The sequence below is a fragment of the Apodemus sylvaticus genome, chromosome 4, assembly GCF_947179515.1.
Source record: "Apodemus sylvaticus chromosome 4, mApoSyl1.1, whole genome shotgun sequence".
NCBI classification, from domain to species: Eukaryota; Metazoa; Chordata; class Mammalia; order Rodentia; family Muridae; genus Apodemus; species Apodemus sylvaticus.
In genome coordinates this window covers 40,764,226-40,908,404 of record NC_067475.1, presented here as the reverse complement: position 1 = coordinate 40,908,404, position 144,179 = coordinate 40,764,226, and the positions used below count along the sequence as shown (strand labels likewise).

Sequence of the window (144,179 nt, the reverse complement as noted above, 5' to 3'; positions counted from 1 at the left end):
TGTGCCAGCTCGGTGTGTCAGCCGGGAAGGTGTGTCAGAAGGTGGGTTTGTGGCATTTTCTAGGCAGTGATCCTGTAACTCCAAAAATGACAGCTTTCCATGTTTTGATCCCACCCCCCACCCCATGTTTTAGAACAATAAGGAAAGCAAAAGTTACGTAAACTCTAACGTTCACTTCATCCAACTGTTTCAGTGTGGACCCTTTCTCAGGTTCCCCACTGTCCTCTGCCCAGCGTCCATCTGGCCACGGGGACGGGAGCAGCATTTGTTTGTTTATTCGCTTCACATCCCGATCTCAGCCCCCTCTCTCCTCTCCTCCCAGTCCCACCCTCCTACCTGCTTCTCCCATTCTCCGAGGAGAAGGGGAGCCCCCATCCCGTACCAACCCACCCTGACACATTAAGTCACATTACGACTAAATGCATCCTCTTCCTGTGAACCAGCCAGACAAGAGTCAAAGGCAGGCAACAGAGTCCAAGTCAGAGACGGCTCCCTGCTCCAGTTCTTAGGGGACCCACAGGGAGACCAAGCTGCACATCTGCTACATATGTATAGCAGACCTAGTCCAGCCCCCGCTCGCTCTGTGGTAGGTGGTTCAGCCTCTGTGGACTGGGGATAGGGTGGGTAGTGGGTGGGGGATGAATGGGGGGTGGGTGGGGGGTGGGTGGTGAGGGGGGGTGAGTGGGGGGGCATTTTTGAGTGTTACAGAGAAATACTGTTATTATCTGGTTAGTGCACATGAGAGTCCCCAGAAACAATAACTGTCAAGCTTCACATGTCATAGTGCCTGGTCTGAGAAATCCTGCCAAGTTTACGTAACATCAAGAACACAGGCAGGCGTTCCGCTGCCCTGGCTTAAGATTTTTGTGGGTGCTAGGTTTTTGTTGTTGTTGTTGTTGTTTTGTTTTTCGGTTTTTTTGTTTGTTTTGTTTTGTTTTGTTGTTGTTTTTCCTCCCTGTTCTGCAATGTGCCAAAAGAGGGTGCTGGAAGATTTCTTTTGAAACCTTAACAAAACCACTGGCGGTTTGGTTTCGTGTGTTACACCAAAATATCCACAAGGTGGCACCAATGGATTCCTTTTGAACACATAAGCCATTCCATCTCAGGCTTTTGTTACTGTCATTGCTTTGTTGTTTTTAAGGATACTAAAAATACTACAGTCCCTACATTTAGCATAAGGGCAACTGTAAACATTTCCACTGAAACAGATCAAATCACTTCTCTCCTTTTCTACAACTAATCACGAAAGGGCGCTAGAGAGAACAGTTTTCTGCTTTTCTTCAGTAAAGATTGACAGAAATGGCCGGTGAGACGGCTCAGCAGGTCAAGCCGACGGCCTTGCAAAGCCCGCAATCTACATTTGATGTAGCCACATGGTGGAAGGAGAGAATCAACTCACACAAGTTATCCTCTGACAACCACACGTGTCCTGTGGCACAAATGTGCCCCGAGCCCCCAGGACAAATATATGTAATTGTTTTGACAACTGAACAACAACAACAAAAAAATGATGACAGCCCACCGGCAGAGTGCCAACAGCCCACCTTGTAGGGAAGAAATGGGGCTCTTGGCATGTGTTCTAAAGAAACCTTGTGTTAAGGGATGGTCGTGAAGAACTCTGTCTTTCCCAGCGGTGGCTTCGGTTCCTTTACACCTGAGCGAGGCAGGGGTCAAGCGGAAGTGAGGCAGCGGGTAGCGAGGCTTCCTTCAAGTCCTGGGCTGTATTCAAAGGAAAGCTCGCAGCAGGAGTTTTACATACTAAGTTACACATAAGTGACTTAGATCTGCAAACCTTTCATGGAGTCCTACTGTTTCCTACCCTGGGACTAATGCTGTGAGGGGAGGCAGGATCCCCAGGAGCCTGCGCGCCTGCAGTGCACACTCACTCAACCCCTCAGAGAACACTCAGGCTGAGAGCCACCCAAAGCACCAAGTGTGCAGAGCTTTGGGGAGCAGGTATGGTGGCTTCATCCAGTCATTTGGGAAAAGAAACTTCGAGTTCAGGCCTAGCCTGGGCAGTAAAGGGAAACCTCCTCTTAGACACTGCACTATACAAACACATACACACACACACACACACACACACACACAAACACAAACACCGGGAGTGGGGGAACAACAGAGGAGAAAGGAAATCATAGTCTTTCAAGGGTTTCACTACATCCATTCAAGTAGTAAGAATCCCTTGGAGCTGGAGGGGTGGCTCAGCGGTTAAGAGCACCGACTGCTCTTCCAGAGGTCCTGAGTCCAATTCCCAGCAACCACATGGTGGCTCACAACCATCTGTAAGAGACCTGATGCCCTCTTCTGATGTGTCTGAAGACAGCTACAGTGTACTTATATATAATAAATAATTAATTAAAAAAAAAAAGAATTCCTCGGATTTTTCCCAGCCTGCACTTGGTCACACTTGGTGTGTGTTTATCTATCCATCTATTAATATCTCTCTGTGTATCTTGGCTCACTATGTCGCCAAGGATGATGACCTTGAGCTTCTCGTCCCCCTTCGTCCACCTTGTGAGAGTTCCAGGATTGCAGGTATAAGCCACCATGACCAGTATCCCTCACGCTGGGACCGGATGCAGAGCTTCGTGCGTGGGAAGCAAGCGCTGTCCCAGTCGATCGATCCCCCGCCCCAGTCACCTTCTCATGTGTGCTTACTGAAAGAATACGTGTAGAATTTGAAGTCTGAAAAAGCCCGTCTCCATATCATCCAAATTTGCTGAGAAATCTCAGGGGAAGGGGAAGAGAAAAGAAGGCAGGCAGAGGGAAGAGGGAGCAGTGACACGTGTAATTCTCAAATAACCCTATGGGTTTGTGCCTTTTACCTTTATTTGACAGATAGGTAAATTGAGAAATTGAGAAGTTAAAATGTTTTCAAGGTCACTCAACTAGTAAAGCGAGGAATCAACTAGATAGCTAAGAAATGCCGAGTATGAGGAATCTTAATCACACCTGGGAACCAACCCAACTAACCATCGTGCCCATTTTATACTGCGTGGAGTTCGGCAGAGGACCACATCGAAAGCAGGTTAGGTACTCCAGTGATTTTTGACTGGCAGTGACCACGGAAGGTATACGTCGGGTTTGCACACCTGAGTTTCTCCCTCTCCTTGGGGAAGTGGTTTGGGGATGCTGGGCACTTTTCAGACTCGTGTGGAACACAAGTTTTCACACTAGTGTCATTTCAGGCTCGGGGCCATGCCCTATCTAGTGAAAACCACCAGGCTTCCTCTGAGATGGTAGTTTCCCTCTTCTGTTTATTGATATGCCTTAAAAAGAAAAGTGCTTGTAAACAACTTGAGTGCATGAACAATCTAATTAAAATAATTAAGGTAATAGCTTGTGGGAAAGAAAAAAAAAAGAGCAGTAAAGCTAATTATTCCAGAGTGGCTGCGTGGGAGGAGGGGGGGAATTGCTGACATTCCTTAGGTCCCAGCAGCTGGGAAAGCAAAGATGATTTAACAGATCTCTTCTGAGGTAATGGCGCCCCTCCTCCCCAACCTCCACTTAACCTTCTTCTCATCTTGAGTTTCAATTTCCTTCTTGGCAACAATCATAAGGTGGTGACCCTCTGATGCCTCTCAGTCCAGATGAGTCCTTCCAGTCACACACCCTGCTTTTTTCTTTTGAAACCCAGAGAACTAAGTATGTTTAGCATGGGAAGGGCAGCTGGAAAGCTCAAACAATTAAAGAACACTGGCTGCTCTTCTGGAGGACCTGGGTTCAATTCCCAGCACCCACATGGCGGCTCACAACTGTCTGTATCTCCAGGTCCAGGGCATCCGACACTCTCTTCTGGCCTTTGCAGGCATCACACAGGCACACGGTACACAGACCTATATGTAGGCAAAACATAAATATACTTAAGAAAATAAAAATAATTATTAAAAAAATACACTTAAAAACTGAGGGAGACCCATGTCAAAGGAAGCTGTAGAAATGAGGTAGAGGGGGCAGAGTCTCTTTGCAAAGGTCTCCACCATGGTTCTAATGCATTCTGGTCCAGCCCTGGCTGGGTTGAGCAAGTTAGAAGAAAATGAAGGCTGTGACTGCTTGGGCTGCGGTCTGGAACCTTTTTGTTTCAGTTTTGAGCTTTGCCTGGTTCCATTAATGTCCTAATTGTGTGTGGGGGGGGGGGTGCTCCACATTCACACTTGCCCCTGTACACACATTCTCTCTCTCTCTCTCTCTCTCTCTCTCTCTCTCTCTCACACACACACACACACACACACACACACACACAGATGAAATATGATTTACACAAGAAGCTGTACAAGGATATTCAAGGATTTTCTCTTGTGCACCTTTCCTGTGATGACTTCTAAGAGAGGGAGAATTTCTTGTTTGTGCATTCTGGGTACATGCACATAGGGAGCCTACAGTGAGCCAGCTCTCCTCTCCTCTCCTTTCCTCTCCCCTCCCCTCCTCTTCCGTCCTCCCCTCCCCTCTTCTCCCCTCCTCTCCTCTCCCCTCCCCTCCCCTCTTCTCCTCTTCTATTCATTCTTCTCTTTGATTTTTCAAGTTTTCAAGTTGCCCTGGCTATCCTAGAACTTGATCGGTAGACCAGGCTGGCCTCAGACTCAGAGATCTGCCTACCTTTGCCTCCTGGATGCTGGGACTAAAGGCAAGTGTCACCATGCCCAGCTACTGTTGGTGTCTTACTGTTAGCTTGTGGGTACCTTTGTATCTACATTGATGTGTGCTCCTTAAACAGGTTAGAGCCTCAAGAAGAATGGTCAGTACAATCCGTTCCCAATTCTTCCTTAACTAGGATCCAAGATACCCCCTGTAGAATATGACAATGATGCCAATAAGTATTTGTCATTTAACACCTATGGTAGAAATTCTATGAAAGTGGCCAAAGTCTGAAATATTAGATTATGAGGATTTTAATCAAAAGGACACTTTTCCTACAATGGGGTTGTTCTGTCTAGTGACCTCGTGCATTTCTATGTGCTTTGTCATCTTAGTTATCTAAAGTTTAACTCATTTTTCATTGCTTCTGAATGACAAGGGAAAGGCTGGCCATTTTCTGCTTTGTTCTGATTTCCCAGAGCATCTCTGTCTTTACAAAGAGCCCTCCGGGCATGCAAGACAAGGCAGCATTATTGACTAGACAGCTTTTTCCCCACTAAGGACTTGGCTCCTCTTTAAGTCATCCTAATTTCTTTGGGGGGGGGGAATCCTAACTGCCCATGGCTTATCACTGTTAGCATACTGTTACCTTTTAGACACCTGTGTTTGCCCACACCCCGAAGAAAGAAAAGATGTTAAAATTAATTCAAATAAAATCTCATTTAACTGGAAAAGTTCCCAGTGCCCGCCTCACGCACTGTCACCTTAAGGCATTCCAGGAATCTCTTCGGGTTGTCTGTCTAGAAGGCCTTTTTTCCATCACTGTCCACTTCAGAGTGCCGGGTTCACTTTTACACCCTCTCGCTATTGTTCCAGACACAGACCCTCCCCCCTTTCTTCTTTTTGAAGCGTGCTGGCTTTAGAAATGGAGGCATCTGTTTTTCCTAGGGTACCTTTAGCTCATTCTCTGTGTGAGACACTTCTTCCTTTATTGGTCTGGGGCAGTCAATTCCTCTCCAGTATTGGACTCTGAAGAATCCTGAGACTGCCTTATTCTCCACTTTGTCCCTAAGTCAGCCCTTTGTAGTAGTATCTGGTCTTCTAATCCTATTTAACATCTCCATTCTGCTTTATAATCAACTCTCCCCGCTCCTTCTAAATGGCTGAGCGTCCAGTGACTTAACTTTGCCTTTCCCTCCATACTTTAGCATCTTGGCTGATTAAAGCCGGAAATTTCCTAGATTTCTTCTGATTAAGTACCAAGTTATAAGAAAAACAAAACAAGTAAACAGAAAAAAAAAAACAAACAAATCCTAAAATTTCATTTGGGGTTCAATCTTTTTCTGCATGCTAAAAATCATGTGTAGTAAACACCCTGAGTTTTTAAAAAATTCAAATTCTTATTTTTATGAAACAATCCCACTTTCCCTTCCCATCCCCAACCCTATCATTCATTATCTTTGGTTGTAGAATATCTTAAATAATCTTAATACTCATCAAAATAACTTTCAAATGCCTTACAATTATTATCTTGTTTTCCTAATATTATTTAGCAGCATTATCTAATGCTAATATCTGAGCTTCGTGTGTAAGTTGGCATAAATATTTCCCACCCAATTCAACCTTAGAAGTGTGTTTTTCCAAGCTGAACGTGGAGAGGGGACAATTGCTTTGTTTTCACAATAACTATGCTGACATTCTGGTATTCATATCAATCACGGAGCAATCAAAGAACGCCATGAATAAAGCTATCTGCTTCAGAATGAGACTTTGGGAGATAAAGGGGTTAAATTATGAGCTCCAGCAACCCAACCACAGAACCCAAGAAAAGCCAGTGTTTCTCAGTGACTTCTTGTGATTCCTCTGGGCCTGGGACCTGGGGGGTGGGGGGTGGGGGAATGAGGGGAGACGGGGGCGGAGCCAGGCCTTCTTTGTCGCGGGCCAGTTTCCTCTGATTGTTATTCATTCTGTATTCCTTCCTGCTCCCCTGTCATGGCTAATTGTTTCCCCCCCCCCACACACACTGCAGGCTTTTAATTTCCTCCTGTTAGAGCCCTAACACTTCCTCGGCAATTTCTGGCCCAGCAGGTAAGTTTCATTTCTACTCTCCCTTGGTTTGCCTGTCATCAAAATGGGAGTCCTACTTCCTCTGCGGCTACAACCAAACCCAGCCATTCTGGAACAGTCTTAGCAATAAGAAACCATGGCGAGCCTGGGTTCTGTAGTTATTTTACTGGACGTCCAGTTAGACCCCACCAGTTCACCATGGCTTACCTCAGCACATCCTCCCAAACAGCTTTTTATCTTTTTTTTTTTTTTGGTTTTTTTTTTTTTTTGGTTTTTTGGATTGGGTTTTTTCGAGACAGGGTTTCTCTGTGTAGCCCTGGCTGTCCTGGAACTCACTCTGTAGACCAGGCTGGCCTCGAACTCAGAAATCCACCTGCCTCTGCCTCCCAGAGTACTGGGATTACAGGCATGTGCCACCAACGCCCGGCTCATTTTATCTTTTATTCATACATTTCTTCTGAAAGAAAATTCTAATTTACTCTATGTAGCACATCCATCCACAAGAGAAATTTTCCAAGTGACATGAGCAAGCCTCTTTTCAGGAAAAAAAAAAAAAGACTGCACTCCCCACCCCCAACCTCCCCCTCACCAGGTCCTAGAGTGGGGGGGGGGGGGTTGACCTTCCCCACCACGACGAGCAGACTCACCAACTGCCTTTGCCTTGGATTACAAAGAGAAGCTTAATTTCTACAACCACAGCATTTAAAACAAGCAAACAAACTCCTTCCATCTATTAGACTGAAAACGGGGATTTTATGTTAAACATGGAGTATTAGACCATGACACAGTGTGGCGTGAACCCACCGATGACCTGTAGTTCTCATTTCCCTCGTGGAACTGATGCTTCTTTTCCCTTTTAGTGGAGGGTGAAGGGCCTGGAGTGTCTTCTGGTGAAGTGGACTGGCTGCTTTTGTTTTAAGACCAAGGCTCTGATTACACCTGACAGAACTGAAAGCGGACTCTGGCACAGCTCCGCCAAGCCTTATCTCCCACCAGCCACTCACTGGAGGAATGTCCCTGACGGTGTCAACTTTGATTTCCCTTTGTACAATGCTTAGCATGGCAACAATAAAAAAATTAAAAAAAAAAAAACCCAACAACAACAAAACCAAAAGGTTATTTCCCCCCTTGAAATTAGCTCCAAGATGACTTCTTCTTTCCATTTTTTAAAAATATGGGTCATCGCTGTAAGATTTCTTTTTGAGGTTAATTTTGATGTCCCTGCGGAGAAAGTCTCATCATTCAAGAATAATCGCATTTATTAAAAAATCTGCCTAAGAAAATGGTTCACATAACCTGGGCTGTGGCAGTGATTTTGTGGTATTTGGACTCGTGTCTACAAAAATATTTGTGCAGCAGATGCTGAATTGTTCGGAGCATTCATCCCAAACAAGTTATAAACATTCACACACACAAAACGCGGTAGGGAGAGAATAATCATCACGGGTTTTTCCCATTGGTGCCGCATGAGTAATGCTTCAGCTACACGGAGAACAATAAGATTGCCAGGTAGAAATTTGATGCACTGTCGGGTATGAAAACTGCAAGCAGTGCTGAAAATATTTTCTCCCCCCCCCCCCATAACACATGCCGTAAGTACCACTCCCTTTAACAGCTTGCCAACTAACTGCACACGGTTTCTAAATACCAAAGGCAAGGGCTGAGGAGAGAGCTTAGTTCTAGCAAAGCGCTTGCGACCCAGATGTGAGGACCCTCATCCAAATTCTGGAAGCCTTGGGAACTGTGATGGAGATAGGCTTGTTATCCCAGGGTTTAGGGTGCAGAGACAGTCACATTGCGGGGGGTTTGCTCAGTCAGCAGTCCCACCTGAGGAGAAAGCTCTAGACTCACTGAGATCCTGTCTCATTGTACGAGGTGGCTGAGAAATGACACCCAGGGTTCACCTCAGGCGTCCACAGGCATGATTACACTGTACAGGCATGCATGCATGCCCTTAAAATCATCCTGCTGGTGGCACTGTCTGGACTGAGAGGAAGCCTGATCAGATTCCGAATCAGGAGCCCACTGCCCCAGCCATAAGTTCATAATGGCTTCTCCCCAGGTTGATGTCAGATTTTGTTGTCGTTTTCCTTCCTGATGGGGGCTAGAACCCAGAACCCTGGGCATGCTAAACGGTTACATCCTTACAATAGTCGGTCACATCCTGAAGTCTCTGACCTTGGTTCCAACTGTCAGTTCTCAGCTATCTGCTTTACAGGTATACAAAGGCAAAACTAAAACAGACGAATAGAAAAACTAAGTTTATATCTGGGGGATTTGCGGTATGCTGGTGTGGTATGTCACCGACGTCACAAACTGTGGTCCTGCTCCATTAACCCTGGTTGATCATTTGTTGTCGTTTGAGACTGAAGGAGGGCTGTCTTCTGAGGATAATCCAGCCCTTGCCCATGGGTATGCCTAGGTCTGTATCTTCCCAAGGATGGGTTCAGGCAGGCATCTGGCTTGTTTGGAATCTTGCTTTTTTACAAGTGGATACCAAGCTCTTACGTGCAGCCCTGGGTCTAATCAGCAGTCCAGAGTTTTGACATGTGTCTGCCAACAAACCTCATGCCTGACATTGCTGCTGCTCGTTCTTATGTAAGCCTGATGGGAGATAATGCATTTGCAGAGGAATGAAGGTAGTCCTGTGTTTCTTAACCATACATGTATTTACTTACTTTTTAAATGTGTGTGTGCACTTGTCGCAACATACTTTCGGAAGTCAGAGAACAACTTGTGGGAACTGCTTCTCTCCTTCCATGATGCGAGTTCCAGGGAATATAACTCAGGGCCAGCCTTGGCAGCAACCACCCACCAGGCCATCTCAGTGGCCCAGGCCACTCAGTTCTTTAAGGTATTTTAAATCTTATCCTGAATCAACTGAGATAATTAAAGGAGAGCATACTTGAGATACACCATTTTGTCCCTCAGAAGAACTCAGTTGTAGAGGCTCTTAGTAGACAGTAGCTTGAGGCTCCTTGATTTTACACATAGCAAACAGCAAGCGGAAACTCACCGACTTTAGATGTTATTTTTGACACTAGCAACACAGCAGCAATAAATGCCCATTAAGGGAAAACTAGTTCCTTCTTGTCAAGAGATTGCACTCCTCAGCCTATCATTCAGTCAGGAAGGTAGGCCCACCCCTGGGAAGGAAGGATCACTGTACGTTATGCTAAGGACATAGTCGGAATAATTATCCCTTCAGTGAGATAGGACACGTTTCCTTCCCAGAGTCCCACCCCTTAGTACAGTCTACATGAGCTACCCGAGGTTCTCTGCTCTGTACCCCTAAAGGTGTAATTTGCTCTTTTTCTCTCTTCTGAATCTCTTTGGAGACAGGCCAGGACCTAAGTATGATTTTTTTTTTCTGGAATTTTGAGCTTCCCTTACTCTTTCCCTAAAGCCTCCCTCCCTGCCATGTTGTGGTTAGCCCAAACCTCTCTCTCTCTCTCTCTCTCTCTCTCTCTCTCTCTCTCTCTCTCTCTCTCTCTCTCTCTCTCTCTCTCTTCCCCATTCTCCTCTAGGCAGCTGTTGAGAATTACAGCTTGCCTGTCCTGGGGTTTTACTTCTAAATGCCAATAAAACTGTGCCTCTGTTTGAGTCCATTCTTAAATTCGTTTTATTAATGAACTAAGAACCCCAAGAGGCTTAGATACCAATTTCCCTAGTATCATCTGGCAGCCAAAAAAAAAAGGGTACATGGGAAAAAAAAATTTTTTTTTGGACTCTCAAGGCTCCTAGGCCCCTGATGTGCATCTTACAAAAAGACTGTGGATCTTCTAACCGGTCCACTCTCTTCCTATGAGCCAAGTCTGTGGTCTCTTCAGTAGCCACTGTGTTTTTGTGGTTGGGATTTGTGGCCTGCTCTTATTTTTCTTTGCTCCAGCTAAGTTCTTTTGATTCAGTTATGTTGTTTGTTTTTAATAGGACACCTATCAGGTGTATTTTGAAGCCAGACAGGGATCAAATGGAATCTTTACATTAGTGAAATCATTTGTATGGTACTTTCTAAGCAAACAGCAGTAAGATAGACCACACGTGTGGCGAGGAGAGGCTATCGCTAGGTTGTTGACTTGGGCACTTATAACAAAGAGGTTAGTAAGCAAAGTCACACACATTTATTTATTGTAAATTTTATACGAATCAGGTGTAGCATAATCCTGGCACTCGAGAGGCAAGAGTGAAGACAACCTGCTCTACATAGAAGTTCTAGGCTAGCCAGGGCTATATAATGAGAGCCTGTCTCAAAAACAAAACAACACACACACACACACACACACACACACACAAGAGAAGTGGGGCTGGGGAGATGACTCAGTTGGATCTGAGTTCACAACTCCAGCACCCACATGAAAAGCCAGGTACTGCAGCCTGAGATTGCAATCCCAGCGCTGGAGAGGCAGAGAGGGGAGGAGGATCCCTGGGGTTTGTTGGACAGGTGTTCCAACCAATCAGGGAGCTCCAGGTCCCATGGAAAGCCCTGCCTGAAAATATGAGGCGGAGAGCAATTGCAGAAGGTGCCTGACATCAACCTCTCGCCTTTATACACGTGTGTACACACATGGACCCCAACATGCACATGTACATATACAGGCTTACACAGAGAAAGGGGGGAGGGAGAGGAAGAAAAAGAAAGAGGTGGGGGAAAGAGAGAGAGAGAGGGAGATAGACAGACAGACAGACAGACAGAGGAGTGAGAGAGAGACTTAAGAGAAGAAGAAAAACCCCACCAAACAAGAACAAAAACATTTTTCCTGGACATAAAACCATTCAGAAATAAAACTTTGAAGAAATAGATTGTATGAATTTAATACAAAATAATAAAAAAAATAGAAGAACCTATGTATTTTCATGAGGCTTAAAGCAGAAATGGGCAGTCCTGTTGGATGCTGACTAGACAGTGGAGGTATGCTCTAACGGGGCTAAATTAACAAGGCCCATCTGTTCAGATTCCTCCGTGTCCTCGTGTCTGCAGAGATGAGCGTGCTCCTTTTCTGAGGGTACAGCATGGACATGCCCGGAAGGTAAAATTATAAGGTCTGCCTCAGGAGAGCGGTGGGAGGGGCCGGTGAGGCTCATCTCCTTCCTTGCTCCTGGAGTTTCCTTAATGCCAAAGTACCCAATGATGAAGTAGTGCATCTTGAATGCCATCAAGAGACAAGCACAAAGGTATGAACAGCTGTAGAAGAAAAGTGAAGACTGTTTTAATTATCCAAATAATTGAGAATTAATTATAGAATGATACCTCAATGCGGAAAAAAAATGTTTTGGACAAATTTATTTTAAATTATTCTGAGGCATGGAATAAGTTGAAAGGCATTGCTGATCTAAGACAAAAGAAAAGCACAGTATTGTTATATTAGAGAGGGTTTTCCTGCAGAGGAAACCAGGATTCCTGTGAAGTTGGGATTGGGTGACCCTTCACTGTCTCGGCAAGGGCCCATCTGGGCTAAGAGTTGACCCAAAGCTTGCTTCACTCAGAAGAAAGGTTTTACCTTGGGGAAAAGCTGAAGCAGGGAGAGAATCTACTCCCCACAACACAGCTTAATGCTTTACCACAGTGGTTCTCAACTTATGAGTTGCAACCACTTTAGGGATTGCAAAAAAAAAAAAATCAGCTATTTACATTATGCTTTATAACAGTAGGAAACTTATAGCTATGAAGCAGCAACAGAAATATGGTTGGGGTCATTACAACATGAGGGACTGTATGAAAGAGTCACAGCATTAGGAGCTTTGAGAAGCACTGCTTTATAGCCTACCCTTAATCTTGTGTATGAGGATTATCGTACTTAAACTTAGGCAAACTATTGCCAGTTCTTCCACCCACCCCTGTTCGTTACTTTTCTTGCTGCCTTGCCTACAGACCTGACAAAGGATATACTTGGGCTTGAAGTTGAGGGAAGTCTTGGTGGCCGGAGCATGAGGTGACAGGTCGCACTGTTCCTGCAGTTGGGAAGGAAAAAGGACAAGAGTGGGCCAGGCTAAGAAATTTCAAGGCCAGCTCCCAGGGGCCCACGTCTTCCAACTAAGCGGGACTTAAGTCTCTCCCAGCTAAAGCCCAAGTGTTCAAATATGAGCCTGAGGTCAAGTCACATGCAAACCCCAGCACTGCCTTCAGTCTCGGAGCTTCTTGGAAGATGCGGTCCTCAAAAGGAGCATCTGACCTGAACCTTTAGGTCCCTTCATTCAAACAGTGTTTATTGAGTGTCTGAAGGAAGCATGAGGAACATCACTGTGGGAGGCTTTCTAAGTCACAATAGGGGACAAAGAGAGCCCACCCAAAGCGGTGACATTTATATGGTCACCCAAGAGATAGATGAATGCTGTTGGTCAGAGCCAGCAAAAGGAGGCTACTGAGTTGCTCGTGGTTTGTGTGAAGCTTCAAGGTGGGAAAGAGATGGCAGGGGTAGCTGGGGGAGCAGGAGGGGGGGCATGCGGGGTGGGGGGGGGGAGGGGACATACCTGAACTCAGGCTGCAGCAAGGCACTGCCCTCTCCACATAGCCTCCTGGGCGAGTCTTACCTCTAGGGAGGCTTACCCGTGCATTCCAGCCAGATTGATACATTTCCTTTGTCCTACTGGTTCCCATCACATCTGTCATCTTCCATTATAGTCATCATTTGCTCTTTATTATATTTCTCTTAGTTGTTCTAGTGCCTAAGTCATGCAAGAAGAAAGAAAAAATAATAATTTTGTCTGTTTTCTAATATATCCCCAACATCAACAACAGCAAGATCCAGCCCTCAGTGGGGTTTCAATCAACAGTGGTTAAGTGAGACTGTGTTGAAAGTTTACGTATGTTTTACACACCATGTGGGGTCGCCTGGTCTATAGTTCTGGGAGCTTACTCTGGATGCTGAGTGAAAGCAATGTTTTAAATCCAAAAATACTCTTCAGTGCAGCTCCACAACCAAGACCAGGATTTGGCCAAGGCGAAGCTGTGCCTGCCAGCCCCCACCTTCCCTTTCTCATTTTTCTTCCTTCTTCTTCTTCTTTTTTTTTTTTTTTAAATCCCACAGGTGGAGGGAAGCAGACAAACGGATACTATAGAGGTACTGGGGTGGGGGCCTCGGAATGAAAGCCAAGTATTCTATCAAGCCGTTAAGCCAGAAGCACACACTGTGCACATGATTAGCAACAAAGCCCTAAATACCTGGGATCAACTAAATGACAAGCCACAAAAGGTGTGTTTGTGTCTCTGCTCTCTTTGCGGAGGCTTGTAACTGCCTGGAGGAAGAAGCTGTTTACTTTTTCATCTGGGATTTATTATTATTATTATTTTTCTGGTTTCACTCAAAAGCAAAGCAATTTGTACCGGTTAACTTTTTTTTTTTTTTTTTTTGAGGAATCTGTTGAAAGAAATCGCCCCAGGATGGGTGCTCAAACTCCATTAAGATGGGATTTATGGGTTACCACAGGCTTAGAAAACTGACTTCTGGGCTGATTCATTCATTCAGCAAATACTTCTGGAACATTTTCTATCTGCTGGGCCTCCCAGGAGAGTTAAAGGCGCAGTCCTTTTACCGGCTCGCTATAAAGCCTACCTTGCATTTGAGGAAATGACATGTGTGCACAAGAAGTTAAAGAAAGACTCGACAGTGCACAATGTGCCCCCTGGCTCTTGTGCTTAAGTAGTAGGCAGGGGAAGAACAAAGGGCCCCGACTCCAAAGCACCCGCCCTCTCCCTGGGAGCAGTTTTCATTACCCGAGACAGCCACACGCTCCTGGAAACAGAGTCGATTTTCCAAAGCTAACCGCGCTATGGTTAAACAAGAGGCCATCATTCTGAGATTATACTGTTCACGTGGAGAGACAAAATTATTTTTCTTTAATAGCATCATCAGGGGAGTAGCATTAAAAAAAGTTCTTATTTGGCAAAGTACAAAATTGACAACCCTATATTTGTGTGTGTGTGTGTGTGTGTATACACACACCACTGGTTCAGTTAACACCCATCCCTCCAAGAAACAGCTGCTACGAGCCAGGCAGAATTATAGCTGGGAGGAACAGGCTGACCAGGTGGCATAAACTGGGTAAGATTTATAAGGTCAGACCGGGAGCAGATGCACAGACATATTAGGTCTCAGCTCGGTTTGGTTTGGTTTGGTTTTTGCGCAGATTAGCACTGCATGTGGAGATGATAGGGAAAGAAGTAAATGTGGCAGTCAGGACGGCCTGGGGAGTCAGCAGCTAGAAGCTAGCACCTAGCACCTAGCACCTAGCACCTTCTGTAGTGCTCCTTGCTCCTTAGCTGATAGTTATTGGGAAAGAAGGTTGATAAACAACTTGGGCAGATCAAGGAGAGTAGTGGAGGCCTAAGGTGGACACTGAAGATGGGGAGACAGCACTTTCATGAGCAGCCGGATAAGGTTTTTTTGTTGTTGAGACAGGACTTTTCTGTGTAGCCCTGGCTGTCCCAGAACTCACACTTTAGACCAGGCTATCCTCAAACTCACAGAGATTCACCTACCTCTGCCTCGGGAGCGCTGAGACTGACTGCCTGAGCCATCACCACCAGGACTAACCAGCTGCAAGTTTTAGAGTAGAAAGGGATACAATATGGCAATACTCTTTCAAGGATTAGCATATTAAAAATATTTTAACTTACATGACATAAGGCAAATTTCATGCAAATATAATGTACTTTGAGCACACGCCCTGCCACTTTAACCTCCCAAATTCATCTTTATCTAATGATGAACTTATGTTGATAATGACACATTGCTCACCTTAGGTTAATAAGTTTAACAAAGTTTAACTCCAGGACCGAGTGCCAATAGTGTGGAGGACTTATGAGATGGTAAGGGTAGGACATACAAAGAAAGCCTGCGTTTTCTTTCTGTTTTGTTGTAAACTCAGACTGCCCCCAAAAGATAATGTCTTGTTGTTTGTTTGTTTGTCTTTCTCCTATCTTAAAGATTACCCTGACAACTGGGTACAAAATGGAGAGGGTTTGGATCAGCCTGAAAATGTAAAAGTTGCAAATATAAAATTAAGTACAATCATTTGCGACGGGTCTCTCTGTGCAAGCAAGGTAGCCTGGAGCTTACAAGTGCTCAGCTAAATGGCAAATCCACCTTTAGAAGGCAGCACTTCTGAAGAGCAGGAGCTCAGCCAGGAAACAATTGCAACATCTCAGACCTAAAAGGAGAAGGGCCTCGAACAAAGCATCAACAAAGCAAATGGAAACCAGCAAGTGACTTTGGAAACGAGCAGGAAGGAAAATCTGTGCCATTTGATGATTCATGGAATGGGAAGGAGAACTGGTTACAGAAGTGACCCTGAGATTTGGCCAGCTGGGTGACAATTGCTGTGCAGTTAGAAATAGGGAAAATCAAAAGCTAAGAAAACATTGCAGGAGGATACAAGAAGCTGGAGCAGGATGGAGGCTGACTTTGGGTTGAAGCTACAGCATTGAGGAGGTGTGTGTGTGTGTGTGTGTGTGTGTGTCCCCGTCCGTCTGTCCGTCTGTCCATCTGTCCATCCGTCTGTCCATCCACCATCAGCATTTCCGGAACGGGTGGACCCAAACATTGCCACCCCCAGTGTCTTGACGGTTGGGCTGTGAAGTATATGGATGAGTTTTTTAAGCCAGAGTACAGCCTCCATGGGAGGATGTTTTCAATCCGGTGACATTTCCAGTTGCCTCTTCCTATTGGCCTAGGAAAAATAAAAAAAGCTCCAAGACTCAGAATAAAGAGAGGATGTAGTGACTGCTGCTCACCTTTTCCGGGAGGGGCCCAGAGGATGTTTACAGGAAAGATTCCTTTCTGTCCTTTGACTTAGAGCCTTCAGAATAGACATGGGGACCCCAGTGAGGAAGAAGCCCTAGATATAAGTAAAAGATAACAGTAGAGTGGGACTCCCCAAGAGACAAAGCTTTCTGCCTGGGAGGGAGGGAGATCTTTCCATAGTGTAGAGCAACATCTCTGTTCCTGTCTCTTCCCTCTCCAGCCCAATCATTTTTTATTCCCTCAAATATCGTTGTTACCGTACTTGAGTCAGGTGAGGTGACCATGCTGACCAAGTCCATAACTAATTTGGCCTGCACTGGGGTTAGGTTTGGCTAGTACCATGGGGTGGTAGAGCCGGCCTCTGACATCCAGATCAGTAAATCCTTACCTATCCCTCTCGAGGTAACTGTGACCAGTTACCTAGGGTGCTGATTAATCTTGTCAACTCAACAATATCCAGGATCACCTCAGGAGACCTCCCGGGCATATTTGTGAGGACATTTCTAGGTTTGATCATTGAGCTGGGAGGATCTACCCTAAATGTGAATGGTGCCATTCGACAGGCTGGGGTCCTAGCAGAGTAAAAAGAAAGGACACGTTAACAACTTTCATCTACCTCAGTGTCCTGGTGGCAGATCGAATGTGACTGGCTGCCGTGACACAGTGTGTCTCCCCCAACTGTAAGTTAAAATAAATCCTTCCTCCCTGAAGCTGCTTCTTGTCAGGTTGCTTTTTTTGTCACAACAATAAAGAAAGCAGCTGATATATCCACTATCTTCATCTGAGAGACAATAAATAATTATATGGTATCTACGAGGTGCCCGTGTAGCAAAGCAGCAGTAGCAGACAGACCCTGGTCCAAGCATTGTGAGTGAGGCCTGGCAATTGTAAGTCTTTGATAAAAAGAAGGTAAATCTGACTTTTGTGAGTTTCATTTGAATATACGTCTCTGTGAGGACACGATAAACAAAACTGTCAGTCGGAATTTGATATCTGGGACCCACATGATGGAAAAAGAGCACCAACTCCAGAAAATCATTCCGATTTCCATACCTGTACCCTGTTGTGCCTGTACACACACACACACACACACACACACACAAAGTGCAATGTATTAAAAAAGACTTTGTTAACAAACAAAAACATACAGCTAAATCCCTTTCAAGGATCTTGAAAAACTTAAGCTCTATCAGCTTCTAGAGGGATCTACTTCTAAACAAATGTCTAAAGCAAAATGTTAGTCCTTGCTGTTATTTATTTATTAGGAAAATGTACATATACAGACCAAAGCACTTACTCTGTGCCAGGTACTGGGGTGTTGTATATCTGGAAACTCTGTGCTCGGTTATTGAAAGGTCACTAAATATCAAAGCAAACTAAATTCCTTATCTAAAGAATGTAGTTTAACTTGACAAAACATCCCAAGCAAATGAATGGTCACAAAGCCCTTGCAGACTTTTTGACAGAAACGGTGATCTGGGGAATAGATAAAGTGTTTATGGCTATTATTTTATTTTTCCATTTCGAAATTGTAATGTACTCACATAACTTAACAATTACCATCTTAGCCAGTTTTTAAAAGTTTTATTACATTTAGTGCGCATGTGTGTGTGTGTGTGTGTGTGTGTATGATCATGCGTGCTCCTTTGTGCAAGTGTGAATAGAAGCTAGATATCTTTCCTAATCACTGTGCTTTGAGGCAGGATCTCCTACTGAACCTAGAGCTAGCTTCCCAGTTGGCTAGACTAGCTGGCCCATGAGCTCCAGAGGTCTGCCTGCCTTTGCCCACCCCCCCCTTGCTGGGGTTACAGATACACACTGCTACACCCTGCTTTTATGTGGGCCCTGGGGGTCTGAACTCAGGCCCTCACCCTTACGTGTCAGTCTCTTGACTCTCTGAGTCATTTCCCTGGCCCCAAGGCTTCTTTTAGCAAGTTATGTCCTCGGGCTTCATCTGAGATAATAAATATGAGACTTCCCTTCCTCTCTGTGGCTGAATCTGCATTCTGTATATCTGCACTACATTTGTCTGTCCATCTACTTGCTAAGGGCACATGAGGGTTTCTTCATATCTTAACTATTGTGAATAACTCTGCTCTGAGTGTGGGTAGAGAGGGAACGTTCATACGTACGTAGCTTTGGAACGTATGAACCGGTATGGTTACCGGTTAGGAATGTACCTCGCTTGGTCATGCCAATATGCTCACATGGGAATTCAGTCAAGCAGTCAAACGCACACAAGGCAGAGGAATTCAACCTCTTCCTACATTTCACCACCACAGACAAAGACAGTGAGCCCTGGAAGCCCTAGACTAAGATTTAGCGCTGGGGTACCAGCCCCAGTCCTTCAGTCATTATTAGCATTATTACGTATTATTAGTGCTAATTCTTCGTGCTGGTGGGCCTATGGTTCTTCACGACCTGTGAGAGTTGGACAAGGGTTTTCTTTCTAGGGTGATGGCCAGCTTAGCCCAGTTTTGCCCCTGCCCCACCGCCCCAAAAAGTCTTGTAACTCTAGAAAACTGGTGGACTGGCTGGTCACCCTACCTTCAGCACGGAGTCAAATCTGACAGCAGATTAAATGTCCCATATTAACCGTAATGTGGCTATTTATTCCCTCCCACCCCACCTCACCCCCAGGACAAATCACAGGAGAATACAGCAGCTGCGCCAGCCTGGGACAGAATGCCAAGCGTGTAATTTTTAACAGGCTTTTGGGGAAAAGGTTGATTTTAGGTCCTGTTAAGAAGTCATCCCTCAGAAATGTTCTGGTTAGGGAGGTGTGTATGTTAACGATTAAACAAGAGCTGTTAAAACATCAGCTGAGTAACTTAAAATATTTCCTACCTTTAAAAAAACGAGCATGGCTTCCCATGGAATCTAAACCATTAAACAGGTAGAGGTGGAGGGTTGTTGTTGTTGTTGTTTTGTTTTGTCTTGTTTTGTTTCCTCACTGATTTGCTTATTCTCTCAAGTATGAATTTCTGCGCCACGAGGGGGGCACAGAACCATTACACGAACAAATTGAATTAAAGTGGTTTCTTGTCTGAAATCTTAGCTATAAGAAAATCCCTGCCTGGAGTATTTCAAAACTTTCCCTCTCTTGCCCAGGAATGCACTGAACTCCCTGATGAGCACATTCAGTGGGAGGGTGATTCGGAGAGACTCCAGCTCCCTCCGCAGAGAAGGCTGGCAGGGAGGAGTGGAGCAGAATGCCCATTGATGGTTGGTGTGAGCAGAAGAACTTCAGCCCAGTTCCTTTGGTTTTGTTTGTTTGTTTGTTTGTTTTTTGTTTTATTTGTTTTTTCCCCCGGGGAGGAGGGGGTGCGGTTAGAGACAGGGTTTCTCTGTGTAGCCCTGGCTCACTCTGGTGACCAGGCTGGCCTCAAACTTAGAAATCCGCCTGCCTCTGCCTCCCAAGCGCTGGGATTAAAGGCATGCGCTTCCACTGCCCGGCTAGTTGCAGATTTTTAGATTAAAAATATAATTCTTGGGGCTGGAGAGATGGCTCAGCGGTTAAGAGCACTGACTGTTCTTCCGAAGATCCTGAGTTCAAATCCCAGCAACCACATGGTGGCCCACAACCATCCGTAATGAGATCTGACGCCCTCTCCTGGTGCGTCTGAAGACAGTTACAGTGTACTTAGATATAATAACAAATACATCAAAAATAAAAATAAAAACAAAAAAAGAATATAATTCTTCAGACTCGCAGCGACCCACAGCTCAATCTCTATTGTGGGTCCTCCAACCACTGGGGTGGAGCCTCTCCCTGACGCTGTAGTCTGACTGTGGTGTAAATTCCTCAACAGGGCTGCCTTGTCTGGCTTCAGTGGGAGAGGATGCGCCTAATCTGGCAGAGACTTGATGTGGCACCGTGGGGGGGATAATGAGGGTGAGCATTGTGGGGGGGTTGGGGGGATAGGGGGTGGGGGTGGGGTGGGGTGGGGGGATCTTCTCAGAGGAGAAGGGAGGGGGATGGGAGATGGACTCTGAGGAAGGGATCAAAGGGGCAACATTTGGGATGTAAATAAATAAATATTAATTTTTTAAAAAGAATATAATTCTTGGCAACGAACAATTGCAATGCAGGTGTGACTTGACTGGAGCTTGGCCTGGGGCCTAAAAGACAAGTAAAAGTTGCTTTTCTATGAGTACAGAAATGAAAAGGTAATCCTGCATATCCATTATGCCCATTAGACAACGTTCTGGTGACTATTTTCTTAGAATTCACTCTCCACAAGTTGAATTATATTTTAGAAAACCTTCCTAGACATGTAGCATTCAAGCTTGTATATTAAGATAAACTATGCAAAGTAAGTTCCTATCATCCCTAGCATAAGAATGCAGAGACAGACTCCAGAGAAAATGCTCTGATCCACAGACATAAACTGGTTAGTGGCCATGCCGGGCTGGACTCAAGCCACCGTCTTCAGAACCAACATCAAGACTCTTCGCCAGCATGCAAATTAAGTGCTCTCTTTTAAAAATAGTCCTTCTAGTAATTTTTTGCTAATCTTTCTCCTACTACCACTGTCATCCAAATATAATTATTAACAGGAGTTTTAGAGGGACTGTTAAAAGAGCAAAAAGTCAAAAACAATATTGGGAAACAAACAGAACCAGAAGAAGAAGAAAGGGCAGCGAAGAGGTCTGAGGCTCAGGATGGGGGTGGGGATGGAGTGGGGGTGGGGGTGGGGGTGTGTGGGAAGGGATACTAAGCTAAGGGACATAGTAGGGAAAAGTTTATCTCTAACTAAGAAAACTCCCACGTTAGTGTTCAAGGAACTTCTGATGGGCTCTGGGAACGTAATCCCACAGACAATGGGATCGTGGGTTCAGTAAGCACACTCCCCAGATGTTGGCTGCTGCCTCCTTGAAGAACATCCAGTGTGGGAGCCTGGGAAGTACTGCTGAGGTCGAATCATCTTGACAGAGACAGAGATAGAGAGACGGAGAGACAGAGAGATAGAGACGGCATCATCTGTGGTGGAGGTGAAGCTGGAAAAGGCGTGGATGTGTTTGGGGCAGCTGTGAGTACTATGGCAGCGAGCTGATAAGCAAGAGAAAGCATTTTCCAGAGTGCTGGGCATTGAGATCAAAGCCCTCTGCAAATATTTTGATAGGAGGCAGCTGTGTTATAACAGGCAGGCGCTAACCTTCTCTCCCAGGACATTTGCTGAGTTCTGGACCTACTGTTTTCTACTTCTTGTGACCCTAGTGGAACTATTTATTTCTTTGAGCCCTGTTTCCTCACCAGGTAGAAAGAGTGAGAACACTTCTTAAAGTTCCATCCTGCCAACAAAATAAAGTTACTTTAAAGTTGGAAACGAGTGTCAGGAAGTACCATACGGTATTCCTTTAAAAGAAAGTGGTTAACTCAGCCTGTGGCTGAGCTCCTGGCAAAGCAGATACCATTGTGTGCCTGGCAGTGTGGGTGAGAGAGAGGAAGACAGTGGGAAGGTCAGAACAATGAAGGTGACAAAGCTGCTAAGGGAGGTGGGTGCCTGACCCCACACAAGCTTCCGAGGAGCCTTATAGAAAACATAAGTCAGGAATGCCCACCCAGCAGGGCACTTCACCCACATCTGCCTTTCCCAACAACGAGATCAGGGTGTCTTATAGACATCAGTGTCTCCTCTCTTCAGAGTGGCACATGTGTGAATGCCACATAGGTGCCACAGAAGTTGTCCCAGGAGGAAAGGGAAAGGCAAAGTGTGTGATGGAACAGGCCACGGTAGGTTGCATGCCTGGGCGGGCTCGAAGGGCTTCCTGTGGTTAGAGTAGCTGTGGTTAGAGATGAGAACAGAGGATTTGACATGATAGACAAGATCCAACGCCACCTGGGGAAAGAAAGAGACAACAGAAACCACGCTGACATGACATGGCCTTGGGTGTTTACAGCTGGTCTTATATACCTTCTGTTTGTAGAGAAGGAGGGAAGATGGGAGACATTTATTTTTTAATCCCATTTTGTCAGATGCTATGTATTTCTATAGAATTAAGGATTATAAACTGAAGTGGCCCACCTGGCTTTTTGTACCACAGAGACAGCATAGCCTGACTGAAGAACCCAGATCACGACATCCTCTGCTTTTCTCCTCTCTCTCTCTCTCTCTCTCTCTCTCTCTCTCTCTCTCTCTCTCTCTCTCTCTCGGTTCTTTATCTTTGCTTGCCCAAGGGAGAGATGATAAGCCAACAAGTCATTAGTCTGTCCCCGACTAATGACTGTCCCTGAATTTCAGGTATTTTGATTTTCTCCCAAGGAAACTGTTCCATCTCTAAGACAGGAGAGAGCAGATAAGTTAACTGGGAAGGCGTCCACTGCTGAGCTTTGAACGGCACCTGTCATTCCCTCCAGTCACATCCCAGTGCTGCCGGGATTTGGGGAGATGGAAGGAGCTTCATCAAACTATCAATCTGGAAACATTTTACAAATAAGCAGGGTGTGTCATGTCATCGAGTATTAAGTATCGATTGCTCCTGTCTGTTCTTCTCTCAGGATTTTACTAGAACCACAGTAATTTGAGTCGTTCAAAATAAAAACAAAAAGTATAGTGCTGTCTGCCAGCCTCTATGCAGCAGGATTCAAAGACCCACAAATGACCCCTGGAGTCCTGCTAGCACCTGAGCACTGATACTGCGACCACCTAACACCCCTGCCACCGCCGCCGCTGTCACGGGAAGAAACATCCATGCTTCAGCAGATGAATTAGGCCAGAGCGAAGTCTTGCTTTACTTGTTGGGTTGACTTGTTTTGGAAGGCCTCTCAGAGGAAAATTATGACCAGTTTCCTATTTTTGACTTCCCCTTGCCCTTCAGGACCTTCACTAGTTTATTTTGTATTTTATACAAAGCTTTTTCCATTTTTTTTTTAATTTGTAAGAAGCAGAAATATAGTTCTTTTTTTCCAAACAGATGCATTTTTCTGACACCATTCATTCTGTCCTTTCACTCTATTTTGAAATATACCTTTATCTTAATTTATTCTTATATATGCTCATCAATTAGTTATGTATCATTGATATTCCACATTATTCAATACGCCAGTTTTATAGTTTGAAAGCTGTTGAGACCATTATTACCCATTTTTTTCTCTCTTTTTCTTGGTTCTTCTTCTGTATTTATTTTTTCAGACAGTTTATAATTACCTTATATTCCATTGTAAAATCTGGTTCAAGTTTTGATTATGATTCGCTTTTATTATCTGCATACAGTATTATCCAAAATGACCTGGTTACAACACGATAGAAAAGAGGAAGTTTTGCAAAGAGCAAAGTCACAGTGTCCTGCTGGTGAGGAGAATAACATCAGGAGCACAAAGAATGGTTTGGCTGAAAACAGGCTGGCACGGGGTTTGGCAAAGAGCAAATAAAGGGGGTGGGTGGTAGAGAAAGAGACAAAAAAAATCAAAACACCCTTTTATTATTCAGTCAACTGTTAGAAATAACTGGCTTCCCTTGATTGAGGAAGACCTGCTAATGTTTTGTTGGTCTTGTCATTATTGTAAATATCTTCACAAAAATGAACGCTAAGTCATACTGACCTCTGTCTTGTGATGTGTGTGTCCACTGCTGCGCTGGCGTGGAGCACTCGTTGGTACAGACCCCGTTTTCTGAGTGTGTGTACCTTCCTGTAGCATTTTCTTTCTTTGGAGTTGAGCGTTCCCAACTGTGCTCCCCAGAGAATCTGGAAACATTGGTGCATATCCATCTGGCAATTGAAGGTTTTGTAGGAGTGTGGGAAACTCCAGGGTTATTTTCAGATTATGACATTTAAATATTTCTCTACAGGTCCAAAGCAAAGTTTATCTTTTTAAACTATAAAGACACCAGCGTCTTAGAGCTCATTTAGACAAGAAATTACTTCCATCTTTAAAGAAATAGCATCTGAAAGAAAAGTCTGCGTTCGAAAATTGAAGAGCTGAAAAATCGCAGATGAAGCAGTCTGAATGCTTCAAATTACCTCTTGGATTATTTTTTTTCTTTCACTTAGGCATAAAACATTAAAGAACTATTTAAGAAGAGGTTGTGAGGGTAAATACATGGTATTGTAAACCAACCCTTTGAGCTGGGTGTGCTGGCCCAGGCCTATAATCTTAACATGTGGGAGGGGGAGACTGGCGAACAGGACCTCAAGGCCAGCCTGAGCTACATCTCAAAGCCAGCATGAGCTGTGTAAGACCCTGTCTCAAAAAAATGACTAAATAATAAATGAAATAGTTTAGGGTTTTGAGAGGTTTTTTTATTGTTGTTGTTTTGGTTTGGTTTGGTTTCTTTTTTTATTTATATGGGTGTTTTGCCTGCACGGGTGACTATATATACCACGTGAAGGCAGGGTCTGTGGAAGTCAGAAGAGGGGACTGGATTCCCTGGAATTGTGAGCCGTCATGTAAATGCTATGAACCTAACCTGGGTCTCCTGGAAGATCAGGAAGTGCTCTGAGCCACTGAGCCATCTCTCCAGCCCACATTAAATAGTCCTTAACTTTTTTTTTTCTTTTCTGGGAACTCGGGCTCCAGCGAGGCAGCCCTATCCACTCTGGGGATAACTCTAAGGTTTTCCTCTGGGGCTTCAGGCTCAGGATACTGCCGACTCACACCACATTTCTCCCATCCTGACTGTCTTACAGTTGGGGAACTACCCAAAGAAACTGTACCCAAGGATTCCCAAGGCTCAGCTACTGCAGCCAAGAAGAGATGATACTCTGAACATCGGTTGTAGGATGGTCTTGTCCAAAGGTTTCTGGCTGCTCTTTCCACAGTCCTCATCAGTGTTCAGAACACTTTCTGAATTTCCTTCAGTCACAGGAAGCGGGATTCGGGCAATGCTAAATGAGTTGTTATTTTAGTCTAGACTCACTAACCCAACATGTGGGCAGATGTGGGCAGATGTGGGCAGATGTGGTCACTGCGTTATCCGAGAGTTGCCAGCAGCCACCCCTTCAGCTGCTCTCATCATGCATCTTATGAAAGGTCAACCACAAGCCATTATCTGAGTCTTGAGGTAAGACAGTGAAAATAAACACAAAAGACCAGTGTAGTCTTGGAACACATCACTGAGTAGACCGCTCACATTTCAGCTGGGTGAGGTGGTACTTGCCTTTAATCCCTGAGCTCTGGAGATCAAAACCAAGAGGATCCAGATCTCGCCTCAAAATATCCAGGGCTTGACACTGAGGAGATTGATGACAGTAAAGTACTAGTCTTAAGGCATGAACATCTGACCTGGGTTTAGAGCCCTGGGCCTGCCTCCATTTTAAAAAGCTGGGTGTGGTGGTACTGGGTTGTCATCCTAGTGCTGAAGAAGTGAAGACAGGAGGATGTCTGGTCCTCACTGGCCAAGCAGCCTAGATTCCTTGGGAGTTCCAGCCAGCAGGAGACCCTTCCTCAAGTAAGGAAATAAACAGAAACAAGGGTCAGCAGCTAGGGAATGAGAGCGAGGTTGCCCTCTGGCTTCCACATGCATGTTCTGGACACACACACACACCTACCTTTAAAAAATGAGGGCTAGAGTCTAGCTCAGTAGTAGCATACTTGCCTAGTACATGAAGGACTAAGTCTTCAGTTTGGTTACACACACACACACACACACACACACAGAGAGAGAGAGAGAGAGAGAGAGAGAGAGAGAGAGAGCCAAATCACACACACACACACACACACACAGATTGAGAGAGAAATAACAAGAATATCCACATTGCAGGTGTTCACTCATCTTGGCACCACTACTCCCATTTTCTCCATTCAATCTTAAACCAGTTTTATCTAAAAAAAAACAAAAACAAAAAACAAACAAACAAACAAAAAAACCAGTTTTATCTGTTTTTCATTTCTTTATATCCATTGGTATCACAAAGTTCTTGGTTCAAGTCTTCCTCTCTCATCTGGTCCCCAGAAGAACCTGTTACAATAGTCTCTCTCATCTTTCCGACTTGTAAAACTACTCGTAACATTTACTTGCTTAAAGGGTTTCTATGGCTTTGAATTCTCCCAGGTTCTGGTCCTTCCCTACGCTTCCTTCCTTGCCTCCGTTGTACATCCATTGGTGCTTTGTCGTCCTACTACACAGAGATGCGAGTGCCGTTCACTCTTCCAGTGTGTCACTGCTGAGGACACACTGGTGTGCGGCAGCTCTAGCTGTCCATTTCCAATCCCCTGAGCAGGATCACCTTCCTGGTGAGCTTCTGCCCTGCTTTACACAGCTCCCAGAGGACCAGCCATTGAGCCAGGCTTGAAAGTGAGGCTCTGTGTCACTGAGAAAGGTTTCCAGACCTCAGTTTTCCAGCACCCATGCAGAGATGAAACACTCGTGCGGCAGGCACAGTTCACAGACCTGAAATGACCTCTTATGTTTTCTAAGATATTCTTGAAAACCCACTGCCTCATCTCTGGTTGCTCTATAAACACTTTTGCCTGTTTCTGTTTCTCAGAATTTTATCAGAAAAAGGCATCTACCTCACACACAGGCCCACCAGCAGATCAGTTTTGTGACCAGCTTTGATCTTTTTTTATTTTCCTGCTGACTAGGAAACCCTATGTCCTGAATTGACCTAAAACTATTGGAGGGGGGGGAGTTCCAGCATCTTTTCTAACAAGAAAGAAAGAAAATAATACATGGGTTGTTGTGTTGCCCCCGATCTCAATCATGGCTGTGTGAACCAGTCATCATAATCGTATTTGCTGCATCAGAATCATTAAAGGGGTTTTAGCAAGTTGGTACTCAATGCAACACTAAACTGGCCTTAAGGGAATTCTAAAGAACCAATCGCTGTCTCCAGAAGCTAGATGTGGAAGTTTAGCCATGAATAGCAGGAATGATAACATTTATCAAAGCAGTCGAAGTCCGGGTTGCGTTCAAATAACAGACACTGTGGGAGTAAAGAGGAGGAGGACTTAGCATGTTTTCCTCCTACATGCAAAATGGGTTTTAACAGATAGTGTCCACTCTAAACCATCTGAAGAATCAGCTATGTGTGAGATGCAGAGACCACAGCACCTAAGAGGCCGTAGGGTAGGCTTGCTGCTTGGGAGCAAGGGAGGAGCAGCAGCAGCAGAAGTAGCAGCAGAAGCAGCAGCAGCAGCAGCAGCAGCAGCAACAGCAGATAAGAAAACGTAGGGATGTCCTCAAAACTGGAATGAAGCTAAAATTGCCATTGTATCAGCCTGCAAATAAGAAACGTAACCCAAAGCAGCATCTAAGCGCTACCCGCAGAGCTCTGTCGCACCCTGAAGTTGTTGAACAGAAACTTAATGTAAACAAAGCAACATTTAAAAGTATTAGGCAGCAAGTAATAGCCTCCCAGCCCCATTTAATCTGCCGTAAGCGCACAACTGTTACTGTCCCACTCTTCGGGCTGTTCTGGGAGGGATGATCTTTGCATTATGGGCACACACTCTGTGTTCACACCATGCTGTGGACTAGGCTATCTGTGGTATTTTTTAAAATCACAATAAAATACAGATAGCAAACTTGCCATTTAGAATAATTCACTTTTAAGAGTATAGTTCCTGGGTATCAACTACGTTCACATTGCTGTACAGGGATCAACCACATCTATTACGTTTCCTGTTGTAAACTGGACCCCTGTAAACCGAAACTGTGCCCCTTAAACAGTGACCCCCATTTCCTTTACTCCCTGGCCTCTAGCAACTGTTGGGATTTCTGTCTGTATGAATTTGGCCACTTGAGAGAAGTAAAGTCCTACAGTCTGTGTCCTCTATGATTGCTTTATTTCATTTAGGATGTCTTCAATAGTTGTGTGTGTGTTTTAGCCTGTCTTGGAATTTTTTTCCCCACTTACACCTGGATAATATTCTATCAAATAGTCCATCCCAAATTGTTGTTAAAGAAGCTAACTTGTACAAATAACAGTGCTGGCTATAGAAAGCGTAAGGATATGGGCTGATACAAGCCGATCTAGCCCATCCACATTTCCTGTGTAGCCGGCTCTGTGTAGGTCTAGGGTCCGTCACCACATCTGGCACAAGAAGTAACTATAAGAAGATTTTCTATTGTTTATCTAATGTAATTTCTCCAGCTTTTCTTCTTCTTTTAAGTGTTAGTTTATGAATATGATAGGTACACTGGTGTGTGTCTATCATATGTACATGTGTGTGAGTGTGTGTGTGTGCACATGTACATGTGCATGTGCATGTGCATGTGTGGGTCAAAGACAACTAGAATGCTGACTGCCTTGGGTTCAGACACAGGGTCTCTCGCTGGCCTGGGGATGGGGTGAGCTTCAGGGGTCTGCCTGTTTCTTCCTCCTCAGCCCTGAGAGTACAAGCCTGTGCCACCACATTGGCTTTTGAGAATAGATTCTGAGGGGCTGGTGAGATGGCTCAGCGGTTAAGAGCACCGATTGCTCTTCCAAAGGTCCTGAGTTGAAATCCCAGCAACCACATGGTAGCTCACAACCATCCATAATGAGATCTGACACCCTCTTCTGGTGTGTCTGAAGACAGCTACAGTGTATTCATACATAATAAATACATAAATCTTTAAAAAAAAAGATTCTGAGGATCATACCCAGGTCCTCATGCTTGCATTCCAAGAACTTTATCAGCTGAGCTGCCTCTTCAGTCTTCAGCTCATCTGTATAACACCCCCTCCTCTACCTCCCCCAATTTCCTTCTTCTCCCCCATCCTCATCCACCCTGGCCTTCCTATTAGTGCAGGTGCTGAACTAGGGCTTCAAACTTGCTAAGCATGGGCGTTACCACTGAACTACACCACCAGCCCAGAATTCTTCTCTTCCTTGAAGCCCTCTTGTGCTATCCACGTGAGACCAGTCAGATCCGTGTGCTTCATCCTTCAACGGTTACTGGTTATAGAATGGACACGTGGGTGTGGTCAGAGACCTCTCCTGAACTTTGAGAAGGGTATGTCCACTTTAAAGTCTCAGTAGGGAGAGATGGCAAGAGAGTGACCACTGTGAGTGACATCTGAGTCCCTGGACCTAGACATGCCTGAAGCCAGGCCTCTGTCAGCTTCCCAGAGACACTGGACAGCACACTTCTGAGCTTTGGTTTTAAGCGCACGCACAGCGGTTGAGTGTATGTAACTTGCCGAGAGAGAACTGACTAATGAATGCATCAGATCCACAGATCAGAGACAGAAGGAAGTGCTGGGACCCTGCATGATGTAAGGACAGGAACACATTAAGTGTCCTTTTGATGCCTGGTGGTGACAAAGGACAATGCTATTACGAAAAAAGCAGAAGAAATTGTCATGTTGGGCAGATTCAGACTAGAAGGTGTCTGGCCCTCCCAGGAAAACGGGGAACTAAGCAGCTTCTGAAGTCTGGTAGCTGCCTTACTGTCCTCACAGAATTCAACCTTGTGAGGAGTGTGTCTAAGACCTGATCTCGGTGCAGCTTGCAGACTCTGACCTTTATCCCCCAATCTCACTCAGTCAGCGACTCTGAGTTTTCTCCTAAGTACGATTCACTCCTCAGCCTTCTCGTTACGCTTTTGTCACGTGCTCTGGTGAATGCTCGCTGTAAATCACACCTGCACGTAGTGCCGAAAAACTAAAAATGGTTCTCCGTGTCTGAGGAGCTTTTAATCAATGGAGAAAACAGACACAGAACGGAGCATCACACGATTGAACATGATTAAAAGCTGTGAAGTGCTGTGAAGGGAACAGGAAGTGTCTCCTGCACGGTAACCTGGGAGACCTAGTTTACGTGGAAGAGAGTGGGAAGACCAAGGCATAACTTCTCTAGGAAGTAGCTCTGAGCCTGGTTGGGGCCCAGTGAACTGAGAGAAAGGTGGAAACCGGAGGACCTGATCTCACACACCCTTAAGAAATAAGTGAATCACTGTAAGGAATGCAAGGCCGGGAGGCTTCCGAACACACAGCCTTCTCAGAGCAGCGCAGACTGATAAAGTAGGTAGTTGAAGGACCCAGAGCCACCTTGCAACGACTCCGCGGGTCCATTCACTAAAGCGACCACTCATTTAAAAAAAAAATGTGTTTCGTGGAATTCATAGATGCTAAAAGTTGAAGGTTTGGCTGAAGGCGCACACTTGAAATTTTAACACTGGAAGGCTGAGACAGAACACCCTGAGTTCAAGGTCAACCCTGAGCTCTGTAGCCGGGCCCTGTCTCTAAATAAAGAAATAGATAATTAGGTTTCATTAAGCTAAAAGGGATCTGGAGAGCTCTGAGCACAGGAAGACACTTTGTAGCCAGTTCTCAGCAGGAAGGCCCGAGCCAGGTAGGCTCAAAGACCCATCTCGGTGAGCCTGAGGAAATCAGTTAGACACACGCTAATGTGAACATTTAGAAAGAGTTCTTGTGGCTGAACGTGTGGCTCATCGGTTAGGGACAGTCGTTCTTACAGAGGACCCAGGTTCGATTCCCAGCATCCAAATGGCGGCTGACAATCATCCGTAACTCCAGTTCCAGAGAATTTCATACCCTCTTCTGGCTTCTGTGCATAGCAGGCGTGTACACGGAACGCAGGGAAAGCATCCATACACGTTCAAATAAATAGTTTAAAAAAAACAAAACTTTTTTTTGTTGCTGTTTTTGTTTTTTTTTTTTTTGTTTGTTTGTTTTTGAGACAGGGTTTCTCTGTGTAGCCCTGGCTGTCTTGGAAGCCTCGAACTCAGAGATCCACCTGCCTCTGCCTCCCAAGTGCTGGGATTAAAGGCGTGTGCCACCACCGCCCAGCAAAAAGAAAAAAAAATTTTTTTAAAGAAAACAATTTCTTTTTTTAAGCCCTTACCCTAGTGAACTTTTTTGTTGTCGTTTTTTCAGTGAGCTAAATCCACTCCTTCTAAGCAAAGACAAAAGTCCTTCGCCCACAGAAAACTAGGCAGCATGGCAGCCTGACACCAAACAGTGTGGCTGCCCAGTCTCTCCAGATAAACACAGGGAAAGGTCATCCAAACACAGGAAGCCTGAGTCCCCTCCCCTTTTCCTTTGCTCCCTCCCCTTCCTCGACCTGCTCTTATCCCTGGAGGGCAGACGGCCTTTCCCAGCGTTTATTCTGAGAGCTCCGGCTTACACAGTGGAACGTGCTTCAGACATGGGAATACAGCAGCGGGGGCCAACCGGGAAAACCAAGAATATAAACTGAGATATTTGCTAGATTTCTGTCCTCCCTTCCCAAATTGTGCCAGGCGTGTCTGCTAGAGCTGCTTCTACTGGTCTGGATGTAACTTGGCCCTTCCTGGGAGGAGGGCTTTTGGAGTTTCTAGAATTTGCCAGTTTGCACAAAAGAAAGTTAGTCTGGTTTAGGATCTCCGGTGCCTTGTGCTTGATCCAGCACAAGAATGCAATAAATGTTAAGAAAGGATAGCTAAAGAGCCTCACATTTCCAACACTGGCAATGAGTTTAACAAGTTCCCCACAAATTATGGGGGAAATTAGAAAGTTAAATGTCCTTTAAATTTACTGTTGCAATTTTGTAATTAACCGGGAATTCTAAAGCTCATAAATGAAAGGCATTTTACCTTCTACTGACATACTGTGATCCAAACAGTGGCAAGAAAGTAAACTTATTCTCATCACTTCACTGGGGACAGGGGAAAACACAATGACCGCTTCAGGATTAGGAGCTTCAGTGACTATAAACCAGTGTTTGTGATGAACCGTTCAGAACTCATTTCAAAACAGACCCAGGGTCTGAAAGCAAAACATAATGGTGACCTTTCTCATTAGCTGTTGCTCAAACAAAGATATGTTCCAGCAATATCCGATGCTTCCTTCCTGCCGGGCCTCCACCCATGCCATTTAAAACAGTGTGTCACATCCACATGGGAGCAGAGGATGTGGCGTGGCTGAGTCTCAGAAACATTGTGTTTATGCTTTATTATTATTTTCGAAGTTTTTTTTTTTAAATGCTGTACTTGTTTTGTTTCCATTAACTTATTGTGATGAGTTGGGTTTCCTAAGATGAACTACGGGAGCTGGTATAAATGAATTCATTAAATATGCATTTTTTTCTATTTCCTTAGATTTTTATTCTTGGGACAAATGGCTTTTTTTTTGTTTTGTTTTGTTTTGTTTTTTTGTTTTTTGCTACTGCTGTTGTTTGGTTTTGGTTTTCCAAGACAAGTTCTCTCTGGTAGACCAGGCTCCTCCTCTAGAATACACTGTAGTCCAGGATAGCCTCAAACTTGTTTGTGGTCTTTTTACTTCTGCCTTTCAAATGCAGGCAGGGATGACAGATACCGCACCGGGTTCACGGCACAGCTTCTGAATCGTAAGGACAGAAATTTCTTATCTCGTTGCTTTTTGGTAATTTTTATAAATACTCTGGAGTGGAACAAACAAACAAAGATGATTTAAAAAAAAAAAAAACCATTTACTTGTTTTGTGTAAAATGTTACAAACACAAATAAATACAACTCCCAGGAAAGTATCTGAGAACGGAGGGAAGGGGAGGCGGGTCCAGAGGGAAGCAGCACTGATGGGCCTGAGGGAGGCCCCGGAAGCTGAAGATGGCGAACTCAAGCTGAGCTGTAAAAGATTTATTTCTTTTTATTTTATGTGTGTATATTTTGTCTGCATGTATGTCTATGCACCCCGTGTGTGCCTTTCTGGACCTCAAAAGAGGGAAGTAGATCTCCTGGGGTAAAAATCATAGAGGTTTGTGAGCCCACAATCAGGCACCTGCTTTCTCTCTTCTTGAGCACAAATAGCCAAGGAACAGTGGAGAAAAATCACACAAAGGACAGATAGATTTTGCTCAGGGTTCATGATCGTCCCTCACCAGGACCAGTGGTAGTCGTTCTGCGCATATTCTCCAAAAAAAAAAAAATTCTTTCGCACTGTTCTCAAGCAGTTCACCATCTTTATCCGCAACATTTCAATTACAGGTGTTCTTTGTTTTGTACAAAATGAAATCCACAAAGCTACTTAACTTCTATTGTGTTCTTCCATAATAGTCTTTGCTTCTTTCTCTCTTTTCTTTCTGTGTTCCACTGGGTAGCCCAGGAGGATTTTGAGCCTATGACCTCTCAAGCGCTAGAACTGCTAGAATCCATGGCCAGGTCTAGCTGGCCTCTTGTGCCTGGGTCCTCTCCATTTATCCAAGACTAGAATTTTGACTCTCTCTCCTCTTGTTAGAAATCTACACTATCAGTTTGCCCTTCTCTGGCCTGTCTCTCCTACCCTCCAATCTCACCAAGTTGGAGAGCCCCGTGGTTTACCTATGTAATGCCATCTTTTTATTTTTCTCTCTTCTTCTCCAGAAACCCGACAGAGACTCCCTTGCTCTCTGCTCTCACATCCCTTCCCAGCAGCAGATCTAGACAGAGAAGGGTGTGGGGGAATATTTGCCTCCGGAGCCTTCCCTGAAACGTCTTCTTGGGTTGGCTGAGTTTTCTTTGACCCAAGTTATTGTCTTCTCAAGCCAGCCAGCTCCTGAGTTCTGTAAATCGCTCCTTCCATTAACCCTCTTTCAGTGGTAGAGACACTGGTGAGCTATCTCTGTTCCAGTGGAGAGCTCCACACCCATGCCCCACATGGGTGGCCCTGATTAAACTCAGTGGGTCACAAACTACAAAACAAAAACAAAACAAAAGGAAACAGGAAAAGAGGAGGGGGACTTGGTGGAGGAGGGGAGCCGGTGAGGGTGGGAAGAAGATAAAAAAGGGTGGGGAGATGAGGGTGGCCATAGTATTACTTAGATACATGTATGCATATATGTAAATGTGTATATGTGTATAATATTACATGTATACACACAAAATACTGTCAAATTAATTTTTAAAATACAGGTAAGGAAATCATTCCATGATTTTTCTTACCCTGGGGCACTCTACAATCTTCTCTATTAGGTCTCTATATAGTTACTACACCATCATAACCAGTTTGTCCTCCTAATTTTAAAGTGGACTTCTAACTCTACAGAATATGGCATTCTGAATTATAATCCTAAGAGGCATTTCATCTGTTTCCTGTTGACTCTTCTGCTATGGTGAATTGTTTGCATCAGCCTATAAATAGGCTCAAGCATCCTAGATGCACACATCCATAATCTTTTCCTGTTGTCTGTTCATTTTAGTACCTGTAGCCTTGATTACATTCTCGATCTTACCATCAGTTGGAACTGTTCCATCTCTGAAGTCCTGAATTCCATCATCTGAGCACAACCTTCTTATAACTGAGAATCTCTTAGTTGTTGTACCAAAGGTATCGAGCACCTAGACTTCACTTACCTTTCAAGCCCCTTTGCTATCATTCCCTTCTCCAGGCAAGTTAGAAACAAGAACCCCGCCCTCTCCATCTCTTTTCCCTTTTGTCCTTTTACCTGTCTACTGGGGGAAAATCCTAATACTGTGATGATCCAACTGCTCATCTTCTCTACCTTTTGTCCCACACTGATACAGAGCCATGGGTGTTTGTAGGTGTGCTCCTAGTATTCTTTGACGATCTCTAACCTCAACTTTATCCTCCTCACTTCCCCTCATACAATTTTAAACCTTTTGTTAGCAAAAAGGGAAGCCTAAGAGCCTTTCTTCCCATTGAAAGTGGGCCATCACAGGTGGTAGACAAGAAGTGCGTCATTGAGACAGTCCCCAGTTATCTTATGTCCTTTATACTCTTACCTCCTTGAGGTATTCTTATTACTGCTAGTGGACACTAGCCCCCCCAACCTAAATATCTGTATGCCGATCTAAGTATCAAATACTATACCTCAGTTCTAAATCATTGTATCTAATTGATGAATCTTTTGATTGCATGTTTGACCACCAACTACATGCAATCCAGTCTATAGTATCAGCACTCTCCACCCTATCTTCAACCTTTACTCTTTATTGAATGGCACCATTTTCCATGTTCTTAGTCGCTGAAACCCTTATTCTTATTAATGCTGAAACCCTGAAATCTTATTAACGTAATAATTCCGACTGTCTCATTTGTTTGTTTGGTTTTTGATTTTGCTTTGAGACCTCACTATGTGGACCTTGAACTCAGAGAGATCCACCTGCTTCTACCTCTCTAGTGCTTTAAAGATGTGAGCCACCATGCCTTGCATTACTATTTGATCAATGGTTTTGATCAATAATCAAATGGTTTTGATTAAGTCTTTTTTGAGTCTGTTTCCTTCTTACTAGTTCTAAAACTTAACTCCTTTTTTTATCCTCTGACCTCATTCTCTCTCTCTCTCTCTCTCTCTCTCTCTCTCTCTGTCTCTCTCTCTGTCTGTCTCTCTCTCTCTCTCTGTCTCTCATTTTGGTTTTGGTTTCAATCCATTTTTGACAGACTTTTAAACTTTAGATCTTCCTGTCTCAGACTCCCCAGTTTTGGGCTTACGGGTACACAACACACTTCACTCTGGCATTGTTATTTCTTGCTTAGGATGTTATAGCAGTCTTCTAACCAAGCCCTGCCATGTCTCTAATCTGCCCCTCTCCCCAACAACAACAAAATGATTCCAAAACCAGAGCCTCACACCAATTCTCTTCTCAGAAATCTCAGCAATCCTACATTGCTTGGAAGGTGGAATCCATATACGTCAGCAGCCTATAAAAACCCCAAATAGCACAAGTTCCTTTGTTTGCAAGGAACAAAAACCTATCTGTGGTGAACTCAGGGGAAATGAGGGCATTTTTATTGGGAAGATACTGGGGAAGTTCACGGGGTTTAAGGAAGAACTGAACAAAACACCAAAACCCTGAACTAGGAAAGGGATGGCTATGCCAGCAACAGAAGCTTAAAGACCTTGACAGGGTCCTCCGTCTACGTTGTGCTGGTTGTGCATTGTCTGGGGTGTCTCTTCTCGCTGTGACTCAACTAGAAAGACTAATCTTAGAGTCTGTGCCCCTCACTGCCATTTTCAAATTTCCAGAATCAATATATTTATTGGCTCAAATTGACCAAATAGTTAATCTCTAGATAAAGTGTGGGGGTGGGGAATGAATACACGGCACAGATGTGGCCATAAAGAACTCTGCCCTCTGATCCTTGCACTGTTTTGCTTTGCTTTGTTTTGTTTTGTTTTGTTTTGTTTTGTTTTGTTTTGTTTTGTTTTTCCAGGAATAGATGTTTGGGTCTTCGCAAAATTTGTCTGTTGAAGGCCTGAAGCTCGGTGCGATCGTGTTTGGAGATCATTCAAAGTAATTATGGAGAAATGAGGTCACGAGGGTGGAGGAATTTGGTGTGATGAGCTGCCTTCTGAGAAATGAATTCCCCCACATGCCATGTGCATCATGTAAGGATGCAATAAGAAAACAGCTGTCTGGGAGCCAGGAAAAGAGCCCTGATCCAAACCCACCATGCTGGAACCCTAATACAAGACTCTAAAACCGTAATGCTGTACATTTCTGTAGTTTCGTCAGCTCCTGTGGTCTACAGTTATGGCAGCCAGAGATAACAAAGCCAGTATACTTCTCCCCACCATATATCCTCTCCCTCTCTTTATCTCTGTTTTTAAGAATCATCTGGAAGATCCCTTCCTCGGGAGACCCTTCCCTGACTCCTCTGGGTCACCCTCGCATCTTATCCACATACCTATAACTTTCTGGGCTTAATTTTGTCAGAGTTCTTCTTTTTTGTAGCATCCCACTAACAATCAGTCTCTTGTGAGATCTTCTAGGTGCAAGGGTGTGTGTGTGTGTGTGTGTGTTGTACATGTGAGTGTATGGAAGTGAGTAATCAACTCATTGTTAACACTCAACACATGTTTTTGGAGTGTGATGTGAATGACTGAAGCCCGTGGCTCCTGGTCCCATACTCACTCCATTTGCTAAAACATTCTTCAGCCTGGACTTTGTGACACAGCTGCCTGTGTGTTTGACCTTCACTCATAAAATCATGAACAGCTGGAAAACAACTATTTCCATCTTTTTCTCTTTTTTTTTTTTTTGTATCAACCATGCCATCCCCTGCCCAGGGCTTTCGTACACATTAAGGAGACAATAATTCTGTTGACGTTATTGTCAAAGAAACCAGTATGGTTGTCAAAAAGCAATGCACTCTAAGCCTTCATTAACAGATGTTCAGTGTAAAAGAGTATTTGTATTCCCGGTGCCTCTTGTGTGGATCAAATCACATCTGAAATATTATGTTCAATTCTGGGCAACAACCGTACATTCCTTCCTTCAACAAATGTTTATGGAGTGCCTACACTGAGCCAAGCACCTTTATTCAATGCCAAAAGCTTAGAAATTTAGAAGACAGAATTGAATCTTTTTTTTTTTTTTGGCCATTTATCATGTGTATCAAGCAGGAGAAGATAGGCTTTGTTGCAGAAACAATCTAAAAATGCCAGTAGCTGACCATACCCCATCTTTGTTTTGTTTTATGCTGCACATTCATTGTAGACTGACTGTAAGTATCTCTACTCCGCGTGAACCGTGTTCCAGGCCCCACTTTGAATACTGCTGCTTTTGTGGCGGGGAGAAAGCACAGCCAACCACAGCTCTCCAAGCTTCTGCCCAGAAACCACAGGCATCATTTCTGCCTACACTTCAGATGACCACATCTGAACTCCCACAGAGAGGGCCAAAAAGTGAACAATGAAATCATCCGCCATAGTACATGAACCAATCTGCTGGGGTCTCCATCTCATCATCTTTAAGATGGTAACAACGATGTGTGCGTAGAAGACCGAGGTGAGGCTTCAAAATCGTAAATTCTCTTGGCAGATAGATGGCTGGGGAGATGACTCAGGGTGTAAGTGCTTCCATCACCTGCACCAATGTAAAACATTGAGTATGGCGGCACATGCCTGCAATCTCAGTTACGAGGGTTGGAAATGTGTGGATGCTAGGGGGTGGGGGTGGAATCTTGCCGATCTTGCCAAAACATCAAGCTACAGAATCAGTGAAAGACTCAAAAATAAGGTAGAGTCTGTATATACACATTCATACATGTGCACACAGAGGTTTATAGCACACAGAACGCTCACACACATGCGAGCACGTGTCATGTACTCACACTTACACAGGTCTATTGAAAATCCTAAATTCAAAAATCCTAATCTGAAGCAGATTTTTAATGCCAGCATTCGGGAGGCAGACGAAGGTGAGTCCTGAGTTCAAGGCTAGCCTGGTCTACAGAGCAAGTTCCAGGACATCAAGGACTATACAGAGAAACCCTGTCTCAGACAAAACAAAACGAAACTTTAAAGATCCTGATACTCACTGCAAAACCGTGAAAAAAAAAAAAAAAAACCTCACTAATCATTTAAGAATAAACCAGCTCACTTTTTCTTTGGCGTTTTCTTTGAAGGCCCACTAAGCTGACTACATTCTGCTTCCAGCATTAGCTTGATGTGTTTTCTGTCTCTGATTTTCAACTCTTGGTCAGAATCAGAGAACTTGATGGACAAATAGGTTGGATACACTTTTGATAATCCTTTTTTATGTGAAGTCTATCTTCCAAATAAGGCCATAAGCAGCTGGACTGGGGACTATGGTTCAAACTTGTTTGCATCCTTTGAGAACTAGGACCAGAGATGGAGTTTCATCTGCAGACAGGAGGGAAAAGTAAGAACAATTTCCCACCGCGAGAACTTCTTGGCATTGCTAAGGATGTTTACGAATCCAGTTGAAATTTTATGTTACCATTTCCTGATATCCACTGATTTTCTAAGCTTGTAACTCTATTCTTATATGCATCTCATTTATTTATTAAAATTACATACTATGCTTTACCAAATAATGTCAGAGCAAAAGAGCACGTTTATCTGAATTTACATATACAAAGTTCAGATTTATATGGATACTGGTAATATCACATCTGAGTTGATCAACCAAAAAAACTAACTGGAGAGCTAATTAATTATATTTTTGCTCATTTTTATTCTTAGAATGATTAAAACATATTTTATATATAAAGAGTTGAAATATCTTTCCATGATATAATTTGTTGTAGTCCTTTCAAATATTTGGTAACCAGGTGAGTTATCAGATAACTTAGACATAATTATGCAGTTGGGGGAATTCCAAAGTAAAAGCTTTGAAATATAGTCTGTGTCTTCTCACTTAACCTCTGAAGAGTCTTCCTTTAAGATGAGACACTAGAGAGTCACCCAAGTGGCACCTATCCAGGCTTCCTCAAGCCACCCAATCCTGTGCATCATGTGTCCATGGCAACCAGGTCATCTTGCCACAGTGTCATCTGGTGTGGAAGGGGTCGTTGGTTATGTAATGCTTTGAAGATGAGTGACAATACCCAGTTATCCTTGCAACCTAACGATCTGCTCTTGGTTACAGAGGCACAGAGCAATCCCTGCTTACTACCTCATTAAAATAGACTCAATAAAAATAACAATTGTGTGGAGCTGACACTGAGATTTAGAACAGTGATTTGATGCATTTTACTTCAGCTTCAGAAAAGGCTGCTGGTTACTGGTTTGTGTCTTTGCTGGATGTTTTAATTTGGTATTTATTTATGAAGCTCTAAATACCAGGTCCTAGATGTTAAGAGAGAAGGAAGTTGCAGAAAATATTATTCCCCTAAGGGCAAGCATGCACACATCCTTCTTGTTCTCAGAGGAAAAAATAACCATCTGGGCTAGATGAGTGATTTACATCTACCCAGATCTAGGTAAATGAATTAGATATCATGTCATGTAGATTGGATCTGATCTAAAGTCTTAATTTCTGCCCAGAAACAAACCATATGGAAAATTATATTAATGAGCTACGCAATATTTATTTGTATATATGCATACATATGTGCATGCATGTTCATACATGTTTATGTGTCTGTGTGTGGGTCTGTAGGCCAGAGATAACCTCAGAGGCTATTTTGAAGGCATAGACCCCCTACTTCTGAGATGGATTTCCTCATCGTAGATCTTGCCAAGCTGGCTAGGCTGGCTGGCCAATGAGCCTCGAGGATCCATCTGCTTCCTCCTCCCTCCCCAGCAAAGCAGTTATAAGAGGGTAGTGCTTTGTTATGTGGCTTCTAAGGGTAGAATTCAGGTTCGCATGCTTATACAACAAACACTTACTGAGCTATCTCCCAAGTTCATTGCTTTTTAAAAAAAAAAAAGTCGAAGTGCTAGGCTTCAACCCAGACATATGAGTAAAATATTTTGGGTGGTAGGGCTAGAAATCTGTAGAAATTTTTTATTGATATTGGTCTTCTTCTCCTTCTCCTTCTCCTTCTCCTTCTCCTTCTCCTTCTCCTTCTCCTTCTCCTTCTTCTTCTTCTTCCTCTCCTTCATCCCCCTTCTCCTCCTCCTCTTCCTGCTCCTCCTCCTCTTCCTCCTCCTCCTCTTCCTTTGTGCTTGTTTTCAGATAGGTTCTTTATATGCAGCACTGGCTAGGCTAGTACTTGCCGTGTAGCTTAAACTAACCTCAAGTTCACAGCGATTCTCCCATCTCTGTTGGAATTATGAGAATGTTCTGTGGTGGGATGGAAACTTATTTTACGTTCCTTTGTGATTCTGTTTATCTGCGGTCTTATGGAAGTATTGGTAACATTGCAGAGCTTTGGGCTCTGGCCCTGGTTATGGGCTACACCTGAGACTTGGATCATTCTGGGGGTTGGGAATTAGGTCAGAAGCATAGCTGTCCCTACTACTGAGAGGTACTCCATGCTCCCATAGACAAGGAGGTATGCAAATCCATGGTCACAGAATGCCCAGGCTGAGACTTCAGTGACTGCTTTGCCCGCCATAATGGCGCTCCACTCTCACATTCCAGGGTGGGGATCTCTTACAGCAAGGCTGCCCAAGCTGCCCTTCTGGCTCAGGATTGACTTTCACCCTCTCTAGCTATAACCCGTTCTATTGTTTACACTATATACCATTTGCCCAATGCCATGGACCTGGTCCCTGGCTGATCCTATCCAGAACCTCTTTTCCTTGAGTGCTTATGAGTACTGCTGATTCTATCCAGAGCCCCCTTTCCTTGAGTGCTCATAAGCAATACCTGCCAGGGGAACTTATTTAATAAGAGAAGCCTATGTGTACATAACTCAAATTCTGAAATCCCCTATGATAACACTATTATGTGTGATTGCAATTCTCAGAATTCTTTTAGCTTATTTCCTGTCCCGGGAGTGACAAATGCTTTGATACGCTCTTGAGTTTCTGTGATGCTCTGCCATGCAGTACTGTAACTCATCTCACTGACGCTGTTGATCTCAGGGTCACTTGTAAGTGCGGGGCTGTTCCCAGAAAGAGCAGCCTGCTGCGTACTCCTGCTTTGTGCTTGCCCAGTGCGATAGGATAGTAGAAAGGCCCCAGTTCCTTCCCTATCATGCTGTCATGTCAGGCCAGCACAAGGATTTATGTAATTTTAGAGTTTTATAGAGTTTATGTGCATACACATAAATCTGGGTTTGAGAAATGACTATACAAGGACACATGGATGTATTCACGTGACTCTAAGAACAAATCTTTTACTGTTTTCATGTCTCATGGAGCGACATCATGGCCATTTCTTTACCTAATAGTCATAACAACAAGTTGATTGCCTTTGGAGATAGATACACTTGGCCCTTGAAGGGTTCGAATGATTTTCCCTAACAGAAAGTTAATACTCGCCAGGTGGTGGTGGTGCATGCCTTTAATCCCAGCACTTGGGAAGCAGGGGTAGGCGGATTTCTGAGTTCAAGGCCCAGCCTGGTCTACAGAGTGAGTTCCAGGATAGCCAGGGCTATACAGAGAAACCCTGACTCAAAAAATAAATAAATAAATAAATAAATAAATAAATAAATAAATAAATAAATAAATAAATAATGTAAAACAAAAAAGGAAGTTAATACTCATCCTGGGAAGTAAAGTCTTACAAGTTCAAGACTGAGGAACAAGATGGCCCAGAAGAATGGAAAGGTAAATAGCTGTGTACTTCACCTAGAGAATACCCGGTCTTATTGCCTCTCGGGTGTGGGGCAGAAGCGGGCTGGACAAGAGTTTGAAGTTGACATAAAAGAGTTGGGGTAAGCTCCGGGCATTCTTTCTTAGAAACGACCTCCCTTCCTGCTAGTGCCCCTCCCCCAACTTCTGTACCTCTATTCTTTATTTCCTTAACTCCAGGCCAAAATTCTTCAGTATTTCTTTTATGTGTGGTAGATAAACATGTTTATAGTTTCAGCTATGTGTAAAGGTACAATCAGAGCATTAAATCTCTTCTCCCCACCCCCTTTAGACAATGCCTCATGTATCACAGGCTAGCCTCAAACTTGCTACATAGCTAAACTTGCCCTTGAGCTTCTGGTCCTTCTGCCTTTACCCCCAAGTGCCGGAATTACATGTGCGTACCACGACCCCTTGTTTACAGTGTGCTAAAGGTCAAACTTGGGGCTTTGTGCTGCTGAGCAAACAATCAACCTTCTGAGCTATACCCCCAACACCAAATTCCTCTTATTTTTTAATGGCAAATTCCATGGGCACCATAAATACTTACAGTGCTAGATAGAGAAACATTAATAAGACGCTGTGACTGAGGATTCTAGAAGCCCCTCCCACCATACAGACAACCATTCTATCCTGTTCTACGTGTTCCTTGAGATTCTTTTCAACGGAAGAGATTCTTTTTGTGAAAAGCTTAGCTGGTTAAGGTTATGCTAGGCAGAGAGGGAAACACTGCACTGTAGACAGCTTCTGGCTTCTAGGTTGCTGTGTATTTGTTGGAGGAGCAGACCAGACTTCCCCACAAAAGAAAACAACAACAACAACAATAACAAAATACCATGGAACAAAATGCAAAGTGAAATTGAAATGCAAAAATCTACAAGTGTAACAAATCCCAAGAGGAGGAAAGAGCAGCAAGAATTAAAGAGGCAACATTAGAAAAGAAGAGTTTCTAAAGGGAACAAAAGAACCCTCATGGCACAGAACAAAAGCAGTGATGGGCACATAGGAAGTGGCCAGTGTTTACTGAATAAACAAATGAGAGCCAAACTTAAGCAGAGGCCCAGGACTATGAAAGCGCAGGGGCTATCCTAATAATGACAGGTACTAACTAGAGCTGTGGCCAGGATGGATGGAGGAGGTGGTGCCAAGAGGCCATGGGACAAAGCTAGAACCCTAACCTTAACCCCAAAGAGCAATCTCAGCAAATTCCCTACAGGACGAATAGAAAGCCCCTCTCTGGTGAAGAGGTCCTTCAGGGCTCCAGAGTAGGAAGGAGAGGAGAGGTGAAACCTGGGGATGAAGACAAAAATGCCGAGCAGAGCAGAGAAACTAGGAACAAAGTTGTTTTAGGAGACCAAGGAGCAACAGTGCCTGCTTACCCAACATGCGGGAACTGCCTCCTGCAGTCAGTCTCTGGCTCAGAGGTGAAAGATCTGCAGACACGGTCCTCGCGGGACTCTGTTCTGCTTTGCAAGAACATTAGTGACTTGGGATGTAATCGGAAAGGAGCTGCAGTGGAGGTTAAGTGTTAAAAGCAGTGGAACATTCACAAAGAAAGACTTTTGAATGTCTTGTGGGTCAGGAAAAAAGTAGAACAAGAAGAGGAGGAGGGAGGAGGGGAGGGGAGAGGAGAGGGAGAAAGAAGAGAAAGAGGAGGAAGGAGAAGAAGGGGAAGAAAGAGAAGGAAAAGAAAGAAGAAAGGAGGAGGAGAAAAAAAGAGGAGGAAAAGAAGGAAAAGGAGAAGGAGGAGGAGGAGGAGGAGGAGAAGAAGAAGAAGAAGAAGAAGAAGAAGAAGAAGAAGAAGAAGAAGAAGAAGAAGAAGAAGAAGAAGAAGAAGAAGAAGAAGAAGAAGAAGAAGAAGAAGAAGAAGAGAGAAGCAGCAGCAAATGTTATGGAGGAGGTGACATTGAAATGTGGACATTGAAGCAGAAGCTAGGCAGAGAAGTTGGAATAGAGGAACACGGCATTCTAGGCCACAGATACAGCACAGACAATGGGACACGAGACTGTCAGACTGTTGGCCAGTAGAGCATCACTTCATACTTTTAGCAGCTGCCCACTCTTCTGTGCAGAAATACCAACGCTGCTAGAGATTAGCCATCTGCAGCGCACTCACAGCTGCTCTTTAAGGAGTGCTGTGGTCATGGAGCAAAAGGAACTATGTGAAATGCAGACTTGAACAAAAAGACCAGAGAATCTGGCAAGAGGGACACTGACTGTTTCCCATCATCCATAGGTGTTAGCAGGCTAAACAAGTTGCTCATCACTATGTGATTCTTTCCAGGAATAAATTAATTGATGCTATCATCATCTATTTGTTCTCCTGTGTATCAGAGGTCAGTATTTTCCCTAGTGGTTCCTCAGATCCCATTAGCCAATAGACTCAGAGGCAACCCTCATCGCTTTCACTGCAGGCCCTGATATAACAAGTTGCAATCCCAGAAGAGCTGACCCTATGCTTGTGTTTATTGACAGCTAACTTGGTTGAAAACCTATCTTTCCAGACTTGCACACATACTTAGTAATTAAAGTTGGGGTTTTTATATGGCTTTAAAATATTTTAATATGCGCATGCCCTGAGGGTCTTCAGCAGAGTTAGTTTTAATAAACTTAATAACCAATTAAGACACCTTCAGCTTCAACCTTCATTAGGTTAATTTCTTTAATGAGTCTCAAAAGGTCTCGCAGTATATTTCCTCCAGAGATGGGATGGGAACCATATGTGAAGGTGCAGGTACCAGATAAAGGATTTAACCTTTGAGGATAAAAGACTAGTGCTAACTGGGTGAGCTTGGGAGATTCAGTAAGCTGCTGGGTGTTGTTTGCTTGTCTGTTTGATTGGTTGCTTGCTTTTTGTTGTTACTGTTGCTGGTGGTAGTGGTCTGCATTTTGTTTGTCTGTTTTTTGTTTTTACTTTCTTCCCCACTCTAGAAGAGATTTAGGCAAGCCTTTCAAACATCCTTCCAATTCTTGCATTTTGCAGATGAACAGTAGAGTGGATGTTTGCTGTGTGTGTCTATTTCCTCTGAGACTGAGACATTCCACATTCCACCCTGCAGGGGAAGCCCTTAAATCAGAAGGTAAACATTAAAAAAAAAAATAGGTTTAGGAAGTTCCTGAAGCTGATCACATTCCCTAGGTCACTAGAGTGCACCAGCCAAACTGCTGAGAATCACACAGACAAGCCAAACTGCAAAGAAGATGCTGAATGAAACCAGCCCAGCTGTCTGGAAGAAGTTTCGAACAACTGACTCATCTAGAAGAGATAGTCTCCAACATGTCAAACTGCTTGTAAGTTGTACAGTGTACTCCAAGTTCCCAGATTTTTGTGAGCTGTCATCCATTTTGGGGTGGGCTCTGGTGATGTAGGTGTCTTTAAGTCATTTCTGCTCCTGTAAGTAACTCCTCATCCATACTCTTGATGAACAATCTCAATAAAACTTATTGGCTCTCTCAGTTGGACATTTGTGTAAATCCATACTTTGGTCTGATACAGGCTTCCTCCCTATCTAGGGTGAGTAGATGTGTGTACTGTGTCTCCTCAGAAATAATCTTTAATACAACAGCATTATTAGTTTTTCCCTTTAGGGAGGCAGAGATCCTTAGCTTCTTCAAAATATATAGTGTTTGGCTGTGTCTGTCTGCTCTCTCTTAGGCCCCCACCCCCATGTATATGTGTGTGTGTGCGTGCTTAAACAAATCTCAAATAACCTAAAAACTTTGCCCAAATTGTAAAATTACATTAATAATCTTTGTGTATGTCATCAGTATACAGAATGATTTCTTGAAATGATGTTTACCAATCAATGTACAGATAAAATCTGTAGACCACTCACAGTTACTAAGATGTATTGATTGTCTCAAAACTGCTTAGCCCCTTCATGCCAAGAATTTGAATTATTTTACTACCAGGAGCTATACCTTAAAGGACCCATCAACAGTTGATGGCTCCTGCCAATCTAGCTCCCCAAAGTAGTGATCTTGGGGCGAAATGATTCACCAGCCTGTACCTCCATTCCTTTCCCCCATCAACCATTCCAGAGCAATCCTGCTGTGGGAAAACTGGCAAGAACAGAGGAGAGAATTGCAGCGAAAATGTAAAACATTACCAAGTTCATTTGCTACAATTGAATTTACAGGAAGACTTGGGGAGTTGAATCTCCTGCTTTTTCTTCTTTTATATTAAGATAGAAGCAAACAAACAAACAAAGAACAGACATGCAGGATAGAGGAAAAAGTCAAAGTCTGATCTACCAATTGTCTACAAAAATACCCAATATTTAAATGTGTGTGTGTGTGTATATATATGTATATGTATATATATATATATATATGTGTGTGTGTGTGTGTGTGTGTGTATATATATGTGTATATATATATATATATATATATATATATATATATAAAACACTGATCAAATGGGCATTTGTCTCTTGTTTTATGGGAACATGACCTGAGGAAAAGCAATGCCTGAACTATCTCATTCAGTATGGCCAAGCATTGATTATCCAAATCCATGACAAATCTGCCTTTGAGTTTCTTTGTGACTTTGTTCCCTCCTTCTGCATAGTCAACTTGTCTTTCAGAAGTTGGCCTGTTTTCCAATTTCCTCCAAGCTAGATCTTCCCAGAAGAGCAAAATAAATTTTTTATTTAAACTCCATCTTAATTCCCAGAAATTTAGAAGCATCCATATCCAAATGTTAAAATACAAACACATTCCAAAGTAAGACGGAATGGTGCACTCTGCTCCAAGGGGGGTGTATACTAACTGGGAAAGATCTTGCTGTGGCTGAATGTGGGCCTGTTTCCAGTTCGCTGTTCATAAAGGCCTCAGCAACGACCTGAGGGTCAAAGCTATGGCAGACAGACTGGTCACTTGTTATGGAGGTGTTCGGTAAAGCCAATACTTTACAATGCTCAGGAATAGGGTAAAAATATTATTGAGAAGAGATGGAATGAAATCCAATCGGAGAACCCTTTGTCTCCCCATTTTTTCTTTTCATCTGTTTTTAGGGGAGCTCCAAGGGAGAACGGCCCCTGCCCTGGACTTTGAAGCATCAACTGCAATAATTTAATATCCTGAGATGGCTCCCTTCCAAAATTGTTTTGTAAATTTGTATTTGTATGCACATAATGTGTGTGTGTGTGTGTGTGTATGTGTGTGTGTGTGTGAATGTATACCACATTTTTGGGTCAGAAGAGGACATCAGATCTCTTGGATTTGGAGTTTTGGGGAGTTATGAACCACCTAACGTGAGAGCCCTAGACCTCTGGAAGAGCAGTAATCACTCTTAACCACTAAGCCGGCTCTCCAGTCCCATAAACTGTTTTTAGGTTGAAGACTCTGCTGCTGATATTGTAGTTTTGTTTCTACCCAAATTTTTGCCCCAATTGAGATAGAAACCAAGAATCTTGGGTTTTTGAAGTACCAAAGAACCCCAGATTTCAGGCAAGCAAGATGCCGAGCGAGTAAAGTTGACTCAGATCTCATATCTGGAAGCCACATGGTAGAAGAATTCTGACTCCTGTAAGTTATCCTCTGACCTCTAAACACACACAGACACACAGACACACAAATACAGATATGCTCACACATGAACATACACACATGCACATACACACACTACATGCAAAGTAAGTAGAAATATAATTTTTAAAATGTATAATAAAAGAACTCTAGATCCAACCAATTGGCTATTTTTTCAAGTAGATTCAGAGAAAAAGACTGTCTCTTACATACTTCTCTCTAGCCCTCTCTATTCTGATTTTCCTTCTCCTCTTTTTCCTTCTTCTGCTATAACCTTAGTTAACTGGCACTCCGTGACCTACTGGACATTTAGTGAGAACTTAAAAGATTACCAAAACGCTTGTAGTGTAGCTGGACACAGGAAGAATTGCGTTTGTATTTTTTCACTTCTCTGCAGGTACTGACCTTTTCCTATGTAAAGCAAGCCTAAAGTAAGCTTGCTTGCAGGCCTGACCCATCCAAGACCCACAGTGTTGTTCTGTTACCTAGAGAGAAACTCCAGACCAGACCTATTAGTCAACAAAGTTGACTCCCATACCACAACCTATGAGACAAACTTGTGTCCTTATATGGGAGTAACAGGAAGGTAGTAACTTTGTAAACTAAGTAAAACATCTTTAAAACCATTTAGGTTTTCCCTTGCTCCTTAGTGAGATGTTTGTAAGTGTAGCCATGGCAATAAACACAGACTAGCTGCCTGGGAAGGTCAAAAGCAGCTTCAGAAATCCTCCTGCCGAGCAGTTTCCAAACATGGTTCACGCACATCGGAAACACTTGTGGAACTTGTTAAAAAAGTTGGATTCTTAGGCACTCAGTATTTTTCTAAATCACCGTAACTAAGATCAGGATCCTCAAATTCGATTTTAAATAGAGACTAGCCCTGTTGCAGAGCCCATAGGAGAGCAGCCCACACTCGTCTGTTCTCTCTCCAGATTGTTCTTTGGGAGAAAAGAAGAAAGGTGAGATTGAGAACAGAAATGTCAGAACTCAGCGGTGACATCCTGTCTAACAGGAATGTCTTCTTGTTTGAGATAAGTGAGATTACTCCCCATGAGCCTGCATGAAGTCCTTAGCATACATTAGCTGTTCTTTTTTTTTTATATATAATACTTTGTTTTGAGATGTGATAGTTTCCCCATGTAGCACAGGCTAGCCCCAAAATTATAATCTTTCCATATTAGTTTCCTGAATGCTCAGATCCCAGGCCTATCCCCCTCACACTTGGTCTACACTGGTTTATAACCTATAATCAATCACATATGCATGTCTTGTTTCATTATTCTTCTGCTATTTCTCCTAGTTTTTTTTAACTACTTTTTATTTTATTTTTTTAAGACTTATTTATTATTATATGTAAGTACACTGTAGCTGTCTTCAGACACACCAGAAGAGGGCATCAGATATCATTACTGGTGGTTGTGAGATACCATGTGGTTGCTGGGATTTGAACTCAGGACCTTCGGAAGAATAGTTAGTGCTCTTAACCACTGAGCCATCTCTCCAGCTCCTCTCCCAGTTTTTTGGATTTTTTTTTTTTTCGAGACAGGGTTTCTCTGTATAGCCCTGGCTGTCCTGGAACTCACTCTGTAGACCAGGCTGGCCTTGAACTCAGAAATCCACCTGCTTCTGCCTCCCAGAGTGCTGGGATTACAGGCATGCGCCACCACCGCCCGGCACCTCTCCCAGTTTTTTAAAAAATATTTAATCAGAATAAAAATCCTGACCGTTATCTAGTCTTAATGAAAGAACTTTGAGCCCAGTCACTTTTGATGATTAAACTACTCAGCTCTGATGAATAAAGGCTCTATAAGATTCTTCATATTTGGGGGGGGAAAAAGACAAAACCAAGGATATATCTTTTGAATGTTGGCCTAGTAAGCATACCTTGTTATCAGGTGTTGGTTTTATATAATCTTTAGTCGTGATTGGAGGAGGGCTCGATTATACATATGTTTTTCTCTAATTTGATATCTCTCATGCATGCTATCCCATTGCCTCTCAGAGAAAAACACAGCAGTTCTATAACATGCCTTTTTTAAAACACAAAGATTGGAAGGAAAGGCACACTAAAAATACCAAATGCTTTTTTTTTGTAACAAGAAAAATCTAAATTATAAATAAGAGACCAAGCCAAAACTTTGCATGAATATATTTTTCTTAACTCATAAGCCCTCCTTGCTGGAAAACCTACTGCCTCTGCAAAATGAAATGCTTATGCCCTGTAATCAGAAAACTGTGCGGCAGAACAGATTGTAGCTCATGCGAAGGAGGCCTGTGTTCTGACTCATCTAGCATTTTATTTAATAATCTCTCCTTCTGACCACGGAACTTAACTGGAATTTGGTTTTCCTGCAGTATCCCAGCCTTGGCATTGACCGAGAGTCTGTGCCTTATAGGGATGTTGAGCAATAGACAATTCCTACTCTGAACTTGTGTGCTCCATCTAAGGAGTTACCTGCTGGGGCATTGTGACTAACTAACTGCCCCCATAGACATTTATACTGTTTTGTTAACATGTAAGTCAATCCCCTCAAGTTTGTGTTTGGGTGTTGGGTATTCTTACATGCTGGATTAAAATCTATCTAGAATTCATCCTCAATTCCAAGAAATAAACTCACTCTGCTCTGTGTCACTTATAGCCCCACAAGAAGCAATCACTAAGAGGTGTGACACGCAGTGAGTTCGGGAGGGCAAGGCCGGGGGAGGATGGGGCAAAGAAGCAGAAATAGGCGGAAACAGCTTTCAGGATGCAGATCTGTCACACATAAAAGGAGAGAGAAAGAACGGGATGGAGGGGCTCCTAGGCCACAGGGAAGCTCTGTAGTCCTTTTGGTCAGGCTAGTGGAGAGTTCCAGACCTAAGGCTGCTCACCTGAGGACTTTCACATTTGGGCTTAATGGGCCAGCTATCGAAATCCATCCTTGTTTTCTTCTTCTTCTTCTTCTTCTTCTTCTTCTTCTTCTTCTTCTTCTTCTTCTTCTTCTTCTTCTTCTTCTTCTTTTTGGTTTTTTTTTTGTTTGTTTTGTTTTGTTTTTTGGATTTGGTTTTTTCGAGACAGGGTTTCTCTGTGTAGCTCTGGCTGTCCTGGAACTCACTCTGAAGACCAAGCTGGCCTCGAACTCAGAAATCTGCCTGCCTCTGCCTCCCAGAGTGCTGGGATTACAGGCGTGCGCCACCATTGCCCGGCTCCATTCTTGTTTTAATCCCTGGCTGGGACCAGCCTGCTTGTACCGTGATTTTGAACACTTGGTTGCATCCAAAGGTACAGCAGCTGGAGACTATTGACCAATGCTCCCCTTGCGTTCCGTCCTCTTAAAGAGAGATAGGAATGATATATGTGATTACTATCTATCCATCTCCCTCCCCATAGATCCCACACAGGTTCAGAAGCAGGTCCTCTGTGTTTTCTATAGTCCCCAGTCCAAGGAGAAACTCAGAAAGAGAAAATTGGTGAAGTAGCTCACATCTGTTAATGGTAGGTAATTATTAAGAGAAAGTGGATACATGGATTCTATATGAGTATCCTTGCCCTCCACTGTATGAAAACAGACCTTTCTGCCTTCTGCTCAGAATCAATTTTCCCTGCCTCATTAGTGATTCTACTTTTTGCCTACTGCTCTCTGGACATAAGAGTTGCAAACAGTCTAAATTGAAGCTGTATGTGGCAATTTAAAAGGGCTCCTTGTTCTGTTCCTTTGGGGACCAGGAATTTCTAGCCCTACAGAATTATTAGAACTTGTCTCTGGGATCTGTGATAGTTAATCTCCCTGACTTGATGGATCTTTAGAATCACTGTGGAACATGTCTGGGTGGAGTTTCTAGATATAGGTTAATTGAGGTGGAAAGACCTGTCGTGAACGTGGACAGTACTATGCCATGGGCTGGGAATTTGGACTGAATAAAAAAGGCAAAGCGAGCTAGCCAGTAACCTTCATGGCTCTCTGCTTCCCGACTCCAGATGCAGTGTGACTGGTTGACTCCTGTTCTGGAAGCTTCTCTACCGTAGTGAACAGTGCCGTCTCTGACTACATACTATGACATTGTTATATGCAGCACAGAATGTGCTGTTTCTAGAACCCAAGGGCCTCCAAATAAGACAGAGAATGAGAGATAAAGTCAGAAATCTTTTGCTTTGAAGACCCCCCACACACACACACCAAATTCACTAAAATAGCAGACTCCTGAATCTTGGGTGATTTCCCCTCCTATTCCCAAGTGCTTGTATCTTCCCAGGGTTTCTGGCATACTAACTAATCCTGTTAACTATTCTTTTATCTGATCAGCAAACTGCTAGCAATGCTCTGAGGGTAGTCAGATAGTTCAGATCTCTTTTTCAAAGAGTATTATGAGAAATGATAGACTAATAAACACAGCCCTAGTAAACTGCAGTGGGCCTGCTGAGGAGCCATTTCTGTCCTGGGCGCTCCCTCCAATGTGACAGCTCTCTTGTCACACTGGTATAGAGTGGCACAGTGTCCTTGTGCACAGAATGTGTTGTTCCCAGAAATCCAAAGCTAAAAAAGCTAATGACATAGAGAATGTATCTTGTCTGTCCCCTTGTCCACCTTGATCATTTCCAAGTTCTATTTTTGTTGATCTTAATTGTGCAGCTGGAGCCTAGAAAACGTATCTCCATCTGCACAGATGGGCCAGGGGACTCCTGTACGTGGGGCCCCGTCAGGATTCGGCTGTAAGTGCACGCCTACCCGTTACTAAGTTATGTGTTTATGCCTAGCAGATCGTGCTATAAGCTGAGAAGCATGTTTTTTGTCACTTCTCATCCCTGCACCTCAGCACCTTTAACATTGTGTGCTGCACAGTAGGGACTCAAGGGCTGAATAAATCCTTACATATCATCTTAACTCACATTATTTTATGAGTAAGACTGTTCTATGGATTACTCTGTCTTCTTCTATGGCATTATAAGGCTACAGTGATTATCCAGCTATGGCGCCTTCAGCTTTTAATCCCAGCACTCGAGGCTGAGACAAGAGAATGATAAGAGGTACAGGCCAGACGGAGCTGCATGGGGAGTTGTAGGCCAGTTCCAGGGGGCTTCGGAGCAAGACCCTGTCTCAAAATAATAATACCAACAGGGCCTGTTGACGGTTTGGTGGGTAAGAATCCTTGCTGTGTGAGCATTAGAAGCTCGGTCCTTATCCTCGCAGCCACTGAAAAGCCAGCCACAGCCATGTGCACCTACAACCCCATGTGTGTGGCCCAAAGCAGGGAGATCACTCAGCCTTGCTGGCCATCAGCCTAGGCCCAGGTTCATTCTTGTCATCATCTGGTCTCCTTGTGAGCACACACACACTCACATACCTGTGCATATAACACACACACACACACATACCTCTGCATATAATACACACACACACACTCACATACCTGTGCATATATCACACACCCATAGACCATTCACACACACACACATACACACACATACATTCACACACACATACCTGTGCATATATCATACACCCATATACCCCCCCACACACACATACACACACACTCACATACCTGTGCATATATCACACACCCATAGACCATTCACACACACACACTCACATACCTGTGCATATATCACACACCCATAGACCATTCACACACACACACACACACACACACACACTCTCACATACCTGTGCATATATCACATACCCATAGACCATTTATACACACATACACACACACATACCTGTGCATATATCATACACCCATATACCCCCCACTCACACACACACACTCACATACCTGTGCATATATCACACACCCATAGACCACATACACACACACACACACACACACACAAACACACAATGATAATGATAATAGTAATAATATCAACAATACACTTGATTTCTTCCCTTCAGGTAACAGGCGATTGCCACCTCAGAGCAAACAAAAGTTTTGATATTGGATCCTTAAAGCCTAATTGTCCACAGGCAAACTTGATGGAAATCCGGATTATTCAGACTGAATATGCACTAACCTAGGGGGTTCCTTCAGTACCCTGTGGTCAGCTTTAGAGAGACACATGCACTGCCCTGCAAGGTCCCTTTTCCTTGTTTGTTACTACCCTGAATTTAGATTCCTTAAAGGAAGGAAATTTGGCCTTCAGTCATCTATAACCAGGACATAGCTCAATGCCTGTGAAAGAGTAGGAAGTAAGCTAACTGAGTGAGTGTTTATGAATAAGTGAATCAAGTTCCCTTCCAGGGCTAAGTCGTAGTTCACAGGTTTAATTTAGATAAGCGGTGCTTCCTTCTGAGTGCAGCTCAAAAGTGCTTTCAACCATTCTCAAGCTCCACAACAAATGGTTCAGTGTGGGGCTGGTTTGGGGCCAAAACTTGAACTGACTCTGGGAGTTTTGAGAAAGAGCTTTTTCTGGACTGTCACCCCAGGGCATTCTTGGTCTGTGGAATATGTGATGAAACTTGTATTTCTTTAGAAATAAACATTGCCTCAAAATAGAGAAAGGACAAAAGATTACACTCTGTTGAGAGAATTAAGTTATTGCATGAGGAAAATACAACCTTCCTACATAGTGTGTGTGTATGCATTTATAGTCACATTATGTACATATGGATGTGTGTACATAGATATCTGCACACATTAATAGCCATTACTAAAATTTAGCTTAATGTAGCAGAAAAATATAAAAAGATAGATGGAGTTATGGCCTGCTGATTTGTATTTTTGTATTAAATATACTAATTAATTCACTCAGCCAATAGCTAAGAAATTTACTGAACTTCTAAGGTCCAGTCACTCTTCTAGACAGACAGACAGAAAGAGAGAGAGAGAGAGAGAGAGAGAGAGAGTTTAGACTATGTAAAACAGGCAATAAATATAATTCCGTAGTTAGATGGTTAGAGATGGTGAGTTTTGAACAAAATCTTGAAGTGGAGGAAATCAGTGAAGTAGATAGCTATGAATTCAATATATCAAGTATTAACTGGACTGTCACCCCAGGGCATTCTTGGTCTGTGGAATATGTGATGAAACTTGTATTTCTTTAGAAATAAACATTGCCTCAAAATAGAGAAAGGACAAAAGATTACACTCTGTTGAGAGAATTAAGTTATTGCATGAGGATTACATTACATTATATTACATTAGCAAAATACCTAAGGCTGGGACATATGAATGTGCGCATTTGTATTGCATAGATTGCTTCATGTGACAATTTTAAATAACACTCATGTGTAAATGGGAAGAGGTTACATAATTTGCCCAAGCTCACACAGTTAACAGGTGGCTAGCTCAGGCTATGGACCCAGATTTTTGGGCACTGGATTCTCTGTCTAACTTGCTACATTGCATACTTCTGCTCCTTTTACTAATCCGCTCATGTGTAGAATGGGGGAAAGTGAAACATATATGAATTGAATCTTCATATGAGTAGAAGAGAACCATCAGTGTGATTTGACAATGACACTGCTTATCTGTTTCCAGAACTGAGCATGGGTCACACCAAGGTATTCATTACCATAATCCACATTCAAGACATGTAACATGATGACCTTTGAATCAGAGCTGTGGGTGCATGTTTCAAATTTTTAAATAAACTTTATAACAAAACCAAATGCCTTAGTCAATGGTTAATTGACTAACTAAGAGACACCATGACCATGGCAACTCTTATAAAGGAAACCATTTAATTGGGGATTGCTTACAGTTTCAGAGATTTAGTCATGGCTGGAGGCATGGAGGCAGACGCTGGAGCAGTAGCTGAGAGTTCTACATCTTGATCCACGGGCATTTGGAAGAGATAACCACTTGGGCTTTTGAAAAGCAAAGCCCACTTCCAGTAACACACTTCCTCCAACAAGGCCACACCTCCCAATCCCTCTCAAGTAGCATCACTCCTTAATGACCAAACATTCATTAATATGAATCTGGGGGGGGGCATTCCCACTCAAACCACCACACCAAATAAAAAGCCACCACACACTGAAATTAACCAGACCCAAAGTCTACACATCACAATGAAATTTTATATAGTTAGAATTTCCATTCTGAAGCCATGGAGCCTCCCACTGGATTTTATACTTTCATTATCCAATTGCAGATGCATCTCAATTGAGGATCTATTACTAGGAGATTCCTGGGATGCTGGTTTACTAGCACAATTCTGGAAGGCATAAGTTAGCCCAGGGTGGCCCCGCTCTTTAATAGGCTACATCATTTTTGTATAATGGAATAGCCTGTCTACTTCTAAACTATGGGAGTAATTTTGACTCAGAGAGAGTGTTGCATAAGTCAAGGATGAGCAAGTCTGAGGAAAGGGTGACAGCGTAGTGGAAGCATCCTTGAACTGAGGGAAGATCAGAACTCTTGCCTTGGCTCTACCATTAACTCATGTGACTTAGGTAAGTCAATCTGCATTCATGAGTTTGGGGTTTCTTCATCAGTATGATACGCAAAGCTTAAAGACTGCCAGTGAGTGTGCTTCCTCCAGGAGATAAGGACTGGCCACCGTAAAGAGTTGGTTTGCGTGAGCCTGTGGAAGCTGATGACAACCACAAGGAAGAGGTAAGTTACTGTGAAAATACTAAGATGGGCTAACAGTACTCTACCTTCAGGGTCTTCTTTAGAATCAGGGTTCTCGCTACCTCCTCTATTGCTCCACCCTCTGGTCCTTCAGGGTAGAGGTGGAAAGAGGCCAAGGCCATAGCACCACAGAGCTCTCCTCACAGGACAGAGAGAGAGGAGAATAGAGCTGAGGAGAGAAGAGGTAGCAAGGAGATATTGTCAGGTCTCAGGCCTCTGTCCTTAGATAGACTCAGAATCCTGTTCAAAGCTCAGCTGTGTATTGTCTGTCACCACGACTATGTTGAGATATGCCTTCAGTGCTACCCTCTTTGGGCTTTCATTCTGAAGAGATGTTGAACTTTGTTCAAGGTTTTCCACATCTGTTGAGATCATCATGTGATTTCTGCGCTTAAGTCTAGGTGTTGTATTACACTCCCTGGTTTGTAGATGTCGGAACAGCCTCAGATCCCTAGAATAAAACCAATATGGATATGGTATGTGATCTCAATATATTCTTGCATATGGTTTGTAAGAATTTTACTGAGAAATTTTGCATCTATGTTGAACAGGAAAACTGATTTATAGTTTTCTCTTAGTCTTACAGTTTGGTATTATGGTAGTGATGAATTTTGTGTGCTGACTTCCATTTCAATTTATTTACTTTTAAAAGTTTTATGTGTTCATTTTATGTGTATGGGTGTGTTTTCTGTATCTGTGTACAGTGTGCATGGCTGATACCCACATAGGTCATAAAAAGGCATCAGATCCTTTCAGATTAAAGTCACAGACAGATGTGAGCTGTCATGGTGGTGCTAGAAATTGAACCCCAGTCAGGAGGAAAAACAGCCAGAACTCTTAACTGCCAAGCTGTCTCTCCTCCCCTTCTATTTATTTGAGTTTATCTTTGGTTTAAAAAAAAAAAGTCATGCTTGTATACAATTAAATATAATGATGTATAACCTTCATTTCTTTCTGAGACCCCCTCTATGCTGTCTAGTTTTATGTCAACTTGATACAAGTTATAGTCATGACAGAGGAGGGAACCTCGTTTAAGAATTACCTCCATAAGACCAGACTGTGGCCAAGTTTGTAGAGCATTTTCTTAACCAGTGATTGACGGGTGAGAGCCCAACCCATTGTGGGTGAGACACGCCCCCTCCCAGGTGGTAGTTCTATGAGGAAACCGGCCCAGAAAGCCATAAGGAACATGCCAGTAAGCAGCAGTCCACCATGGCCTCTGCATGAGCCTCTGCTTCCAGGCTCCTGCCCTGCTTGGCCTCTTTTCTGACTTCCCTCAGGGAGAGACTGTTACCTGGAAATGTAAGTGGAACAAACCTGTTACTCCCAAGTTGTTTTTCCGCCATGGTGTTTTATCACAGCCACAGTAAACCTAACTAAGACACTCCAACGGGACCTCCTCCCAACCTCATCGCCTCTTATTCTTTCTAAAAAAATTAACCAACTAAAGCCAAAGCCCATATGTGCATGGGTGTGTGGCCAGCCACTGGAGCGTGGACAGCCAACCAGGAGCCACACACTCAGAAAACAATGCATTTTGATACATAACCACTATCAACTGTCAATAGCTTCTCAGTTAGAAGTAGGGATTCACAATGTAACTGGCTCCATCTTGTGTAGGTCTTTTGCAGACAATCACACCCGCTGCGAGTTCATGCATGCAATAGCTATGTCAGAGAAAACCACATCTCACAGCTTTCTTCCAGATCTTACTTTTCTTTCTGCCTCCTCTTCCCCAGTGTCCCTGGAGCCTTGGCAAGGGTGGAGGATGAAGAGGCTCAGAGAGATGTCCCATTTAAGGCCACACCCTCCCACCAATGCTCAGCACTCTGGTCCTGCATTAATGCTACACATCTCTGCATTGACTGCTGCCCACTATAAACCACTATGACCAAGCCCGTGAGAAGCACGGACCGGTGGTTATAAATACAATCATTTACATAGCAGTTTGACAGCATTGTGTTCCCCTTCGCCATCTCTCCTTTGAATAACCATTTCCCCCCTAGCTTTGACCCTGCCCTGGGTAACTTCTTCCCACTTTGTCTTCAGTGAGATGAGCTTTTTGGATTTTGAGTTCTATTAACCAAGAGACATCTCTTCACCTGCTTCCGACACTCCTGAAGACCGGAGTGGGAGTGGGAGGGTTAACTGAAGTCTAGGAAAGGTCATTAGAGTTCGGAAAATATTTTATGCAGCCACTGAAGGCTTGTTTCTTCGGATTTCTTCAGAGGTAAGCCTTCCCCATTTTCCACATTCTTTTACAAGATTTCTTTGTAGGAGAAAACAGACCTTGGTGGTGTTAACAGCCCATCCATACATCTTCTAGAGGAGAGCCAGACCCTAGAAGGAAGCAGAACCTTCAGGAATGCCAGGTCGTGCCTACCCGGCAGACTATGGATAGAGCTCATGGGAAGCCAGGCCGAGCCTGCAGCACCAAGGCAACCGGAGAACCAGGTGGGAAGCTGAGCTATCACCACGGGCCAGGGGCCAGAGGGCGGCTCATCAAGATGCCAGGAACGGAACTTAAACAAACGGACAGCAGGAAGGACAAAATGGAAGTAGGGCAGAGAAAGTATGTCTGGGGGAGTGAAATGGGGTTTATTAAGATGAAACTGGCAGACTGCCACCGTCCTTCTATGCACATTTAGCACACTCTTAATATCCTGATGCGACGAGGACTTGAAGTGTGGGTTTCTCACCAGGCTGCAGTGCATGGCCCCCAGTATGCTGGGAAGAGACGCTAAGCTAAAGTAGGAAGGCTTTACCCAAGCCGGGCGGAAGTGGCAATGCAAAGGCCAGGAGAGAGCAAGGCCGAGGAAAGGCGTAGTCAGTCAGTGTAGCCTCGTCATAGCTATCAAGGTCGCAGAGAAGCAGAAAGGGATTGTGTCAGTGGCTTCCGGCAAAGATGGCGCATAGGACGATTGGAGCTTTAAAGGTTTAAAAGTTAAATATCTAGGAAGTGTTATAGGAAGTAGAGATGAACAATGACCGCGTAAGCCCCGGAAGTAGAGCATCCACAGGTGATGCAGGGGAAGCACGTAGCGTCCTGATAGAAGAATATAATGGACGACTATCCAGAGTAAACTCCCAAGCCCAAGAGAAGCAAGAGAAGCACTGTATGGCATATATAGTTAGTTGGCATTTCCGGTTAGTTAGCTCTGCCGGTCAGTTACCGAGCCACAGTCAGGTTCAAGCCTGACTCACTTATAAAAGGAGTCTCCATCTTCTCCCTTTCCCTCTCTCCCTCTCCCCCTCTTTCCCATTTCCCTCCCTTCCCTCTCCCCCATCTCTTCCCCTCTTCCTTCCTCTCTCCCCTCCCTCCTTCCCTTCCTCTGCCCCTCTCCATTTTCTCTCTCTGCCCACTTGTTTCTGGCCTGCCTCTTCCCTTCTTTCTCTCTCTTCTCTTTCTGTTATTTTCTGTACCCTCTCTTTCTCTGCCTCTACCCCCTTCCCCACACCCCCTTCGCACCCCCCAAATAGACTTCAATTTATACTAGATTTGTCGCATGGTTGATACCTTGGGGGCAGGGGGATGCCTCAGCACGGGCTCACTAAGGTGGCCCCTCCCAGTGCACCACACTGCCACTTTATAAAACATACCATGTAGTACAAATGTAGAACAATTCCAGCTTTGTAGAGAAATTAAAAATATCCACAAAGGAAGCAATGTAAGTCCTAAAGTAACCATAGTAACACATTATTAATCACTATCTTAAGTAGCCATGTGATGGGTTATTTTAGAATGCTCACCAATTTTCTAAGACAAGTCAGTATAATTTTAAACAGAAAATAAAAGCATATTGTGTAAATACCCAAGGGGAAATAAAGGGTGGCATTTATTACACGAAGGGTTCTGCCTCCTTCTGTGATGCTTCATAATCACATAAGGCATGTGCATATGGTCTACATGGCTCTTGATGCCTTTGGAACGCTGCTGTTCCTGATTTCAGAAACTAGACAGGCGCATAGAACACAGAATTATATTTCTAAGTTATTGAATTCTCCCTTCACTCTTGTCTTAATTATGTTGGTGTAGCAGTGTGTGTATATTGTACACATAACATAGTAAAGTCAAATACACACATGTATGTTACTCTGCTGTGTTCAAGTATAGAAATGAATTTATATTAAATGTGATTGGTACCATTGTACATTGACATAGGAGCATGGCGGAGCTTCTGCAGCAGCCAGCAAAACTTGTATGTGTGTGGTGGGGGTGTTGTAAAAGGAGTGGCCAAGTGTCACTGTCTTGACCACTTGGATACTTGGGATCATTAGAATGGTTGCAAAAGTGAACCCTGGAGATATGTGGTAGTGGCAGAAGGTAGATTCCTGACCTGGTGTTTCAAGAACAGAGACATTCTTGCCTTGGTTAACAAGACCGTGGACATATGTGGGTGGGGATGGAGGACTCTCGAGGCCCTGAGGAAGTCAGGAAACACTTGACACTGCATTGCTTGTCCTCGCTGAGACATCACAACTTTTGACAAGCAGAAATGGTTTTTGGATGCAGTATAGCCTGGCTCATTGTGTGGGCCTCTTGATACAGCACCAGCTTCCCTGAGTCCTCCTGTGCCACTTTTATGACGATGCAGTTGCTGTTCGTCTATGCTGCTACTGTGCCTGACTAACGGACAACTTTCTTTACTTTTACTTGTGGCCTCTGCTCACTAATATTGCCTGAGATCTCGTGTCTCTGGTTTCTATATTTCACTCATATCTGTGTCGTAGCTACATCATCCCCACCCAAACCCAAAGCCTTTCGTTTAAATGCAAGTCCTTATTGACACTGGTAACAACCCTTCTTCTTTGGTAGAACTTCCTTAGAACATTATGTCATAAAACCCTGACAGACCTGTGGATGGTCCCCTCAGAACACATGGAGATCTGATTGGCTCTGACAGTGGTAGTGTGGAGGGCCTCGAAGCCACCACAGAAGGGGCTATAGGGTATTCCAGGAGCTGAGAGAATGAGAGATTCTTCTCCAGTGCACAGTCAGTAACTAAAGCTCTTGCCAGAGGTTAAAATGAGTCAGGGAAATGAAAACTGGGATAATAGTTCCCAGAGGGCAAAGGAGCCAACAGCTGGTCAGAAAGAGAGAGCAAGTGTGTGTGTGTGTGTGTGTGTGTGTGTGTGTACAGAGAAAGAGAGAGAGAGAGAGAGAGAGAGAGAGAGAGAGAAAGACATATAGAGAAAGACAGAATAAGTAAATATATAACAATAATAAAAGTCCCCCTCTGATGATATATTCACTTACTTTTATCTCCAGTGTAGACGAACACTGCTTCTCACTAACTGGCACTTGGATTCTATTTTGCCATTCCCAATCCTAGTCACTCAGGCTTCTGGTTTAGAACCCTGAATAAAAGAATAACCGTTAAGAAAATGTCTTCTTACAAACCCAGAGTCAAGAGCTTGCCATTCCTTGGTGTCAAAAGTTCAAAAATGACTAACTGGTGGAACCCTTGGTGACCACCCCCCCCCCCCCAAGGACAGAGAACGTGGTTGATCCCTTTTGTGTTGGAAACAGTGTGCATGATGGATGGCCTCTTTGAGTCATGACTGACAAGACTTCAGATCCTGGCTCTGCCAGTTACCAGGTGACCTGGTCTAGACTGGACCCACTTTCCCCATGAGACACGTAGAGTAGCGGTGACCTTTTACAGCTTGGGCTTGCTAAAACCGTGATGGGTAAAGAATGAAGCTATTACCCTGGATGTTCCCTTCATTGTAGGATGACGTCATAGGAACCCAAACCACTCCTCTCAGGCTACTTGCTTTTATCATCCCTAGAACCTCTTAGAGCCACAGGCGCTTGTCTATGGTAGTACATCAAAAGCCTTTTCACATGGGCTGCTTGGCAGCCACGTTCTCTAAGCAGGGAAATCAGAGAATGTTCTAGAATCTAACATCTCTGATCTTTGCTTCTATCACTTTCCCCCTTCTCTAAGAAGAAAAGGGGTGCAGAATAAGTTATCACATCGATTCTGGGGTTCCCTCAGTTGCCATCAGGAGTCTAAGATAATTCACGGTAGTATAGTGTGACATGCCATGTCATTAGTAATCTATCATCACTCGTGGTTTATTTATTCATCCTCTTTAGGCGTGTATCACAAGGCTATGTTACATATGTCATAACTACATATGGTGACATTGTATGGCTCTTTAAATGCTTTCCGAATCATGATCGGATGGGTTTCAGAGGAATGTAAACCAAGTCTCTGAAAATTCTTAATTTTCAGGAGTATCCTCCACTCAGTGAGTGGATTGTGTTCCAAAAGCTCGCTCATGAATCTCCCATGGATTCAAATGCTTTTGATGCCTTTTGTTCTTGTCTGCCTACCCTACAGATAGACATTTAAGGTAAAATAAATCACGAGCGATACAAAGATTAGTACTATAAAAAAATATGTTCTCAGGTACTGGTTAAATGGAAATTGCATTTATAGAAGAGAAAGTCCATTTTAACCACTCACCCTCAAGAAATTCTGAACCTGGAGCTGGGATCACGATGTGGTGGGGATGGAACCTATGAAGAGATTCTAGAGTGTTCTTCCATGCCTATTTATATGTATGAAATATTCGTTCATGTATTTTTCCTAGGGTGGATATATTAAAGCTTGTTTGCACTCAGAGTATTTGGTGATTATCAAAAATGTCATTGTGTAATTGAAGTGGATCACTCAGGTTTATAGAGTAAAATAGAACTAACAATCTAGGGTATATTAGAAAAGCCCCATAGAAAAAGACAGGTAACATCGTCTAGAACAATAATCTATGCTATTAACTTGTACAACTTTGGGTAAGTAGATCATTCTTGTTGAGATATGTTTCTTTTACATTGAATAAGGATGGTAACAATAACTGATACTTCATGAACTTCTTGAAGATTAATTGGGATAATGTATGTTGTAGAACTTTGTACCCTTAAGTAAAAAAAAAAAAAAAAAAAAAAAAAAAAGACTAAAAAACTAATACTTCTTGAGTTTTATTAGGACCCAAGTGCTGTAATAGAATTTCTATTTTGGCTATTATACTATTTCTATTAACCAGACACATACCCATGTCAGTGTCAGCAATACTATCCTCTGAGGAAGAAGTTATCACATCTTCGTTGCATACAAATTAAGAGTCTAGGGCACCCCTTCAAGTTTGAGCAGAAACCCATCAACTCCCTCCCCCCTACAGAATACCAAGATCTACAGAGTGCCAGGCTTGTAAAGCTCTGGTCTTCTGATAAGAATGACAGCATTGCTATGAACGTGGCGCTGTGTCCTGGCCCACACCCCAGAGTGGGAGGGCCCACACCCCAGAGTGGGAGGGCCCACACCCTGGCCCAGTCACTGTGGCCTGTGTTAGACAGAAGACATGCCCGTTTCCAGGGTTGGGTCATGGCAGCATCAAGCTCAACTGGACTTAATGTCTTTACAAGGTAGGGAAGGGTGCTTTCAGATAGACAGACACCACAGATCTAGTATTGTTAAAGTCTTAGAACTGACATTTTACTGCTCGGGTTGATAAGATAATACACCCCAGCCTGAGTTGTTTAAACACATGACCCTGGAGGCTGGCAGTCTAAGATCCAGCCGGCATGGCTGCTTTCTTCGGAGGGTCCCAGATGGCTGCCTTCTCTGCACATTTCTCTGGGTCTGCTCTCTGTGTGTCATGAGTTCTAATGTCCCTCCCTCTCTTACGGCAGCTGTTGAATTAGGACTGCACAAAGACCCCATTTTCACTAAAGTACTCTTTTAAAAAGCCCTTCCTCCAGATATGCAATCCTGGGGGACTCGAGGGTGAGATGGAATAGAACTTCAGCCTATGAATTTTGGAGGGGTACAGCTCAGTTCATAGCACTTTCTTCATAAGTAAGTGGTTACCCTCAATTACCCAAACCCCTTGGCACCTCGAACTCAGATTCATGAGTAAAACACCACTGTTGGCATCAACAGTTTATTGTTCAAGACAAGTCTGTGGACGTTGAGACACCAGTGCCCTGTGAAACTCCCTCAGAGGGTCCTTTTAGAACCCACTGTCCTTTGACCTACATCTGTCTTTTTTTTTTTTTTTTTTGTCTTTTTTTTTTAGGTCTTTAAGCACCTACCAGTCCACTCATTTTCTTAGGTCTGGTTCCTTGGTAGATTTATCTTTTAGTTACTTTTCCTGATGGAGGAGCCCCCTTGCCACTGTTGTTGCTTTTTAGTCACTATTCAGAAGGAACTTAGTAGAAACCAGTGTGACCTTTCTGTTCCAACCCAGGTGAACTCCCAGGAGAGATCGTTAGATTCTAAGACACACATGACCTTGCTGTCTGATTCAGGGCCCTTCCTGAGTGGGGCAGCTTGCTGTCTAGATCTCTTGCTGTTCCATCTGCTCCCCACCCTTCACACGCTCGCTGGGCAGACGGTTTCAGTGAAGTTACCCAACAGCTGATTCATCAAGCCTTTGGCTGGTAGGATGTATAGTTATGTCTCTGACCTCATAGACTCATGTACTATGCAGCCCCAGACAAAATTCGGCACCGTGTCAAACATTCCACACTAGATACAGCACCAAGGACCGTGAAGTTAAGGATGCCAATCTGCCAGGGGAGACCAATCAGTTGCTTCGTTTTGCTGATTTCTTTTTTAAAGCAGCAACCTTGAAATAAGAACCTCAGTTTTTTAGTGTCTCTGAAGTAGAAATTTTTAAATTACCAACTCCTCATATTGTTCTCCCCTACCCCCACCCCAGCCCAGTCCCCAAAGTAGATTCTTAACTATGTCCCAGAATGGACTACAACTTGCCATGGGGCTTAGGCTAGCTTTGAACTCGGGATTCTCTTGCTTCAGACTCTGGTGTTCTGGCATCACAGGCATGTGGCACCCTGCTCAGCTCCCACATTTCCATAAAATTGAAGTCCCACATTGCCAGCTGTGGAGACAACTTCAGAGCAAAATCATCTAAACCCAGGTACCTAGATGGTAGAGTAATAATTGTGCTAGTAATTCTTTTATGTTCCCTTGCATTAACTCTAAAGCAGATTTGTAAATCAAACATTTTTCAGCGTTTACAGGCAGTTCCTTCCCAATCCTCTGGCAAGCACACTACAGGCAGTCACCCCTATATAAATATAAAGTTAGGAAGATAAACACTCATTAAAAGCACTAGTGGTAGCATTGTTTCTCAGAAGGCTCAGCAATGTTTGCTCAGTGAGCAGATAGAGCTTGGCAGTTGTTTCCACTGGGCTTTCTTTCCTGCAGCCAGCCAGCCTGCCGGGAGGTGGTGCATAGTGTGTACACGTGTGTTCCAGAATGCTCTAGGGAACTCTCTGATCTAACAGCAAACAGAGCCTCTCATTGGTTTTATGCTAAGCCATCCATTTCTAAGATCCTTTTTTTTTTTTTTTTGGTACTACTTAAAAAAAAAAATCTTTATTAATAGTTTCCTTCTAGGGAGCCTCACTGGGGAACAAACTACTCTTAAGGGTAGGTTGCGTGTCCAGCAGTAGATGCCAACAGAAAATGAACCCAGTGGCAGCTTTGAAGGTTCCTTGTCTCATAATGTTGTATCAGGACTTAGGGGTCCTCCTTGTTGTCCTCTTCCTCCTCCTCCTCCTCCTCCTCTTCTTTCTTCTTCATTTGTCTAGTTGTTGTTGGGTTTGGGGTTTTTTTTGGTTTTTGTTTGTTTGTTTGTTTGTTTGTTTTTTGAAACAGGGCTTCTCTGTAAAGCTCTGGTTGTCCTGGAACTCCTCTGTATAGAACAGGATGGTCTCGAACTCAGAGATGTGCCTCCCTCTGCCTCTTAACTGTTCTTAAAAAAAAAAAAAAATCTTAGCCGGGCGGTGGTGACATACACCTTTAATCCCAGCACTTGGGAGGCAGAGGCAAGTGGAATTCTGAGTTCAAGGCCAGCCTGGTCTACAGAGTGAGCTCCAGGACAGCCAGGGCTACACAGAGAAACCCTGGGGGAGGGGAGAGGGGGGGAACAAAAAAATCTTGTTTTATTCTTATTTCCTCCTCCTCTTCCTCCTCTTCCTCCTCTTCCTCCTCTTCCTCCTCTTCTTCCTCTTCTCCCCCTCCTCTTTCCACCACCTCCTCCCTTTTCTTTCTTCTCCCCCTTCTTCTGTCCTCCTCCTCCTCCTTCTCTCTTGTTACCCTACATGCCCTCTGTGTATCTATTACGGCTACCAGTTTGTTTTGTCTAATTCTAATGTGCTAATTTTTGTTTTATCTTATTTTATTTTATTATTCCATAGAAGCCTGTTTGTTTTCTAACGAGAGACAGAAAGAGGGCCAATCCAGATGGGACTGGAGGTGGGGAGGAACTGGTGGAAAGAGAAGGAGTGGGAAACTGTAATCTGGATAAAATATGAGAAAAAAGTCTATTTTTAATTTTAAAAAAAAGAAAAGAAAAAGTAAGCTTTGCTATTTAAAAAATCTTTTCTAACAACGAAAAAAATCATACACTAAAATTAAGCAGACCCCAAGTCTATACAACATAATGAACTTATATACACTTAGACTGAAGTACTAAGTCAGACCTCCAAATTAATAGGAATCAACTTGCAGAACAAGTTTTGTCTTTATGCATGTTACTATAACCTACACATACACATGTCAAAGTATGAATGATTCGGGCTGGTGCTCTGCGATCGTATAATAGACTCACAGAGACTTTAAAGCCAGGCCCAGTGGGTCAGTATTGAAGGAGCTCTGGCCTTGGTTGCAATCAGCTTAGTCCAGTTACTAACCCATGATCTCTCCAGAACGGGGGCTTTCTTATAAAGCAATGAGAGATGGAACATCTGCAGTCTCATGGCCTCTGGCTCAGAAGACTGACATGCTGCTGTGGGAAAACAGGTGCCGTTTGACGATCTTCCAGAGGCTTTGTGAGTAGATCTGCAGAAAGGGGTAGGTAGTGTGCTTGCTTTCTGAGCTGGCTAACATTTAGTGGAGTGGGTGAAAGGGAAACAATAGCTAGACAGCTTCACCTTTCTGCTTTAAGGAAGAAGGAAATCATTTCAGATTCTGAAGTTATTTATGACTCTTTCAGATAGACTTGGCATGTGCTATTACACTGGTGATTATGGCCAGCATAAAAATGTCGCCTATCACAGCCATATGATTCTCCTGGATTAAAATGGATCCTTCCCAAAGGAAAACTCTATTTTCTACAAAACATCTCATTGATCAGTTAATTCCAAGTCTTATTCCAGGATGTAGGGACACAGCAATGAACAAACAGGCAGATAATTCTATCATGGAACAGAAGCTCCCAAGCACACATCCTCACATAATAGATGTGATGTATCAATTTTCCTTATCAGGCAGAAATTCTCTTTTAATCTTTAAAAAAAATTATTTCATGTGCATTGGTGTTTTGTCTGCTGTGTATCGGTGCAAAGTATTGATCCCCTGGAACTGGAATTACAGACACTTGTGAGTTGCCATGTGGGTGCTGGGAACTGAACCCCAGGTCCTCTTATCATGGAGCCAATTCTCCAACCCCAGAAATTCTTTCTTTATGGAGGAATTAAGAAGTATATTCAGTTGTAGAGTTCTCTCCTGGCATGTACAAGGTCCTAAGTTTGAATCCCAGTAACACAAAAGAAATTTTTTAAAGGGTTTCTAGTTCTTTTTTTTCTAAGATGTATTTATGTAAGTATGTATTTATGTGAGTACACTGTAGCTGTCTTCAGACACACCAGAAGAGGGCTTCAGATCCCATTACAGATGGTGTAAGCCACAATATGGTTGCTGGGAATTGAATTCAGAAACTCTGGAAGAGCAGTTGGTGCTCTTAACCACTGAGACACCCTCCACCCCACAAAAAAAATTTTTTTTTTAAATTAGGCACCTGTTATTTGCCTCAGTTTTCCATTCCTAAAATTTGACTAATAATTATATACAGTTGTGACTACCGGAATTCACTAAATGGGCAGCAAAAATTATTTAGTGTCTAGCACAGAGCAAGGATGTTTATAACACACAAAAGTTATAAAACTGCCTTTTTTTGTTGTTTCTTTTGTTTTTATTTTTGTTTTGGGAGACAGGGTTTCTCTGTGTAGCCTTGGCTGATCTGGAACTCACTCTGTAGACCAGGCTAGCCTGGTTGTTTTGTTTTGGTTGTTGTTGTTAATTATTGCATTTTAAGGCCACTGATATATATATAATTCCCACTGATGTAGCCTGTATAAAGATTGGCCTTAACTCCTCATTATCTGCCTCCATCTCTCAAGCCCTGGGATTATGGCAGTACACCATTATAAATGGAATTAGGTTTAAGCAAGAGTATAGAGATTTATGTCACTGGAAGTTCTACAAAAAGAGTTGGAGAGTTCTACAAAAAGAGTTCAGAGGTTAAGAGCACTTCTTAATATACAAAGACCTAAGTTAGGTTCCCAGTACCCCTGTCTAGCAGCTCATAATTTATTACTCCAGCTTCCAAGGGAATCTGATGCCCCCTACTGGACTCCATGAACACCGTGCTCATGTATACCCTGGCGCAAGCACGTCTCTCTCACACACACACACACACACACACACACACACACACACAATTTAAACTTTTTTTTCTATATTCTTTGTTTACATTCCAAATGATTTCCCCTTTCCCAGTTCCCCCCTCCCTATATGTCCCATAAGCCTTATCTCCACCCATTCTCCAATCACCACCCTCCTTTTTCTCTGTCCTGGTACTCCCCTACAATGCTAGATCAAGTCTTTCCAGGATCAGGGCCTTCTCCTTACTTCTTCAAGGAAGTCATTTGTTATGCTAATTGTGCCTTGGGTATTCAGAGCTTCTGGGCTAATTAATATCCACTTATCAGAGATTGCATTCCATGTGTATTCTTTTGTGATTGGGTTACCTCACTTAGGATGATATTTTCCAGTTCCAACCATTTGCCTAAAAATTTCATGAAATCATTGTTTTTAATTGCTGAGTAGTATTCCATTGTGTAAATATACCACATTTTCTGTAGCCATTCCTCCATTGAGGGACATCTGGGTTCTTTCCAGCTTCTGGCTGTTATAAATAAGGCTGCTATGAACGTAGTGGAGCATGTGTCCTTATTGCATACCAGGGAATCCTTTGGGTATATGCCCAGGAGCAATTAAACTTTTAATCTTTCTAAATTTCACAAGAATGTGTGTAACAGAAAAATAATGGGGTAATCTAAACATAATGCTAAAACCTTAATCTATTCTAAAGTGAGTATATTTGAATACTCTTTTAAGTTTTTCTTTATTTTTATCACTCTTAGTCCATTTCCTCTCCCCATCATGGTGCAGCATCTGTGAATGTTTGCAATGTCTTTCACATTCATTTCCAGCACATGAGCTGATTGATTCCTTGTTTCTCAGTTACAACCATCATGGAATCAAGATTAATAACCTGTTTGGTGAGTTTTGTCCACTTTGGAATCTGAAGCCTTTGTGTGCCCCGTGGCCTGTCAGGTTTTCTTCGTTCTTTCTAAATGCTCAAGTTGTGAGGCAGCAGCAGAATAGGGTGCCTGCCGGTTAGTTCACCCCTGCCTGCTTCCATGATTTCTTCCTCTCTTCCAAGCATTTAATCATGGTTGAGGGGAAACTGGAACTTAAGGTTCACTAATATACCTGCCGTGCTTAGAACAATGCCTGATGTATTATTATAAGTATAATAAGAATAAAATCTAGAAGCCAGGCGTGGTGGTGTATGTCTGTAATCCCAGCACTTGGGAGGCAGAGGCAGGTGGATTTCTGAGTTCGAGGCCAGCCTGGTCTACAGAGTGAGTTCCAGGACAGCCAGGGCTATACAGAGAAACCCTGTCTCAGAAAACAAAACAAAACAAAACAAAACAAAACAAAACAAAACAAAAAAGAATAAAATCTAGATAGTCCTGGAAGAATTTTTATTCCTGCATTCTCTGATCATTCCTTCAACACTTCTCCAGAGACTACTTAGTGGGGGCCCAAATTGCATCTACTTAATACAAGCGCTTCTAAAGAAATGTGATCACAAACCCAAATGACCAGTGCCTGTTCTTTATCTCTTCCTCAACGCCAGGCTGACCTTGATTTGAAATCCTACCGCCTCCACATCTCCCACCTCTTCAGTGCTGGGACCAGAGGAAAGCAACATCATAGCAGAAAGTAACTTGATTTTAAGGTGGAGAAAAGGAAGATTTCAGCGTGGAGTTGCTATCCTTATCACAAAAGACATGAAGAGCAGATCATTGAGCAGAGTTAGCCATATACATGCTGAAATTAATAGTAATATGATGGTCAACTGGGTTTTTTAAAAATATAACATCCAGTTATTCCTCTGCTTTTTGTTTGTCTGTTTATTCCTGGCCTTCAAAGTCATGATCATGAATCACTTTAACGAGCAAAACATTTATTTATGTATTTTTACAGTATGATTCAGGGCACAGTCTGGGACATTTTGGAGACTGTAATGCAGGTATTGGACTTTACCGTTTAAGATGCCTTTGAAAACACAGTCACCTCTACAAGACACCAGACTTCTTATGTGCATTTTTTTGTTAGCTAATAATTGGACTTTATGGCCAGGCAGTGGTGGCACGTGCCTTTAATCCCAGCACTTGGGAGGTGTAGGCAGGAGGATCTCTGTGAGTTCAAGGCCAGCCTGGTCTACAGAGTGAGTTACAGGACAACAATAGCTATACAGAGAAATTCTGTCTGAAAGAAAAAGGAGATAAACAAAGATAGACAAATGTTTCTATTATGTATTTAGAAAGAAAATGAAAGAGAAACATGAAATTGAGTTTTTCTAAGCACCCTTTTGTGCTAGTAAATTATCACCATGTCAGGGTCAGTATTCGGGAGGCTCTGCGACCTGGGAGAATGGAGTGGACAGGTGAGCTGGACTAAAAGTCTCAGGCAGTAGCCAACTTTATTCAGCGCATCAGTTTATACTGTGAGGGTTAAGAGGAGACAAAAGAGTAAAGCTTACAATCACAAGGACAAGCTTCCTGTGGTAGACAACACATGTGGCAAAACGTGTCTTCATAGAGGCAGATAGACATAGAGGCAGAGCCAGTTGGGATGAATAACCCGAAGTGAACTCACTCCCATCCAGTGCATTTAGGAGGAGTACGAAAGCATAATCCAAGAACAGTTCTGTGTTATTTTTGGTTGGCCGCTTTGGTCTTTTGGTTTTTGAAGATGGTGTTTCTCTACGTCTCTGGTTGTTCCAGAATTCTCTACGTAGACCAGGCTGGCCTTGAACTCACAGAGAACTGCCTGCCTCTCCGGAATGCTGGGATTAAAGGAGTATGCTATCACCATGGACTTCAATTCTGTGTTTTTATAGAAACTGGGGTCACAAGACACTCATCTTGGTTTCTTGGGAATTTTCTCAAAAGCGTTCATTTTACCTCATATAACTCCGTTCTTGGAGACTATGTTCCCACAGACAGGAATTAGAATCACCCAAATGATAAACCTCTGATTGCACCTGTGCAACATTATCTTAATTATGCTGACCAAAGTGGGGCAGCCTGCCCACTGTGGGTGGCACTATTCCCCGGGCAAGGGATCGTGGACTGTGTAAGAGTGGGGAAAGTGAGTTGAGGATTCACATCCATTCTGTGTTCTCTTCTTCTGACGGTGACTGTAATAACAGCTGGTTTAAGCTCCTGCTATTTTGATTTTTCTGAATTGTGAGCTAAAGTAAACCTTTCCTTAAGTTGTTTTGATCAGGGTATTTTATCACAGCAACAAGAAAAGTAGATATGACACTTCCTGTAAGTTTACCTGTCTGTCAATTAATATCCAGGGAGTATTATGTCTCAGTATCAACACCAGGAAAGACATTCTTGGCATAGCTAAGTGTAAGTTAAATGTGTAAGTTATATGTGACCTAATATTTGATATATAACCTAACATCTAGCAAAATGCTTTTTTTGGTTGCGTATGCCCATCAACCACGTTAATGGTCCTATTATCTGGAGCATTTGATGGTAAGAAGTATGTTGTATGATTAGAGGGATGTGTAGTTAATTAACATTTATCTAATACATCTATGTAGCCAGATACTGTGCATAATAGCTGATGTAATTAAGTAATTTAGTTTTCAGAAAATGACAGCTGAAGAAAGAAGAGTAGGAAAGTTTCAAAGTGAGTCATAAATTTGGTTTTGAAATGAGAAAGGATGGAGGAACAAGAAAGCCAACCAAACAAGCTCAAGACTAAAATTCTGACAGGAAAGTAGTCATAGTGCCCTCCTGAAAAACGGCCAATTAAACCAGGACTGAGGAGTGGTTCCCATTCGGACTTAAGAAAGAGTGGCATTGCCGGGCCGTGGTGTCACATGCCTATAATCCCAGCACTCTGAGAGGCAGAGGTAGGTGGATTTCTGAGTTCGAGGCCAGCCTGGTCTACAGAGTGAGTTCCAGGACAGCCAGGGTTACACAGAGAAACCCGTCTGGGGGTAGGGGGGAACAAATCCAAAACACAAAAAAACAAAACAAACAAACAAAAAAAAAAAAAGAGTGGCATTTCCCTTGGTGGGTTTGATTGCCAACCAGCACTCTATGGGACTCTATGGGACCTTGGTCAGGTCAAGGCCCCTCTAGGAGGAATTGAGCACGCCTTGCCCCACCCGCACCTGTTATGGTCCCGCCCCCTCAGCGATGACCCCCGCCCCCTAGGGCGCAGGCCAATGGGCTGGGCCCCGGGGGGCGGGCCGAGGAGGGCGTGAAGCGTGAGGCGTGGGGTGCGAGGCGGGGGCGGGGCGTCGCGTCCGCGGCTGGCGCGGTCGTGGCGGTAGCTGCAGAGGTGGCGGAGGCTCGTCGACCCGGTGTCCTCAGGCCAGCCGTGGGGGATGGGGACGACGAGCTCCAGCCGGCTGAGGGGGTGGCGGCCGTGAGTGTTAGGCGTCGGGGACGCGGGATGGAGCCCCACGGTGAGTGGACGGGGAGGCGGCTCTGGCTCCTGCCGTGCCTCGGAGCTGGCAGGCGCATTGGGGTCGGGGGTCCGGGAGGCGCGGGGCGGAGGCGGCTGCGGGCAGGGCCGGTGCTCCGGGCTTGAAATCCCCTCCACCCGTGAGAGTCGAGCGTGGAGGGACGTTGCGGATCCCGGTGCCCGCGCGGGGATCGGCGTGTCCAGTGCCCGTGCGGGGTTCGGAGGCGTCGGTCCGGCAGCGGCTCGCCGGACTGGCCGTCCTCATCTAAGGTCTGATCAGCGGGCGTCCCGTAGCCCCGGGCCCTTTCCCAGCCACCACCCGCGCCTGCCGGAGGCACTCGGGCTCCGAGAGCTTCCCCACTGCTTTTCTTCCTCTGGTCTCACGTCTGAGTTTCCTGCCAGGACTGCGTTAGGAAGTTTGGTGGCGTTCTCACAAACTCCACTGTGACAGATGCAGAGGCTGAGGTGCCGTGAGGAACTCTTCCGGCCCCGTCCTCACTTTTCCTCTGGCGTTTCGTGTCCTGGAGCCCGCTGTTTGTCAGACACCCCCCTTCCCCCTGGTGCCCTGCGCCCCCCCCCCCCACCACCACCCCTGCATTTCTGTCACTTTCCTCCTTGCATTCCTTGGGCTCTGGTCGCCCGTTTCCCAGCTGTGGCCCTAGGGTAAACTGTGCGCTTTGCAGACTAGGAATTGATAAACTGAGAGATTACAGTTACCACCAGAGGAGCCTGTCCCTGAAAGTTTTATTGCTGAGAACGTCCCAGGACTTTGTCTTTGATGGAAACCCGGTGCCCTGGAGGACCTTGTCGCTCGAGGCTCCTGGTATTGGAGCCTTTTTGACAATACGCCGAGTTTATCTCACTTTTTTAAAAAAAAAATCACTATCCGGCTGTGTGTGTGTGTGTGGGGGGGGGGGGAATCAAGGATTGGGTTTCACACAGTTTTCTTTTGGGTCTTTAACATGTTCTGACCGAGTATTTATACTTTTATATTTTTCCGAAAGTTCAAAGACCACAGTGGAGTTGGGTTTGTTTACCTGTTTCTTTTCTCATTTGGGAATTCATGTTACTATCGCATTGAATTTGGGCAAAGGGTTACTTCTTTATGAAAAAGAATTCAGATGTAGATGGAATGGTTAAAAGGAATAAGTAAAAACCCAACACAAGATTTAGGTCATTTTCTTCCGTGATTTCTTTAGGCACTTTGCCAGAAATGCCTACTTAGAAATGCTTCAAGTACTGTGCAATAAGGAGCCCTGACCCTTAAGCCTAAAAACCCTTACAGAGCGTGTTGCAGCTCTGGTCTCATGATTGGAGGTGCTTAAGAGTAAACTCGAGTAAGCTAGGCCCAGATAGAAAATGATTCAGTCCCTAAATTAGCAGAAAGTGGAATTTCAGCTGAGAAGAAAACAGTTTGGCACACATATATTGACTGTTTATTTCCATTTTTCTTGAAATAGAGTATATATCTGAATTACGAACACCCTCACATCTCCATTGTAAAAGCCACTTTTACACAGAAAGCTTTGTGGAAGGTTTTTTTATTCTCATGACACTGCTAAAATATTCAGCATTCATTGAGGAAATTCAACGACATTCCATCATGCTAGATAGAGCCCTGTAGAACCTTTTCATTTATTGAGTAACAATAGACAATATGGAATATAGCCCAGGACATAATGTTATGGATGCATTGAAAGAAAGAAGTATGTTGAATGCCCTATGGGAAAGTAGAGGGCTGGTTATTTTTAGTGGAGAGAATGAAAAGTCTTCTTAGAAGAAGTATTTTGTATGAGTTTGAAGACCCAGAGAATTTGAGTTTGCAGTAAATACAGAGTAGAAAGACCCTACTGGGCAGAATTGCAGGGTATCTACCACATGCCAGGATGGCACTGATCCAGTTCTGCTTTAGAGCATTCAGGGCTGTTTCCTTTGCTTGAGTAGGTTGTTGATTTGCTTTTAAATTTCCCACTCACCTCCAGTGTGGTCACGAGCCACATATATTTGTGGATAAAAAAACAGAAAGGCCAGTTAGCAGATTATTCTGTTATAATAAAGATTTCTGTGGAGCGTTAGGATTTTATTGTTTCTGTTTATTACTGCCGTGATAAGGAAGTGAGTCTCCTTGTTCCGAGTAGACATTGGGTGATACTACCTCCTTAGGTGTAATAATCTTTCTCTTAAGAGTCAGTGTGTGTTCTTGAGAAAGTTTTTAAATACCAGTCTCCTTTTTGAGAGATAACGGATACTTAACATGCTTTTGCAATATTTATTTTATGCACATGTATATGCCCGAGAGTATATGTGTGTGTGTGTGTGTGTGTGTGTATGTGTGTGTGTGCAGGAACCTGTGAACGTTAAAGTAACATCACCTGGAACTGGAGTTACAGAGGGTTGTAAGCCGTCATCTGGGACGCTGGGAACCAAACGCAGGTCCTCTTCAAGTGCATTAAGTGCTCTTAACTGTAGAACCCTTGGTGGTGGTGGTGCATGCCTTTAATCCCAGCACTCTGGGAGGCAGAGGCAGGCAGATTTCTGAGTTCAAGGCCAGCCTGGTCTATAGAGTGAGTTCCAGGACAGCCAGGGCTACAGAGAGAAACCCTGTCTTGAAAAAAAAAAAAAAAAACCCAAAAAACAAAAAAAACCCTGTTGAACCGGCTCTTCAGCCCACTTAAAAGTACCAGAGAAGGGGTGAGCAGAGTTCCGGGGACTTTTAGACACAGCATGGCATAGGTTTGTTTATAATTCACCTGTCAGGTTTTTGTTTAATGTGCTTCTGTGCGTACCTGGTGGCTTCCAGGGGGAAAATGGGAAGCAGAGAATGAAAGGAAACCAGAATCAGACTGGTCCAAAGGGACATCTTTGATTTTGCTGAATTGCCAGATCGCCGAATTTGTTACCCTGCACTGAAGTATCTGGGATTGTAGGCATGTATCACAAAGCCTCGCCAGTCTTACCCCTTCTCATTCAGTCCTTCATATTATTTTGACATAAACCATAGACATCATGTTATTTTATCCATAAATATTTTAGCATGTATTTTTAAAAGGAAAAATTATTAAATATAATGCCAACATTTTCCATAATTCAGTTTAGTGTTTAGTCAAATTATAAGTCATTTTTAGGTCATTTTTTTAATAGCTTGAATCAAGGTTACACATAAGATTTATATACTATAATTGATATATACACACTGACATGCATATATAATTAATTGATATATAATTTACATATAATGCCTCCCAAGTGCTGGGATTACAGGTGTGTGCCACCAATGCCCGACTCAAGTACTTATTGATAGAGTAGCTTTCCTTCTATGAAAGCTCAGCTAATCTATATATTTGGTTGTACTTTTGGAGTCCATCCTGTTGGTATATGTATCACTGCCACAAATCGCACTATCTTGATTCTTGTAGTTGAACAGTAAATCTTGAAGTAAAGCTGTCCTAAGTTCCCCAATTTTTTTCAAAGTTATTTTGATTGTTTCATATATTTAACATTACAATATAAAGTGTAAGCTCAGGCTGAGTGTAATCCCAGCACTTGTGAGGCAAAGGCAGGTGGAGCTCTGAATTTGAGGCCAGCCTGGTCTACATAATGAGTTCCAGGACACCTAGAGATATTTAGTGAGACCCTGTATCAAAAAGTGGCAGGGAGGGGGGATTTAAGCTTACAAATTTCTGCAAAAAAAAATTTTTTTAATTAAAAGTTAAAAAAAAAAAGGATACAGAAAGAAAGGTTCACTGTGATTCATTGAAACCATATAATTTGAGGTAGAATTGCCAAGAGTTGAAGGCTACATAGTGAATGTTGGATTCTCTAGTTTGATTTCTGTTGCTCTGATACAACCTTGACTAAAAGCAACTTCGGAGAGGAAAGAGTTTATTTCACTTACAATTCCAAGTTGCAGTCTGTCATTGAGAAATCAAGGCAGCTACTAAACATCATATCCATAGTCAGGAGCAGAAGAATGAATAGATCCTTGCTTGCTTCTGTCTGCCACTTTTCTCTGGCTTTCTCCTGTCTTAGATAGTGCAGGATTCCCTGCCCGGGGATGGTGCTGCCTGCAAAGAGCATGAGCAGTCTTCTCCAAACAACTACCTGTCAAGACAGGCTTTATAGAGATGTCCATAGATGAACCCCGATGACCCTGATGACGATTGCTTGAAACTCTCTTCCCAGGTGATTTTAAGCCATTGCAAGTTGATCTTTGAAACTAAAACTGGACTAGTGATAAACTACAGTAAGAAGGCTTTTTTTTTTTTTTTTAGGTTTTGAGTCTTATTCAGGAAGATGCTATATTGTCATTTTACTCAGTTATTTGATTTCTTTGCAGTAGTATTTTTGTTTTAAAATTTGTTTTTATTTTAAGTTATTCATATGTGTGTTGTTTACATACACATGTCTGATGCTTCAGAGAGGAGTTAGCGTCAGTCTCCTGCAGGTGGCGCTAGAAGCAGTTGTTAAGCCACTGGACGAGGGTGCTGGGAAGCAAACTCAGGTGTCTGCAAGAACAATGACCACTCTTTCTTCAGTGCTGAGCTGTCTCTCCAGCCCTGCAGTAGTGTTTTGTGGTTTTTAGTTTAGGGCACGTTTTGTTAAGCTTATCCCTGAAACATCTTGGCTTTTTTTTTTTTTTTGATGATATTATGAATGGAATTGGCTTTTAATTTTCATTATTCAAATGTTGGCTTATAAAGTTGATTGAGATATTTATTAACTAATGTTCTGATCTTTTTCTATTAAATGTGGTAGGTAATAAATTCTTCAGGGTATTTTTAGGTATACAAACTTGTCATCTCATCTCTGAGTAAAGTGATTTACTTCTCTTTTAATCTGAATGCTTTTTTTTTTTTTTTTTTTTTTTTTTTTTACTACTTTAAGCCTTCATTAACAACAGTATTTTAACCATTAACTGTGAGGATAGCTGTAGGTTTTTTATTAAATGCCTTTTATCAGGTTGAAGAAATTCTCTTCAATTTTAACTTTGCTGACCTTATCATGATCATGAATGGGCAAGAAATTTTGTTAGATAATTTTTCTGAATCTGTTGAAATGGTCATGAGTTCTAGTGAGTATTAAATTTAAATTTCTGCAACAGGAATTTAAGCTCTTTTTAACTATGATGTTGTTCTGTTTTATGTGTAAATACTGCATTTAAGGAATTTGATGTATAATTTTATTGTAGCATCATTGTTTGGTTTTAATATCAGGAACACTGCCTCAAAAGATTTGGAAAGATTCTTACTTTCTCTATTCTGTACACACACATAGGCACACACACTTTTTCACTTTCTCTATTTTGTACACACACATAGACACACACACTTTTTTACTTTCTCTATTTTGTACACATATAGGCACACACACTTTTTTTTTTTCTGTTGTAGTGGATTTTTATCAGTAGAATTCACTAGATTTATTTACAGTTTTTGTCCCAGAAGTTTTTAAATTATGAATCCAAGTTTTTAACTTTTATAATACTACTTAGATTCTATTTCTCTCATTGGGTTTCTTTGGTTTATTTCTTGGTCAGTGTAACCAGATATTTATCAGTTTAACTTATCTTTTCCAAATAACTTGCTCTCACCTATATTCTCTACATTATTTTCTTCACTGATTTTTACTATTATTGTTGTTTGTTTTGTTTTGTTTTCTAGTCAGGGTTTCTCTGCATAGACCAGGCTGTCCTAGAACTCACTCTATAGACCAGGCTGGCCTTGAACTCAGAGATTCACCTGCCTTTGCTTCCCAAATGCTAGGATTAAAAGGCATGTGCCCAGTTTTCTGAGGAACCGCAGACTGATTTCCAAAGTGGTTGCACCATCTTGCAATCCCACCAGCAGTGGAGGAGTGTTCCTCTTTCTCCACATCCTCGCCAACACCTGCTGTCTCCTGAGTTTTTGACCTTAGCTATTCTGACTGGTGTGAGGTGAAATCTCAGGGTTGTTTTGATTTGCATTTCCCTAATGATTAATGATGTTGAACATTTCTTAATTTCTTCTCAGCCCTCCGAAGTTTTTCCATGTGAAAATTCTTTGTTTAGCTCCGTACCCCACTTTTTAATGGGGTTATTTGGTTCTCTGGGTTCTACCTTCTTGAGTTCTTTGTATATATTAGATATTAGCCCTCTGTCGGATTTAGGGTTGGTGAAGATCCTTTCCCAGTCTGTTGGTTGATGTTTTGTCCTTTTGACAGTGTCCTTTGCCTTACAGAAACTTTGTAGATTTATGAGGTCCCATTTGTCAATTCTTGATCTTAGAGCATAAGCTATTGGTTTTCTATTCAGGAACTTTTCCCCTGTGCCCATGTCCTCAAGGGTCTTCCCCAGTTTCTTTTCTATTAGTTTCAGTGTGTCAGGTTTTATGTGGAGGTCCTTGATCCATTTGGGCATGACACTTCCTGAGGACCCTGCTATACCACTCCTGGGCATATACCCAGAGGATTCTTCAACATGCAATAAGTACACATGCTCCACTATGTTCATAGCATCCCTATTTGTAGTAGCCAGAAGCTGGAAAGAACCCAGGTGTCCCTCAACGGAGGAATGGATACAAAAAATGTGGTATATTTACACAATGGAGTACTATTCAGCCATTAGAAACAATGAATTCATGAAATTCTTAGACAAATGGATGGAGCTGGAGAACATCATACTAAGTGAGGTAACACAGTCTCAAAAGATCAATCATGGTATGCACTCACTGATAAGTGAGTATTAGCCTAGAAACTTTGAATAACCAAGACATAATCCACTTATTAAATGAGGTCCAAAAAGAATGGAGGAGTGGTCCCGGGTTCTGGAAAGACTCAGTGCAACAGTATAGGGGAATACCAGAACAGGGAAGTGGGAAGGAGTAGATGGAGGAACAGGGGGAGGGAGGAGGGCTTATGGGACTTGCGGGGAGTGGGGACCCAGAAAAGGGGAAATCATTTGAAATGTAAATAAAAAATATATCAATAAAGAAAAAAATTTAAAAAAAAGACATGTGCCACCATTACCAGGCTAATTTTTGTTCTTATAATTTCCTTTGACTATTTTGATTTTAATTTCCCTTCTTTTTTCTAAGTTCTTAAAATAGAAGACATGTGCCACCATTACCAGGCTAATTTTTGTTCTTATAATTTCCTTTGACTATTTTGATTTTAATTTCCCTTCTTTTTTCTAAGTTCTTAAAATAGAAGCTGGTACGACTGATTTTAGTCTCTTGAAAATAAAGCATCCCAAACTATATATTTCTAGAGCCACAGGTAATCTCCATAGCATGTGGAAATTTGGCCTATGGATTAAAAACATGTTTTGTAACTAACAAATATTTGGAGATGCCACATATACCTTTATGCTATATATTTCATAGTTAATCTTATCTAGGTCACTTATGCTACATTATTTCAGTTACTTATTGGGATTAATTGTATAATCCCATTCATGGTCTATTTTAGTGATTGTTCCAGGTACATTTGAAAATTATGTGTATTCTGCCATTTAGGGTTAGAATTTTCTGTAACAGTCTATTGTGTCAAATTTGTTAATATTGGTTTTTTTCCTAAATCTTGACAGCCCTGATAGTTTTTGGTTTTATTCTGTTGACACTGAAAGAAGAGTGCTGAAATTTTAACTATCAGGATTTGTCTCATGCATCCTGGACTTTATTGTAGACTTTATACTCTTTGAGGATTGTTACAGCTTTATGATGAAATTGCCCTTTGTAATTATTTAATTGTTATATACAACATTCTATGTTTGGTAGAATTTCTTGTCTGGTATCATAGAACCACTAATGTTTTCTTGTGGTTAATATTTAGATTTATCTTTTTCTGTTTTTTCTTTCAATATATATATTGAAAGGGTTTCAATATATATCTGGTCTAGTCAGGGTTTCAGATCTGTTATTGTTGGCATTAGATCTTTCTATTTTACTTAATTTGAGAATCTATCTCACCTCTCCCAGCTATTTTAGTTTGAATCCTCTTGGGTCTCGTGTAGCAGACAACTGTTTTGATAGTAAGTTATGCTTGTAGCCTACATCTTGCTTTTTTCTGGGATATATAGAGAATATTTAATGTCACCAATTGCTGCCTTTTTTATTTTTTTGAAAAGCATGTTCCTTTATTGAAAAAGGAAGTAAAAACAATTTATGATAAAATTGAAGATTTACATGGAAAATGTTTCTGAATAAAAAAGAAGACATATATAGAAAAACACATTAAAATTGACAATTTTCATGGAAAATCAGAGTAAAGTAGTAGACATAAAAAACATTGCTAAATTAATTGAAGAAGGAAGTAGAAACATTTTATGATAGAATTGAAGATTTATGTGGAAACTATTTCTGATAAAATTATAGAAAAATGTAGAAAAACATGTTAAAATTGAAGATTATTATGGAAAATTTTATATACATATAATAATGGTAGGCATAAAAGTATTCCTAAGTTGATTGAAAATGGAATTATAAGCATTTTCTGATAAAGTTGAAGATTTACATGGAAAATATTTCTGATAAAATTGAAATATATAGAAAAACATGTTAAAATTGAAGATTATCATGGAAAATTATACAGATAAAATGGTAGGCATAAAAGGAATTCTAAGTTGATTGAAAGTAGAATTATAAACATTTTCAGGTAAAATTGAAGATTTACATGAAAATATTTTTGATAAAATTCAAGAAATAGAAAAACACGTTAAAATTGACTGTTTCATAGAAAATTATACAGATAAAATGGTAGACATAAACTTTTCTAGAGTAATTGAAGGTGGTATTAAAAATATTTTGTGATAAAATCAGATTTACATGGAAAACATTTCTGATAAAATAAATATAAAGAAAAACTAGTTGAAGTTGAAGATTATTATGAAAAAACACAGATAAAATGTTAGACATAAAAATCTTCTAAATTAATTGAAGGTGGAATTAAAAATATTTTTGATAAAATCAGAGATTTACATGGAAAACATTTCTGATAAAATAGAAGAAATATGTAGAAAAACATGTTAAAGTTGAAGATTATCATGAAAAATAATGCTGATAAAATGGTAGACAAAAAATTGCTAAATTAATTGAAAGAAAATTACAAACACTTTCTGATACAATGGAAGATTTACATGAAAAATATTTCTGTTAGTTTATGCCTTTTTATTGGGGAATTGAGTCCATTGATGTTAAGGAATAGTGAATGTAGCTCCCGTTATTTTTAATGTTATTTTTATGTTTGTGTGGTTATCTTCTTTTGGGTTTGTTGGAAGAAGATTTACTTTCTTGCTTTTTCTGGGGTGAAGTGTCCCTCCTTTTATTGGCATTTTCCATCTGTTATCCTTTGTAGGGCTGGATTTGTGGGAAGATACTGTATAAATTTGGTTTTATCATGGAATATCTTGGTTTTTCCATCAATGGTGATTGAGAGTTTTGCTAGGTATAGTAGTCTGGGCTGACATTTGTGTTCTCTTAGGTTCTGTATGAGGATCTTCTAGCTTTCATCATCTCTGGTGAGAAGTCTGGTGTGATTCTGATAGGTCTGCCTTTATAAGTTACTTGCTTTTAATAGTCTTTTTTTGTTTAGTGCATTTAGTGGTTTGATTATTATGTGCCGGGAGGACTTTCTGGTCTGGTCTAGTCTGGAGTTCTGTAGGCTTCTTGTATGTTCATGGGCATCTCTTTCTTTAGGGAAGTTTTCTTCTACAACTTTGTTGAAAATATTTACTGGCCTTTAAATTGGAAATCTTCGTTCTCATCTATACCTATAATCCTTAGGTTTGGTCTTTTCATTGTGTCCTGGATTTCCTGGATGTTTTGGGATATAAGCTTTATGCATTTTGCATTTTCTTTGATTGTTGACTCAATGTTTTCTATGGTATCTTCAGCACCGGAGATTCTTTCTTCTATCTCTTGTATTCTGTTGTTGATGCTTGCGTCTATGACTCATGAATTCTTTCCAAGGTTTTCTATCTTCAGAGATGTCTCACTTTGTGATTTCTTTTTTGTTTCTACTTCCACTTTTAGATCCTGGATGGTTTTGTTCAGTTCCTTCACTTGATTGTTTGTGTTTTCCTAAAATCCTTTAAGGAATTTTTGGGTTTTCTCTTTAAGGGCTTCTGCCTGTTGACCCATGTTTTCCTGTATTTCTTTAAGGGATTTTTGTGTTTCCTCTTTAAGGGCTTTTACCTGTTGACTCATATTCTCCTGTATTTCAAGGGAGTTATTACGGTCTTTCTTGAAGCCTTCTATCAGCATCATGAGATACTATTTTAAATCCAAGTCTTGCTTTGCTGGTGTGTTGGGGTATCTGGGACTTGCTGTGGTGGGAGAACTGGGTTCTGATGTTGCCAAGTGGCCTTGGTTTCTGTTGGTAGGGTTCTTGTGCTTGCCTTTGGCCATCTGGTTATCTCTGGTGCTAGTTGGTCTTGCTGTCTCTGGCTGGAGCTTGATCCTCCTGTGGGCCTCTAAGCCTGTGTCTGTACTCCTGGGAGACCAACTCTCTCCTGGCCAGCTGTGCACAGAAGGTTGTGGAGCTGCCCTGCCCCTCGGTGCAAATGATGTCGGGAAGACTTCAGTTCCAGCTGCTCCACTGATGGTATGCCTTGTGCTGATTGCTACTTTTTATTTGTCCCACTTGTTAATAGTTTCTTTTTCTTATCTTACTTTCTTTTGGATTAATTTTAAACTTCTGTTTATGATAGCTATTAGCTTATTAGCTACACTTCCAGAAATTTTAATACACATTTTTCACTTATACCTTCAAGAAAACTGTTACTTCACACATAATGACTGTTTTAGTCAGGGTTCTCTAGAATCACAGAACTTATGGGTAGTCTCTATATAGTAGGGGAATTTGTTGGTGACTTATAGTCTGTAGTCCAACTCCCAACAATGGTCAGCAGCAGTTGTGAATGGAAGTCCAAGGATCTAGCAGTTGCTCATACAAGACAAGCAGGTGAAGAAGAGTCTTCCTTCTTCCAATGTCCTTATGTAGGTATCCAGCAGAAGGTATGGTCCAGATTAAAAGTGTTGTGCCACCATACCTGGATCTGGGCCTTGCTTTGTCCCAGATGACCTTGAACTTAGAGATCTCCCTATCTTCTGGGATTCATAGCCACTATGCCTCAAGATCTCCAAGCCAAGAATCCAGGTCAGAGTTCATTCCAGATATAGTCAAGTTGACAACCTGGAATAACCACTACAAAGACTCATTGTAAAATTTCATTTCCCTTCTTTACATCATTACCATTTATGTTAATTCTTCATTTATTGTAAATGCTACAACATAATAAGTTTTAAGCAATAGGTTTATTTGTTTGAATGTGCTTGTTGTGATGTTTCATTAGGGCTGAGTCGAATGAGCTCCAAGGCATGGCCTTCTAGGCTCTCCCCTAGAGTGTTCAGTTTGTCATTCTCTTCCCCAGGCATTGAGAACATCCAGATCTCCATCTCTCTTGAAATTCCTTGAGCCCTTTGGAAGTTTGGCCCTGAGTGTGTATCTTGGTATTCAGAGACAATTAAGGGATATCCTATGCAGACTCAAGAGTAATCTTTCCATATTTTCTTCACCCCTGGCTATCCTACAAAGGTCTGTGTACCCCGGAACTAGGATATCTTTCTCTCCTCAGTTCAGCAAGAGTGCTGTATCCTGCCTGGCTTCTCTCTTCTTTTGCTATGGTCTAGAGTGCCATTAGGCAAAAGCTGGGATAGTATAGAGTTAGTAGGAGTTGGGTGGGTGTGACCGGCACACGCCTTTAATCCTAGTGCTTGGGAGGCAGAAGCAGGCATATTTCTGTGAGTTTGAAGCCAGCCTGTTCTACAAATCGAGTTCCAGGAAAGCTAAAGTTACACAGAGAAATTGTGTCTCAAAATAAGTGAATAAATAAATAAACAAACAAACAAACAAACAAATAAATTAGGAGATAGTAGAATTCACTTCATTGAAAGTATTTTCTTTTATTTTATTGGTTTGAGATTCCATGTTTCAAATACTACTATCCTTTGCCTTATGTAATCTAACATTTGAAAACAGTATCTATACACCACGTGTGTGCACAGACATACACATCTCTAGTTATTTTACTACAACAAATGGACAAATCTGTTGTTATTTATTCCTCCACTTTATCTTTTAAGGATTTCTTTTCTATTGAAATAGTGCCTCACTTGACAAACCAGGCTGGCCTTGAACTCACAGGTGTACCTGTATGCACCACTACCCCTTTTAAGGCTTAAATCTAGACATTATTAAAAATATTTATTCTCAGTAGCCGAGCGGTGGTGGCGCACACCTTTGATCCCAGCACTTGGGAGGCAGAGGCAGGCAGATTTCTTGAGTTTGAGGCCAGCCTGGTCTACAGAGTGAGTTCCAGGACAGCCAGGGCTATATAGAGAAACCCTGTCTAAAAAAAAATAAAATAAAATAAAAAAAATTATTCTCATGCAACTTTTTTGTTGAAAAAAAATGTATTGTCACATCCAGGTTTTGCTGAGGGCATACTGAGATATAATTTGACATATTTTGTCTTACAGCTTATGAAGTATAAAGTAGTTGAATCTAGACTAAGTTATCCTGACCTTTTGAGGCTAACTAATTCTTAAGAGTGGGCTGTCTTGTTCAGGAAGGCATTTAACATATCCATGGCCTTTACCCACTAGGTGTCAGTAGAACCCCTTCCTCAATTGTGACAACCAAAAATGACTCCAGATGTTAAATGCTTTTAGGACCGCGTTCTGCTATGAAAAATACAGGCTGTCTAAACCACACCGCCTGCTTCAGGGATATGAAAACATCTGCTTAAAAAAATTAGCACCACTACACATAAGAATATAATTATTCAGTCTGGTACCACAGACATCTTGAGGAGAATGTATTAAAAAAAATTTAGAAGTTTGTAAATTGATTGTTCATAGGATGAATGATTCAACGGGTAACATAAAATGAGTGCAAATTACCATTTTAAAAGAGAAATCATAGAAACAATCACAACAGAAAAGACTAGAAACACGGGTAATTGTTTTGTTTTGTTTTTCAAGACATGGTTTCTCTGTATAGTCCTGCTGTCTTGGAGCTCATTCTGTAGACCACGCTGGCTTTGAACTCACGCTGCTGCCTCTGCCTCCCATATGCTGGGATTAAAGATGTGCGCTGCTGCCAGCCAGTCCTACCACACCTTTAGCCATTTCTTTTCATTTATAGGTTGCTTCCAGAAGTGTTTTTCTGCAGCTTGCTGAACAATTTGAGATGTTGCATTTCCACAGTAGATCCAAAGATGATTTTACTTTTGAGGGGAGAGCTTTATAATTTTACTATAAACCAATAATTTTAAGTACAAAGATTATTTTCGTATTGTGCTTTTCATAGCTAAATTTATTTGTGCCATATAAATTTATTTAAAAGATAGATCAGGAGATATTTATAAGAGTCCTTTTAATTTAAAATTGAACTTATTTTTGTGAATATTTGCAAATACCTTTTTTTCTATGAAGAATGGTAGCTAATATGTTCTTAGACAATTGAAGGATTAAAATTGTAAGACCAAAATTTCCCATAACAGGCCCACTTAGACTTTAAGGATCTCCTAGTCATTGATGTGTTCATTGTCGGGTCTGTGGACAGTCGCTGGCTGTTTGGGTGAGGGTGGGATGGCTAGCTCTGGTCTACTGTGGACATGTGAAGGACCACATGGAGCAGACGGAGCCGAGTGCTGCTTCTCTCCATGTCCCTTCCTGACCCTCGGAATCCTTTCTTCCGTGTGTGCTTCGGTTTTGAGGAGCCAGTGGTTTGTTTCCCGGGTTGTCCATGGTGCATTGTTGGCTTGCAGTGGTGTTTAAGGGAGTGTTTTTACATGTCTTCAACAGTATTGCTTTCACTCTTGATATAGTTATATTTGAAGCTTTGAGTGCATTTTAAACAAACCTGGAAAAAAAAAAAAACTTGTGGAGCTAAGTGGCCCATGTTCTCAGCTTACCCTTGCTCAGAGGCCAGCTGGCTTCACTTCCCCCAGAACTTTTTACATCACGGTGTCCCTGCACCTTTCCCCTGGCCGTAAGTAGTCTTTGTACTGTTTTATCTCTGATTCCTTCTCATTTCTCATCATCTGTCTCTGTCTCTTCCTCCCCCTCCTCTGGACTTGCTTCTTACACGTCACATTGTCTCTCTCCCAGCCCCTCAGGCCCCGTTCTCTTTATCAGTTACTTGTTCATCTTATTTGTTCGGTGACATAATCAGATCCATTTTAGTCAGAACACAGTCTTCTTTTTAGTTAGTTGGGTGGGAGCGATCGGAGGGGCTAGGAGCTCGGTGAGATAGGCTCTCGTGTAGCCTAGGCTGGCCTAAAACACTGGGTCGCTGAAACTGGCTTTGGAATCTTGATCCACCTGCCTCTATCTCCTAAATTGTAGGGTTGCAGAAATGTGCCACCAACCTCAAGTCATAGTTTTCTTTATTAAATGGAACAGCAGACATGTAAAAAGAGAATTGATATATTTTAAATAGACTTAAGAGGGTGTGTGAGCAGCTAAGAACCGCGTGGAGCAGATGGAGTCACTTCTTACCATTTCCTCCCAAATGTGAACTCTGAACTGTACTCATACGTTCACCCCCTTTATCCTTGAGGATGCCTTTCCTCTTTGTAGCTTGCTTTAAAAGTTCAAACATCATCAGTTTTCATGCTGAAAGTCTTTGCTACATTTTTTTTCCCTCAATGCAATTAAAAAGTAGTTTGGTTTTGAGGTTCCTGAAATATTTGGAGCACAAATTTGGTATTTTGTGTAGGAGGTTAGAAGGGGGTACATTTGTGTGAATCTTACAAATACACTGTAGAGCTAAAGCAACCAAGCAATTCCATATTTATGCTTTCAAGTTACACTAACGGGGTTGTTTTTCTTGTACTACTTGGAAGATTTAAGTGCCTATTTTTTCAGGCTTTTCTCCTGACTCAGGCCTCACCCGTTGGCCCTGCAGTATTTCTGTCTTACATTCCGGTCTCTTTGGGTCCCACTCTCTTCTCTCTTCTCTTTGCTTGCTTCTCCCTTGGTGTTTGCTGCCGGGAGTCTACACCCACGTTTTCCTTCTACCTCCCCACACACTACCCTGAATCCTTTTCCTCCCACGGGTGGTCATTTTTCTGTCTCTGTACTGTTCCCACAGGCACCCTCCCCACATTTTTCTCTATCTCAGCTTTCTGTGTTGAATTCAAGAGTCCTTGTATTTTGAGGACTAGTTAAAACTGCTAGTTTTTAAATCGTTCCTTCACATATCCCGAGGTGAGTTCGAAAAGGCAGTGACCAAACCTGGGCCTTCGTGGAAAATTCTACCCTTTCTAAGGGGCTGAATGGTTGTCTTGTTTGCATGTAATTCATTCTTTTGGAAAGGTGTTGGGCTAGGCTTCGTGGCATGTTACCTTAGTGGAGCCGGCGGCTTCTGCTCTTCTCTCGGGGTTTGGCCACAGAAGATGAAAGTGGTCCAGGAAATACACATTCTAGACGCCTGTTACCCAAGCCCAGTCCTCAAGTGACTTTTCCTAAGCAGTGTCTTCCGTGAGGAGACCCTGTCAGACCAGAAGCTGCTGACAGACTACCACACCCTGGGCCCCTCTGCCTTCTGTCTTCTGTCCCCGCCCCTGCGAGTTTGAGCCAATGGGCTGAGCTCTAGGGGGTGGGGTGGGGCGGGGTAGGGGTGGGGCCAGGGAGGAGCAGCTCTGCAGCTGCTGCCTCACAGCAGTGCTGGCCTGGCCAGGCATGGGGGATGGAGGCAGCAAGTTGGAGCCCTAGGCGGCACGAGCCGCCGCCGCCGCCAGGCTGTGGGTGTTCATCTGAAGTTGGCACGGGGGATACAGGATGGAGTCGCAGGGTGAGTGAGGGGCGGTGGTGCTCGTTCCCACCAAGGGTGTTGAGTTGGGGGCGAGTCTGGGTCCGAATGTGTGGCTTAGTCCTCGCTGAGCTTAGGAGCCAGACCATGAATACCGACCTGCAGACCGAGCTGCAGGGGTGAGCAGATGGTGTTCCGAGGAAAGCCTCGCGCGCAGTTAGCTCCTGTTTATCGACCGGGGACTGAAACCTCACACTTCATGACTCCTTTAATGTCCATGACCCTTGAACTCATTTCTTGAACAGGGAAGCTGAGGTTAAAAATCGCCCCAAAGTAGTAATTGACAGTATCAAGTCTTAAACTTAAGCGCCCTTGCCCCAGAATCCTTGCTTTTGCCCTTGAGCACCGTGTGCTCCGCCAACCCCGCCAGCAATTCTCACTCCAGGTGGGGTGCTCAGTCCCGAGGTATTTTAGGAGTTGCATCCTGCATATTGTTGTATTCTGTAGTTTGTGTTTAGAGAATTTTTTGTTTGAGCACTTCTCAGTGTCATGGTGTGTTCTCATTTTGTTTTGAATATGTTTGGAGGTTTAATGTCTTTAGTTTTAAAACATTTATGGATGCATGTGAGATTGAGAATTTTGAAGGTAGAATTCTAGTGGCTGGTGACAGCCTCTCCTTATCAGTTTTTCACCTTGAAAGATAACAAATCAAACACCTTTTTGGAGACCGGATTGTTAACTGTTAAGGTCTCTGTGACTATCTCTTGTCAGTTGTGTCTTTTGTCTGACACTATCAATGTTGGCCGGCCCTTTTCATTTCTCTTTCCTCTGTTTGTATGAAGTCAGGCATAGGGAACGTGCACTTTGGCATTGGGTGGTTTTGGCTAGTCAGAGGCGAGCCCTCCTTGCCAGGAATGCTAGACATTCTGGAGGCGTGGGAGGCAGGGCAGCTTTTTCTCCCCTCTTTTTTTTTTTTAATTTTTATTTTTTTATTTTTTTTTTTTTAGTTACCATGCTGTGTTCAGACTGCACAGGAATGAAATGTGTTGTATATCTTACTTTAGAAATTGTTAAGGATAAAGCTTTTCCCAACATGTTCTCATTCTGTTTATGTAGAGTGTTTTTTAAAAGTGTAATTAAAGACCTTTACACAAGATTCTTGTGTGGTTTTTTTTTTTTCAGTGTCTTTTAATAGATTCTCACAAACTCAGAAATTATGCTGAAATAACAAATTTCTGATATTATGCAGTTTTGAAATATAAGTAGTAAGAACTAAAGTGCAGATATTTTGGGCAGTTTTACACCCCAGTTGGCTCTCTGCTTCTGTAATATACATTATGGACTGTGTGTGGGGACATTTGATTGACACAAACTGCTGAAGTCTTGTAAAAGCCACCATTTGGGAGTTTAGGGAATCTATATGAACATTTTTTTTTTCATACTGGTTGGTTGGACCAAAGGCCTCCTGCCAGGCAGCGAGCACTTTCTGCCTGTGCTGAATCCACATTTGTAAAGCACATATGATTTAGAGCTTAGAGTTGTTTTTGTATATTCATTTTCTACTTTCTATAAAATTCCTTAAGAGATAGATAATACAATTTTTAATATTTATGGCTTGGAGTTGGAAGAGATGAGAATTAGTTTCACAAATATTTCACTCAACAGCCTGTTTGCACAGTTCAAACTTCACTTGGAAGCATATTCTGGGTTTCCATGAAATCAGTTAATCTTCTGGAACTGTTTCCAGCCCTATATTTCTTGTTTACAATCTACAGAATTGTGAAGCCACAGCTTGTTTATTATTTAAATGTGCTAAAAACAATTTCCCACAATAAAGTGCCTTAGTAATAGCTCACAATTACTGAGTCTTCATGCCAGGCACTGTGCTAAGTACTTTCCATGCAGCACTATCTAATTTAATTAAATTACCAGTTTCAATCTGTTATTAACTATACTTTATATTACCACTAAGCAGAGAATACTTATTTTGGCGCATGGGAAAGTAATAGATAGGACCTTGAAAAGTGCATGTTGGCTAGACTTTCTCATTGTCATAGTTCAGTTAGAAAAGTGTGATTTTAATTTTAGACACCTTTTCAATTGTAATGTTGCTCCTTTAAAACTTTTAAGTGTGAGAAAAATTGTAAAGATGTTCTAAAAATTAGTACATGTATCATAATGCATATTTCCTCTCTTTGCCCTCTGTGTTCATTGGTATGTTAACAGGTTTTCTAAGTCTGTTTAAAAATTAGAAGTATTTTTGAAACTGGGTTTACAATTTTGAATTCCTAATTTGACACAAATTATTCAGTTCTTTCTACTCATGAATTGACTTGAAACTTGTTAATCATTTAATTTTTGAAATCATCTTTATCAGTGACTAAGTGTCTAGTTTACTAAATTTAAAGGTACCACAAACAACAGAAAGACTTTATTATGTAAACCGCACAGGTGATAGAGTTGGATAGGCTAATTAGTAGCCTTCTTGGTGATATGTAAAAGATCTGCCCAAACAAGGTACTTGAGTGTTATTTATTTTTGTTAGTTCAAGGGGATACTTTAAGCTGGGCGGTGGTGGCGCACGCCTTTAATCCCAGCACTTGGGAGGCAGAGGCAGGCGGATTTCTGAGTTCGAGGCCAGCCTGGTCTACAGAGTGAGTTCCAGGACAGCCAGAGCTATACAGAGAAACCCTGTCTCAAAAAAAAAGGGGGGGGATACTTTAATATTAATGACCAAAAATTGTCTTGTTCATTTTGGAAATTACAAGGAATAATTTGAGGTTGTAAGCTAGTTTAAGTATAAAAAGTATATTCTTCAATAATTTGAAATTGACAAAAAGACATTGAGTAAATGAATCTTTGAAACTATTAAATGGTAATGAGGCATCATGTTTACATAATCATAAGTACTAATATAAATACAACTTCCAGGCCCTGCTGATGGCATACTCCTTTAGTCCCAGCGCTCAGAGGCAGAGGCAGGCGATCTCACAGTTTGAAGAGTTCGAGGTCAGTCTGGTCAACAGAGTTGAAGTCTAGGACAGCCAGGGTTATACAGAGAAACCCTGTCTTGAAAAAAGCAAAACAAAATTTAAGAAATATAACTTTGATTTTCATTTTATATAATCTCATGCCTTTACATAATTTCATGTTTATTTTTTAGAATATTTTAGAGATTTTAAAGCAATTTTCTCTACAAGATATTACATCCTAGAGTTATTTTTGTATTTCTATAAAAGTTGTTAGTGTAAGCTTATAAGCCCATTCATTATTAACCTTGCTGAGTCATTCATTTTGCAGATAGTTTCAAGTAGGCTATCCATTACATGCTTACTGTGATCGAAGCAAAAACTACAAAGGTTAGCAAGTGGTCATGGTCTTGATGTCAAGATTGTAGTCTGTCTGTCTGTCTGTCTGTCTCTCTTTCTTTCTGTCTTTCTTTTCTTTTCTTTCCTTTCCTTCCTTCCCTTCCCTTCCCCTTCCTTCCTTCCTTCCTTCCTTCCTTCCTTCCTTCCTTCCTTCCTTCCTTCCCCCCCCTCTTTCGACAGGGTTTCTCTGCAGAACCTTGGCTGTCTTACAACTTGCTCTGTAGACCCAGCTAGACTAGAACTCACAGAGATCTGCCTACCTTTGCCTCCTGGGTGATAGGATTAAAGGTGTACACCACCACTGTCCTGCCAGAAAGATTCCTTTAAGAAAGTGATTTTTGAGCTGACAGAGTAAGTAAATCAAGGAGAAAGTCGTGTTCCAAGCACATGAAGGAAGCCTCGTGTAGTAGCCAGGACCATCAACTAAGCGATCTTTTTCAGGGTGTAGAACCATATGTAAAGCCAATTTAGTGAGTTGCAACTAGCATTTTAAAAGATGAACTAGGGACTAGAGAGAGAGCTTAGGGCTAAGAACACACACGGCTCTTGTAGATCTAAGTTTGGTTTCTAGTACTCATGCCAGGCAGGCAGCTTACAACTGCCTATAACTCCTGCTCCATGGGGATCCAAGCCAGCAACTCTGGCCTCCTAGGGCATCTGCACTCACATGCATATGCATACACATAGATACACACCTAATTAAAAGGAAATAATGCTAAATATAAATTAAACAAAATGAGACAGAATAAGAAAATATATATCACAGGTCCTTAGATTATGTGTTTTATGAAACCCAAATGTATTTGCACATGCACTATACACAAAAATGACATACTCAATGTATATATTAGTCATAGTGAATAATTACTTCATGCTGTTGGTTGCAGTAAAAAAAAAGAAAGAAAGAAGGAAAAAAGAAAGGTCTGAAAATGAAAAAGGTATGTGTAGTGAAGTGTAAATCGTGTGTGTCCAGATTTCTTTGTAGAGGCAGGTGTAGGAACACCACTATCATTTTGAACTTCGTTGACCTTCACATTTACCTCAGTCCTTTTGAAAAGTACTGAGCAAAGAAGGAATACTAAGAGAAATACATTTTAGAGGTTCATGATATGTAAATGGAAGTAGCTAAATCCTTAAGAAATTCATGTAGCAGCTTAACAAAAACTAATGGTAGTTAATTAGTATGATAGCAGTAAAAGTAAGACTAGATATATTAGAGAATTGTAATTGGGAACCAAAAATCTATTATGCTATGTGCAGTAAACAATATCTCCTACATATAGCAAAGATATTATTAGAAGAAGCATCCTATTATTGATTTCATGGAGATCCTTGGTTCTATCATTATGGAAGTATCTAAATACTCATAGCATATTTGGGAAATGTTTTAATGATGTTTGAGCTAATTCTCCACCACCCCCAACCCCTTCTTTTGGTTTTTCCAGTCAGGGTTCCTCTGTGTGACTCTGCTGTTACGGCTCTCATTCTGTAGACCAGTCTGGCCTCGAACATAGAGATCCACCTGCCTCTGCCTCCAGAGCGCTGGTGTTAAAGGCGTGTACCACCACTGTCCAGCCATTGTTTGTTTGCTTGCTTTTTTTTTTTTTTTTTTTTTTTTTTTTAATGAGACAGGGTCTTTCTGCATAGTCCAGGCTATCCTGGAATTTAATATGTGGTCCAGTCTAGCCTTGAACTCATAGAGATCCTCCTGCCTGTCTGGGCAGTGATAGGATTATAGGCATATGTCACCACTGTCTGGCCCTCCTGTTTTTTTTCTGATTTCAAAAGATAACCAAAATAAGGACTTTCCATTTTAAAACAGTTAAGTAAAGATAAAAAGACCAAAAAAAAAAAAAAAAATTGAGTTCCAGTAGATCAGAATTAGATGTCTTAACAGAGGCCCTTTTTATTTTGTGATCTTGTTTAATTTTCATGAGCCTGTGAATTAATTGTATAGATTGCACATTTGGAAAATATTAGAACTGAGATTAAAATACAAGTTTTTTTTTAATGCCAAGTATTGCCCTTTTTACTACATCATCCTGAAATTACCAAAATAACTACTCTTAAAATCAAATTATTTATTTGTCCAGTTGAGGTACATGAGATTACTAGACATTCTTAGAGCTTCTTTCATCAAAGAAATATTCTTGGCAAGTTTGGATAAGCTAGATATATGTGCACATATATTCATTCTCAGAAAATTACTCTAATTGAACTAATGTGCTGAATGGACATTTGTGTATCATTGCCACATCTAACTCTGGTGGTAATCTCTGGTGTAGGTGTTGTCAGTGTGTTTTCCTTGAATGAGCATATCTCAGTGAAGAGATGAATTAACAGCTTGTGAGGCTACACAGTAAGTGGTAGAAGAAGATTTTGAAAATATTTCTCTCAGTGTATTTCACCTTAGTTTTGAAGACAATTCTGCAAAGGGAAAATGTGACCGTCTACTAAGTGATGCTTTGGAACTGTCTTTACAATAAAAAAGGAAACATTCTATCGTAAGAATTAAAGTAATTATGAGCAAATTTTAGCATTAAGGATTATCTGTGTTTGAACTTCAGCTATCAGTTGGGAATATAGAGGCATTTCAGCCTCCAAAGCTCAGGTTCATTGCATGGTGAAATGAAAAGAAGGTTCAGAGCTCGCAAGTCCCAGGACTTGTTTATCTTAGAGTTGTCAGAATTGCAGACGCTCAGCGGCAGCTGCTGCTGTTAAGCTGGGGTCGCCTTATCTAGAACTAGAATGCTGAGGTGGGCTGCGGGCTGTTTGCGAAACCTAGTATGATATTTCTTAGCTGATATGCTATTTTTCCCCTCTCTTTTGTTGTCCCCTTAAGGATTTCAGTTTTTCTGACTGTTAAATGAGAGGATGATTGCTCATAAACAGAAGAAGGCAAAGAAAAAACGTGTTTGGGCATCAGGCCAACCCTCTGCTGCTATTACAACTTCTGAAATGGGGCTCAAGTCCGTAAGTTCCAACTCCATCTTTGATCCGGAGTACATCAAGGAGCTGGTGAATGATGTCAGGAAGTTCTCCCATATGCTACTGTATTTGAAAGAAGCTATTCTTTCAGGTTTGTCAACTTTCTTAGTATTCTTACTAGTAGTTTGTAAAACTTAAGCACCAGCCTAATTACCACACGACAAGAACAGGCCATTCTTCACTACTTAGCTTATGACTTTTTCCCAGAATGTTAAATGCTTACAATGTAAATGCTTTTGTAATCAGATAACAATACAATACATAATAAAAGCCTTGTTAAGTGTGAGATAACAAGAGCACAAAAGAAAAACTAGTTTTGGATTTTGAGCAGAGTTGAGTATATTTTACATTGGCTTACATGAACACCGAAATCTAACCACTCCAGGTACGGATCTGTGATGAGAAGAGACTAAGATTTGTAACTTACCTTGCTGGCACTTTAGTCTTACATTTACTCTTCATATTCTTGCCAAAATTTAATCCAAAATGTGCATCTCTGAGTTGACTGGAGAACCTGTCTGTCAGCTATTAGTGCCACTTTTCTGTCCACATTGATGTCAGTGACGGGTAGTGTGCTTCAGAGACCTCCTCCTCTTTAGTAATAAACACCAGTTCACAGTGTCATCTCTAGACTTAAGGGGTGAAGAGTTCTGTGGTTTATATGAGGCTTCTTCGGATTTCATAGACATTTATCAAATTCCAGTAAATATTTTTGAGCATATAGCTAAGACGTTTAGTTCCTAAAACCATATCTTATGTTTATACTATTTTTCCAACCTAACTATAATTTTGAAGTTGAGATTCCCAAAATAATTGGGCTGAAATGGAAGGTTTAAAATTTTAGTAAAGTTTTCATCGTTTATTGTTCTTTTGAGATTGTATAAATATTGAAGAAGTTATTACTCACAGTCCTATTTATGTTAATAGCTCCATTTTGAAGTCTAGCTATGGATATTGAATGGCAGTTAGCTAGAAAGATACCATAAACACATTATCATACTCATAACACATCTTAACAAAACCACAAACCTGCCATTTATTCAAAGATGTACGGCTTCATAATAAAGCCTTGCTTTTTAATTTTAAGTTGTTATTTTTGTTCTTTTTGATATATAGTCCATTACTGGTTGATTTTTTAAAAAGCTATTTAAAATGATATTTTAGGCAATAAAGTATTTACCTCAGCTTATAGTAGAGTATAATTTAATATTTCCATTTAAGTTTTAGTTAATATAAATAAGAATTGTATTAGAATGTCTATTGGTATTTGGGGGGAGGGAATTTATATTCTTTCAAATCCACAACTTATATAGTCATCCTTTGTTTTGCAATTTAAAATGATATTTTAAAACAAGTTGTGTCACCTTTTTATCTTAAAGAAAATGATGAGTTTCAACATGTAAGTAGGCAATCCAGAGACTAAAAAGATTCTCACTGATCCTCAGTGAGAAAAGGGGGCGTGGTTCTAACATTCAGAAGGAGACCCCTCTCTGCAAAAGGAGGGTCCCGTAGCCCAGCCACAGTGGCACAGTCCTTCAGTTCCAGCGCTCAGGGAAAGGTAAGCAGATCTCTTACTACAAGGACCGCCTGGACTACAGAGTGAGTTACAGGACAGCTAGGGCTACTCAGAGAAACCCTGTCTCAATAATAATAAATACCAAAAGGCAAAACAAACAAAGATGGTGGATAAAGTACTTGCCTTACAAGTATGAGAATTAGAGCTGGGTGCTCGGAACCCATGTAGAAGCCAGGCAGGCTCAGTGGCCACCAGTGATTCCTTCCAGTAGAGACAGGATATTAGGGTCACGCTGGCAGTCTGGACTAACTGCTGTGTTCAGTAAGATATTCTCTCTCTCTCTCTCTCTCTCTCTCTCTCTCTCTCTCTCTCTCTTTGTTTTTTGGATTTTTTTTTTTTTGAGACAGGTTGGTTTTGTTTTTCTCTGTGTAGCCCTGGCTGTCCTGGAACTCACTCTGTAGACCAGGCTGGCCTCGAACTCAAAAATCCGCCTGCCTCTGCCTCCCAGAGTGCTGGGATTACAGGCGTATGCCACCACCGCCCAGCTAGTAAGATACTCTGAAAGTAGAAAGAGCTCAAAGAAGATGCTCAAGTTCAGCTTGAGGCCTCCACACACAGCATACATGTGCATGTGTGCACCCACAAAAAGGAACCTGTGGTGCAATAAGAAGCAATGCAGAGAGAGACTGAAACTGAACGTAGTTCAGTGTATTTATCTTCTGTTTTGTGGTGCATCTTTACAGAGTATTCCCCCCTTTCCCCAAGACTGATTGTAAGTTTTATGACAAATTATGCATTGAAGTTTCCTAGTAGAACTATGAAACTAATTTTAGTAGTTGAAGAACTAATGATTATCAAAGACCTCTGTATTCCTAACAGGAAATACAGTTACATTCATGGGCTCTCTTTCCTCCCCTTCCCCCTACACACACACACACACACACACACACACACACACACACACACACACAGAGAGAGAGATACGGTTGTTCTAGCTGACTCAATTTAGGAATAAATGAACTCCTTAAAGAGAGAGATTTGAGGCCTGAATCCTTACTCTGCCTCAGGTAAGTGATAGTTGGGCGAGTCTTCTTCCAGTGCTCATCACCAAGGTGAGGTCCCCTGGAGTTATACACAAGTAGCAGGTGTGAAATTTTAAGTTTGAGATTCCTATCTAGTATCATTAAGGTACATTACTAATAATTATAGGGATAAATTATGCATCTTACATTAAGGGGCTAAAGATATTCACTTTAATTTATATGTTTAATTGTGGATTAGAATGTATGTAATCTAAGGCCTAATTCCAGTTTATGGTTGCCCCCCCCCACCAGGAATAATCTATTTTGCTTTCCAAATAACAGATTTACAAATGTTCTTCTAGTTGATGTAGTATTTTTTAAGATAAAAGACTAATTTTGTTTGTGTCAGTTGTTTTACCAGTGTGTATGCTGCATGTATTACGTGCTCACGGGCGCCAGTGTAGGGTGTTGGACGCTCTGCGATTTGGAGTAGCAGTTTTGATGGAAGTGCTGGGAGCCAAGCCCAAGTGCTCTGAACTGCCAGGCCATCTCCAGCGCTTGACAGGGGAGTTTTAAAGAGTGCCTCTGTAGTTTTAAAGAGTGCCTCTGTAACATATCTCTGGAATCTGAGAATTTAAAAACTTTTAGTTACATAGAAGGAACACAGCACAAAATTCCTAGATGGAAAAACAGACTGTGATTATTCTTGTAACTTTTTTATTTATATAACACAGCTTTAAATGGATTTTAGTTAGAGCTTACCATTCCTTTGTTCCTCCAGTTGTTCTTGTTTTGTTTTGTCGTGATGCACTGTTTCGTTTGAGAGTCTTACTCTGAAGCACACATTGGCCTTGAACTCCTGTCTCCTCCCTGGGCCTCTGGTACTGGAGATGACAAGGACCCGCCCCTGTCCTTCTCTCCTCTCCTCTCCCCTTACCTTTTTCGTTTTTTTTTTTTATTTTAAATAGACAAAGATGAAACATACAAGTTTATTATATAAATCACATATTGTAGACTTCATTAATCTATACTTTCTTTAACCACATGGCAGTTTATCATAAAGATTCTGAACCTAGACTTGTGTCTGTAATCTCAAGACCTTGGGGGCTGAGGCAGGAGGATGGCTAATTCAAGGTTATTATGTAACAAGAACCTGTCCCAATAACCCGCCCCTAGCAGCCCTCAGCCTGCTTCTTGCTGGTTATCTATAATCCTGAGCCAAGGAGGTGCTAGCATATCCATCACTGGATCGTTTACTAAATGAATTCTTACATATAAAACTCTCCATAAGCGCTTTAAGTCAGCTGTTACTAGTTTTACAGTTCTCAGATAGCTAGTTAGTTTAAAAAAAGAAAAAAAGCTGCTGTTTCTCAAGGTTCACAGTTGTCCTGTAAATTCAGAAGTCATCACAGCAAAAGTAGAGGTTTGCTGCTTGTAAGTTCTGACGCTTTTTCTTTTTCCTTTGTTGTTTTGGTCAAGCTGAATTAACAAAGCCTTTTTTAAAAATTGGTCTTTTTTTAATCAAACAAAACACCATGACTTTTTCATGTATTCCCTCAAGCGTTTCCATGAAGTGTTTGCAGTATAAACACTGTGGTATTGTGTTAATGGCTGAGAAACAAAAAACAGAGTGGGCTAATCTGTTTTCACTTGATAAGCTGAATGTAGCAGGAGGTGAACAGCACTGATGGGTGAAACAGTCCAGCAAACGCAGTGAGCCGCATTGGTGGGGAAACACCCAGACATTGGGATACCATTTTGCTGTTGTAGAAAATTAGTTAAACTTCCTTAGATTTCCATACCTTTGTAGTATAAATCAAAGGCAGGCATTACATTTATATAGTGGCTGTGTTTAAAATTGGTTTGTGGCCAGGCAGGCCTGTGGTGGTGCAGGCCTTTAGTCCCAGCACTTGGGAGGCAGAGGTAGGTGGATCTCTTGTGAGTTTAAGGCCAGCCTGGTCTACAGAGTGAGTTGCAGAACAGCCAGGGCTATACATAGAAACCCTGTCTCAAAAACAAACAAACAAACAAAATAAAAATAAAAATTTTAAAGTAAAAAAAATTGTTTTGTATTTAGTTGTAGTAAATGATAGGAAATGTACGTTGACAGATACAGAAATATTTTAATGCAATGTACTCTTATTTGATTTCCAAGTTATTTACTGTTATTGATTTTACAATAGAATGAAATTCAAACTTCACAATTTTTTTTAACCAAGATATTGTAGGGCCAGGCTATAAGTATATCTGTTACTAAATCTCTGTGAAGTGTATCTCTCTTCAAAGACATTTGTGTGAATGACTTTTAGATTTACTTGTAAGGATCTTATTTGTAAGCATTAAGACAGAGGCAATTTCATGTTTCTTAGTTGATGTTCATGAGGAAGGAAAAGGAGATACTCTTTATCAATCCTCTTTTACTGACGAACACAGGTTCAGAAAGCCCAGCATTTCATTTCAAAAAGTGGCTGCCTGGGTTGGCTTTCCTAGTCTGAGCCTGTAGCTTTCTGCCACATGAAGAAGTGTCAGCCTCTAATTGTGTCACTCTTCTTTTGCTTGTTTTAGCTTAGTTTGGTTTTTTTTAAAGGGGAGATAACTGGGTGTAGCTTAAAGGAACCATTTAAACTCCCGGAAGTTTTGAAAAGTTGCCAGTTGCCTGGTAAGATAGGGGAGCTTTTCTTCATAAAAATAATTGGAGGTAGCTTTACTATAAGGGAAAGAATGTTTGCTTAAGTGAACTTGTTTTCTTTGAACAATTTCTGTACAGTCAGTTGAAGGCCTGCTAATTTGTGAAGTTTCTGGGTAAGTTAATTATCAGGCTATGCTAATGTCCTATTATGATTCTTTGATTCATCTTCCCTTTAGATTTTTATGGAGTTGTAGTCTCTTTCAGAAGTGTATATTAAATCACAGGGAACGGAAAGTAGTTAGAGTATAATTTGAGATTTTATGAAATGTGTTTTAAGTCACTCAGTTACTACCTTTCAGTATGTTGATTGGGAACAAGTTCAGTATCTGTTTAAAGGGCTTCTTGTGTAAGAATAAAGGAAGTTCAAGTTGGAAAACCATTTGTGTTGATAGTTACTGCAGTTTTACAGTATTTAAACAAAAGAAAGCAAAACAAAAACCCTCTAGTAGGAATCTACTGCAGGTAAGTAACTTACAGAGAGCAGTGAGTTCTGACTCATAGTCAGGGTCACTTAGCCCCCAAGGCTCTGCTGTGTGAGGCAGCAGGGGACAGTGGGAGTGTGTGCTAAAGAGAGCTTGCTCACAGCATCATATCACAGGCTCCATAGCAGAGAAGAAAGGTCTGGGGTCTCGCTCGCATCCCCACCATGGCACTCGGCGCTCGCCCAGTGTCCTCTCCTCCTGAAGCAGTAGTTACCAACCTTCCTAATGCTGCCGCCTTCAGTGCAGTTCCTTGTGCTCTGGTGACCCCCGGCCATAAAATTATTTCATTACTACTACGTAACTGTAATGTTGCTACTGATATGATTTGTAATGTAAATATCTGTTTTCTGATGATCTTAGGTGAGCCATGGGAAGGGATCATTAGGTTCTCAGAGGGGTTGTGAGCACAGCTGCCGCCCTAAGTCTCTGTTCTGTCCTAGTGGTGCCGTCCTGGGACCCCCTTTAACAGAGCGCCTTCTCATCTGCTCATTTCTTTCTTGATAGGGCTGTTAGGAAGGGGTTTTCTCTATGTATTCCCGGACGTCCTAGAACTCACATCAGAATAGTAGGGGAATAGTAATGAGATAGAATATTTTTGTTTCTTTATCCTGAAGATAGTTTTTCTTTATGGTTATTATCTTTCATTGTAAAAAAAAAAAAAGTATTGATGTAATTATGAAATAACTGTCCAGGCCGGGCATCTATGGTGGGGCACGCCTGTAATCCCAGCACTCGGGAGGCAGAGGCAAGCGGATTTCTGAGTTCGAGGCCAGCCTGGTCTACAAGAGTGAGTTCCAGGACAGCCAGGGCTACACAGAGAAACCCTGCCTCGAAAAACCAAAAAGAAAAAAAGAAAAAAGAAAAAAAAAAAGAACTGTCAACATTTTTATTTTTAAAGCTATGTCAATAGAGACAATAAACAGTAAGAATATGAATTCTGGAATTATATACTCTGGGTTCAACTTTTGGCTCCACAGTATAATAAACCTGAATAATTTCGTATGTTTCAGTATTCTCATCTATATAATGGTTTTTTAAAAAAACTCTTATAAAATTGTGGAACATGAAATTGGACAGTTTTAAATATTTTAAGACAGTATTTTTCTTTAAATGTTTTGGGTTTTTTTTGTAGGAGGCAGGGCAGGGCGTAGTTTCTCTGTGTAACCTGGCTGTTCTGGAACTCTGCAGACCAGGCTGGCCCCAAACTCAGTGATCTGTCCCCTTTTGCCTCCTCAGTGCTGGGATTAAAGGCTTGTGCCACGTTCCCTTTTTATAATAAAAAACATTTTGATTCAAATGATAAGTTACATGGTCACAAAGTTATAGAGGTTGTAGGTAGTGTGATCTGCACACTCTAACCACAAGTGGACCAGGCCCAGAAAGAACACTGCTAAGAATATCAGAACTGCTGTCACTTTTTCAGTAGGTTTCTTTACTGTTCAGCCAATTTTTCATCATAAACAACTAATTGAACTTTTGTAAAAGGCAAAAAAAATCACTAAAAGACCTTTGTATGTTATAAGTAAATTTATCCCAGTTTTTAAAATGTGTAGATCCAGTGATGTTCCTTATACATGTACATGTGGGTAACTGGATTCTAATAACAATAATTAATGCAGAGAATCAATTCTAATGTAGAAGCTTAATTTTTTTAGGGGAGTTTTGAGTTTGTTACCATGTATATTAAGAGACATAAGACAAGAATGACCCTATTTAGTTGCCTTGAGAAATCTGAAGAGCATATTTAGACTGGGAAAAATACAAAGGTAGTGTTAAACTGGCCACACTGTGATAGCCTTGAAATCCTGCGGTGGTGGTGCTGATGCTGGTGGTGATCATGATGGTGCTGATGGCGATTGTGCATCTGTTTCAAAAAACGTATCTGAGGACAACTTTGGGGAGTCGATTCTCTCCTACCTTTACGTAGGTTCCAGAGGTTGAGTTAAATTGCCAGGCTCTCAGAGCAAACACCTTTACCACTGACACATTCCACTAGACTGGTTGTAGGTTTTGATTTTTGTTTATTTTGTCTGGTTTTTAGCTTTTGGTTTGTTTTTTGGATTTTCAAGCCGGGGGTTTTTCTCTATGTATTCCTGGATGTCCTAGAACTCATGTCAGAGACCAGGCTGGCCTTGACCTCAAGAGAGCTGCCTGCCTCTGCCTCCCAGGTGCTGGGATTAAAGGTGTTTATCACCACCACTGGGTTTAGTCCTTTAAAATGGGAATTATATGTAACTCATGCTGGCTTCAGACTCACTGCCAGTTGAGGAGGAACTTGAATTGCTGCTTAACTTCTGCCTCCACCTCCCAAGTACTTGGATTACAGGCTTGCCACCACCATGTGGAGTCCTGAAGTCCTTAGTGAATTAAGTCACAAATGGTATTCTGGAAGTGATAAAAAGGAAAAAAAAATGTTTTTTTTTTTCTTCTACTCGAAGAAACTTCTTATCTCTTGTAGCTTAGATTTCTAGAATTTTGCAATGGAAATTAATTTTTAATTTTTCTTGATTTTCTTTTAAAGACTGTTTTAAAGAAGTCATTCATATCCGTCTGGATGAACTAATCCGTGTTTTAAAATCTATAATGAATAAACATCAGAACCTCAATTCTGTAGATCTTCAGAATGCTGCAGAAATGCTTACTGCAAAAGTGAAAGGTAAGGAAGGGTTATCAGGGGTGGGCCGCTGAGGTGACAATGACATCTTCATGGTCAGGCCATGCTGACTGTGCAGCATCTTCTCATGGTGTTCGAAGGATTTATCTGAAAAAGAATTTGGTATATTCTGAAATATTCCCACCAAGTCACACCTAAAGATTTCTTCCCTTAAACAAACAAACAAACAAATATGGTGTTACCCATGGCTCCAGACACATAGGCAGCAGAGGATGGCCTTGTTGTACATCAAAGGGAGGAGAGGCCCTTGGTCCTGGAAAGGCTTGATGCAGCTGTGTATGGGAATATCAGGACAGGGAAGTGGAAAGGGGGTTGATTTGGGGAACAGGGGGAGGGGAGATGGCTTATGGGACTTTGTCAGGGAGAAGAACCAGGAAAGGGGAAATCATTTGAAATATAAATAAAGAATGTATCTAATTAAAAAAAAAAAAACTGTTAGGCTGGAGAGGTGGCTCAATGGTTAAGAGCACTGGCTGCTCTTTTAGAGGTCCTGAGTTCAATTCCCAGAAACCACATGGTGGCTCACAACCAACTGTGATTGGATCCGATGCACTCTTCTGATGTGTCTGAAGACAGAGGCAGTATACTCATATATATAAGATAAATAAATAAATAAATCTTTTTTTAAAAAAAAAAAAAAAAAAACTGTTAGACACGGTAAAAATCCAACAGCCAGTGTTTACAGTTTTAGTTTTGTGCATGAGTTCATCCCCCTTTCAGGTTGTTTATTACTGTCTAAGGATTCTTTGTTAGGTGAAGACAGTAGGGTTGGAAATTGGTCATTTGCAGTGACTCCGAATGGAGAAAAACAAGGCTCAGTTTAGTATGTGAAAATGAAATTGTAATTTTAATTTTATCAGGTATGTGTGGAGATACAATTATGGTACATATATATTATATGTGTACTAAACAGTGTAGGGAATTGGGACATTGACCTCCGTAGTGACAGCCAATTCAAATTGTTATAGATTATTCTGTGATACAATATAATACGTAAGAAATACTGAGTGAAGAGATGATTGGTTTGCGAACTGTGAGCAGTAATGCACTAGATACAAATGGAAGATGTGAGCTTGAGAGAAGGTTGGATATGGTGACCGTGAAGGTTCAGGATTGCAGGGCTGTCTGAAGATGCAGGCCTGTGCTCAGGGAAGGATGACCCCAATCATAGAATAGAGGGCTGACAAGAAATCAGCACCAAAGAAGAAAGACAAACTGGAGGAGCATCTGCCAAATGGAGAAATCATGATGTTTCAGAGGTGCAGGCTTTTAAGAAAGAAAGGGAAAAATAGTGCTCTTCAGAGTAAAATGTCACCGACAAGACATCATGGCTTCCAGTAATGGCAGCATAAAAAGTGGTAGCAATGATGTGTGGCAAGCAGAGGCAGACAGGTGACAGAGGTGTCACCATCACCAAGGTGGCACAAAGCTCCCGGCTATGGTGAAGGACAGATTTGCCAGAGGAAAGGTCACTGTCCAGGAGTTTACTGGGTCGGGTCTGGGCATCAGCTGAGCTGTCAGGGGTGAGGCTGCACTGTAGGTCTCTGTGTGAGAACTCTGGGCATGCGGACCTGATGAGAGCTGAGAGATGCTCATACTCGGAAAGGACAAGGAGAAGGCAGTGTCAGGATGAGGCAGAGCGGAAATAAAAGCCTTGCAATAAAAATGTAGCCTGGATCCTCCCCCTCCCCCCCCCTCACATCTCTTTCTGACTTAAGACTTTTCCTGTTTGTGTGGTTTCCTTTTTTCTATTTGAAGCACTGAGAGGGAAAAGGTGCTGTAGAGATTTTAAGTGGGAAGCGGGTAGCTTGTTCTGGGACTCTTAAACTTGTGCTTAGTAACCAGATTTGTTTTTAAGTGGATTGTTTACAAGGACCATTTAACTTTACTTAGATAGGGAAATTTGTGTCTATAGATAGTAAAATTTCCATGCTTGGAAATAGCGACTTAGTCCAATTGTTGTCGGTGACTATTGTGTATAGTCAGGATGTCCTGGGGAAGAACACACCAGCGAGTGGCTGGTGTCCACATTCCAGAGCCGACCTCCAGAGCTCAAAGCGTGGGCTCTAGCTGCTTCCAAGATCCTTTGACCCTTGAGGTAAAGCAAACTTTTAAATATTATTTCACACTATGGCTGTCATATACGCAGAATAATTATCATTACATGACTTTGGTGTCGCATGAAATTGGAAAGAGGAAGATAGGATTGATTTATTGGTGGAAAACTGTTTCTGTAGGATTCCATGGAAACCAGAAAATGTTACAAGAGTTTTTTTTTGCTTTTGTTCTTCAGACCCTCCAAAAATAGGATGAGGCTAAATCAGAGTTCATTTAATAGCAATTTAATTTTCAAAACCTAAAAAGGCAAGAAATAGGTAGAAATCATTTTTTGAATTTAAGAGTCAAACAGTCTAAATGCATTGATACTTCCATCTTTGGGGCAGGGAGTTCCTGATTTCTTCGTTTTGAGGAGAAACTTCAAGAAAAACAATTGTGTAGGATCAGATAGGAATGGAGGAGTCATGGGGATCTTTCTTACAGCCCTGGCCCCCAATTACATTTTCCAAAATAGCAGTGATCTGAGCGGCTATCTTTTTTTTGGATGTATTAACTGCCAGATGCAGTTTGCGAAATTGCTAAACTGTTCAAAACAAAATTAAAAATAAAACCAAAAATGTAATACGGAATAACTTCAGGGCTATATAATCTTGGTTGTGTTGCCACAATACATATAGTTTTTATACATAAAACAATCTTTCTGTTGTTTATTTTAAAGAAAAAAACTATAAACATGGAATATACCTTGTAATAACTTTAAAAGAAAAATTCTTAGCTTTCTCCCATTCATCTGGCAGTAATTTGTAGTTCCTGTGTCTTTCTATTTCCAAACAGGAAGTTCAGTTGACAAAATATTTGCAATATGGTAAGAAAGATATCGCCTATTTTTGAAGTAGATAAAGACATCTTCAGATGTCAGTGATTTATAATGTACTTAGTATTTTCAACTGTTTAGGTCAGTTTTATTTGTAATATAAATGAAAAAAATGTTTTTTAATATCTATATATTTCCCTATATTCATAAATTGGCAAATAGAAAAACAAGCCTTAATCAGACACACACACAGCCTTGTTAAAGCCTCATCTTTCTTCCCGTTCTGCAAACCTGACTTTGTAACAGGTAGCCATTCATCCCAGTCCTGGATAAACAATGTCTGTCACTGATTTCTCTTGACTCTCTCTAGAAATGCATGGCACACACATACAGGCAAACACGTGCACAGTTCTCCTTTTAACCCTTTGCTATAGGAGTGATAGAGTCCTACTTGTTGCTCATTTGTCTGCTCAAAAACAGTTCTCAGTTCTTTGGCTTTTACTTGATATTTTTCAAAGCTGTTCAGTAATACACAATGTCGATGTGCTATATTTTAACCAGTTCGTTCCCCGTAGATGTTTAAATTATTTTCAGTGGATGCTTCTGTGCATAGCCAGGCAAATTCCTAGTAACTTGGGTGTTGAGAGAAGTTGTGTTTTTTGATATTGATTTCAGATCTCCTCTCTCAAGCCCAGCTGTCTAATAGTGGAAAAGGAGCTGGTTTCCCTGCCTCTGTCAGCAGTGCTAGCTGTCAAGATTTGTTACCCAGGCTCGTAGCAAAAGCCATTGTCTCAGGGCAGTTTGAGCTGCACCCTCTCCATTTTAAGTGCAATTGAGTATGTTTCAGGATCATTTGTACATCCTTTTGTTTGAGTTGGCTTCTTACCTGATTTTCTCTTGCTGGTTGATATTTTTTAAATATAATTAATTTATAGAAACTCTATATTTCTAACATTAACTCTTCGATATAGTTTATAATTTTACTCTTTATTTTTACACTGTAAAGTATCAGTCCTTTTTTGTGTGTTTTGAGTCTGAATTATTAGGATGGCCTTACGTACTCTGAAGTTTCACCATTCTCTATATCTTTTTCCCTAAAATTTTTATGGAATCATTTTTAAGTTTAAGTCCAAAATTTAGAGAAGCAAAATGTGTTCTTTTAAAGGGGTCACAGCCCCATTGGGAGATGCATATCAGCTATCCTTCATACCAGGTATTTACATTGTGAGTCATAACTAGCAAAATTACAATTATGAAGTAGCAACAAAAATAGTTTTATGTTTGGGAGTCACCACAGCATGAGAAACTTTATCAAAGTGTCACAGTATTAGGAAGGTCGAGAGCCATTGGGTTAGAGACAGCCAGTAGTCATAGGAATGAAAAGAAAGAAAACATTTTAGAAGCAAAACTCTGAGCTAAGCAATGTATAGGAAACAGCAAGAGAAAGTGGAAGAAACATATGGAAGCAGCTCTGGTAGCTGTCGGTCTGTGGCAGCCGCGCCTAGACAAGAGGTCCTGGGGAGTAGAAGTGACAAGCTCTGTGGGCTTCGTAAGGTATGGAGGGAGCAGCCTAGGAGGAGAGCTCTCCAAGGTCAGAATGTGCAGAGTAGTACAGAACTGAGGCACTGCTCATCCCTACTGAACTCTAGCCACTATATCCCAGAGACGAAATCCCGTCCTTGATATGCTACTTTGCGTGTATAGAAAGTAAATTTAGATTGTGTCAACACTAGAAGCAGTCAAGGTCAGACTTGAACTCAGGTCTGGAATTTCAAAGCTTTACCTCTTTTAAAGATTTATTTATTATTATATACTGTAGCTATCTTCAGACACACTAGAAGAGGACATCCGATCTTACTGCAGATGGTTGTGAGTCACCATGTGGTTGCTGGAATTTGAACTCAAGACCTTCAGAAGAGCAGTCAGTGCACTTAACTGCTGAGCCATCTCTCCAGCCCAACAAATAACTTTTAAAAGAGTAGAGTATTTCATGACGGAAGGAAGTGGTTAATTCTGTAATAATTAATAAGTATAGCTGATATTATTTAGGATTGATGATCCTATTTGGCAGACATTGTTACACTCTTCACAGGAATGACCTCCTGTAAACTTCCCAATTCCAAGATGAATAGACCTGTGAGATCAGCTTCCTCTTAGCAAATGAGGAAGCTGAAGCGAGAGGTTTGTCCAAGGTCGAATTCATATTAAGTGGTAGAAGAGTTGAAAGAAGGAGATTGAAGAGTAAGGTAGAGAAATCCTCAGGTTTCACTGGTGGGATCTGGTGCAGAAAGTTCTGGTTGATTGACAGTGTTCCTGTGTCATTTAATTCCCCAGCTGTTGAGTTTGTAATTGTTCCCACTTAATAAGTGAGGAAACTAACTAGAGGTGTTAGTGTTTATACATGGTCAGAGACAAAGCAGGACTCGGCCTACGCAGGCTGTTTGTAGAACCTATCTTCATACTTAGGACAACAAAGAGAGCCGGAGGGCCAGATGGACACAATGGGCAGGGGACACAAGCATTTTACTGTCTTCTGTATGGTCTGTAGCCTCCTTCAGCAGAGCGTTAACCCAAACATTTCCTGAAAATGCATTTACTACCTGGCTCTTTATAGAAAAAGTTAACATTGAACTGGATAAAAAAGCCCTATCTTGGTGAATTCGAGATAAATCATAGTGAAAGTAAAACAGTCATTACCAATTATAGAGATTTGGTAGAGAAAAGCGGAAATTAGATTGGATAGTAGCTTAAGAAGAAGCATGGTAAAACAAATTTTTTCTTTCACATGGCAAGGCTATTGAACATTTTCTTAGGAAAAGTGTTAATTGGATGAGATGTAGTGAAAGAAGGAAGAAGGAACAGTGTTGGTTCTCGGTTTTGAAGAAACAATATATTGTTGGAACAAAAAGGATCGCCCATATTAGGAATGAGGGCAGCCTTGAAGGGGAAGGAAAGGCGTTTACGGGAATCTCATTAGGTGGTCAAGTAGGAATGTAGACAAGAGAGGTGGCTCAAAAGAGTTACCTTTTTATTACTTACAGTCATTGTAATAATTATTTATGTCTCCTAATAGTGTTTAATGTCATGAAGAAAGATATACCTATAAGAAAGGAAAAAATAATTATAAAAATTGAGATAGTATTATAAAGTACTTTCCAACGAACAATTAAAAATGGTTTTATTGAGGTCTAATTGACAGACAGCAAGCTCCTCTTGTTTTAATGCTACTTTTGATAGATGTTGCTACATGCACATTCTTGTGAACCTGTCGCCACAGTGAGGATGTGCTTGCCCTGTTAGCATTCCTCCCTCTGCCTGCGTCTTCCTCTCCTTTACAGATTCTGATGTTTCATGTGTTTATTTCCATTCTGTTTAAAGTACTTCTAATTTCACTCATGTATTTGACCCACAGGTTGGTTATATAGCAGTATGCTATTTAACTTCCGAGTATTCAAGAACTTTTTACAAATGTTTTCTGTTAATTCTGATTTAATTTCATGTAATCAGAGGATGTATTCTGAATAATTTAAATAGTTACGCTTATTGAGAGGTAGTTTATATACCATAAAATAGTTGTGTTTCTAAATATCGACTTGAAGAGAACTTGTGTCTTGTGCATTTTACTTCTGGATAGAGTTGTACAAAATGTCTGTCATGTCAGGTTAGTTAATGAGTATCATTTGGAATTCACTATCCTGCCTTATTTTATGTTTTCTGTCACTTATTGAAAGTAATAGTAAAATATCTGTCACTAATAATATATCCATTTTCACTGTGGTTATGTTAGTTTTTGCTTTATGAATTTCCCAATTCTATACATTTATAAATGTATGTACACAAATGTATAAAATTGTTCTTCTGCATAACTGGTCCTTCAGAATTATGACATTTTAAAAATGCGTCTGGACATATCCTTGGTTTAGAAATCTACTTTGCATAATATTAGGCAGTAAACTCGGGCAATTGTAAGCTATGGTTAATTTCATGTTTGTCAAAAATTACTGCCTTTTAGCTAGGTATAGTGTGCATGCCTCGGATCCCAGCACTTGGGAGGTAGAGGTGGGTGGAGCTCTGGGAGTCAGAGGTCAGCCTGGTCTGCCAAGTGAGTTCTGGGCTAGCCACCTCTTCACAGAGACACCTTGTCTTGAAAAAACAACAAAAAAGATTACTGCCTAATAATCTAATGTCTTAAAAAATTGTATGTTCTTCACTTTTGTGTAGATTTTTGTTTGTTTGTTTTTAGTTATTTCTTCAATTTGACCAGAGCAAAGGTCTAGAAATAGGAAAATTATTTGCATTGACTGTTCCTAAGTTTTTTGTTTTGTTATAAAAGACATTTAGAAAATTTTGATGACTACCCCTAGTCTACAGAGGCATATTCATATACAATTCTGGTTGCAATTTCAGGGTTTCTTGCTTTCTACCTATATTTGCATATTTGAGCCAAATTCTAAAAAAGTATGCAGGCCTACCAAGTCTGTGGGGATAGAGCTATCTTTTGAACTCTAGCCAAGATGTAAAACAAGGGTGGCTTTCGAGCCTCCCCATCTTCCTTTGTAAACACATTGCTTCTTACAGAGTAACAAGGCTTGCCTCACAAAAAGAGACCAATTCCAACTTCATATTTTGCTTTAGTAGATTATGTCTTGGGTTTTAACAACAGTTTACAGAAAGAAACTAAAATAACCTTTTCAGATTGTATTTCATTAATATTCATTAACAAAATGAATATCCCTACCATAAACAAAAAGTTATGTCAGTTAACATGTACTTCAGATCCCAAGAGCCTGTTGATAGGAAATAAAGCTATGTGTAACTAGGACTTTTAACTTTTATAAAGTACTAGGTTTTTAATGTGATGTTATGTCATATAATTTATGATATGCAAATGTTTCTATGGCTCCAGTTGTTGACAGTTTATATTAAGCTTGTACTTCATAGCAACTTCAGTGGATCAATATCTTTAGTTCTTTTTTTAAATGCCAGAGAACAGTAAGTGAGGAAAAAAACAAAACAAAAAAAACCCCAGAACACTCCATAAAGAGGTCAAGTACAGCATGGACTCTGTGACTCCGAGACTGATTTCTCACTGAGTCACCTCTGGATGTGTTGGATTATGTCATGCATATATAATGGGCTTGCAATCCCAGCTACTTCTTTGCAAACTGTTGCTTTTGCATGATTTCCTTAATAAAGAACTTAAATGTTCTGTTCATTTGTGTATTAGATTTTAAGTTTCTGAAACTCTTTTGCTTTGAAGGAAGCACTGATGATTACAAGAAGTAAATGATTTTTTTTTTATAAATCTAGTGTTAAATGTGTTTTCTTCCACTTACTGCAACTGATCTTTGCTTATAGCTGTGAACTTTACAGAAGTTAATGAAGAAAACAAAAACGATCTATTTCGAGAAGTCTTTTCCTCCATTGAAACTTTGGCATTTACCTTTGGAAACATGTAAGTGAAGACTGTCATTGCAGTGAGTGCTCCTGAATGTCTTAGTGAGAATAGTCCACAGCTCCGTAGGATAGATGAAAAATAAACTGTTAGTAGTGTCACATGCCATCACAGCTTGCTTGCTTTATTGACTGTATTTGCAAGAATTTGTAGAGCTCTTAGGAGCTGTGCCTGTGGTTTGTATAATGAGATTCCTAGGTGTTTCTTAAAACAATTTATTCTAGATGATAGATTGATGGGAAGAGACCAAGAAGTGTAATAATTTGTCTTTTTCTTTCTGTGCTTTTCTTTAACCTCTCTGAATAGCCTCACAAACTTCCTTATGGGAGATGTAGGCAGTGATTCGGTACTACGCCTGCCTATTTCTCGGGAAAGGAAGGTAGGTCTTTTTTTTTTTTTTTAACTTACTGTCATAAACTGTTTCCTGATGTTGATCTTAGTATTATAGTATAGATTACCTCATCTTTTGAGGCCATACAAAGCACATTAGTTAATTTTATATATGATAAAACAATCACTTTCTGGAGCAATATTTTGGTTATGCTTTTCAAGTGATGCTACATTAAGAAAACAGCCTGATTCTTCATGAACCTATGGTCCAAAACTATGCTGAAGGGAAGGGCAGGTGGCTATATGGCTTTGGATACATGTCCGTGTATGAGCAGGTGGAGGCCAGATATGGGCATAGAAAATAGCATTCTATCCCCCTATTGTAGAGAAGGGCAAACTAAGGTTGGGTAATCCTAAATGTACAGTCCAGTACACCTAATAGAGCCGAAAGGTGTTTTTTTTTAAGTATCTTTAGTCTACAGCCACATGCTTTAGTCCTAGCACGTGGAAGATAAAGGCAGACAGATCTCTGAGGCGAGCCTGGTCTTCATAGTAAGTTCCAAGCCAGCCAGAGCTTCATAGTCAGAGCTTGTCTTCAAAGAAACCAGGAAACAAACCAAACAAACAAAAAAAACAAAAAACAAACAAAATGTATTTAACAATTAACATGATATTTTTAAACACTGTCTAATAGATGTAGCCTAATGTGGTTCTTTAAATTTGATAAGTAAAAATAAAAGTTTATTTTCTAGTTGATCAGCCATATTTCAAATGTTCAAGTAGCTACACATAGCTGGCATTTCTATTATCACAGGAAATTTTGTCCTAAGCTGTCCAAAAAACTTGAAAAGACATGTACCTGTGGTAAAATGGTAAAGATGCTGGGCGTTCTATTAAGCTTGCAGTCTCTTAAGTTTGTTGTAACTGCTTCTTTAACTTCTGAACCTTTTTAGATTTGTAGAATTTGAAGTTTAATATGGTTTCATTGATATTTTTTAACCTAATCAGATTAAAGAGTTTATTTATTGTTAAAACTTGGAAAAAATAATTCTTGCAGTGTTATGGTATTTAAGTAGACTTCTTAGGCCTCTGAGTTTTAAATACTTGAATTTTTTAAGCAGGAATTATGTCAGTAATGGAATCAGAATAGAACTTTGGAAGCAGTGATTTGTTTTCTGCTCTAATCTTGAATTTGTTTTCTTCTATGTGTTAAGTCTTTTGAAAACATTTCTGTGGACTCAGTGGACTTACCCCATGAAAAAGGTAAGTGTTTAAGATTTTATTGAACATTTGTGTTTTCTTTCATTAAGTATTTTGATACACTTAATTTCTTTGTACTTTGTAATCTAGTATAGTCATTCTTAATATAAATATAGAATAGTTTTACATATAAAACATAAAATTTAAGTAGATGATATGATAATGCAAACTGATCATAATTACATACAGATTGTAGCTCAACAAATAATAGAAATATATCTTAAGATAAAAATCTGCTGCCTGGAGATACAGTGTCTCCGTGTCTGGGAGCACTCACTACTCTTCTAGAGGACCTGGACTGGGTTCCCAGCACCCATATGGCAATGCACAACCATCCATAACTCTAGTTTCATATGATCTGACTCTGCTCCTGGCTCTGTGGGCATCAGGCATGAATGTGGTGCACAAACAGATATACAATAAAACATACAGAAAGTAAAAATGAATGCATTTGTAAAGATAAAAATACAATATAATTTAAAGCATAAACACTGGTGGGTTATAAACTTATCCTTTGAATTTGTAACCAGTTTTTATTGATTAATTCCTAAGGATCCAATGTACTTTTTTTTTTTTTTTTTAGATTCACTATATGCTCATACTTAACATATACTGATATTTTTATTTTCAGGAAATTTTTCTCCTATAGAACTAGACAACTTGCTGTTAAAGAACACTGACTCTATAGAACTGGCTTTGTCATATGCTAAAACGTGGTCAAAATATACTAAGAATATAGTGTCGTGGGTTGAAAAAAAGCTCAACTTGGGTGAGTTCTCTGTTAGAGCATCTGATTAATTTTGAAATGTTAGAGCTAAATTGTGATTCATTTTTCTACAGTATAGGTATTATGATTTATATTTAGTGATTAGTAGGCTTTCTTAACTCAATACACATACTAAGCATTTTCTGTTGACTGCTAGATTAGGCACACAATAACAGACAACACTGTCTCTGCCTTTAGAGAAGCCCTACTGTGATGGGTAGAAGAGTATACCAGGTAACGTGGTGAATGGAGAGAAGCAGCAGTGGATGTATAGGCAGAGAGAAGGAAGTCCGGCAGGAACAGCTCAGTGGCTAGGGTGAGCAGTGTTCTCAGCGGAGAGGATGCTTCCCTATGATTATCTGTCCTAAGCCCCTGGTACTTGGGAAGTAAGCAAGACAGGATTGTTATGCCCATTTTCCTCAAGGGTGCATCAGATTTGTTTGTGAAGGTGAGACATGCTCAGAGGGAAGTAGGATTCCCCAGTGTGTGTGCTCAGACTGCACTGGCTTAGGTCTTGTTCTGACAGCAGAGAGTCATGCACGTATGTCTGGAAACTTCCCAGTTGATTCTGATGAGCAGTTAGATTCAAAGTTACTTCCTTATTATAGCATGATGCATACTAATATGTGTGATCACTCCTTAGTTGAAGAAGCACAAACAATTTTAGAGTGTATATGTAGAGGAAAAATGCTAATTTTGTCTTTTTTAACCTTTTCAGAATTGGAGTCCACTAGAAATATTGTAAAATTGGCAGAGGCAACTAGATCTAGCATTGGCATACAAGTAAGTATTCTGGTAACTCTGCAGGCTCTGAAATAAGAGACTACTTAGTTGAATTCCCAGTCAGTTCACAGAAAAAACATAATTGTTGATCGTTGTATTGGAAAAAAAAATTATTTTAATGGTTATTCCTTAGGAATGAAACTAGAGCATTTAAGATTTATACAAATACCTATTTTAATGCTATTTTGCTAACTAGTTCATAATTTCAATATTTGTGTCATATAAACACAAGTCATTTTACTAGATAAAAACATCTAAAGTTGTATTTTGAAGATATATCTAGAACTCTAGCAATATTTTTTTTTCTAATGCCAGTTTTAGGGACTGAGCCACAGCATATTAGACACAAGTGCCTCTAACCCTGTGCTATCATAAACCTTACCTTTCATCTAAATTCTAGGAGTTTATGCCGCTGCAGTCTCTGTTTACCAATGCTCTTCTTAATGACATACACAGCAGTCACCTTTTACAACAAACAATTGCAGCTCTCCAAGCCAACAAATTTGTGCAGGTAAAACTTAATACGTACAGCATATGTTTGTTTTTTAAGTACCAACATGGGTTTATAAAACAACTGCTTTTTAATATCCTTAAAAGCCTCTACTTGGGAGGAAGAATGAAATGGAGAAACAAAGGAAGGAAATCAAAGAACTGTGGAAGCAGCAGCAGAATAAATTGGTGAGTATTGACCTGGAGCGCCACTTGCCTGTTTATGACCGTCCAAGATCACCTGCAGGATATAAACCACCTGTCTCACTCTGGGTTCCCTAAAATGTTGTCTGATAGTCTGTTTAATGTTCTTTTCTGGGTAGCTGGAAACAGAGACGGCTCTCAAAAAGGCAAAATTGTTATGCATGCAACGGCAAGATGAATACGAGAAGGCAAAATTGTCCATGTTTCGTGCGGAAGAAGAACAACTAAGTTCAAGTGTTGGACTGGCAAAAAATCTCAACAAACAACTAGAAAAAAAGCGGAAGCTGGAAGAAGAGGCTCTTCAAAAAGTAATATTTTTGTTACTTGAAACTTGAATTAGTATTACTCTGCTAAAGATCTGACTCTCTTAGAGATTGCTTAGGATTGTGTTACAGAAGTATCTTAGGATGCAAACAATATAGTATTTGTAAATTGCAAATTACAATCTGGTGTTCTTAAATTGCTAGCCAAACTGCTATTTATCTTTAAATTATTTTAATGCATATACTATTATATTGAACAATTAAAATATTTCAGATTTTTCTTTTCATAAAGATTTCCCGTTTTTTGAAATAGTGCTTTAATACAGTAAGTTTTTAAGTATAAATTTAGTGATTACTGTGGTTTCTGTGGTGTTCTTGAAGGTAGAAGAAGCAAACGAACACTACAAAGTCTGTGTAACAAATGTTGAAGAAAGACGGAATGATCTAGAAAATACAAAGAGAGAAATTGTAACACAGCTTCGGACACTTGTTTTCCAGTGTGACCTTACGCTTAAAGCTGTAAGTGGTTTCTTCATTATTTGAAGGCACAGGAGAAAGTCTTTGAGATCTGATTGGTTAGATGGTTGAGACTTTTCAATTCTGAGACTCTCAGTTTGTAATAGTGATCCCTAATTTGAGCGACCTTTTTCTATTACTTTCTTCCCTCCCTCCCCTTCTTTCTTTCTCTTTTCTCCTCTCCCCCCCTCCCCCACCTCTTGTTTCATGACAAGATCTACTGTGAAGTCTGTGCTGGCTTTCAGTTCATAAGTCTTCTGTCCTAACTTCTGAGAGTTGAGATTACATGTATGTTAAAGTAACTTTTATTTACCTGATATAATAATTGTCATCTCAGAAGCATACTGCCTCAGTCTGCTAACCTAGACCTAGTCCTGGAAGCTTCTAGCCTCCAAGCAATCTCATCTAGGCCTAGAGTGTTCTCAGCCTCGGAGACTCACTGCTGAATAAGCTCACCTTTTCTTGTTCTTTCCGAAGTCTAGCTGGCTGGTACAGCTCAGCTGTTCTGGCTCAAACTCCTTCCAAGCCGACTGTCAATCTGGCTTCTCTTTCGGATTCTAACTGAATTGCTCTGCTTGGCCTCATACTAACTTTGGCAATATGTTCTAATCTTCTGGCTCCTTCTCATTCTCTGGCTTGTTCTGTCTTCGCCTGTGTCTAGCTTGTTCTCTCTGTAACCTGTTTCTGTACAACTGTCCTGGTAAAACTGCCCCCTCCCTTGTTCTCTTTCTGCTCTCTTTAATAGAGCCTCTCTTTCCTGTTCTCATAAGAGTTGGGCATGTCCTGTTCTGTCAAATCTTTCTCTGATTCATCATTTTTTTCTGCCACTCAATTAGACATCACTTTTAAAAATGGCTGCATCCTTGTACAAACTAACTTTTCCTTCATTGATTGGGATTAAAGGTGTGTGTTAAGACTGAGCTACACCACAACTAGAAACAGGTTTTTTCAGTAAATAATACCATCTCCGGGTTCACAATGTGACCACCAGATATTCTGTGTTTATGTACCACTGTGCCTTGTTTTGTTGTTGGGTGGTTGTTGTTTGTTTGTTTAGGGGTTTTTTTAGTTGCTTTTCTTTTCTCTCTTCACTATGTACCCTGAGTTGATGATTTATTTGGCTAAAATTTAAATGTGAGCATTGGTTATCAACTGACCACCTTTCTTGCCTTAATTGGTAAAACTGATTTAAACTCCAAGACGTCTGACATTGCTGTGAGATAGGTTTTGGAATTTAAGTTTTAAAAAGATGGTAAAACTGAACTGAGTGATTTATGAACAAACAAGAATCCCGTGTCACGTTTTCATTCATGTCTTTAAGTATTTTGTAAAGAGTTTATATTCAACAGGCCCTTTTGGCATGTAGTTAACAATTTAAAAAGTAGATATCAATCCCTGTTAACTGCCACCACAGTTGGGAGTCAGGAAATCTTATCAGTGTTGCCCGTCTGTTGTCAGCCACCACACCCACACCTGATCCTTAGCGATACTCAGGTGTTCTCGGTCTTGTTAATGGGGTGTGGGAAATGTTGGCATAAGCGTTTCAGTGTGTAAATGTTCCCTACTTTTCCAAAGTGTCTCACAGTGGACTCATAGTACACAACCTTTTGTGGCAGGCTACTTTTAACTCCCTAATCCCTTTGAGATTCATCCGTTTGTGCATGTGTCAGTAGTTCCATTCTCTGGAGTGCTTGATAGCTGACTCTGTTAGTGTGTCAGTGTTTGTCCGTTCACCAGGGGGACATAGTGTTGTTTATAGTTTGGGTCGTTATGAATGAAGCTCCAAGAGTGTTTGTTGACAGGTTTTATTGAACATAGATTTTATACTTGTAGGATTATATAGGAGTGTGCATAGCACTGCCAGATGCATTATTAGCTCAATAAGAAACTCTAAGAGTTCTCCAGCGTGGCTCTGATCAGTGTGAGAGTTCTAGCTCAGTACCCTTTTATTATGACATGTGTAGCTGCTCTAATAGGTGTGTGGTCAAGATCTAATTATGGTTTTCATTTGTGTTTCCAGAATAAGGGAAGAGGGCAGTGATGTAATTATATTTTAATTAGAACTTTAAAAATAACATTAAAAATAGTTTCAAGGGCTTATTTACAATTTTGTTATTTTAAATTTTTCATTATGTTTTTTTGTTTTGTTTTTGTTTTCTTATGATTAAATTTGCTTGTATTCTGTCTCATTTCAAAGTTTTTCTTCTATACTTTTAGCAGTGTCTTCTACAGGAAAGTTTAGGTCTATCTTACTCTTGTTTTGGTCATGCTCTTGATGTTGTGTCTGTAAGAGTGTTTCACTGAATCCAAGGTCATAGAGTTTTCCCCTTTGTTTTGTGCTAAATTGTATAGTTTGACACTTGCATATATGATCTATATTGAGTTCATTTTTTGTGCAAGGTGTGGTTTGAAGCTGGGTTTTGTTTTTTGTTTTGTTTTGTTTTGCATATAGATACCAAGTACCAGCACCTGGAGGGCAGTGCCAGAGAGTTTATTACTTGACATTTCCCAGTAATGCAAGGACATGATAGCTTTGACAGGCAGAAAACCGGAATGATCAGATTAATTAAGAGTAAGAGTCTTTATTGGAAATTAGATGTAGTGGTATGCACCTGTAATCCTAGCATTTGGGTGATCAAAATTCAAGGCTATCCTTGGCAATGTTTGAGGCCAGGCTTGGACTATTTGGGACTCTGTCTCAAATAAAATATAACAACAACAACAACAAAAGAATTTTAGTTGGGGCTTCCTCAAGAAAGGCAAAGTGAGCAGGGACTTAGACCGGTAGGGTCAACTGCTTTGCACAGTTCAGTAAGCTTGGGGAATGAGGACATGTGTCTTTTTTTGTTTATTTGGGGCAGAGGAAATTGGCCTACTGTAGGAGATGAAACTTTTTCCTTTAATACATTGGCTTGGGCTATAAACTTGAGACTTAATAATTTTGCGTATGAAGATGTGATGCTCTCCAAGCTCTTGTCTTGTCAAGTATAATTTATTCTTGGCCACCTTTTAAAAAAAAAATACCATTAAAAAAGAAAAGGGACTAAAAAGATGTCTCAGTAGTTAAGAGCACTGGCTGCTCTTCCAAAGGTTCTGAGTTCTAGTCCCAGCAACAACATGATAACCATCTGTAAGATGTGTATGGGTTTTGTAATGGGTTTTGATTCCTTCTTCGGGTGTGCATGAAGTCAGAAGCCAGGCAGTTGTGGTGCACAAACATGATAGGTTGAAACACTATGCAGTTTCCATTAAGTTACCTTTACATCTTTTTCAAACCAGTTGACCATATTTTTACATACCTACTTCTGAATTCTCTCTGTTGACTGAAAGTGAGATGTGAGCCCAATTTTATCCTTTTTAGAAATTACGTGAGGGGTCGGAGAGATGACCCAGCAGTTGAGAGCACTGGCTGCTCTTGCAGAGGACCTGGGCTCAATGCCAAGTATCCACATGGCAGCTCACAACTCTAGTCTATAACTTCAGTGTCAAGGAATCCATTGCCTCTTCTGGCCTCTGTGGGCACCAGGCATGCATGTGGTCCAGAGATACACATGCAGACAAAACACTGATACACATAAAATAAATAATAATTTTAAAAATATTTTAAAAATAATTACATTTGACATTCTTTAATGTTCCATAACGATTATTAGAATCTTCTTGTCTATGTGAAAAGAATGTTATAAACATTTTCAGTGGAATGGATGTATTAAGTCTTAGATCAAACTGTGAACAATTTAGCTACATGTTTGTACATTTTTCAATTTAGGTCTTCAATTTTTAAAATCAGAACTTTGTTTGCAACATAAGAATCTTTGACTGGTTTTACTTATATCAATTATTTCATAATATTAAGAAGCATAGTTAAGCCGGGCGGTGGTGGCGCACGCCTGTAATCCCAGCACTTGGGAGGCAGAGGCAGGCGGATTTCTGAGTAGGAGGCCAGCCTGGTCTACAGAGTGAGTTGCAGGACAGCCAGGGCAACACAGAGAAACCCTGACTTGGGGGGGGGGGGGGGTGAGGATCCTAGTTAAGCTCCCTTATTCCTGTTTCCTGCTGGCTTCTCCCGCCCTCTTGGGCTCTTCCCTTCCCTCCTCCCTTCCCCTCTCTCCACGTGGTCATGGCTGGCCTCTACTTCTTTACTCTCTCCCTCTCTCTGCCTCTACTACCCTCTTAACTCCCTTCCCCATGTCCCGAATAAACTCTATTCTATACTTTAAGAAAAGAAAAAAGGAATCATAGTTAAATTTTGCATGAACTTTTATTTTGGAGTCTTGGTAAATGCTTTTATTTTAGGGACATCTGTAGATTTCTCCCAGTTCTCCTTGTAGAAAATTAAGCTGTTTGCAATAAGGGCAATTGTATGTCTTTTTCCTTTAATAGTTCTTTTACTTATTTTTATATATCTTTTAAGTTTCTTATAAGGCTATCAGTTAAATAAAATTCGTGCGAGAAAATTCCCATGTCTTAGTCTCTATCTTAGAAGAAGTGCTTTTAGTCTTATTTAAATAGGGTGTGGCTATAGAGTCTTTGAAGATGCCCCATATTAACTTAGACATTCCCCTTGTGTTTACTGAGAGTTTCATCTGGTATTTATTCTATGTGATCATGTAATTTGTCTTCCAATTCCCCTCCCTTCCCCTCTTTTCCCTTTCCTCCCTCCTTTTCCCTGTTTACTGTCTTTTGTTTTGGTTAGTGTAATTTGCTTTCATAAAATGAGGTGAGAAAGTATTCTTAACTTGTGGGAGGAAGGGTTTATCAAACTTGTGTTATTTCTTCCTATCTAGCAGCATGTGTGGTAACTAGGTTTGAGATTGTTGGAGGAATTTTTTTATACATAATCATTTCTTTTGATATATTCAAGTTAATTATTTCTTAGGTGAAGTAGCTTATGACTGGCATGGAATTGATCCCTTTCAACTTGATGAACAAACACACATGCATAATGCATGCATACGTACATACATACATACATACATATATGGTGGCTATAGCTTACCTTTGTCTAAGTGGGTAGAGTAATGTCTCCTCTTTCATTCTTAATGTTGATAATCAGTGCACACACTACATCAGTCTTGCAGGAAGCTTATACATTTCATTGAGCTTTCAGGAAAAGGTTTTAGTTAATTTTTCCCCCTAGTTTTATTAGTTTCAGCTTGCTTTCTGTTTGCTTTTTTTTTAACTTTCATGATCACTCTTCATTGAAACCTGCCTCCAGCTCTAGTATACAGTTTTTAAAGGTTCAAATTGCCTCCTAAAGATTACTTTCCTATATACCACAGATTTTGAAATGTGTTTTTCTTTAGTTCAAAACATTTTCTAGTTTTCCTAGTAGAGACTTTATCTTTGAATGCTGGGTAATGTAAAAGCCTGTTGTTTGATTTTTTTTTTCTGAGCATTTAAATATTTTCCAGAAAAATTTTTGTGATAATGACTTCTAGTTTAATTCTGTTGTGGAAAGAAAAATTAGTTATATGATTCCAGACTTAATTTTTTTACATTTTTTGATTGACTAAGTATAAAGTTTAAAAAATAAAGCAGAAGTTGATAAAATTGAAAAAATAAAGAAAAACCAGTGAACTTAAAAGGTGTTTCTTTGGAAATTGTGATGCTTCCTGAGTGTACTTTTAAAGAGTCCATATTCTTTCACTGTGGACTAGTCTTTTGTACTCATCAGTTCCTTAGCCTGTGCTGTAACTTACGCCTTCTGTATTCTTGGTTAGATACATTTAACTGTGTCTCTCTACTGAGGGGTTAGAGGTCTTATAGCTCCTTCAGCCTTTGCTTTATGGATTTCGAAATCTGTTGTTAGTTGGTTCTACATCAACAAATGTTACACCATCATAACACATTGATCTTTCATTTTTGAAATGTCTCTTTCCTAGTTTGTTTTTCTGTTACTCAGATAAAACAATGACTGAGATGAACATAGGGAGGAAAGGCTTATTTGGTTCAGAGGTCTGTAGGTCAACATCAAGGGAAGGCAGGGCAGGAATTTGCAGGCAGGAACTGAAGCAGAGAACACAGAAAATAGCCGTTTGCTGGCTTGCTTTCCATGGCTTGCTTTGCTTGATTTTTTTTTTTAAGCCAGGACCACCTCCCTGGTGATGACATCAACCACAGTGGGCTGAACCCTCCCACACCAATCCATAATCAAGACAATGTCCCCCACAGATCAATATGATGAAAACAATTCTCCAAATGAGGTTTCCCCTTCCCAGATGACTGGGATTTGTGCCAAACTGACAACTAGCCAACAGTCTCCTTTTAGCCTGACAAATTTCCTTGCTGTTTTAGTCTACTTAATTAGTAAATATATATGCTGTGATATGATATGACATATGATTCAGCTGTTTCTTTTTTTTTTTTCTTTTTTTCTTTTTTTTTTTTTTTTTTTTTTTGAGACAGGGTTTCTCTGCATAGCCCTGGCTGTCCTGGAACTCACTCTGTAGACCAGGTTGGCCTCAAACTCAGAAATCCACCTGCCTCTGCCTCCCAAGTGCTGGGATTAAAGGTGTGCACCACAACTGCCTGGCATGATTTAGGTATCTGAAGAGTACCCTGAATGGAGACCCAGTCCTCATGAGTACTGAGAAATAACTGTATGCTTAAACTTTATTTTGAATGCTTGTAACCCTCCTTGCCGTTACTGCCCAAGTATTAGCAATACAGAAGCTTGCCAGTATATAGATTTGTGCTAAGTTTTACTCACTTTACTAAGAACCAGTATTTTTAGTACTTCAAGTGGACTGCAGAAAACTTAGCACCATGTAAGCCACTTTACACAATGTGGATTGTGGTGGGTGTGTGTTTATTAAAAAGTATACATTAAAAACCTCACCAAACTGTCTGCTCTTCTAGGTTTGCTTTTTCATTATTTCTTTTAGTTTTTGAAATTATATCATTTCCTCCTTTCCTTTCCTCCCTTGAAACCCTCCTATAGATCCCTCCTTGCTCTTTCAAATTCATCACCTTTCTCCATTGTTACATACATATGTGTATATACATGTCTCCATAAAAATGCGGTCCCCAACTTAATAAAAGTTCTATTAAGATTTATAACTTTACAGTAGTTTTATTATAATATTAAATTTTCCACTTAGGATGATTTTATTGATATTTAGTCCAACAGTAAGCTAAGAAGTGTTATCTTGTCCTGTTCTTTTGCTTCAAGTTCACTGCCTCTCTCTTGTTTTTCTTTTCCAGTATAGTCCTTTGGTAACTTTGCTTTTGGAAGTTTGAATTTGTTACTACTAAAATTTCCCTTTTTTGTGTGCCTTCAGTTTCTCTGTGAAGATTTATCTTTCCATGTTCCAAACTGTTGTATGTGTTTATGTGGTGTAAGTGTGCACATGGGTACACACTGGAAGAAGCTCAGAGTAGCCTCACTCCTCAGGAACCATCCACATTTTTTGAGACAGGGTTTCTCAGCAAATAGGCTAGGCTGACTAGCCATAGAAATCTGGAGATCCATTTCCTCCCGAGTACTGGGATGTGAGCACACACCACCACACCTGGAAGAGCGAGAACCAGTCTCAGATTCTCACTCGTGCCAGTCAGATCTCCGCATCTCCCAGCCTTTCCCTTCCTTCTTCAGCCACTATAATAGTTGCTATAGAGGCTGCAGCCTAGTATGAGAGCTCACTGTTAGTATCTGTCTTTTGTGAGTGGTGAAAATTTTCCAGATATTTCACATGACAAGCAGTTTTGCCGGGAAAACATCATCAGCAAATATTTGCTCACCAGATAAGAGTACCAGTAGCTCCAAAGAAACATTAACACCGGAGTCTAGTTTGCTGAACCAATCGGTTTAACTGGGGTTACATTAGGAGCTGAGCAGCCACAGAAGCTAATTATGGAGGAATAGTCCCTCCCCCAGCAGCTGGTAAGGGCTTATACACCTAAGGGAAGCGCCTGTGGTGCCCCACCCCCACTCCCAGCAACTGTTAACTGCCTGTGCAGCCCTGAGGAGGCAGGGGAATCCCAGCTGCTGAGAGTTCAAGAAGGCCCTGTCCTGCCCGGAGGACAGCATTCCACAGCAAATTTTGAATGCTATCCTAGGTATTTTCAACATTGCTTCGTGGGACATTGGGTCCTAGTATTGTTTGAAAGTGGGGGTGGGGGACATGTGATGTAGGTCTGTTCTCTCTCCTAGCTCTGTGTCTGTCACCTGGGTCTGAGTGGGAAGCTGAAGTGCAGTGCTGGCTGCTCTGCTCTCCAGAAAGCCTGTTACTCCTTAGGTGGAGGAGGTGGGTGAGTAATGCAGGAAGAAAGGGAAAAGGAAAGCTACAGGACTTTCAAGAGCTCCTCTGATCATAAGGGAGAATTCATTTCAGAGTTTGCGATCTGCTCAGTTCTGTGACTGTCATCACTGTTTCAGGAATGTGCCCCAAGGACATAGGCTTGTATGGGTAAGGAGCAAGGGAGGATGGTCAGAGACCAGAGCTTTCTTCCAGGTGTTGAGTCACATTTTCTATCCCTCCACTGTTTCGGTCCACAGAGCCCCCACCCCCACCCCCACCCCGCGTGAAGCTGTCTATAGCCATGCCCTGTGTTACATTTGTGGGAATCAGCCTAGGCTGGAAAACATGATGAGAGTGGGAAAAGCAAGAAATGCTCCCAAAATTGTCATATCTTTCCATAGTCTGCCTACTTCTGTTTCCTCTGGGGAGTCGTTCCATAGGTGGTACTAATACCAGGACTTTCAGTGGATTCAGATGGAGGAAGAGATTCCATCTCAGTGAGGAACGATTAAAATGTGTTGATATCTTAAAGTTGTAAATAATTTATCGATGTTTGATTGATATTAGCTTGCAGGTTTGTAAACTAAATTAAAAGATCTATAAAATCTCCTTTATCTCAAACTATAGCCGATAATAACCAAGATCGAGAGTGTATCTGTCTATGAATTAAGATATATATCTATATGAACTTACCTGGTTCCCAGAAGGTCCTACTACGTAAACATATCTTTAGCTTCATTTTACTAGTGCAGAAACAGAAGTTTAGAAAGTCTTCCCAGTGTATGGTCTTTGGACAGATCACCTTATAGGTCTATAAAGTCTATACAGTCTATAAGGAATCACCTTACCATTACTAAGGTAGCCTATAAATAATGAAGAGGTTTGGATTTTGAACAAGAATTTTGAAATCAGAATCTTGATTTGAACAAGATCTCTCAGATGATTCATTGAACTTTTTCAAATTTCCATTACAAAGAAAATCATAAATAACTTGATTAGCACTGCTTACCCACGTAAGTGACCCTTTAGATCAAGCAGGTTCAACTTACCGTTAGCATTGGACTACCCAAGTGTGTTAGCCAGTCATTGTACGTAAACTGTACCAGGTAAAGGCAGCATGCCCTCAGTTAGTTGACGGATTAAGACACAAACTGTTCTAACACATTTCAAATACTGCTTATGCTCCCTGACTTATGCTTAGAGAAATGTGGTAGCCACCTTGGAGAGGACTCTGGGTAATTAAGAGTTCACCCTATCATCTGATAAACCATGACTGATGAAGAAAGAACATAGTCTTTTTGATATAACATTAATCAAAACGTGGTATTTTTCCCATGCTGTTTTCTTTCTTTGTATGTACCTGACACAGATCGGGAGTGGCATGTCGGAGTGAATGAGACGGTGCTTTGCTTAGTCTATAGCTGGCTTCTTACACTCCGCCTCTGTGACCTCTCCTGACCTGAGTCAAACAGAAGTTCTGCTTCCTTGAGTGTGCTTTATTAGCCTTTGTTGCTCCTTTGGAGCGGAAGCTCTGTCCACGTCTGTGCCACCTCTGTCTTTTGTTTGCATTGGCCTTCTCTCCGGAGCTGTGTCCTGGCTCCTTCTCATATTTCAAATGTCAGTTCGTTGGCCTTCTCTAAGGTATCATGTTGAAAATACCCTTCCAGAACTCCATGCATGGTGATAATGCAGGGGACAGTATTATCATCTGTTGATTACATATGGTGTGTGTGTGTGTGTGCGCGCGCGCGTGTGCGCATGCATACGTGTGTGTTGGGAGACATGCATGCCATAGCATGTGAGTGGAGCTCAGAACAGCATTGTGGAGTCAGTTCTCTCCCCCAATCTTACTTACACTCAGGTTCCCAGGCTTGTGTGGGCAAGTGCCTCTACCAGCTGAACTGTCTCACTGTCCAAGTTGACATTCCCATTCGTCAGTTTTCCATGATATACTGAAGTATAGTGTGTGTCTAAAACTCATTAATAGAAAACTCAGATATTGTATGAACTCCAGCATGTTATGTTTTAAAATCTCTGTTGGAGTCACTAGTATTAAGTAGTAGGGGTCATGGTATTTTTAGAAAGTTGTTGACCATTAGCTGTTAGATTAAAACTACTGTTTGATTTCCAGTCTAAGCTGTGCATACCATCAGTGCAGCGTGCCAATGGTGATGGTCAGTGTTCTGTGTGTCAATGTATGGCCTTTTTATTGTGTGCCTGTTGACATTCATGTACATAGTGTTTCAGAGCTCATGAGTTGCATCTGTCTTTTGTCTTTGTCTGTGATTGTAGGTAACAGTTAACCTCTTTCACATGCAGCAGCTGCAGGCTGCATCCCTGGCCAACAGTTTGCAGTCCCTCTGTGACAGCGCCAAGCTCTATGACCCAGGTCAGGAGTACAGTGAATTCGTGAAGGCCACAAGCTCAAGCGAATTAGAAGAAAAGGTTGATGGGTAAGAACTAATGCATAGGAGAAATTATTTCAAGCAAGAAAACATTTGCTGAACTCCTGTCTGTTTATAAGGAAATGTCTTATCTTACACTGAAGTATTAACTTTAACTTTTTTCAATATTATATTATTTCGTGAGTTTAAGGAATAGATGCAACATACTTGAGAATGATGCTTTCTATTTTCACACAGACTTCACTCCTTTGAGTCTTAAAAACCCTTTGGGAGTAGCAAATGATGACCTGTATATTTTGAGTATACCAAAAACTTGATCTACACTTTCTACTAGTGTTAGATTAGAAAAGTTTAATCATGACGTAAATGTTAAACAGTGTCTTGTTACACCTCTTCCATATTTCAGCTGTTATAAGTACATATAGTTTAAAAGCTATATCTACATCTTTAAAGGAAGTTGAACTGTATAATAAAGTCATTAATATTCACTAGGCTTATTCTACATTCATTAAATTAAGAAAACGTTTCAAAGACTGCTAGTGCTGAGCTTCATTTTTACCCCTAGGAATGTAAATAAACAAATGATGAACAGTCCCCGAACATCAGGATATGGACCCGCAGACTCTTTAGAGGATGTCGCACGCCTTCCTGACAGCTGTCATAAACTTGAAGAAGACAGGTGCTCCAACAGTGCAGACATGACAGGTACATTCAGACAGGGCAAACACTGCCTTTTGAAGCAGCAGGGCACTCAGATGCCATTACTTAATGAATTTGAGCTTCTGTTCTAGATCATTTATAGTTCTGACCAACATGCCTGTCTCAAAAGTCATTGTTACAGAAATTTGAATCATTTGCTTTTACATAATGTCAGTATTTCACCTTATGAAATCTACCTGTAGTCAAGATTTTCTTTTAATAATGTATTTTTTTATTCACTTTACATCCCGATCACAGTCCCCACCCCACCCCGCTCCCAGTCCCACTTACAAGTCCCTCCCCCATTATCCCCTCTAAGCACCCCTTGGGTACCACCCCTCCCAGGGACATGTAGCCTCAGAAGTTCTAGGAGAAACATCCTCTCCCACTGAGGCTCAATCAGACAGTCAAGGTAGGGGAGGGAGATCCAATGGCAGGCAACAGAGTCAGCGACAGCCACTGCTCCAATTGTTAGGGGACACATGAAGACCAGGCTACACATCTGCAAAAATGGGCGTACTTTTGGATTGGTGGATCAGTCTCTTTCTGATCCTTTCTGGGCTCAAGTTGGTTGACTCTGTAGGTCTTCTTGTGGTGTCCTTGACCCCAAGAATTGGCTCACTCAATTCTATCCCCCACTTCTCCACCAAACTCCCCAAGCTCTGCCTGATGCTTGCCTAGGGGTCTCTGCATGTGTTTCCATCCTCTGTGATGAAGCCTCTGAGGAGACGGTTATGCTGGGCTTCTGTCTGCAGGCAGGGCAGAGTATCATTCCTAGTGTCAGAGGTTTGCTCTCTCACATGGGATGGGTCTCAAGTTGGGGCAGTCATTGTTTGGTGTAAGCAAGTTTTTAATTATTCTTTTTTAAAGGTCCTTCTTTTGTAAGATCATGGAAGTTCGGGATGTTTAGTGACTCAGAGAGTACTGGAGGAAGCAGTGAGTCTAGATCTCTGGATTCAGAATCTATAAGTCCAGGTACAGTAACTACATATTTAGGGGTAACTAAAACTCCAGTGAAAGATTGAAATGATCTGTTTGAGCTTTCTCAGACATAAGAGAATAGACATGCATATGTTTACTTTAAAGAAAAACAATGAAACCTTTATATGCTTGATAGCTCAGCAAGCAGAACATGAGTAGCACATAAGAAGCCCCCTTTATACACATATAATTAACACACGTGCACATGCACGTGCACACATATATAAAATATCACCTCCTCGCTCACAAGAATAAATTATTTTATAGCTGTTTTGAATGTTTTTAGTAATATATTTCATAGGTTTTACCCTCTACTGGATGCTATGAAAATAGAATCCTTTCCTTACTCTTGATTTGGCATTGGATATTGAATTCAGGGCCTTTGCATGTTGGGCAGGTACTCTGACCACTGAGCTCTGCCCTGAGACCATTTGTTTGTTTTTAACTTTATTTATTTATAGACTGACTATGAGTTATCCAAGTGGGCCTGAGCTCATTCTGTAGCCTAGACAAGCTTTGAGTCTTGTGCTCTTCCCCAGTAGGCCTAGCAAAAGGATTCATTTTGACTTCTTTCATCCATGTTGATGAGAATAGCTATCTGTGTTCGTATTATATAACGTAGTAATGAAAATATCATTTGGGGTGTGCGTGTGTGTGTGTGTGTGTGTGTGTGTGTGTGTGTGTGTTTAACTTTTAATTGCTATGGTAGGCCATACCATCACCAAAATTTACTATTATATTAGCTACTCTGTCATACATTAGATATAGAAGATGCTGCCTGTCTTTGTAAAGTACAAATTGCGTAATTCCAAGAATGTCGTCACTGCCTATTTTTACTGTTCTTCAATGTGCAGTCAGGTAATGGTATCCACAATTTCATTTTAGGAGACTTTCATCGGAAACTTCCACGCACTCCATCTAGTGGAACCATGTCTTCTGCTGATGATCTAGATGAGAGAGAACCACCATCTCCTTCAGAAGCTGGTATTACTTATTCTCAGTTAGGACCCACTGAACCAGTTGAAATAGTGGCAGTGCGTAATGCTAGATCATTAGTTTGTTATATGTATCTAAAATATATCTGCTTGTTTATGCATACGTATGGATTGATAATGAACCAGATGATCAAGGTATGTCTACAATAATAAGAAAGCTACTAGATCTAAAATATACAGGCAGTGTGTGAACAGCAGTTCATATAGTGTGCTTTCATAAATCAATACAGCGTCTTTCTGTTAAAGCATGACATTGCATTAATTCTGGAAAAGCTCATTCTTAATAGTACAGGGACTATGGGTACAAAGACTCAGTGGTACAACTAGCACTTGGGCTTCTAGCCCAAGTACTACAAAACAACAATTATAATAATGAAGAAACTGCAAGAAGCCGAGGCAGAAAAGCAGACGAATGTACTTCTCAAGGACAAGGAAAGTTGTGAATGTTTAAGATATAAAAATCCCTTACCTTAATGGCTTGAATTGAACTGATATAAATTTGTTTGTGTTCCTTTGGCATACTGTTCCTCTGGCAGAATTTCACAAATTAATAGGGTATCTGACTTCTGCTATGATTAAAAATATAACTAGCTAGTATTAATCCGTAATTTTATAAGACTAGCAAGTACTGTCTTTAATGCACATATCGCTCCTCACGTGATAGCTTCATGGAACTAGCTCTTTTAGAGTAGTAACTGGCTTTTCTTAGGAATATAATGCCGCCAGGCGGTGGTTGCGCACGCCTTTGATCCTAGCACTTGGGAGGCAGAGGCAGGGGGATTTCTGAGTTTGAGGCCAGCCTGGCCTACAGAGTAAGTTCCAGGACAGCCAGAGAAACCCTGTATTGAAAAAAACCAAAAAGAAAAAAGAAAAAAAAAAGACGAATATAATGCCACCCATAACCATACTGCCCTTTACAGGGCATATTAATAAAAGCATAAATTGTTTATCTTGGGGTCATTGTATCTTGGCATCTTAGAATTAGCTTACTGGTTTGGTGATGACTATTATAGCATTTGAAGTGTGAAGTTATATCTGTAAGTTGTTTTTGATGTTAGAAACCCCAGACAATAGATTTTGCAGTGTGTAGATGACTGAGAGGTCTAAGGAGTACGCATACATAAACATTTTCTCATCTTCCCATTCTCACACTCTGTTTCTGTTACAAGGTCCCAATTCCCTCGGAGCGTTTAAGAAAACTGTGATGTCAAAGGCAGCTCTCACTCACAAGTTTCGCAAGCTGAGATCCCCCACAAAGTGCAGGGATTGTGAAGGCATCGTGATGTTCCCAGGCGTCGAGTGTGAGGAGGTGGGGTCTGTGTGCACGTGCGCTGCCCTCTCACTTGTTTTTCCGTTGATTTCTCTGTATTTAATTTTGACTAGAATATAAAACAATAGGTTGTGTTGTGGCATCTTCATATGTATGTGTCATTAAATAGTGGGGTCTTTTTTCACTGGATACACTTTGTTTTTGTTAGGATTTTACTTATTATGCTCTTTTATAAATACATATTTTTGCTATATTTTATGAGTACTGATGGTTTTCCTGCATGTATGTCTGTGCACCAACTGTTTGCAATGCCTTTGGAAGACGGGGAAGGATGTCAGATACCCTGGGACTGGAGTTAGAAGGTTGTGAGCCGTCCTGTAGGTGCTGCGAGTTGAAAGCTGGTCCTGGAGGAGTGGCCAGTGCTTTTAAACCATTCTTCCACCCCTACAGATATGTTTTTTGCAAGTTGTGCCACAGTGTATCTGTATCTTTTATTGTTGTATTTTGTTCTCTTGTTAGGTCTATTTCCGACCTTACAAATAATGCACTTGTTTTTTGCTACGCTGCCGATCTGTCCATAGTTTGCTCAGTTGTGGATAGATCTAAAGTGAACTGATCAGTTTTAAATGTCATTCCCTGCAGTGTCTCCTTGTTTGTCATCGGAAGTGTTTGGAGAATTTAGTCATTATTTGTGGTCATCAAAAACTTCAGGGGAAAATGCACATATTTGGAGCAGAATTCATACAAGTTGCAAAAAAGGAACCAGATGGCATCCCTTTCGTACTAAAAATATGTGCCTCAGAAATTGAAAATAGAGCCTTGTGTCTCCAGGTACCTAAGTGTATGTCATTTGTTGTAATGAAAAGAGAATTTGTACTGTCGGTTTGTAATAACTGATTTTATTCCAATTTATATTTTAAAAAAAAGTTATTTGCCCCAGCTATGTTTATTCTACAATACTAAAAACTAAAGTAGACATATCTGTTATGTTTGGATTTCTGCAGTAGTCTTTTGAAATAAAGTAAAATTTGTTTCTCTATTCAAGGGAATTTATCGTGTTTGTGGAAACAAAATAAAAACTGAAAAACTGTGCCAAGCTTTGGAAAATGGGATGCACTTAGTAGACATTTCAGAATTCAGTTCACATGACATCTGTGATGTCTTGAAATTATACCTGCGACAGGTAAAGTTTTTATTTTGGTAACCAATCACCATATTCAATACAATAAAAACGTGATTCGTATTTTTTTCAGTTCGTAACCTTTATACATATATATTTTCAGTGATATAGACTATACTGATATCTTATAAATATTAATGTATAGGTAAAAGTACAAATACATCAGACATACAATTAAAACATAAAATAGCCGGGCAGTGGTGGCACACGCCTTTAATCCCAGCACTTGGGAGGCAGAGGCAGGCAGATTTCTGAGTTCGAGGCCAGCCAGGTCTACAGAGTGAGTTCCAGGACAGCCAGGACTACACAGAGAGACCCTGTCTCAAAAAACAAAAAAAAAAAAACAAAAAAAAAAAAACTAACGTGAAGTGTTTGTATTAAATTTTAGAAACTTGAAAGTGTAGTTTAGCTTTGTAAGGTTGAACTGTTCCACAGGCAATGAGAAAAAACTTGAAGAACACATTTGCGACAATAAGCAGAGCTATCCTATCAGCTGGATATACTAGAGAGCTAGGAGGAATATGGACAGGAAGTGGGCCACCCTAGATGTCTGTGCTCATAGTGGATCAGTAGTTTACATCAGCATGTTAAAAAAACCCGTATCCCTGGAGTAAAGTAAGTGGCCTCAGGCAGAAGCTTATGGTTAAGTAATAAGAATTTAGCACAGTGCTGCGAGTCAGGTACAGAAGCTGCTTGAGTGGAGCTGCTTGTTGTTGGGCTAAATTGAAGAGATGGCAGCCAAGAGAATAGAGCTGGTGGTCCCCAACGGGTCAGTCTCTGGAGCTCCCGTGTTCCCTTCTGGGCCCTTTTATCTGTTTATATAGCTTTTGTCTTGGGATTTCTATTTTACCGTGAAGAAAATATTTTCTATCTTTGTTTCTGTCTTTCTCTGTTTTGCTCACGTCTAATGCTTGAACAAAGTGGACCTTACTCAGCTGTAAATGTTCTTATTTCATTCTCTCGATGGAAAAGCATAGCTAGTAAGTGCCTGTTAGGTTGCTTTGAGTGCTTGGCAACCTGTGTTGGCGCTGTAGTCCCCGTTTTCTGTTGATTCTCCTGCCTTTGCTGCCCTGCAGTACCCCTAGGAGAGTCACTCAGCCTTTTCTCTTCCCACTGCTGGAAACTTCCATATCCGTAGGGTCACTGTTTAATTTCTGCAAACTCTGATGGTCTGCTCCTGCTAATTCATCTGACGTCATCTGTATTAGAGGATATGTTTTCATTGGTGCTAACATTTGAATCATAATGAATAGAACTAAACATAGATGAGCATTTTAAAATCTCCTGTGGAACTTTTAGACTTAGAGTTTTATTGTCTGCAAGTTACTGTCTCTAATTTATTACAGTGATTTCAGATTAACTTTATAGGTCATGCCTATAGCAAACATATACATCTAAACTTTTTTTATGTGTATGGATGGTTGCCTGCATGTATGTAAGTACCACATGCACGCGTATTGGCCAGGGAGGCCAGAATCTTACCAGACTTCTAGAACTGGAGTCCCAGACTGTTGTGATCAGCCATGTGGGGGCTGGGATGGAACCTGGGTCCTCTAGAAAAGCAACCAGTGCTCTTAACCACTGAGCCATCTCCCCAGCTCCAAACATACATCGCTCAAGGCCTGCTTTAAATCTTGTCAACCTAAAAGGGTATGGTGAATCATTGAGTAGCTCTGAATAAGAGTTAACATTAGCAGGGGAAAAATAATATATTCATAATGAAATTTTATTTGTTTAGCTTCCAGAGCCATTTATTTTATTCAGATTGTATAAGGAATTTATAGACCTTGCAAAAGAGATACAACATGTAAATGAAGAACAAGAGGCAAAAAAAGATAGCCCCGAAGACAAAAAACTCCCCCACGTGAGCATAGAAACCAACCGCATCCTCCTGAGGAGCAAGGACCTGCTGCGACAGCTGCCGGCGGCCAACTTCAACAGTTTTCATTACCTCATCGTACATCTGAAGCGGTAAGAGGTTGTTTTTTTTTATAAATAGAGCTTCTTTTACCTGATGAGTAGTTTTTTTGTCAAACAAAATACCATTTTTAGAGTATTTTTAGCTTTTTCATTTATAGTGTGGTAGTGTTAAACAGTATATTCATGTATTTTTAAATGGATTTCAGTTTTCATAAGGTTAAAGGAAAGAGAGCAAACGTATGTTCAACTGCATCCTCAGATGTGCCCTGTGAGCCTGGCTCTAGTTGGAGAGCAGGGGGTCTGTCATCTCTGGGCTCACAGACCTGCGCTCATACACAGTACAACATTATTTTGCTCGATAGGTTTGTACAGCATATGAAGAAAGATGGGGCAAGGCAGGGAAAGCAGCCTGGGCTCAGCCTCACAGCACTCAGCAGTGATTTAGTAGTCCCAGGATGCTCAGAAGAGCATTCCAGGCAGGAAGGTAGCAGGCGCAGATGGGTCAGCGCAGTGCACATGCAGGAAATAAGGTAATGTGGTTAAGCTGCGCTAGAGCACGCACAGTGGGACCTGAGACAATCTTGCATACTTAACATCTGAGCTTACCATCTCGCTTCTGTACCCACTAAACATTTTGAGCCAGGAATTTTACATGCTCAGATTTGCCTCTTACATCTTTCTGGCAAAGACAAGGAAAATGGGCTGGAGGGGAGGTCTTTCCTAAAGTTCTCATCTCCATGGGTAGTCATAGAAATAAACAGTGGTAAGAGCTGGGAGAAAAGAGGGTGAGAGAGCAGCAGTATGGACGGGGGCCAGGGACTCACCCGGGCCTGAACAGGAGCCCAGTTCGAGGACACTGACAGTAGTATTCCGTTTCCATTATAAAGACCTGGAAGTCAGTACAGAAGTAATCTTTAAGGGTCTCTCTTTGTTTCTGCTGGGAAAATGTCAGTAATTCCTTCTACTTGGTTTTTATCCTAATACAAAAATATGACTAAAGCAAATTTGGTATGTGGTCAAATTTTTAATCAAATAAGTATGTATTTTTCTTAGACCTCTCTCACAACTTGACCCTTTTTTGTTTGTTTGTTTGTTTGTTTGTTTGTTTGTTTTGGTTCTTTGGTTTTTCGAGACAGGGTTTCTCTGTGTAGCCCTGGCTGTCCTGGAACTCACTCGGTAGACCAGGCTGGCCTCAAACTCAGAAATCCACCTGCCTCTGCCTCCCAAGTGCTGGGATTAAAGGCGTGCGCCACCACTGCCCGGCTCACAACTTGACCCTTGACTGTTTCATAGACTTTTGTACCCTTTATATGATCAAGCAGCTAACATGGTCCCTCAGCTGCCTCCCATGTGCCAGGCTCTGGATGGAAAAATTGGATGGAAATATGAATGTACTGTTGCCAGCCCATAGCAAACTATACTGAAGAACTTTACTGCCAAGTCTCATAAAGCTTTATGCATTCTGCCCTGCAGGGTGGTGGATCGTGCAGAAGAGAACAAGATGAATGCTAAGAACTTGGGGGTGATATTTGGACCGACTCTCATTAGGCCAAGGCCTACAACTGCTCCTGTCACCATCTCGTCCCTTGCTGAATATTCCAATCAGGCACGATTAGTAGAGTTCCTTATTACTTACTCACAGAAGATCTTTGATGGGTCCCTCCAGCCTCAAGCTGTTGTTGTATCTAACACGGGTGCTGTTGCACCTCAGGTAGATCAAGGGTATCTTCCAAAGCCTCTGTTGTCACCAGACGAAAGAGACGCAGATCATTCTATGAAACCACTATTTTTTTCTTCAAAGGAAGTAAGTTGTTTGTTTTTAATTTGTATGTGTATGTGCATGTGCATGCATGACACAAACGACAAGACAGGCTTGTTGTACTTGCCATGGCACTTGAGTAGAAGTCATTGGACAACTTCGAGGAGTTGATTTTCCCCCTCCACCATGTTGAGTCAGGGTCTGTCTTGTTTCTGCGACTGTGCAGTGTGAACCAGGCTAGCTGGTTCAGAAGGTCCGAGAAATTCCAAGATATATGCCTCACTGGAGAAGCTCTGGGATTATAGATGCATGCTGCTACATCTGTCTGCTGTCTGTTTGGTGGTTTGTTTATGTGGGCTCGGGGCACATTCTTAGGTTGTCAGTCTTTGTGAACAGCACCTTTAACTGTTGAGCAGAGTTTTGACCAGTAGAGAATTGTGTCAGAACTGTATGGTGTTTATATCAGTAATTTAATGGTCTTGCAACTCGTTCTTTTGAAATGTGCTATATGTAGTATACAAGTGTGAAAATTCTCTTTCCTAAACAGGATATCCGTACTACAGATGGTGAGAGCAAAACTTTTGAATTAACTACATCATTTGAAGAATCAGAACGCAGACAAAATGCATTGGGGAAATGTGATGCTCCTGTCCTCGGTGAGCAAGCTGTGTAAAGAGGGGTACAGGAGTAACACTTGATGAGTGGCTGTGGTTGAAGGCCAGGTGTGCACCAGGTTCAACCCCCAGCACCGCAACATCAGAGAGAAAGTACCAGAAATTGTTCACAGAGGGTTTGAATCTAATTCTGTCTGGTTTATAAATTTAACCTACCTTTTGTTTTTCACTACCTCATAAAATTAAGTTCCTAATTAGAAATAGTAATAAACATAAATAATTTGAAGATACTTTTTAGCCAGAGAATTCTGGGAACTTTTTTGTAGGACATTTAGGCCAACACAATTCAGACCCATGTATTCCTATGTGACAGGCGAAGGCAGGCAGGGACAGTGCAGGGCCTACCCGGCGCAGGTCAGTGTCAGGAACTGACTAGGCCCCGGGCAGCCAGCTGCAGAGCCCGCACCGTCTTGTACTATGCTAGTGACTTCTTGAAGCACTGAAGGAAGGCATGTCCGTGGGTTCTTGCAGGCCAACTGCAGTGAGTCAGGTCCCTTAGAGTATTCTGGGAATGTGGGGAAGAACCCAGGGGAGTAGATTACCGAACATTTTTTGGAGCCTAGGGGAGAAAGGTCATCTGGTAACTGGAGAGAGATGGCTTATTGTTTAAGAGTGCTTGCTGAATTGACCTGAATTTAGTTCTGAATGCCACCCACAGCTGCTTACAGCTTCAACTCAAGCTCCAGAGGGTCCAGCACCTCTGGTCTCTGAGTCTACCTGTGCTGTGTACACAGAGAAACACATTTAATAAATAAACAGGTTGGCGGTGCAAGGTGAGTTAGAGGTCAGAGGAGATGACTGACAAGTGAGGCGTGGTCAACTGTGTATACGCACCATACCAGGGAATAGGGACAAGATCAGACCACGGAGCCACACACAGGGCCACGGCCAGCTGCTGTTCAGAGTCAGAACAGTGTCAGGGTGCCAAGTCATTTGATGCCTCTCAACTCCAAGGAGCTGGGCACGAGGACAATGAGTTGGAATTTCTTGAGAGATATAGGCAAAAAAGAAGGAGGAAAAAAAGACAATATGGGACTCTGAGGACTCGAGGTGAGCGTGTGGCCCTGGACCAGACTGACAGAGGAAAGTGAGCGTGGGAGCACCCAGTGCCTCACTTACAGCACAGTCCCTCGGCCTTAGTCTGACCTAGGAGATGCACGTTTATGAGCAGAGCAGCAGTGGTGAGCACCCCCTCACTATGGCTGAACGTGGCTAAAACACAGACCAAGTGAGGGATCTTAAGTTCTTGGTACTCAGGGAATACCTGCATTTAGTTGGCTGGAGGTGGTGGTGTAATTTTTCTGAGTTAACTCACTAACGTCTGCCTGTTGACTTTCTTTTTTATTCACTTTATATCCCCATCACTGCTCCTCCTGACTCCCCTCCTTTTCCCCTTCTCTGAAAGAGTACAGGCTTCCTCTGGGTTGGTACATTAAGCAAGACTAGGCACTTCTGTCCCTGAAGACAGACAAGAAGACAGACAGCCAAGTTAGAGCAGATTCCACAGACAGGCAGCAGCTTCTGGGACAGGCCTGCACCCACTGTTCACCATCCAAGGAGGACCGAGCTGCACTTGGGGGTGGGGTGAGGGGTGACCTTTTTGACCTAGAAAACACTTGTTCATGGGGAGCATATTTTTAAAAAAATTTACTAGACATGCAGGTTTTGTATTTTGTTCTGTTTTTAACATTTTTTGTAAAATGTTTCATGGTTGGGGTTTTTTTGCATAAATTTATACAAAAAATTAAATGAACTTTTAAATTCCAACTGTATCTTTAAAACCAGTTAAGTCTTCTGCATAGACAATACTGTGTGGGGGACCTTTATAGACTCCTTCTATTGTCCAGTGTCTGTCTGTCTTGCTCAGATTCTAGTGTTTATCATGTGCCACTTTCTTTTTCAGACAACAAAGTACATTTGCTTTTTGACCAAGAGCTTGAATCAGCATCCCAAAAGATGGAAGATGTTTGTAAAAGCCCCAAGCTGCTGCTTCTGAAGTCCGACAGGGCAGCAAACAGTGTGCAGAGACACACTCCAAGGACCAAGATGAGACCTGTAAGTTTGCCTGTGGACCGACTGCTGCTGCTTGCCAGTTCTCCTACTGAGAGGAACATCAGGAATATTGGAAACGTAGACTCGGACAAGTTTGGCAAGAACTCTGCCTTTGAAGGACTCCATAGAAAGGACAATTCAAATACTACTTGCTCCAAAGTTAATGGCTTTGACCAGCAAAATGTACAGAAATCCTGGGACAAACAATATGAACGGAACAGTTTTACTGCCAAGACTGCAATGATTGTTCCCAGTGCCTACCCCGAGAAGGGGTTGACAGTAAACACTGGGAATAACAGGGACCATTCCGGTGGTGCCGCCCAACCCGGTAAAGCACATGCAGAGCCAGCCAGGTCTGCAAGAGATGTGTCAGAGCGCAGGTCCTCTGACTCCTGCCCTGTCGCCGCTGTCAGAGCGCCCAGAACACTGCAGCCCCAGCACTGGACAACGTTTTACAAACCACCTAACCCTACCTTCAATGTCAGGGGGGCTGAGGAGAAAACATCATTACCCTCCGCAGCTGGGCTTCCTGTCCTGGTGCACGCTCCCCAGATCCACCTAACAAAATCAGACCCAGACTCGGAGGCCACACTGGCTTGTCCTGTGCAGACAAGTGGTCAACCTAAAGAGAGCCCTGAGGAGCCTGGCCTGCCTGAGGGGACTCCAACCTGCCAGCGACCACGGCTAAAACGAATGCAGCAGTTCGAAGACCTTGAAGATGAAATCCCACAGTTTGTGTAGGATTGTCAAAATTTAGATTTTTCTGTTTTATTTTGTTCTGTGGTGTCATTTTGTGAGAGGAATGTTTGGACAGGGCCCTTTTGTGTAGGATTGCCAAAGTTGTCTGTCAGTGTGTTGTTTGGTCATGTGGGTGGAAAGTGTTCTGACAAGGCTCCATTTATGCCTCACTGGAATGGTCTTTCAAGTTGTAAAGAAAAGTGGGTGGATTTGTGGTTTTTAGAGGTAATTTTTTCCCAAAAAATGTGCCTTTTAAATACATCACTGATATATGATAACAGTTTTTAGCAGTAGGTGCAGTTGGGGGAAATGAGCTTTAGTGTGGAGAGTCAGAGCGAGCATATTTATAAAGTACTTCTGAACACAAGTGCCTGGTGGTGGTCATGTGCTGTGCTTCCTCACAGTTTCACAGGACATTTGTGACCATTTGTGCTTCTGTTATTGTAAGTCAGCTTTTATTTTTCAGTTGGAAATTCACCTTTTAATATTTACATAATGGCCAAAGGGTTTACCAATCTGTATTTAATTAATTTTGATTGCCAATTTTTACATATGGCAATTAAATTGTACCCCCCAAAAATGCACTTAACCCTGAACTGTATAGTTCAGTTGCCTCTGGTTTGACTTTGGGTGGATTGAATACATTTGGTAGGGGTTGGGGGTTGGGGGTGGTGTTGTTTTATCCCTCAGTCTTGTCTGTATAAACTCTTGTTTCCAACAGTTCAGAACACGTTTTATACAGTGGTCCAGAAAGATGCTATTTTCAGAAGTTTTTAAATTCAGTGCATTTCCTCTTTGTACTACCAGGGTTTGTTTAAACTGTTCCTTTTATAAGAAATGTTTTGGCTTATGGATTATTTTATATTCTTTTTCTACCTGACTTTCAACCATTGAAAATGTATAGTTCTTTCAAATGGAGTGAAGATTTATTTAACTTGATCCCAAGGGTACACGTCAGTTAAACCTCCTGTTTAGAAATTTGAGAGAAGGTGTAGATGACCGGTGTGTTTTGTTTCAAAAACAAACTAACAACCTAATTTTTAGAACTTATGCATTCCTGTTACTCTCTGCGTTTGTCTAAGATAGGACGTAAAAGGGACAACAAATACAGCAGCCTTTTGTACGTGTGAATTATATTATGCTTTTGTATGACCTTGTTATATTTGATAAATATATGTATATATTCACTTCTTAAATTATTTCCTGTTTTTATGGCTTATCTGACAATATTGCCTCTTAAGTTGTGATCTTCGGTGTAATTAACCATTAACTTAGGGGTCAGCTCTTAGGGTCACACATCCCTTAACTATAACATGCAGTGTTTTGTGACAAGTTGTGTTAGAGTCTCTATGCCATTAACTAGGTAGAAATTAACCAGCCTTTTCGTGATGAGGCTTAGAAATACTCTATTGCTGTGAGAACCTAAAATGTAGTCAGCCACATTTATTGAGCCCCTTCTGTATGAGGCAAACTTAACAAAGTTTCTACATAGACTTTCGTAGTAGCCTGTACTGGGGGGAGCCTGCTGTTATCCCCTGCCACTGACGGAGAAGAGACTCTGTGACTCTGTGACTCTGTGACACACTTCCAAGTTCCACAGACGTTGCCCGCAGAATTAATATAAAACACAGGGCTCTCAGATTTTGATGGTTGGTATTTGTGGCGATGTGTGGTTCAGGAACACTAGCGATGTGTGGTTCAGGAACACTAAGTGCATTCACATTGTTAGACGGGTGTGACTAACTCACCACCTTCACAATTTCCTCACCATCCCATAGGAAGACTTGTGCTTTTAACTCCATCCTGAGTGTGCCGAAACAGCCCAGCTGATGGCATAAGCCACAGCTCCACTTGTAGATCTTTCTGTCTTTAGAAGTTCCTGACTCTTTTCCTGGGAGTTGTAAGCAAGCTTTTCAAAAGAGTTGCAATTTCTAGAATACCCACAGTATCCACTGTGCCTGCTACCCACTTACAGCGCCGCCGCCCTTGGGGAGTTAGGGACTCCATGGGCGTTTTGAAACTGGAAACTGATTGAGCAAGAAAAACAGGCAGAAGCTAGGAGACCACCAGAAAGCTTTACGGAAATTTACGGAAAAGCTTACGGCAAACAGTTATGAAAAACTGAGCATACTTCCCTAAACAGGCTTAGCAGAACTTGTTCTTTTAAATAACTGTGGATGTACCATAGTCAAGCTAGTTTTCTTTTTTAAGCCATGGAGACACTGTGATCCCTGTGGGGGACTCACCTAGTGATCTCACTGGAGATTGACTTGCATGCACCTCATTTCCTCTTGACTTTGGCAGCATTATTCAAAGCTGTCATTATATTGAAGCATTATATGTAATTGTACATATCTTTTTAGAGGCAACTGCTCTATATTCCTAAGTAAGTTATGCTCCATATAATTTTGCTTTTCCCTTTCCTAAAGATAGGAAATAATTTTTGTGCATCGATGTGATTAGATGTGTATATGATTCAGTTAAGATCATAGGTCTATCAAAGTTTTATGTTCACAGTTGGTATACAGAAGTCAGTTGAATTCCTGTAAACCAGCAACAAACAGAAATAAAGTTTTCAGGGCTTCATTTTCAATAGAATTAAAATTGAAAACTAAAGAAAGATGTTCAGGAGAGAAAATTTTAGATCATGTAGTCTTTTATACAGAGTACTCTGTAATATATGTAAATTGGAAACCTCTACTTCTTGTATAGAACCATAGTGCACCCATTAAATTCAGGAGATTAACATTGTCATAATTGTGATGTCTGATCAAATTCAAATTTTATTGGTTGTCCTCATTAATGTCCCTGTTCGTGCCAACAGCCCAATTCCAGACCAAGGGATTTAGTTTCTTTGGTCTCCTTCAATCTAGAACAGTTTTTTGTCATTTGACCTCATAAGCGGCTTAAGCGGCACAGACCAATTTATGTCATATCAGTTTGAGTTCATATGATGGTTCCTCACAGGTAGAGTCAGGAACACGGGTGCTGTCAAAAACATCACAGGAATGGTTATCTGTTTGTGCATCTATCGATCTATCTTTCTATCTATCTATCTTTCTATCTATATTATACTGGGAGATGAGTGATATCCATTTGTCCTGGTCCTATTTATTATCTTTGGTCACTTGATGAGGTTAATACCCAGGATACTTTTCCATTGTAAAGCTAGTAATTAAGAAGTACTTCAGTAAGTAAATGCTCATATAGTATATGTCTGGTAATTTGAGCTCAATCCCTGGGACCCAAGTAAAAGTGGAAGTAGAAAAGCAATAGTCGTCCTCTGACCCTCTACATATGCCATGACATGTAAATGAATGCCTGGACTCAACAGGTACTTGTCATGTGTGGTAAAAAATGAAAAATTAAGTACTTTGGGAGTAGATTTCTAGAAACTATACTTGGTTTCCACTGATTTGCCAATGGCTAGTATTGAGTCCATTATGAAAATGTCCTTCATTTTAGTGCAGAAATTTCCTCAGAATTGACTTGTGGGAGTCTTTTCAAGGTGACTTTTGAATGCCTTTGCCACCTCATTTGTAGGTAAGTGAATGGAGGTAGTGGGTCCCATGAGGCGTCCACTGCTCTCCATCCTGGCTACCACAAGGACAGGAGCCTTGTGGTACACACTCCGTCTACTGTGATGTCTCAGCTCACACCCAACACAGTGAAGCCTACCTACCATGAACTGAAACCCCTGAAATCAAGAGCTCGAACCTTTCCACCTTGATAAAATGTCTGTCTCAGGCTGTCTACACAAAGAAGTCATGTCAAAAACAAAACTTCTGATCTCTACCACATCCTCCCAGGCCACACTAACTGACCTGCCTCCTTAACCTCACCAATGATAGTCCTCATGAAATTCCAGGCCCAGAAGGAAGGGAAGGAAGCAATTTACAGTCTTTGAAAAATAAGCAATTACTGAATATTGACTTAATTTCAGAGAGCATTTCAGTGAAAACCCTATGTGGTTTGAAATGTCTTCACAACAAGTGTAATTACTTTGTCAGTTTAAAATTAACATTTCAAAAAAAAAAAAAAAACCAGCGAAGACTTAAGTCATGTTTCCAAGTTACGAGTTTTCTTTTGGGTTTCATCTTTGGCAAACTCTTGAGCAGTAGCAATACCTCACAAGAAAGCCCGCCTCAGCTTTCTGAATGTATATGTCCCTGTCCACTTGTGGTATTTTAAGTCTTCCTATGTGAAAAAGATGGTAGGTGTTAGTTTTGGTTACTGTGACAAAATGCCTGAGACAGACATTTTATCAAGGTGGAAAGGTTCGATCTCTTGATTTCAGGAGTTTCGGTTCATGGTCGGCAGGCTTCACCGTGTTGGGTGTGAGCTGACACATCACAGCAGAGGGAGTGTGTAGCAGACGAGGCTCCTGTCCTTGTGGTAGCCAGGACGGAGAGCAGTGGACCAATCTTTCAATGGCATGCCTCATGGGACCCACTGCCTCCAACCAGGCCCTTCCTCTTCTGTTCTCTACCACTTCCTAATAGTCTGTTTAGCTATAGAGCGGTCAGTGGATACGAATCTCCATGATCCAGTCACCTCTGAACAAGGCTGCACTGGAGCAAGCCTTCAACAAAGCCTTTAGGAGACGCAGGTCCCAGCCATAACCATGTCACTAGACTTGAAGCCTTTTACTGTCCG

The 144,179-nt window shown here is 41.3% G+C and overlaps 1 protein-coding gene across 2 annotated transcripts; it reads left to right on the top strand.

The window, feature by feature from the left end:
* Window positions 1-72,984: 72,984 nt before the first annotated feature.
* On the top strand, window positions 72,985-140,719 carry Arhgap29 (Rho GTPase activating protein 29). 2 transcript variants are annotated; one of them, XM_052179323.1, is made up of 23 exons: window positions 72,985-73,139; window positions 95,141-95,377; window positions 103,517-103,651; window positions 111,900-111,996; window positions 112,303-112,375; window positions 113,541-113,589; window positions 114,218-114,355; window positions 115,071-115,135; window positions 115,536-115,646; window positions 115,733-115,813; window positions 115,948-116,136; window positions 116,473-116,610; window positions 127,143-127,303; window positions 127,821-127,960; window positions 128,825-128,929; window positions 129,821-129,919; window positions 131,100-131,239; window positions 131,843-132,031; window positions 132,246-132,383; window positions 134,119-134,351; window positions 135,774-136,104; window positions 136,607-136,715; window positions 138,637-140,719. In XM_052179323.1, the coding sequence occupies exons 2-23, from the start codon at window positions 95,173-95,175 to the stop codon at window positions 139,524-139,526; spliced, it is 3,816 nt and encodes a 1,271-aa protein (XP_052035283.1). In that variant the 5' UTR covers window positions 72,985-73,139; window positions 95,141-95,172; the 3' UTR covers window positions 139,527-140,719. The 2 variants fall into 2 exon arrangements, with proteins under 2 accessions (XP_052035283.1, XP_052035282.1); XM_052179322.1 differs by lacking the exon at window positions 72,985-73,139 and adding an exon at window positions 88,854-88,972.
* The last annotated feature ends 3,460 nt before the right edge of the window (window positions 140,720-144,179 follow it).

Coding starts and splice junctions, on each gene's coding strand:
- Arhgap29 (XM_052179323.1), top strand. CDS start 95,173: ATGATTGCTCATAAACAGAAGAAGGCAAAGAAAAAACGTGTTTGGGCA. Junction 114,356..115,070: donor TGAAAAAAAGCTCAACTTGG/GTGAGTTCTCTG, acceptor TAACCTTTTCAG/AATTGGAGTCCACTAGAAAT. Junction 136,716..138,636: donor ATGTGATGCTCCTGTCCTCG/GTGAGCAAGCTG, acceptor TTTCTTTTTCAG/ACAACAAAGTACATTTGCTT.